This window comes from Cherax quadricarinatus, unplaced genomic scaffold, assembly GCF_038502225.1.
Source record: "Cherax quadricarinatus isolate ZL_2023a unplaced genomic scaffold, ASM3850222v1 Contig410, whole genome shotgun sequence".
Lineage (NCBI taxonomy): Eukaryota > Metazoa > Arthropoda > Malacostraca > Decapoda > Parastacidae > Cherax > Cherax quadricarinatus.
The window spans coordinates 10,195-154,373 of NW_027195436.1; the positions used below are offsets into that span (position 1 = coordinate 10,195).

Sequence of the window (144,179 nt, forward strand, 5' to 3'; positions counted from 1 at the left end):
AGAAGAAGGATAATAATAATAATAATAATAATACATAATAATAAGTTCATTTGAAACCTGATAAAAATAAGCCTCAGTCCACCCCTGACAGTGACATGATGAGATAACATTAGATAACAGCTCACATTTGATGAGCATATGCGAGGGTGCAGTGATAAGACTTGATAAGATTAGATGTGACATTTGATGAGCATCGGCCCTTGCTTTGTTTTCACTGGCACACAAACATGTTTGTCTATTTGTTTGTCTGTCCTCTTCAAGGGGGGCTCCTTGGCATGGTGAGGAGGCTCTTGGTCTGAGGAATTAGACCTGTTGATCTCCTTCTTCAGACCAAACCTAGTTACCCCCAATCCCCCCTTCCCTATCCCATCCTCCCCATCCTCCACTTTTTCCTTTCCTCCTCCTCCTCCCCACCCCTCCCTTTTGCCCTTCCTCGTTTTGACCTTTGAGATTTTTCCCACAGGCACGCTAGTTCCTAGGTAAGGGAAAGGGTACCGGGGTCCATCCCATTCCGTTGAGGTTCTTGGTGGTGGCGTAGTTTGCCATGAAATCTGGATCGCCTGGGGATGTCCCGATCCTTCTCCGGTATCCCGGAGGGTGGCTTTGGGTGTCTTTCGGGCGACAGGTGTATCTCTGGAAGCCACCTTTCGGATTCCAGGGGTGGTGGCCAAAGGAGGTATGCTTTGTGGTGGATATCCGGCCGCCCTCTCGTTTGTCCACCGAGGTAGCTCGGCAGATGTGAGGTTGCTATCCCGGATTGCTGGTTTACTGGCATGAAGGGTAGGGTATGGCATGGGTTCCATGCTGCATCTGTGCTACTTGTGGTGCTGAGGTCCTCTTGGGCGCGGAGGGAGATTTCTGGCCCTTTCATTCCTCCTAGAAACTATCCCTCCCCGGTCCCCCCTTTTTTTATTCTTTTTTTTTATTTTTATTTTCTTTTCTTTTTTTTTTTTTTTTCTTAAAAACAAAAAGAAAGAAGTAACCTAACCGTGGAGTACCCGATCCATGAACCTGCTACCCCTGGGCCCCTTATTATTACCGCACCCCGTTCTGACCTCGCCTCATCTTTTGGCCACTCTTCAAACACTCCTAAGGCCCCTGTACCTCTTGCTGGTGCTGTTTCCTCACCCTCTTCAGGTGCCAAGGTTTCGACTGACTCCTTTGATTTGTCTGACCTCCACTCTCCTTTGACTATGCTTCCGGCCTCTCCCTCTACGGTGCGGCGATTTTCAAATCACCAGCACTTCCCACGTCGGACCGACTCTGGTCCCACTTCTAAACGCCAACGACAATCTCCTGATAATGTTACTTCATTACCTTCCCATTCTACTCAGAAAAGACCGACACGTCATGCACTCCCTCTCCACACTCAGTTTCGGACCACACAATGGACTAAATTCTTTACTTTAAGACCGACTTCTACTGCCTATCTTTCTGACCATAGTATTGGCAAAGCGCTCCTATGCCACGTTGGTAGAGATATTTCCTTTCATGCTCTTAAGAGTGGTACGTGCATCATCACAGTCCAGAATTCTACCCAAGCTCATGATCTTTCTCTTCTTTCACATATTGATACTATTCTTATCACTATCGAAAAACATCATTCCCTCAATTCTTGTAGTGGTACTGTTATTCTGCCCCATACCATAGTCCAACAGAATTTCCAGACATGTGGCAATGACATTCTCGAACAGCTGGAACTCCAAGATTTCCCAATTCTCAAGGTAGACACTTATGTTCTTACTGCCCGCAGGCGAAGACGATACCCTTGCAACGTGGCTCGTTTAACTTTTGACAGCCGTGAGCTCCCATCCTCTGTTTATGTAGCAGGACATCGGTTACAAGTTTGGAAGGTGATCCCTACACCGCAACAGTGTAGGAATTGCTGGCGATTTGGCCACCCAGCAAAATATTGCAGATCTATAGCCGAATGCCCAGTCTGTGGTGCCGATGACCATTCTAATACATCTTGCAGTCGACCTCCCTCTTGCCTTAATTGTCATGAGGCTCACCCTTCGTACTCTCGCCATTGCCAGGTCTACTTAAATGAGTGGGAAATTCGTTACCTCAAAGAGGCAGAAGGTCTCCCTTATGCTATGGCAGTTTCTCATCTTCACCCTCAAGGGAGACTACCCCGTGTTTCTTATTCTCATGTTTCAAAACGTCCCCCCACTTCTGGGGTCCCATCTTCTGCAGCCTCCTCTGTGGTTCCCAGTCCCATAGTCACTCCTGTATCTAATTCTTTTGCTGTCCTGGGCTCAGACGTCAGTACTTCAACACCTCAGTCTGTTCTCGCTTCTTCGTGTTCTCCCTCACAAACCCCTGTATCGACAAGACCTCATACAACACCTCCTCCCAATCGTCCCTCTACTTCTCAGAAGTCCAAAAAATCTCCTTTAACCCTTCCTTCCCTTCATCCACCTCCACAGTTTACCTTCCCAGTCTCTGTACCTGGGTCTTTCCCTTTCACTGGCTCTGTTACAAGTGTGGAGGTTCATCCTCCTCCTCGTACTGTACCTTCCTCCCCTGTCCCCTCCCAAGTTTCTTCCTCTTTTGCCATCTCCCAGGTTTCTACCTCTTCTGTCCCCTCCCACACTTCTCCAGTTCCCTCCACCCTTTCGCCCCCCCCCCCTTCCTTGGTACAGTCCATTACAGTTCCGTTCTTTAATCAAATTCCTCCTCCTTCCATCTCCGATATTGTCTCCCATACGACGTCTCTGAACTCCAAAACACTTGAAGCAGTCTCTGAATATATTGCAGAGACCAAACCATCAATGGACACTGATCCACCCTCTGTTCCTTCTCTTTCCTCTTCACCATCTGCGCAACTCCTTTCTTCACAGCGCACCATTCCTTCGCTGCTTGAACGTTTTCTGCAGCCACCACATGTGGACTTTTCTAACCCTTCTAGTCCGTAAGTACCCTTCCTTGTGGATTTCTAGTATCTTTATCGTTGCCAGTCATGGCCTATTTACAGTGGAATATACGCGGCCTCAGGGGTAATCGGGGTGAGCTTCAGACGTTGCTTTCCCAATTTTCCCCTGTTGGTGTTTGCTTGCAAGAAGCAAAATTACACTCTGCTGTTATCTATCCCATCTCAGGCTATAATTTATTGTATTCTTCGGATCCTTTTCCTGATGGGACCTTTAATGAAAGTGCCCTTCTTCTACGCACTGATATTCCGTACCATCAGCTATTTGTTTGTACTTCTCTGCATTACACAGCAGCCCGTATCCACCTGCATAGGTGGTATACACTCTGTTCTCTGTATCTCTCTCCTTCTCGAGCATTATCTATTCCGGATATTGCCTTTCTTGTTTCGTCATTACCGCCACCACTTCTGTTACTTGGCTATTTTAATGCCCATCATTTCCTCTGGGGGGGTCTCATTGTGATTCCCGTGGCATTCAGCTAAAGGCTTTTCTTGCTTCCCACCCCCTCCATGTTTTAAATACAGGCACTCACACCCATTTTGATCCTTGTACTCATACACTCTCTTGCATCGATCTCTCAGTCTGCTCTTCCTCCGCCGCACTAGACTTCACCTGGTCTGTTCTCCTGGATTTACATGACAGAGATCATTTTCCAATCATTCTTACTTCCCCTTTATATTCACCACCTCTTCGTAACCCACGCTGGCAATTTGATCGGGCAAATTGGGACCTTTACTCACAACTAACTGTTTTTAGTGAGGTTCCTTCTTCGTCCACCATTGATGAGCTTTTACACCTCTTCTCTTCCTCAGTTTTAACCGCAGCTTCTCATTCTATACCCCAAACCTCGGGCAGACATTCTCAGAAATGCGTGCCTTGGTGGTCTCCTGCTTGTGCTCGTGCAATACGTTTGAAACGCTCTGCGTGGGGCAGATACCAGTATAATAGAACCACTGAGAGACTTTTTGATTTTAAGCAGAAGCGTGCGATCGCTCGCCGTGTCATCCATGACGCTAAACGCACTTGCTGGCGAGATTGTCTCCACCATCACCTCTGCTTCCTCTATGAGTGCAGTCTGGAAAAAAGTACGGAAACTGAGTGGTAAATATTCTCCTGACCCGGCTCCTGTTCTGCAGGTTGCCGGTGTTGATATAGCAAACCCTCTAGATGTTGCCATTGAAATTGGCAATCATCTGGTCCGTATTTCTCTGGGGCTCCATTTCTGCCCTTCGTTTCTTTCCTCAAAGTCTGCCAGAGAGTTAGCACCCTTGGACTTTTCTTCTCTCAGAGAAGAACAGTATAATGTGCCTTTTACACTGCAGGAACTTGAGGCAACACTCTCAGCTTGCCGATCATCGACAGCTGGGCCCGACGACATTCATATTCGTATGTTACAACATTTACATCAGTCATCCCTTGCAGTCCTCTTATGCCTTTTCAATCTTATTTGGTCACAAGGAGTTCTTCCACATCTGTGGAAATCTGCCAATGTTCTCCCTTTCCGCAAACCGAGTACTACGGGACATAAAGCCTCCCTCTATTGTCCCATCGCTCATACCAGTGCAGTTTGCAAAGTGATGGAACGTCTGGTAAATAGACATTTAATGTGGTATTTAGAGACACACAACAGTCTCTCCACTCGTCAATATGGCTTTCGTAAGGGCCGTTCTACCATAGACCCCTTACTACATTTGGATACGTATGTTCGTAATGCCTTTGCGAATAACCACTCAGTTATTGCCATATTTTTTGACCTTGAGAAGGCATATGACACAACTTGGAGGTACAGTGGACCCCCGCATACCGTACGCATCGCATACCGTACAATCCGCATACCGCTTGCTTTTTTCGCAAAAATTTTGCCTCGCATACCCCCAAAAACCCGCTCACCACTCTTCGTCCGAGACGCGTCCAATGTGCGGCCTGAGCCAGCCTCACATGTTCCGCCGGTGGCATTGTTTACCAGCCAGCCTCCGCGGTAACATCCAAGCATACAATCGGAACATTTCGTATTATTACAGTGTTTTTGGTGATTTTATCTGGAAAATAAGTGACCATGGGCCCCAAGAAAGCTTCTAGTGCCAACCCTACAGCAATAAGGGCGAGAATTACTATAGAGATGAAGAAAAAGATCTTTGATAAGTATGAAAGTGGAGTGCGTGTCTCCGAGCTGGCCAGGTTGTATAATAAACCCCAATCAACCATCGCTACTATTGGTGGTACAGCTGCTGCTGCTGTTGTACCACCGTCAGCTGCTGCTGCTGTAGCATCGTCTGCTGCTGCTGCTGCTCCTGTACCACCATCTGCTGCTGCTGTAGCATCGTCTGCTGCTGCTGTAGCATCGTCTGCTGCTGCTGTAGCATCGTCTGCTGCTGCTGTAGCATCATCTGCTGCTGCTGTAGCATCGTCTGCTGCTGCTGTAGCATCGTCTGCTGCTGCTGTAGCATCGTCTGCTGCTGCTGTAGCACTGTCAGCTGCTGCTGCTGTTGTACCACCGTCAGCTGCTGCTGCTGCTGCTGTAGTACCGTCTGCTGCTGCTGTAGTACCGTCTGTTGCTGCTGTAGCATCGCCTGCTGCTGCTGTAGCATCGCCTGCTGCTGCTGTAGCATCGTCTGCTGCTGTTGTACCACCGTCAGCTGCTGCTGCTGCTGTAGCACCGTTGTTGGTGTGGCTTATTGAGAATACCAAGAAACAATTAACCCCAGAGGATTTGCCACCCAGGATAACCCAAAAAAGTCAGTGTCATCAAAGACTGTCTAACTTATTTCCATTGGGGTCCTTAATCTTGTCTCCCAGGATGCAACCCACACCAGTCGACTAACACCCAGGTGAACAGGGAAATATGCCTGGAACTAGTGCTCATATTGGTGAATTTAAAGCCAGCAAAGGTTGGTTTGAGAGATTTAAGAATCGTAGTGGCATACACAGTGTGATAAGGCCTGTTCTGGAAGAAAATGCCAAACAGGACCTACAGTACTCAGGAGGAAAAGGCACTCCCAGGACACAGTGTCTCATCAGTCATTGCTGCATCTTCAATAAAGGTAAGTGTCATTTATTCTTCATTTAGTAGAGTAGTACATGTACAATATATATTGTGCATGTACTACTCTACTATTGTGCATGTGTGTAGGAAAATGTGGGCATTGTGTGTAGGAAAATGTATATTTCATGTGGTAAAAAAAATTTTTTCATACTTTTGGGTGTCTTGCACGGATTAATTTGATTTCCATTATTTCTTATGGGGAAAATTCATTCGCATACCGACCATTTCGCATAACAATCAGCCCTCTTGCATGGATTGAAGTCGCTATGCGGGGGTCCACTGTATAATATTTTGGCCCAAGCCCATTCCTTAGGCCTCCGAGGCAATCTACCATCTTTCCTTAAGAACTTTTTAACTGACAGACATTTCCATGTTCGAGTCAATAATGGGCTCTCCCCAGACTTTATCCAAGCTGAAGGTGTCCCTCAGGGATGTGTTCTGAGCACAACACTTTTTCTCCTTGCTATAAATGATTTGGCCTCTGTTCTTCCATCCAATATTTGGTCATCACTCTATGTCGATGACTTTGCTATTGCTTGTGCAGGCACTAACTGTCACCTCATTACAGTTTCTCTCCAAGATGCGGTCGATCATGTTTCCAATTGGGCCACCACACATGGGTTTAAATTTTCCAGTACCAAAACTCACCAAATTACTTTCACTAGACGCTCTGTCATCTCCGATCATCCTTTGTACCTCTATGGCTCCCGTATCCCTGAACGTGATACAATCAGGCTTCTAGGCCTTCTTTTTGACCATAGGTTATCCTGGAAACCCCACATTGCCTCTCTAAAGGCAACTTGTCACAGCCGGCTGAACCTTCTTAAGACCCTTGCTCATCTTTCATAGGGAGCTGATCGTCGAACTCTCCTTCGCCTACATTCAGCCCTCATTTTATTGAAACTCGATTATGGTGACCAGATCTATTCAGCGGCCTCTCCTGCTACTCTCTCTAGCCTTAACCCCATCCATCACCAAGGATTACGTTTATGCCTTGGTGCTTTTCGCTCTTCCCCTGTTGAGAGCCTCTATGCAGAAGCAAATGTTCCATCCTTGTCTGATCGCCGTGATGCCCATTGCCTTCGCTACTATGTGCGCTCTCATGATCTCCACAATCCTTCCGTTTATAGAATGGTCACTGATATAAGTAGACATTCTTTATTTGTTCACCGCCCCTGTTTGCTCCATCCCTTCTCTCTTCGCCTACATTCACTCTTGTCTTCCCTTCAGTTACCGCCTTTATATGTTCATGTAGCATCTCAATTTTCCCTACTCCCCTGGAAAGTTCCAGCTGTTCAAGTCTGTTCTTTCTCACTCCCTTGCTCGAAGTCCCAACTGCCTACGGTGGCTTCCCACTCTCTTTTTCTTGACCACTTCCACTCTCATTCTCATGCCATCACCATGTACTCAGATGGCTCTAAATCTTCTGATGGCGTTGGATTCGCAGCAGTGTTTCCGGACAGCATTGTGCGAGGGCATTTACTATCTTCGGCTAGCATTTTTACTACTGAATTGTATGCCATTCTTGCAGCACTTATTCATATCGCATCTATGCCTGTCATCATTTGTGGTTGTCTCAGACTCCCTCAGTGCTGTACAGGCTATACAGAAATTTGATACACCTCACCCCCTAGTTCTCTGTATCCAACTTTGGCTATGCCGTATCTCTACCAAGCATAAAGATATTGTTTTCTGTTGGGTCCCTGGTCATGTTGACATTCAGGGCAATGAACAGGCAGACACTGCTGCGTGGTCAGCAGTACATGACCTACCAATTTCATATAGAGGTGTTCCATTTCCGGACTATTTTGCTGTAATAGCTACCCACCTTCGCACCCGTTGGCAACAACGTTGGTCTGCTCTGCTCAATAACAAACTTTGTTCTATTAAACCGAGTATAGGCTCCTGGCCGTCTTCTTGTCACCAGTGTCGAGGTTGGGAGACTACTCTCTCCCGCCTTCGCATTGGCCATACTCGTCTTACTCATGGACATCTCATGGAGAGGCGCCCTGTTCCTCTCTGTGAGAATTGTCAAGTTCCATTATCGGTCAACCACATTCTGTTAGACTGCCTAATTTATCAACGAGCACGCAGAATTTACCTCCAACGTCGTCTCCGCTCTACTACTCTCTCTTTACCTTCCCTTCTCGCTGATGGACCCACCTTTCATCCAGACTCTCTCACTGACTTTTTGACAACAACTGACTTACTCCACAAACTCTGATGATACCTTCAGCCCTTTCTACCTCAATCTCTTGCTACCTCCTACCCCGCTGTTTTCTGTAACCTACTAATCATCCCTCCCCCCTTCTGCCGCCCGATACCCTCGCTTCCTTCCCTACCCTGCAGTGCTGTATAGCCCTTGTGGCTTAGCGCTTCTTTTTTATTATAATAATAATAATTGTCTGTCAAGCTCCCTGTCTGTCTGTCTATCCATCTAGCTCTCTGTCTCAGAGAGAGCCACAAGACTGTGTCATCACGTTTACTCATATCTTAAGCAGAGTATAGCACTTCGTCTGGATTTTTTGGGTTATCCTAGGTAATTTACACTATGTATACTTGTATTTATGTGTACCTGTGAGACAGATAGACAGAGACATTAAAAGAGATAGACAGAGACAGACAGATAGACAGACAGACAGACAGACAGACAGATAGACAGATCCAGATAGACAAAGATAGAGACAGAGAGACAGTCAGAGATGGACATAGACACAGACAAACAAATGGAGCCAGGCCACCAGCAGCCGGCCAGCCATGCAGTTGGCCAGCCAGCCAATCAGCCAGTAAGCCAGCCTGCTGAACAAGTATTATGTTCCAGAATTGTTCATCTTTACTTAGGGCATAGGTTATAAGACATTCTGAACAGGTGTTGCACAAATGTTGCACATGGGTTATTATCGAGTTTTTTTTTATATTTCCTCTACCACTTATGGCCACGTCCATCTCAAAGCCACTAAACTCGGGGTCAACATCACTTTCCTCTTAAAATGGGAGAGTTAATACTACATGAAATCAGTGAATCCCAGGTGTTTGCCACGCTGCTTGCTCTAGCTGGCACTCATTTGAACTGGTGCTCCCACAAGGTACTAAGTGGTCCCAGATTTTTTTAATACAGTGCACACTGAGTGTTATGACCCATTCTATGCTGACAAGGCATCTCAGGCCATTCGTCCTATATTTGTAGGCAGGAAAAATAAAACATTTACATAAGTTTGGGCACTAGCGGTAAGAACGTATATATACATTTGGACCGTTTACAGGTTAATCCATTCCGTGACCTAGCGCGTAACTCAATTTACTCGTTCAGTGAAACCCGTTCCAGGAGCTAGGCCTAAACGTGAAACGTCCGAAAGATGAAGCAATATTTCCCATAAGAAATAATATAAATAAAATTAATCCGTTAAAGACCCTCAAAAATATTCACAAAAAATACATGTTTTAAATAATAACTATAGTTTTACATACACACAACACAGATAAATACATATACATATATTATATAGATAAATTAAAATTTAAATAACATTTAAAATAACATTTACTTACCTTTATTGAAGAGACTTGCTGGCATCTAGAAGATAGGGAGGAGGAAAGAGGGCGGAATTATTGTTTGGAAGGAAAATCCCCTTCCATAAAGACTTTAGGTAACAAGTCCATATCTGGGGTTACTTCCCTTCTTTGTCTTTTAAGGCCACTAGGACCAGCTTGAGAGTCACTGGACCCCTGCCTCATAAAATAACTGTCAAAAGTGCTCTGTTTCTGGCGTCTCTTTAAGATTTCCCTGAAGTGGGACAAGGTTTTGTCACTGAACATGTTGCGGATATGGCTTGTTTCAGCTTGGTCAGGGTGGTGTTTCTCTACAAAAGCTTGCACCCCAGCCCACATTGCACACACCTCCTTAATCTCTGAAGAAAGCACCTCCTTCACTCCCCCTTCCTCCTCCTCTGAAGCAAATTCCTGAGCTGTGGTCTGATGCTGTTCCAGTTGAAGCTTTTGCAGTTCGTCAGTGGTTAGCACTTTCCTTTGGTCCTCCACCAACTCTTCCACATCCTCGCTACTCACCTCAAGACCCATGGACTTGCCCAATGCCACAATACCTTCCACAACAGGCAGAGGGTCGGCAGGGTCAGGGTCAGCCTCAAACCCTTCAAAATCCCTCTCTTGGACACAATCTGGCCACAGTTTTCTCCAAGCAGAGTTCAAAATCCTGGAAGTCACTCCTTCCCAAGCCTTACCTATAAGGCTAATGCATTGGAGGATACTGAAGTGGTTCCTCCAGAATTACCTTAGGGTCAACTGAGTGTCTGAGGTCACTTCAAAGCACCTTTCAAACACTGCTTTGGTGTAGAGTTTTTTGAAGTTAGAAATGACCTGCTGGTCCATGGGCTGGAGGAGAGGAGTGGTGTTTGGAGGCAAGAACTTCACTGTAATGAAATTGAAGTCCCTAGACAATAAGTCTTCCAAGTTTGGAGGATGAACAGGAGCATTGTCCATTACCAGGAGGCACGTGAGTGGCAAATTATTTTCCAGGGGGTATTTTTTCACACTGGGGCCAAACACTTCATGGACCCACTCTTTGAAAATTTGCATCGTGACCCATGCCTTATTATTCGCTTTCCACAAGACGCGATTTATTCTTATGACATTGTTTTTCTTAAACACTCTGGGATTTTCTGAGTGATACACAAGTAAAGGCTTCACTTTAAAATCACCACTAGCATTAGCACAGAACAAAAGAGTAAGCCTGTCTTTCATAGGCTTGTGTCCTGGGAGTGCCTTTTCTTCCTGAGTAATGTAGGTCTTCTTTGGTATTTTCTTCCAAAACAGACCTGTTTCATCACAACTGAACACGTTGGGGTTTGAATTTTTCAGTCTCTACATACCCCTTAACCCTTTCAAGGTTTCCGACGTACTAGTACGGCTTACGCACCAGGGTTTTTGACGTACTAGTACGCCTAAATTCTAGCGCCCTCAAATCTAGTGAGAGAAAGCTGGTAGGCCTACATATGAATGAATGGGTCTATGTGGTCACTGTGCGCAGTGTAAAAAAAAATCCTGCAGCACACAGTGCGTAATGAGAAAAAAAAAAACTGACAGCGTTTTTGGTTTAAAACAGCAACTTTGCAGTGTATTTTCGTATGGTATTTATGATGGTATTCTAGTTTTCCTGGTCTCATTTTATAGAATGGAAGACATATTACAGAAATTGAGACGATTTTGATTGGTTTTACAATGAAAAGCACCTTGAAATTGTGCTCAAAGTAGCAGAAATCTTCGATTTTTGCCAAAGTTCAAAAGTAAACAGATCATGATTTGCGTCCAATACACGTCAGCTGGTGAGTCTAACATTCTTTCACAAGTGCGCTGATATTATTTATACCATTTCTGCACTAATGCAGTAGTCTGCATAACAGTAAATCTTCTATTTTTTGTGAGAATAAAAATTCAAAGTGGAAAGCAAAAGAATGTAAGAGGGGCATGGGGACGTGACTAATGAACAGAGGAAATGTTATTTTAGTGCCAGGAATGTCTTTCTTGTTTATTCTGGACCCTATTTGGAAATTGGCATCTTTTGAAATTTTTGTGAAATTGGCAAAAATTGCTAAATTCGGACCACTGTATTGGATAGTTGAAATCGGTAAATGGATGGTTTCTTGTACTCATTCAATAGAAAAAAAATGGAGTTCTAGCGAAATAGTTATGATTTTTGTCGACTACTACAATAGAATTGGCCGAAAATAGGGCTCAAATTGGGCAAAATTGCCGATGCGTAAACATCGTCGAGACCGCTAACTTTGCAAGAGCATAATTCCGTAAGTTTTCCATCAAATTTTATACTTTTGGGGTCATTATGATCGGGAAAAGATTCTCTATCTTTTCATAAGATTTTTTTTTTTTTTTTTTTTTTTTTTTTTTTTTTTTTTTTTTTTTTTTTTTTTTTTTTTTTTTTTTTTTTTTTTAAATTTGGGTGACCCTGAGAACAAGTCTGGGAGAGGGCCTGGCGACCCTGGAAGGGTTAAATTCACTCACGAAGTTTTCGGCCACACATTTGTCTGAACTTGCTGCCTCCCCATGCCTTACCACACTGTGTATGCCACTACGCTTCTTAAATTTGTCAAATCACCCTCTGTTGGCCTTAATTTCACTAACATCAGCACTGGTTCCAGGCATTTTCTTTATCAGATCAACATACAACTGCCTTGCCTTCTCGCAAATGATCGACTCTGAAACACTATCACCCGCTATCTGTTTATTGTTGATCTACACCACCAACAACTTCTCAACCTCTTCGACTGTTTGTGATCTATTTTTGCATAACATGACAACACCTTTCACAACATCAGCTTCCTTGAGTTCTTTTCTCTTCGCCAGAATAGAAGTGATAGTTGATTTGTTTTTGCCGTACATCCTGGCAAGCTCCCCCACATGAACACCACTCTCGTATTTTTCTATTATCTCCTTCACTGCTATGGTGTTCCTCACTTTCTTAATCACAGGGCCCATGTTGGCTTATTTCACAGTCACAATTAATGGATGGATGGATGGATGGCTGCCTGGCTGGCTAGCTGGCTGGCTGCCTGGCTGGCTGCCTGCCTGGCTGGCTGGCTGGCTAGCTGCCTGCCTGGCTGGCTAGCTGGATGGCTGTCTGGCTGCCTGGCTGAATGGCTGGCTGGCTGTCTGGTTGGCTGGCTGGATGGATGGCTGCCTGGCTGGCAGGATGAGAGTGCCAACGCTAGACTGGCTCATGACGCCTGTGCGGGCAGGTGGACAGGTCTGGTACACCGACCGAAACCTGGGGCAACGGCCAAAACGTGGGGACAAAATTTGGCCAAAAAAAGTGGGCGAAACCCAAAGCAGCTGATTCCCAGTCCAGCTGAAACCCGGGGTTTCACTGTATATCAGATCAATTTTCCTCATTTAAATTAATTGAAAAGCCATTAATCCTTTCCTGCATTCTGGAAACAAGACAAAATACTTGAATATGACACTAATATCAACTGTATGGCTTATTTATCTATCACAAATCATCTAATATGACATAATAAACAATATAATTAACACAGAAACATGATATATACTCTAGAATGAATAAGAACATAAGAACATAAGAAAGGAGGAACACTGCAGCAGGCCTGTAGGCCCATAATAGGCAGGTCCTTTACAATTCATCCCACTAACAAAACATTTGCCCCAAACCCAATAAAATAGGCTGTAATATGGTGGCAGAAGCAGCGGCAGAAGTGTCCAAAATTTCCTGTCTAACTTTGACTATAGTATCTTTCCATGCTCTTATTGTAAGAGAAAATGGAATATTTGTGAGGCTAATTGCAGAAATATCATATATAAAAACATAATAATCATAATACACTACAGAATGTAAAGAAATGTTAAACTGTTTATATAAAGTACATACACACTTGGAGTAGAGATGGTGGCAGATGTTGAGGGTGGGGGATGTTGAGGGTGCTGTGGCATATGATGTCAGTGGCCCTGTAAACCTCCAACATCAACATTGTTTTTTTTAATCACTGAACTTAACTGATACAATTTTAGTATCTACATAAGCTGGTATTGCCTGGCTAAGTCCATGGAAATCATCATGTTTTTCTTCTCAGCACTGTCCTTTGCACAAATTTTCTTAGGACCCACCATTAGAAAAAAAGAAATTTGGCCAAATGACTGTAAAAAAAATGCAAGCAAGCATGAGAAAACTGCTCCTACAGCGGTGTAAACGTGTGTACTGTTTACCGGATGTTTTGACATCAGCTGTGCCAACTAGCAGCAGCATTCTGAATTATTATTACATGCATATTATGTATCATTATTATTATTATTATTATTAATTTAGGGAACTGAAGCTCTATCATTATTATAATAATAATAATATTATTATTATTATTATTATTATTATTATTATTATTATTATTATTATTATTATTATTAATTTAGGGAACTGAAGCTGTCATTATAATAATAATAATATTATTATTATTATTATTATTATTATTATTATTATTATTATTATTATTATTATTAATTTAGGTAACTGGAGCACAGACCCAATTCCCTAGATCAAGAGCCTCTCACCAGCATCAAGGTTCATTGATGCTGGTGAGGGGCTCTTGATCTTGGGAAGTGGATCTGTGCTCTGGCTACCTAAATTAATAATAATAATAATAATAATAATAATAGTAATAATAATAATTAATAATTATTATTATTATTATAACAAACTCCGCCAACTCACTGCACTGTTTACCTCACTGTGGGAGCAGTTCTCTCATGCTTTGCTTACATTTTTGACCGTCATTTGGCCAAATTTCATTCTTCTAAGCATGGTTCCTAAGTAAGTGTAAAGGACAATGCTGAGAAGAAAAAGAGGATGATTTCCATGGAATTAAAGCATGAAATCAGATAAACAAGTGAGGTGTCCAGGGTTTGCATTGATGGGGAAGCAGGGGGAGCTGGCTCGTAACTCAGAGCAAAAAATCAACCCAGGGACAGCCCATATCTCAAAAAACTCGTACGTTGGGGCACTCATAAGTCAAGGTTCCGCTGTACTAGTACAACAGTGTTATGAAGTAGTAGTGATTAGTGAAAAAGAGGGCTAGAGGGTGGAAACTTCGTTAAGAGGTAGTAGTAGTAATAGTAGTAGAAGTAATAGTGGAGATAGTCTAAGAAGAAGAGAAAAGAGGAGCACTACAGGAAAGATAATGACCCATGAGGGTGGGATGAAACCCCATAGGGCAGAACCCACTTAGGCAGAAGATAGGAAAGGCAATGAAAATATAGGAAAGAACAGGAGATAAAGATGAGGTTAAGTCATGAGTGTTGTGGTTCAAGTCAGTCCAAAACATTGTTATAAGCTTCAGTCTCGTATGTGCACGTTATTTGTGCATTCTTGTACTATGAAGTAATGATATGAAATACAGTGGACCCTCGACCAGCGATGGCATCGATTAACGATAAATCTGACTAGCGATACATTTTATCGCAAAAATTTTGCCTCGATTAGCGCTAAAAAACTCGACCAACACTATTCCTTCCGTCTGAGACGCGTCCACTTCTGGCCAGTGTTTACAAGCCAGCCAGCCACCGCGGTCGCTTCCAAGCATACAATCGGAACATTTCATATTATCACAGCCTTTTTAGTGATTGCACCTGCAAAATAAGTCACCATGGGCCCCAAGAAAGCTTCTAGTGCTAACCCTACAGCAAAAAGGGTGAGAATTACTATGGATATGAAGAACATAAGAACATAGGAAAGGAGGAACACTGCAGGAGGCCTGTTGGCCCATACTAGGCAGGTCCTTTACAATTCATCCCACTAACAAAACATTTGCCCAACCCAATTTTCAATGCCACCCAAGAAATAAGCTCTGATGTGAAAGTCCCACTCAAATCCAACCCTTCCCACTCATGTACTTATCCAACCTAAATTTGAAACTACCCAAAGTCCCAGCCTCAATAACCCAACTAGGTAGACTGTTCCACTCATCAACTACCCTATTTCCAAACCAATACTTTCCTATGTCCTTTCTAAATCTAAACTTATCTAATTTAAATCCATTACTGTGGGTTCTCTCTTGGAGAGACATCCTCAAGACCTTATTAATATCCCCTTTATTAATACCTATCTTCCACTTATACACTTCGATCAGGTCCCCCCTCATTCTTCGTCTAACAAGTGAATGTAACTTAAGAATCTTCAATCTTTCTTCATAAGGAAGATTTCTAATGCTATGTATTAATTTAGTCATCCTACACTGAATGTTTTCTAACGAATTTATGTCCATTCTGTAATATGGAGACCAGAACTGAGCTGCATAATCTAGGTGAGGCCTTACTAATGATGTATAAAGCTGAAGTATGACCTCTGGACTTCTGTTGCTTACACTTCTTGATATAAATCCCAGTAATCTATTTGCCTTATTACGTACGCTTAGGCATTGCTGTCTTGGTTTAAGGTTGCTGCTCACCATAACCCCCAAGTCCTTTTCGCAATCTGCATGGCTAAGTTCTACATCATTTAACTTATAAGTACTAGGGTTATGGGCACTCCCAAGCTTCAGAACCTTGCATTTATCTACATTGAACTGCATCTGCCACTTTACTGACCAAGAATAGAGTTTGTTTAAATCCTCCTGAAGTTCCATAACATCTACGTTTGAATCAATTATCCTACCTATCTTTGTGTCATCGGCGAATTTGCTCATATCACTAGTAATTCCCTCATCAAGATCATTGATATATATTATAAACAACAACGGGCCCAAGACTGATCCCTGTGGAACGCCACTTGTTACAGATCCCCACTCGGATTTAACCCCATTTATGGACACTCTTTGCTTCCTGTCAGTGAGCCATGACTCGATCCACGAGAGCACTTTTCCCCCAATGCCATGGGCTGCCACTTTCTTTAACAGTCTATCAAAAGCCTTACTAAAATCTAAGTAAATAATATCAAATTCTTTATCGTGGTCAACAGCCTCAAAAGCTTTACTGAAGAAAGTTAATAAATTAGTTAGACAAGACCGGCCTCTTGTGAATCCATGCTGAGTATCATTAATCAAGCTATGCTTATCGAGATGGCTTCTTATAATCTCAGCTATAATTGACTCTAGTAATTTGCCTACAATTGAGGTCAGGCTTATTGGGCGGTAATTTGAAGGTAACGACTTGTCCCCTGTTTTAAAAATAGGAATTATATTAGCCATCTTCCACATATCAGACACTACACCTGTTTCAAGAGATAAATTAAAAATATTAGTTAATGGTTCACAGAGTTCCATTTTGCATTCCTTAAGAACCCTTGAAAAAACCTCATCAGGACCCGGCGACTTATTTTCCTTCAGTCTGTCTATCTGCTTCACAACCATTTCACTAGTGACTGTGATGTTACATAATTTATCTTCTAGCCCACTATAAAAATTAATTACTGGAATATTGTTAGTGTCTTCCTGTGTAAAAACTGAGAGAAAATAATTATTAAAAATCGAGCACATTTCATTCTCTTTGTCAGTAAGGTGCCCATAGTTATTTTTAAGGGGACCTATCTTATCTCTAACTTTTGTTCTATAGACCTGGAAAAAACTTTTTGGGTTAGTTTTAGAATCCCTAGCAACTTTAAATTCATAGTCCCTTTTAGCTTTTCTTATCCCCTTTTTAATGTCCCTCTTAATGTCAATATACTGATTCATAAGATGACCCTCACCTCTTGATACGCCTATAAATTCCTTTCTTATGCCCTACTAGATATTTGAGCCTATTATTCATCCATTTTGGGTCATTTCTATTTGATCTAATTTCTTTATATGGGATAAACGTTTATTTATTTATTTATTTATTTTCAATTTGTGCACACATACAGAGGTACAAAAAAATACAGATAAGAGAAGTATGCCAAAGCCACTTATACTATGCATAGCATTACGGGCTGGCTTAAAATTAACTTAAGATTAACTAAGCAATGATGTAATCAGTGATAAAACATTAATATAAACAGATTACTATAAAGCACAAGTGAGTATTACAAAGACAGGTCATATGGTTGCATTCAGTTAGGTAGTGATTCTGTTAGGTAGTGTATTTAAAAAATATTAAAGTTAGATTCGGTTTTAGGTTTAACATTTATGTGATATAATTGTGAGAAACATTTAAGATATACAATTTATAAGGTTCTGTTATTCAGTATTTATTTGGTTTTGGGTGAGTAAGTGATCTTTGAGAAGAGACTTGAATTTATAATCAGGAAGTGTTTCTTTTATATTTACAGGTAATGAATTCCAGATTTTAGGGCCTTTTATGTGCATTGAGTTTTTGCATAGTGTGAGATGGACACGAGGAACATCAAAGAGTGATCTGTGCCTTGTGTTATGGTCATGTGTTCTGTTGAGGTTGGCAAGGAGATGTTTGAGGGGAGGGTTAATATCAGAGTTAAGTGTTCTATGTATGTAATAGGTGCAGTAATAAGTATGGATGTTTTGTATGGTGAGTAGGTTTAGTGTATTGAATATTGGTGGAGTGTGCTGCCTGTAGTGAGAATTTGTTATCATTCTAACTGCAGCCTTTTGTTGAGTAATTAGTGGTCTGAGATGGTTAATTGTTGTTGAGCCCCATGCACAAATTCCATAGGTGAGATAGGGGTAAATAAGAGAGTGATATAGGGCCAGGAGGGCTGACTGTGGAACATAGTACCGTATCTTCGATAGTATGCCTACAGTCTTGGAAATTTTCTTAGAGATTTGTTGTATATGTGTATGAAATTTGAGTCTATTATCAAGGTGGATTCCTAAGAATTTTCCCTCTGTTAGTTTTGTGATAGGTGATCCGTTTATCATTATGTTAAGAGGGACATCTGTAGCTCTGTTACCAAACTGAATGAAGTAGGTTTTGTCAATGTTTAGTGTAAGTTTGTTAGTCCTCATCCAGGTAGATATTTTCTGTAATTCGGCATTTACAGTATTGGCTAGCGTGACTGGGCTCGGGTGAGAGAAGACGTATGTAGTGTCATCTGCAAATAGTGTGGGTTTGAGTAATTGCGAAGCATTTGGAAGGTCATTTATGTATAGGAGAAAGAGAAGAGGGCCAAGGACACTTCCCTGTGGGACACCAACTGTAATTGGTTGCGCAGAAGAGTTTGCCCCATTTGCGTACACATATTGGCTTCTGTTGCTGAGGTATGACTTGAGGTAGTTGAGGGAGTGCCCTCTTATACCATAGTGTGTCAATTTTACGTGGAGCAAGTCATGGTCAACTGTATCAAAAGCTTTACGTAAGTCAATGAAGATCCCCAGTGGGACTTCTTTTTTCTCTATTGCAGTGTATATATGTTCTAGCATGTGTATAATAGCATCATTAGTATTTTTATTAGGCCTGAATCCAAATTGGCAGGGGTTGAGTATGTTTTGGGAGATAAGGTAGGAGTAGATTCGTTTATGAATTAATTTTTCAAAGATTTTTGAGAGAGGGTGTAAGTTGGATATTGGCCTATAGTTATTCAACTCTGTTTGGTCTCCTCCTTTGTGGATCGGGGTGACCCTTGCTATTTTGAGTACTGTAGGGAAGGTGGAGGATTCAATGGATTTGTTAAAGAGTGTTGCAATGATTGGTGATAGAACTTGTGACACTTTTTTGTATATAAAGGGTGGTAAGGTATTTAAATCTCCTGCCTTGTTTTTTAGTGCGTTGATAATAAGGGAGACTTCATATGGGTTTGTCGGAGCTAGGAACAGAGTGTTCGGGTAGTTGCCGGTGAGGTAGTCATTTGGTGGGGTATCTGAGCTTGGGATTTTATTGGCAAGGTTTTGTCCTATAGTGGAGAAGAAATCATTGAGTCTGTTTGCTGTTTCTGTTGGTGGGAGTTGGGGTTCATCTGATTTTGCTAATTTTATTTCGCTATTTCGTGATATCTTTTTTGTTCCCAGAATTTCTGATAGGGTTTTCCAGGTCTTTTTTATATCACCTCGTAAGTTGGATAATCTGTTCTCATAATACAATTTTTTTGCCCTTCTTATCAGGCTGGTTAGGATTGACGAGTAACGTTTTGTTTGGTCTCTGGTTATGTGACCCATTCTGTACTGTTTTTCATATTGGTGTTTTGTATTTATGGATTTGAGAATGCTGGGTGTTAGCCAGGGACTGTTCAGTCTCTTTGCTGTCATCTGTTTAGTTTTTTTAGGGCAGTGCTTGTTATAGAGGTATTGGGTCTTTTTTAGAAAATTATTAATACATTCATCAATATCTGTATAGGTTTCTAGCTCAGTGTGCCAATCGATGTTTGCTATTGCTGTTGTGAAGTTATTAATGGCTGCCTCATTGTGAAGTCTGAAGGTGACTTTAGTAGTGTCTTGGGGTAGTTTACCAAGAGTTGTTATGAGGAAAGTAGGGTAGTGGTCTGTGGTATTATCTGTAATTATGCCTGATTTTAAAGGGGATATGGTGTTGGTCCAGATGTGGTCAAGTAGGGAAACACTAGTCTCTGTAACTCTTGTAGGTTTTGTTACTGTTGGTAGTAACATACAGTTACTCATTGTGTTTGTGAATTCAGTAACGTGTGGGTCCTGGTCTTGCAGGAGATTTATATTGAAGTCACCTGAGAGTAGTAAGTGATCTTTGTTCATGCGTGCATCAGTTATCATACTTCCTAGATTTTGACTAAATTGGCTAATGTTTGACTGTGGAACTCTGTAGATGTTTATCAATGTGAGAGGTTTTTGTAGGTACTTGGATTTGAATTTAGCTATTATATATTCCCCATGTTCATCCCTTGTGCAAGTATTAGTGATACATTGTAGTTGGTCTGAGTAGTATATGGCTGTGCCACCCCCTTGTTGGTCTGGCCTACAGTTGTGTATGGCTGTGTATCCAGGAATGGAATAGACATCTGTACTATCAGGCTTTAGCCAGGTTTCAGTTAGTGTAATGATGGACATATTGGCATGTAAGGAATTTAGTAATGCTATGAGGTCATCGTAATGCTTGCTTAAAGATCTGATATTGTAGTTAAAGATAGTTATGTTGTTGTTGGCACTGAGAAGTGCCTTTGATTGCTCTGCAGTGTAGTAATTACAGTAACTGTTTGATTCATTTAAGTCATTAGATAAGAGGTTGGTATCAGGATCAATGCTTGTAATCATAAGATTTGTAGTGAATCTATAGTTTGAATTAAGTATAAAACAAAGTAAATAGTCTTAAGCTTAAAAAATAGCACCTAGATTATTTAACAAATGTAAAATAATGAGCTAAGGGACTAATACAAATAAAGTGATGATCAAATAGTGGAGCTTGGGAATATGGTAGTAGGTAGTACTAAAAAGGTAATTTTTTAAAGTTAGAATTATAGTATAAAATTATATTATAAAAGGGACTAATATAGGTTGTGGTGAACAATAAAGTGGTAATCAAATAAATGAGCTTTGGAATATAATGGCAAAATTGTGAACTTATTCTACTTTAGCACCTAAGAATAGCACCTTGATTATTTTAACAATTGTGAATATATAAACTAGGATAGTTATATAAAGCTAAAATAAAGGAGAAAATATATAAGGGACTAAAATTAAGTAATGGTAAGCAAAGTTAAATGGACAGATGGTAGGAATTATAATATAAACTTATAATATAAAAATACAAATTGAAATGGTACTTGCAATTGCACTAGAGTCTGGTATAGGTTGTTGACAAGATCAAGATTATAACTAGATTTAAATTGACAAAATAAAATTCACAATTAAAGTACCAAAAGAATAATAGTAAAAAAATAACAGTGGTAATGTCTTGGTTATAATATGATAGTAAGAGGGTAGACAGGTACACAGGTACAAGGGATAATATAAAGGTTGGGGTTGAATATAAAAACTTGAAAGTTTGGCTACAAAATGTTATGGGAAGTATAAAATAATGTTTAATCTACAAAAGTAAAATTGACTGGTAGTAAATATGGTGTTTAATAAAATTTTTAGTAAGTAATAATGATTACAAAAAAGTGAAAAAGTAATGTTTATTTCATTCAATATTGCACTGGTAGTTATACTTGAGGTTATATGGCAGTACAAGGTAATTAAGAGTAATCTAGGATAGTAAATGTGGTATTAAAACAGGTTAAGGTAATTAGACAAGTAATGGTTATTAAATGTCAAAAATGTTACGAGTAAATTGAAATTATAGTAAAAATGATATTTATTAATTTTAGTAAGTAATATCAATTGATAGTATTTAAAAAAATATGAGGTAGTAATATGGACAGAGAAAGTATCAATTCAGCTAATGTTTAAGCGAACAATAGTAAATAAGAAAATCACATAAGGTGACTTATGCTTACTAGTAAAATCACAAAATGAGGTAGTTGATTATTTAATTACTAAGAGATTGTACAATGAAATTTGAACAATAATGGAGCAAAACATACACTACACTACGTAGGCTTTTAGGTTGGACATTGTTTAGTTGTTCTCTGTAAGATTAGTATCCCTGAGAAATCGTGATAGATCATTCTCGTTCGTGATTGTGTACAGTTGACCTACATTTGTTTTCCTAACTAGAATTTTCCCATCCCGTGTGAAGCATTGGTGTATTGTGTCATTATTCTCTCGCTTAAGTTTTCTGACTCTATACAGGAGGTTCTGACGTTTTTTGGTAAGACACTCGTTTATGTATACCTCTTTCTTTACTTTAATAGATGCAATAATTAAGTCTTTTTTCCTGTCATGTGAGTGGAATCTAAGCATAACACTTTTTCTACCATGGGATCCTAGTAACCTGGCTTCTTTTATTTCTGACTCTGGTACAATAACACTTGTTTGGTCCTTTATGATCTGCAGAGTAATTTCTTTACTGTTTGTTTGGTTCATATCACTGGGAAAAAGTGGACTGTTAACTATTACTGCGTCAGATAGTTTATCTTGTTCCGTTTTATCTTCTTGGAGAGCAAAGTAGTCACTGAACTGGTTATCTAAGTTGTTCTTCCATTCTTTTACTGCTTCTTCAACCTTTGTATTAAGAGATATTATTTGTTGGGTATGGCTATCTATGACTGCTTGGATGGTCTTGTCACAGTTAGTCATTCCTGGTGTCGATAACTTTTGTTCAAGACTGAGGATTTTGTTTTCGAGTTGTGTCATCCTGGTGTCTTGTTTTGCTAGTGTCTCTCGAAGATTCATATTTTCAATAACTAAGTTGGAGATGCATGACTTTAGGGTATGATTCTAAATTCCCAGTCAAGAAATTCCAATCAATATGACTAAAGTTAAAGTCTCCTAGAATTACTACATTATCGTGCCTTGTGGCCTTAACAATTTCCTCCCATAGTAGTCTCCCTTGGTCCCTATCTAAGTTTGGGGGATGGTATATCACTCCTAAAATCAGTTTTTCACGCCCCTCTGAAAATTCTATCCAAACAGACTCTGTATGTGTTACTTCAGACTTAATACCCATTTTTATGCAACAGTTCAAGCGATCTCGGACATACAATGCCACCCCAACCCCCTTCCCGATACTTCTATCTACTTGGAACAATTTAAAACCCTGAATATGACATTCCGCAGGCATGTCCCGACTTTTTGAATTAAACCACGTCTCAGTTAAGGCAAATACATCAATGTTACCTGCACTAGCAACTAATCTCAACTCGTCCATCTTATTCCTAGCACTACGGCAATTAGCATAATAAACATTGAAAGACTCTCCTTTCTCTTTACCCTTCCTGCTCATTTCTGTTTTTCTACTAAACCTATTACTGTCCTTATCACCCAAAGTCCCTGGATTTTCAATATCTACCTCGTTCTGCTTATTACTAGTTCCCCTAGAACTCGTAATATTACTACACTGGGACTTCACTGTTTTCCTGCCAAAACCCATACCACTAACTATTCCTAGTTTAAAGTCCTAACTGCTCCCTCCACTGCAGTTGCCAGTGCTACCACCCCAGACCTAGATAAGTGAACCCCATCCCTGGCATACATGTCATTTCTGCCATAGAAGAGGTCCCAGTTGTCAATGAATGTTACCGCATTTTCCTTACAGTATTTGTCCAGCCAGCAATTGACACCAATTGCCCTGGACAACCATTCATTTCCAACTCCCCTCCTTGGCAAAATACCACATATGACAGGGTTCCCACCCTTACTCCTAATTATTTCTATTGCTAACCTATACCTGCTAATCAGGTCTTCACTCCTACGTCTGCCAACATCGTTGCCTCCAGCACTGAGACAGATAATAGGATTGCTCCCATTACCTCTCATGATGTCATCCAGACAGCTAACAATATCCTCCATCCCAGCCCCAGGAAAGCAAACTCTCTGTCTCCTACTCCTGTCCTTCAAGCAGAACGCCCTATCCATATACCTAACTTGGCTATCCCCAACAACAACAATATTCTTACCTTCCTTCGTGTCGTTCGTCGTGATGTTCCCAGTAGTCGACTCACATTCGTCGGGTAGCACTGAGAATGTATTAGATGTTTCCACAACAGTTTCCACGGCAGTCTCTTTCTTCTTCATCGTTTCTACCTTTCCATTCGTCCTCTTGATCGTCAACTTCGTTCCCTGCTGTCCAGCCACTGACCAGTTTCCCTTCTTGACCTGAGGACTCAAAACAGGAGGACTACTACGAATCTTCTTGTTTTCCATGGTCAGTCGCCGAATCCTTCGCCATCCTCAATTCTTCCTTAAGCTGTTGGTAAAGTTGCTCGATGGAGGGCATCTTGCTTCAATTCGTAGAGAGCGCGCAAACAGGTCTTCACAGAGCTAAGTACACGTCAACACTGCTCAAAAGCCAACTCAATCAGGAGCTACTGTGCAGCACGTCCGCACGGCCCAATAGCGATGCGAACAGTGCTAAGTATGAAAGTGGAGTGCATGTCTCCGAGCTGGCCAGGCTGTACACAAAACCCCAATCAACCATCGCTACTATTGTGGCCAAGAAAACGGCAATCAAGGAAGCTGTTCTTGCCAAAGGTGCAACTATGTTTTCGAAAGTGAGATCGCAAGTGATAGAAGATGTTGAGAGACTGTTATTGGTATGGATAAACGAAAAACAGATAGCAGGAGATAGCATCTCTCAAGCGATCATATGTGAAAAGGCTAGGAAGTTGCATGACGATTTAATTAGAAAAATGCCAGCAACTAGTGGTGATGTGAGTGAATTTAAGGCCAGCAAAGGTTGGTTTGAGAGATTGATAAGGCATGGTGAGGCTGCCAGTTTGGACCAAAAAGCAGCTGAAAAATATGTGCAGGAATTCAAGGAGTACATAGACAGTGAAGGACTGAAACCTGAACAAGTGTTTAATGGTGACACTGACAATGTTGTGAAACACTTTAGGAATGTCATAAAGGAACGGGAGGTACAGGCCTCTATGGGCAGATATGTTGTGCGACAGAGGTCCAGTGACTCTCAAGCTGGTCCTAGTGGCATTAAAAGAAGAAGGGAAGTAACCCCGAAAAAGGACTTGCCACCTCAAGTCCTAATGGAAGGGGATTCCCCTTCTAAACACTAAGACCATCAACACACTCCCCTCTTCCCATTCCCATCAATCATCACCAGATCTTCAATAAAGGTAAGTGCCATGTAACTGTGCATGTCTTCTTCAGTTTGTGTGTATTAAAATTAATATTTCATGTGTTAAAAATTTTTTTTTTCAATACTTTTGGGTGTCTTGCACGGATTAATTTGATTTCCATTATTTCTTATGGGGAAAATTAACTTGACTAACGATTATTTTGACTAACGATGAGCTCTCAGGAACGGATTAATAGCGTTAGTCGAGGGTCCACTGCGTCATTGTTTTAGTTGAACCTGTATATCATGTCTATACATGTCTTCATACAAGACATTTCAATATAAATTGTGTTCATTATTTTACTGACAGTTCGAAGCTGTTAATACATCGTTTACGTGTAGACATTCAGCATCTCAAGATGGAAGGCATCCCAGGACTTGACACTTGTGATCGTATTGTTGGTGTTGGCAAGCATCTGTGTGGAGGAGCCACTGGTAAGAGATATTTATAAGGTTTTATCTTGCTCTCTCCAGTATAAGTCTAGCAGTATTATTACATAGTACTATAGTGCAAGATCCCTCATTGGTTACTATGATGACACAACTCTGCTACCACAATTAGCGCAATACCGTAAATATCGTTCATGACCAGTACATTTATCTAGTTTTCAGATTTTCAGGAAATTTTTATGAGAAATTGAGATAAGTATCAGAATGATGTTCCAGAAGTCTAAAAGTGATTGCCCAAATTAAAAATGTTTTGCTTGACATTGCATTACTTAATTACATTTATCCAAAAAAGATGGAAATTGCAAAAGTATTATACATGAGTTTATGTGATTAAGGAAAGTATATATGAATGCCTCTAAAAATTAGTAAAAACATGTTGTGGTTTAATTAAGGAGAATCAGCAGCCAAAGTAACTCGTGCTTGGTTTGTTTAGCAGATGCCATAACAACAACAGAACAATAGATGTTAAAAACCTAAAGTACAGTGGACCCCCGCATAACAATCAGCTCCCAACTCGACCAGTTATGTAAGTGTATTTTTGTAAGTGCTTTTGTAGGTGTATTTTTGGGGGTCTGAAATGGACTAATCTAATTCACAATATCTCTTATGGGAACAAATTCGGTCTATAACGGCACCCAAACAGACTTCTGGATTGAAATAATATCGTTATGCGGGGGTCCACTGTATATATAACATGATATCTTAATGCATACTATTAAAGTTTATCTTCAGTCCTATGCTATAAAATTACAGTAAGACCCCACTTGTATGCTAGGTTAGGTTCCAGTTTATCACCAGAAAACAGAACGCTATTATTTCCACTTATGGTATAAACCTTGGTAATAAATACCGACAAGTTGGTTTAGAAAGACACGTTAGCAAACACTGTGACATATTTATTAGAAAACGTTTCGGTCCTGGGACCTTGATCACTTCTCAAGGTCCCAGGACCTTGATCACTTCTCAAGGTCCCAGGACCTTGATCACTTCTCAAGGTCCCAGGACCGAAACGTTTTCTAATAAATATGTCATAGTGTTGCTTACGTGTCTTTCTAAACCATTTCCACTTATAAATGCATATAAATGCCAGATAACAAGTTTACACTAACATGTATCAAGTTAGGAATAGAACTAGGCATTTAAAAAGCAATAAAAAGTAAAATACACACACAATACACTCATTACTTACCTCAAAATATTTGTAGTTTTAATGTAGAGTGAGAGGCAAGTAGTATTTATTATAAGAGGTCAGGTGTGGTAGGTATAGTGTAATAAAGTAAACCCCCCCCCCTGCTTAAATTGGTCACATGTGGTGTATAAATTTTTGGTGATGAGCTTCAGAAATTTTCATTGTTATTATTGATAATAGTGTGCTTATTACTATTTGTGTAAACTATACTGTAAATCATTTCCACCCTTTTCCTCTCTGCAACGGCAAACATAGTCAGATTATTATTGATACATAAACAGGTCATCTGTAGTTGATTTGCAAAAAAAAATTATTACTGTGGAAGCTGTAAGTCAACTAAAGAAAGGTATTTGAATTCTGGCCATTCTCGCAGGTCGATTTTCTATTATTGATGGTTCCAATATGTTTTCACGAGAATTCTTGTTTATCTGTAATATAGGGTATAAAGTTTATTCTTTTTAATCTGATTGTTTTTTCTAACATTAGTAATCAGTGTAATAATTAGTCTGAGTAGAAATAAGGTTTGTAGAGGTGAGTTGACCTCCTGGTGTAGGAGTGCTGGGAAGAGCTTGGATACCCGAGTGGGAATTCTTTCAAACAATGGAGGGAAGCACGAGGAGAAGAAATTTGTAAACTATCCTCCACTCCCATCTCTGGTGTCTTGCTTAAGCAGTTTTTTTTGACTGTTCATGTACACCTCTCTGCTGTTAACAAGGTTTAGCAGCAACCAGGCTCTTCTCCCAAGAGATACCTACAAACCTTGAAAGGTATCGGTTGTTGGAGAGATACTGAGGAAAAGAGATATTTTTCCTGAGACCCTGCAAACCCTAGCCCTGGAGGATCAGCTGAAACAAGCCATATCTGCAACATGTTTAGTGACAAAACCCTGTCCCACTTCAGGGAAATCTTAAAGAGATGCCAGAAACAGAGCACTCTAGACAGTTATTTTGTGAGACGGGGTCCAGTGACTCAAGCTGGTCCTAGTGGCATTAACCCTTTCAGGGTCCAAGGCCAAAATCTGAAGTCACGCACCAGTGTCCAAGAAATTTTGAAAAAAAAAAATTATTTTTTCTTACAGAATTAAAGAGCATATTTTTGTGAAGGTAATAAAACAAAAAAATTAGAATCTGATCAGTACTTACCGAGATAGAGTGCCAAGAAGTTTATAGAAAATGATGTGGTGGTTTACCTGGAGAGAGTTCTGGGGGTCAACGCCCCCGCAGCCCGGTCTGTGACCAGGCCTCCTGGTGGATCAGAGCCTGATCAACCAGGCTGTTGCTGCTGGCTGCACGCAAACCAACGTACGAGCCACAGCCCGGCTGATCCGGAACCGACTTTAGGTGCTTGTCCAGTGCCAGCTTGAAGACTGCCAGGGGTCTGTTGGTAATCCCCCTTATGTGTGCTGGGAGGCAGTTGAACAGTCTCGGGCCCCTGACACTTATTGTATGGTCTCTTAACGTGCTAGTGACACCCCTGCTTTTCATTGGGGGGATGGTGCATCGTCTGCCAAGTCTTTTGCTTTCATAGTGAGTGATTTTCGTGTGCAAGTTCGGTACTAGTCCCTCTAGGATTTTCCAGGTGTATATAATCATGTATCTCTCCCTCCTGTGTTCCAGGGAATACAGGTTTAGGAACCTCAAGCGCTCCCAATAATTGAGGTGTTTTATCTCCGTTATGCGCGCCGTGAAAGTTCTCTGTATATTTTCTAGGTCGGCAATTTCACCTGCCTTGAAAGGTGCTGTTAGTGTGCAGCAATATTCCAGCCTAGATAGAACAAGTGACCTGAAGAGTGTCATCATGGGCTTGGCCTCCCTAGTTTTGAAGGTTCTCATTATCCATCCTGTCATTTTTCTAGCAGATGCGATTGATACAATGTTATGGTCCTTGAAGGTGAGATCCTCCGACATGATCACTCCCAGGTCTTTGACGTTGGTGTTTCGCTCTATTTTGTGGCCAGAATTTGTTTTGTACTCTGATGAAGATTTAATTTCCTCATGTTTACCATATCTGAGTAATTGAAATTTCTCATCGTTGAACTTCATATTATTTTCTGCAGCCCACTGAAAGATTTGGTTGATGTCTGCCTGGAGCTTTGCAGTGTCTGCAATGGAAGACACTGTCATGCAGATTCGGGTGTCATCTGCAAAGGAAGACACGGTGCTGTGGCTGACATCCTTGTCTATGTCGGATATGAGGATGAGGAACAAGATGGGAGCGAGTACTGTGCCTTGTGGAACAGAGCTTTTCACCGTAGCTGCCTCGGACTTTACTCTTTTGACGACTACTCTCTGTGTTCTGTTAGTGAGGAAATTATAGATCCATCGACCGACTTTTCCTGTTATTCCTTTAGCACGCATTTTGTGCGCTATTACGCCATGGTCACACTTGTCAAAGGCTTTTGCAAAGTCTGTATATATTACATCTGCATTCTTTTTGTCTTCTAGTGCATTTAGGACCTTGTCGTAGTGATCCAATAGTTGAGACAGACAGGAGCGACCTGTTCTAAACCCATGTTGCCCTGGGTTGTGTAACTGATGGGTTTCTAGATGGGTGGTGATCTTGCTTCTTAGGACCCTTTCAAAGATTTTTATGATATGGGATGTTAGTGCTATTGGTCTGTAGTTCTTTGCTGTTGCTTTACTTCCCCCTTTGTTGAGTGGGACTATGTCTGTTGTTTTTAGTAACTGTGGGACGACCCCCGTGTCCATGCTCCCTCTCCATAGGATGGAAAAGGCTCGTGATAGGGGCTTCTTGCAGTTCTTGATGAACACAGAGTTCCATGAGTCTGGCCCTGGGGCAGAGTGCATGGGCATGTCATTTATCGCCTGTTCGAAGTCATTTGGCGTCAGGATAACATCGGATAGGCTTGTGTTAATCAAATATTGTGGTTCTCTCATAAAAAATTCATTTTGATCTTCAACTCTCAGTCTGGTTAGCGGCTTGCTAAAAACTGAGTCATATTGGGACTTGAGTAGCTCACTCATTTCCTTGCTGTCATCTGTGTAGGACCCATCTTGTTTAAGTAGGGGCCCAATACTGGACGTTGTTCTCGATTTTGATTTGGCATAGGAGAAGAAATACTTTGGGTTTCTTTTGATTTCATTTATGGCTTTTAGTTCTTCCCGCGATTCCTGACTCCTAAAGGATTCTTTTAGCTTAAGTTCGATGCTTGCTATTTCTCTGACCAGTGTCTCCCTATGCATTTCAGATATATTGACCTCTTTTAGCCGCTCTGTTATTCTTTTCTGTCGCCTGTAAAGGGAGCGCCTGTCTCTTTCTGTTTTACATCTACTCCTCCTTTTTCTTAGAGGAATAAGCCTTGTGCATACATCGAGTGCCACCGAGTTAATCTGTTCTAGGCATAAGTTGGGGTCTGTGTTGCTTAGTATATCTTCCCAGCTTATATCGGTTAGGACTTGGTTTACTTGGTCCCACTTTATGTTTTTGTTATTGAAGTTGAATTTGGTGAATGCTCCCTCGTGACTAATCTCATTATGTCGGTCTGGGGCTCCGCGCATACATGACTGAACCTCAATTATGTTGTGATCTGAGTATATTGTTTTTGATATGGTGACATTTCTTATCAGATCATCATTGTTAGTGAAGATGAGGTCTAGTGTATTCTCCAGTCTAGTAGGCTCTATTATTTGCTGGTTTAAATTGAATTTTGTGCAGAGATTTAAAAGCTCGCGTGAGTGTGAGTTTTCATCAGAGCTGCCTCCTTGTGTTATTACTGCAACAATATTATTTGCTATATTCCTCCATTTTAGGTGCCTTAAGTTGAAATCCCCCAGGAGCAAGATGTTGGATGCAGGAGCTGGAAGGTTTTCCAGACAGTGGTCAATTTTTAACAGCTGTTCCTGGAATTGCTGGGATGTTGCATCCGGAGGCTTGTAGACTACCACAATGACTAGGTTTTGGTTCTCGACCTTTACTGCTAAAACTTCCACTACATCATTTGAGGCATTTAGCAGTTCTGTGCAAACAAGTGACTCTGCAATGTACAGGCCACCCCCCCCCCCTTTTGCCTGTTCACTCTGTCACATCTGTATAGGTTGTAACCTGGGATCCATATTTCGTTGTCCAAGTGATCCTTTATGTGGGTCTCAGTGAAAGCCGCGAACATTGCCTTTTGCCTCTGCAAGCAGTCCACGGATGAAAGGTATTTTGTTGTTTGTTGCTGGCTTTAGACCCTGTATATTTGCAAAGAAGAATGTTATCGGTCTGGTGGTATTGTTGGTACTGGGGGGGGATTTTTTTTCCGGCATTAGTATCTGTATCTGTTGGTTTGGAGTGGAGGCCATCGACTGTGGTTCCACTCCAGGAATGACTGGATTTGGTGTACGATTTCTACCATTTCCTGCCAGTTTTTTTTCCTTCCTGGCACTAAAAAACTTCTCCCTCTTGAGTGGCTGTGGCTACCCAGGTTTTCCCATGGCCTGGATGTTTTGTATCTTTTTGTCCCCTTTAGATGGTATGCCTGGCAATTTAAGTTATAGCACAGTCTTTCCTGTACTGAAGAGGTACACAGTTCAGGGTGAAAAAGCTTACAGGAAGGGAGTTTGCATTTTCCTGTTGTCATATGGGCATGGCATTTTCTAGGGTGGTCATAGTTGCACGTCCCATCTGTTTTTCCAGATTTCCCATGCCAGCAGATACCAAGTGCATAGTATGTGCACAGGCTTGGTTTCCGTTTGCCTTGGGTTTCTGTGACTGTATTCCCTGTTGGTGCATGTTTCCCTGTCTTACTTCTATCCTCCCTAGCACCAACAATGGAGCTCCCACCAGTTGTTTTTGGTAATATATCCTCACTATTGCTAGTGGAGTCCTCTTGTTTGCTATTTCCTGCGGTATTTCTAGTTTGCGATATTGGTTTTATCTTATCTTTGACTACACTTGTTTCCCTACTATGGCTCCTGTTCCCTATGAGGTCATTTATATGTATTCCTTCCTGCGTATAATTCCCGACTACCTGGACAAAATCTCCAGCTTCACCATTACTGTCTCCCAGGACAGCATCTCCAGCTTCCCCATTACTGTCTCCCAGGACAGCATCTTCAGCTTCACCATTACTGTCTCCCAGGACAGCACCTCCAGCTTCACCATTACTGTCTCCCAGGACAGCACTATCAGCCTCCCACTTACTGACTACCAGGACATCATCTCCAGCCTTACAGTTTCTGACTACATGGCCAGTATCAAGGGCAGTACCATTCAGCCCAGACTTTTTATGTTCCCATCTGTTGTAGAAAGCTTCCAGGTTTTCTATGAAAGCAGCTTTGATGTTGACCTCTTTTAATACCCTTGTGATTTTAGTCCACAGATTTATCTCATTTGGGCATACCCAAAAACACTTCCCTGTTTTAATACTGCTTGTAGCTAGTTCTTGGATATCTGCACAAGGGGCGTGACACCAATTTCCACAAAAATGACAATTTATGCATGTGGAGGCCCGTTTGTTTGACTGACCACAGACTACACACAGCTTCATAATGATTTGAATGGTTGATTTACTGCAATTCTACTAGCAACCTCTTGAATATTCTATTAATAACCTGCTAGGTAGTGCACAACGAAACCGTTTGAAACCAGTCCAGGGTTCGGACCAGTCAAGGGTTCGGACCAGTCAAGGGTTCGGACCAGTCAAGGGTTCGGACCAGTCAAGGGTTCGGACCAGTCAAGGGTTCGGACCAGTCTATCTGATCTGATCAGTGGGTTACTTATTTAAACCATACTGGTCGGTGATTTGAGCTAACACATGAAGGATCTACTGGAAATTATCTACCCGAGTAATATGTGGTTTGATTGATACAAAAGTATAACTTGCGTGTTGAAGAGCCGGTGACTGCTGGCACTCCTACAATGACGAACGGTCGACCTCCACCCTTGTTTATCAATCGCTGTATCTAGCTTCTCTATTTTTTTTTTTTTTTTTTTTTTTTTCCCGTCTCCACCACAATAAATGCTATATTATCACTATAGTTGACTGGTGGAAATTTTGGAGGAAGGACGCTTTTCCTGTAGTAATAATTGCTTCTCGTTGTGTATATTGCGACCGCTGGTAACTACAGGTTATATGAAATTCACAGTAACGTCTGGTATTTCAAGAAAAAAGAAACTAATGAAAGTCACTCCACTCCACTAAGTACCATTATAATACTGGTTAGTTGCTACTACAACACTGTATTCTGCTATTCACTGGTATCACTAGATTATATGCAAGTACACTAGCAAGCCATCGACGAATTCCACATACTCGTATTATATTATTTTGTTGTTTTAGTTGTTTTTTCTTTTCTTTTCCAATTTTTTTCTATTCCTACTAACATTTGGGGCCTGAGAGACCAATACTGTATATAATTGATATATATAAACTCACTGTATTGAACACAATAACCGCACTAAAGTTATTATCATATTATTGTTTACCACTGTTGTTTATTACAATAAACATGCACAAATATTGTATAATACTAATGTTCTATCATATATTTACATATTTACAATCACTGGACATGGTTTTAGAACTGCTGGAGCTTGTGGAACTCCTTGAAACAAGGCACCATGCACAGAGGCACCTTACATTCCTCACACATAACCCGAGTGTCTTTGCGTCTTTGTTGCCGTCGTTTTGTTTGTGCAGACAATGCATCTCTTCTGAGCAAATTTCTTTTGAGTTGAAGGAAGCTGTATTATGAAATGATCACCTTCTCTCCTCAAACGCTTGGGTATATCGTGATGAATTCGAGGACTATGTTGTATTGCAGGTGTTGTTACCTGGTACTTCATTATGAGTTGTCTGACAACAGACAAACAAAATTCACCATACGGTGGTCCGTTACCAGTCTTTATTTGGTACATATTATATGCATTCAGCATTGAAATGTCCATGAGATGGAAGAAAAGTTTCATGTACCACTTGTAACTTTTACGAACACAGTCAACAAAACCAATCTGCATGTCACACTTGTCAACCAAGCGCATGTTTTGTGTATAATCAATCACTGACACTGGTTTTCGAATACGTTCATTAGTCACTCGATCAACTTTGTCTTGCATTTCATTACGGTGAATGGTTGTCAACAATGTGACATCTCGTTTGTCATGCCACCATAATGCCATGATGTCATTGGCAGTAAACACCTGCACGTCATCACCACGAACACCTGCGTTGAGCCTGGGCATATGTTTACGATTAGAACGCACTGTGCCACACACATCTGTCTTGTTCACTCGCATGAAATCACTGAGTAATGGGCTTGTGTACCAGTTATCGGTATATAATGTATGGCCCTTACCAAGATAAGGTGCCATCATGTTTCTCACTACGTCACCTGAGATACCCAATAACATCTTGGTATCTTTCAATGTTTTACTACCCGTGTATACAACAATATCCAACACCAGGCCACTGTCACAATCACAGAGTACAAACAATTTTATACCAAAGCGGTTCCTCTTGCTCGGTATATACTGCTTGAATGACAGTCTACCTTTGAACAAAATCAAAGACTCGTCAATTACAAGATTCTTGAATGGATAAAAGTATATCCTGAACTTTTGTTTGAGATACATGAAAACATTTCTAATCTTGTATAACCTGTCACTTCTGTCAGGCCTGGTTTTGTCAGAGAAGTGCAACATACGTAACAGTAAGATAAACCTGTTCACTGGTATTATTTCACTGAAGGATGGGGTAGAAATTAGCCGATCTGTGGACCAGTATGCTTTTATATTATGCTTATAGATGTGAGGCATAAGCATTATTGTTGCAAAAAGCAAATACATTTCTGCAACAGTCGTCTCTTTCCACCTGTGGTGATAAGATCGTATTTGCCATGGTGTACTGAAAATACTTATTACTTTCCCTGGCAATAATTTCCATCAATGGCTGGTCAAAGAATAATTCAAAGAATTCCAGTTCATTGGCCGTGGTTCCAAGGGGACAGGTAGGTAGAATTCCACTTTGAGAGTCATCAAAGTGGTGAGGCTTGGGAACAAAATTGGGATTTTGCTGCCAATCCCACATACGGTTTTGTGGTGGATACTGGACATCATAGGCTGGTTGTACGGGTGGTTGTGGTTGTGGCGGGCTGGTGGCTGACGCTCCGCTTTGTCCTTGAACTGACGAGTCAGCAGTGTGGGTCCACTGATGCCTGTGGCCCATCCATGCCAAGTGTAGCCACATCATCCTCACTATCACTACCTAAAACGGGTGTATGGCCACGGGATGTACTCCGGGATGTACTCCATCCCCTGGGCACAGCATAGGGTACACTACCCGAGCGCATGCGGTGGCGAACATACCGATGCTTCATTGGTGAATATGATTCCTCACTATCACTACTCGAATGATCGTCGAGCGCAATAAAATCACATTCCACGTCAGAATCATCGTCATTACTGAAGTCAGAGGCCTGGCCACGCGAAAATATTAGTTTTCTCTTACGTTTAGGAACACCCGACCGTGAGTCACGAGTGCCCACACCAGAGGTAGAAGGTCGAGGATCGTCGGGGTTTTCTGCACTATTATCGATATCCTGGTCATTATTTTCGGTCACTAACTTATCAAAGCCGTAGAATTCGTCTTCATTTGCACTTCCATCAGTGTCAGAACTATCAGACAGGAAGAGGAGAGTCCCAATTTTCCGGGGAGTGAGAGCTGACTTGCGACGAGGCATGGTGAACAAGGGTGACTGAGCCAGCGTTCCCACAATGCTATGCAGGTGCCTAGATTTTTTGTTTATGGCGCACACCCACAGCGCAGACCCATTCTCTCACATGTAGGCCTATGAGCGCTTTCGCGCTAAATTTTATGGCGCTAGAATTTTGGCATAGATCTACGGTTTGGACACTCGCCGAAAAGCCGTAGATCTACGGGACGGACCCTGAAAGGGTTAAAAGACAAAGAAGGGAAGTAACCCCAGAGAAGGTTTTGCTACCTAAAGTCTTTATGGAGGGTGATTCCCCTTCCAAACACTAACTCCTCCCTCTTTCCTCTTCCCTATCATCCAGAAGCCAGCATTAGCCTTCAATAAAGGTATGTAATACTTACATAATTGTTAAAAAAAAAAATTGTGAATATTTTTGTCTGGAACAGATTTTTTTTTTTTTTTTTTTAAGTCGGCCGTCTCTCACCAAGGCAGGGTGACCCAAAAAGAAAGAAAATCTCCAAAAAGAAAACACTTTCATCATCATTCAACACTTTCACCTCACTCACACATAATCACTGTTTTTGCAGAGGTGCTCAGAACACAACAGTTTAGAAGCATATACATGTACGTATAAAGATACACAACATATCCCTCCAAACTGCTAATATCCTGAAACCCCTCCTTTAGAGTGCAGGCATTGTACTTTCCATTTCCAGGACTCAAGTCCAGCTATACTTCCATTAATTTTTATGGGAAATGTTAATTCGGTTTTCGGCCATTTCGGTTATCGGCTGTCCTTCTGGAATGGATTACAGCTGATAACCGGGGGTCCGCTGTATAAAATAATAATAACATTACACTTACCTTTACTGAAGACTTCTGGGTGGGTGGAAGACGGGAGGAGGGGATAGGAGGAAGGTGTACACTATTGTTTGGAAGGGGAATCCCCTTCCATGAAGACTTCAGGTACCAAGTCCTTATCTGGGGTTACTTCCCTTCTTTGTTTTTTAATGACACTAGGAACAACTCGAGTCACTGGACCCCTGTCACACAAAATATCTGTCCAGAGAGCTCTGTTTCTGGTGTTTCTTTAAGATTTGTCTGAAGTTGGACACAACACTTGTCATTGTACATGTTGCCAACATAGCCTGTAACAGTTTTGTCAGGGTGAAGTTCATCTATAAATAATTGCACTTCAGTCTACTTTGCACAAATGTCCTTAATCTTTGAAGAAGGCACCTTCCTCCATCTCCCTTCCTCCTCCTCTGCAGCAATTTCCTGAGCTGTGGTCTCTAGCTGTTGCAGATGAAGCTCTTGCAACTCTGCAGTGGTTAGTTCTTCATTGTGGTCCTCCACTAACTCTTCCACATCCTCGAAATTCACATCCAACCCATGAAATTCCCCAGTGACACAGTACTTACCACAACTAGCATAGGCTCCTTAGGGTCAGCTCCAAACCCTTCAAAATCCCTCTCTTGTACACATTGTGGCCACAATTTTCTCCAAGCAGAATTCAAAGTTCTGCTAGTCACTCCCTCCCAAGCCTTACCTATAAGGTTTATGCAAGTGAGGATATCGAAGTGATCTTTCCAGAACTCTCTTAGGGTCAATTCAGTGTCTGAGGTCACTTCAAAGCACTTTTGAAACACTGCTTTGATGTACAGTTTTTTGAAGTTTGAAATGACCTGCTGGTCCATGGGCTGGAGGAGAGGAGTTATATTAGCGGGCAAGAACTTCACCATGATGAAACTAAACTCCTCCACCATTTGCTCTTCTAAGTCTGTAGGATGAGCAGGAGCATTGTCCAAGAGATATTTCTTCACACTGGGGCCAAACACTTCATTAACCCTTTGACTGTCGCAAGCCCCTTCCTGAAACTGTCATTCTATGTCACAAAATTTTTGGAAAAAAAAAATTATTTTTTCTTATGAAATGATAATCTTTTCCCAATGGTAATGACACCAAAAGTATGAAATTTGGTTGAAAACTCACGGAATTGCGCTCCCACAAAGTTAGCGGTCTCGGCAACATATACGCATTGGCAATTTCGCCGACTTTGAGCCCTGTTTTTGCCCAATTCTGTTGTACCAGTTGACCAAACTCATAGCTATTTCTTTAGAATTCCATTTTTTCTATCAGTTGAGTACAAGAAACTGCCCATTTACCGATTTGAACTACCCAATAAAGTGGTCAGAAATTGGCAATTTGGCCAATTTCATGCAAATTAAAAAAGATGCTAATATCAAAATAGGGTCCATAATAAGCAATGTAGACATTCTTGGCACTAAAATAACATATCCTCTGTTCATTAGTCATGTCTCTAGGCCCCTCTTATATTATTATTGCTTTCTATTTTTATTTTTTATTCATACAAAAAATACAAAATTTACTGTTATACAGACTACTGCATTATTGTAAAAATAGTATAAATAATATCAGTGCACTAGTGAAAGAATATTTGACTCCCCAGTTGACGTGTATTGGACGTGTGGTGTGATTTGCTGACTCCTGAACATTGGTAAAAATCAAACATTTCTGCTACTTTGAGCTCAATTTCAAGGTCATTTTCATCATGAAACTAATCAAAATCATCTCTATTTCTGTAATATGTTTTTCATTTTATCATGTGAGACCACGAAAACGAGAATGCAGTGATAAGTACTATACGAATATACACCTCAAAGTCGGCGTTTTAATCCAAGAAAACGGTCAGTTTTTTTATTTTTTCTCATTATGCACTGCGTGCTGCAGGATATATTTTATGTAGTGCACACTGACCACACAGACCCATTCTCTCACATGTGGGCCTACCAGCGTTCTCCTGCTTGATTTAAAGCCGCTACAATTATTGAGTACGTATATATACGTCCAAAACACTGGCTCGTAAGACGTATATATATATATACGACCAAAACAGTCAAAGGGTTAAACCAGTCCAGGAAAATTTCCCTTGTGACCCATGCCTTACTGTTAGCCTTCCACATCACACACAAATTACTCTTGGCAACACTGTTTTTCTTGAACACTGGAAATTTCAGAGTGATACACCAGTAAAGGCTTCACTTTGCAATCCCCACTAGCATTGCTACAAAACATGAGAGTTAGCCTGTCTTTCATAGGCTTGTGTCCTGGGAATGCCGTTTCCTCCTGCGTGATGTAGGTCCTCTTTGGCATTTTCTTCCAGAAGAGGCCTGTTTCGTCACAATTGAACACTTGTTGGGGCTTGAATTCTTCAGTGTCTATTTTTTTATTATTATTTTTATTATCACACTGGCCGATTCCCACCAAGGCAGGGTGGCCCGAAAAAGAAAAACTTTCACCATCATTCACTCCATCACTGTCTTGCCAGAAGGGTGCTTTACACTACAGTTTTTAAACTGCAACATTAACACCCCTCCTTCAGAGTGCAGGCACTGTACTTCCCATCTCCAGGACTCAAGTCCGGCCTGCCGGTTTCCCTGAATCCCTTCATAAATGTTACTTTGCTCACACTCCAACAGCACGTCAAGTATTAAAAACCATTTGTCTCCATTCACTCCTATCAAACACGCTCACGCATGCCTGCTGGAAGTCCAAGCCCCTCGCACACAAAACCTCCTTTACCCCCTCCCTCCAACCCTTCCTAGGCCGACCCCTACCCCGCCTTCCTTCCACTACAGACTGATACACTCTTGAAGTTATTCTGTTTCGCTCCATTCTCTCTACATGTCCGAACCACCTCAACAACCCTTCCTCAGCCCTCTGGACAACAGTTTTGGTAATCCCGCACCTCCTCCTAACTTCCAAACTACGAATTCTCTGCATTATATTCACACCACACATTGCCCTCAGACATGACATCTCCACTGCCTCCAGCCTTCTCCTCGCTGCAACATTCATCACCCATGCTTCACACCCATATAAGAGCGTTGGTAAAACTATACTCTCATACATTCCCCTCTTTGCCTCCAAGGACAAAGTTCTCTGTCTCCACAGACTCCTAAGTGCACCACTCACTCTTTTTCCCTCATCAATTCTATGATTCACCTCATCTTTCATAGACCCATCCGCTGACACGTCCACTCCCAAATATCTGAATACGTTCACCTCCTCCATACTCTCTCCCTCCAATCTGATATTCAATCTTTCATCACCTAATCTTTTTGTTATCCTCATAACCTTACTCTTTCCTGTATTCACCTTTAATTTTCTTCTTTTGCACACCCTACCAAATTCATCCACCAATCTCTGCAGCTTCTCTTCAGAATCTCCCAAGAGCACAGTGTCATCAGCAAAGAGCAGCTGTGACAACTCCCACCCTGTGTGTGATTCTTTATCTTTTAACTCCACGCCTCTTGCCAAGACCCTCGCATTTACTTCTCTTACAACCCCATCTATAAATATATTAAACAACCACGGTGACATCACACATCCTTGTCTAAGGCCTACTTTTACTGGGAAAAAATTTCCCTCTTTTCTACATACTCTAACTTGAGCCTCACTATCCTCGTAAAAACTCTTCACTGCTTTCAGTAACCTACCTCCTACACCATACATTTGCAACATCTGCCACATTGCCCCCCTATCCACCCTGTCATACGCCTTTTCCAAATCCATAAATGCCACAAAGACCTCTTTAGCCTTATCTAAATACTGTTCACTTATATGTTTCACTGTAAACACCTGGTCCACACACCCCCTACCTTTCCTAAAGCCTCCTTGTTCATCTGCTATCCTATTCTCCGTCTTACTCTTAATTCTTTCAATTATAACTCTACCATACACTTTACCAGGTACACTCAACAGACTTATCCCCCTATAATTTTTGCACTCTCTTTTATCCCCTTTGCCTTTATACAAAGGAACTATGCATGCTCTCTGCCAATCCCTAGGTACCTTACCCTCTTCCATACATTTATTAAATAATTGCACCAACCACTCCAAAACTATATCCCCACCTGCTTTTAACATTTCTATCTTTATCCCATCAATCCCGGCTGCCTTACCCCCTTTCATTTTACCTACTGCCTCACGAACTTCCCCCACACTCACAACTGGCTCTTCCTCACTCCTACAAGATGTTATTCCTCCTTGCCCTATACACGAAATCACAGCTTCCCTATCTTCATCAACATTTAACAATTCCTCAAAATATTCCCTCCATCTTCCCAATACCTCTAACTCTCCATTTAATAACTCTCCTCTCCTATTTTTAACTGACAAATCCATTTGTTCTCTAGGCTTCCTTAACTTGTTAATCTCACTCCAAAACTTTTTCTTATTTTCAACAAAATTTGTTGATAACAGCTCACCCACTCTCTCATTTGCTCTCTTTTTACATTGCTTCACCACTCTCTTAACCTCTCTCTTTTTCTCCATATACTCTTCCCTCCTTGCATCACTTCTACTTTGTAAAAACTTCTCATATGCTAACTTTTTCTCCCTTACTACTCTCTTTACATCATCATTCCACCAATCGCTCCTCTTCCCTCCTGCACCCACTTTCCTGTAACCACAAACTTCTGCTGAACACTCTAACACTACATTTTTAAACCTACCCCATTCCTCTTCGACCCCATTGCCTATGCTCTCATTAGCCCATCTATCCTCCAATAGCTGTTTATATCTTACCCTAACTGCCTCCTCTTTTAGTTTATAAACCTTCACCTCTCTCTTCCCTGATGCTTCTATTCTCCTTGTATCCCATCTACCTTTTACTCTCAGTGTAGCTACAACTAGAAAGTGATCTGATATATCTGTGGCCCCTCGATAAACATGTACATCCTGAAGTCTACTCAACAGTCTTTTATCTACTAATACATAATCCAACAAACTACTGTCATTTCGCCCTACATCATATCGTGTATACTTATTTATCCTCTTTTTCTTAAAATATGTATTACCTATAACTAAACCCCTTTCTATACAAAGTTCAATCAAAGGGCTCCCATTATCATTTACACCTGGCACCCCAAACTTACCTACCACACCCTCTCTAAAAGTTTCTCCTACTTTAGCATTCAGGTCCCCTACCACAATTACTCTCTCACTTGGTTCAAAGGCTCCTATACATTCACTTAACATCTCCCAAAATCTCTCTCTCTCCTCTGCATTCCTCTCTTCTCCAGGTGCATACACGCTTATTATGACCCACTTCTCGCATCCAACCTTTACTTTAATCCACATAATTCTCGAATTTACACATTCATATTCTCTTTTCTCCTTCCATAACTGATCATTTAACATTACTGCTACCCCTTCCTTTGCTCTAACTCTCTCAGATACTCCAGATTTAATCCCATTTATTTCCCCCCACTGAAACTCTCCTACCCCCTTCAGCTTTGTTTCGCTTAGAGCCAGGACATCCAACTTCTTTTCATTCATAACATCAGCAATCATCTGTTTCTTGTCATCCGCACTACATCCACGCACATTTAAACAACCCAGTTTTATAAAGTTTTTCTTCTTCTCTTTTTTAGTAAATGTATACAGGAGAAGGGGTTACTAGCCCATTGCTCCCGGCATTTTAGTCGCCTCATACGACACGCATGGCTTACGGAGGAAAGATTCTTTTCCACTTCCCCATGGACAATAGAAGAAATAAAAAAGAACAAGAGCTATTTAGAATAAGGAGAAAAACCTAGATGTATGTATATATATATATGCATGTGCGTGTCTGTGAAGTGTGACCAAAGTGTAAGTAGGAGTAGCAAGATATCCCTGTTATCTAGCGTGTTTATGAGACAGAAAAAGAAAACCAGCAATCCTACCATCATGCAAAACAGTTACAGGTTTTTGTTTCACAGTCAACTGGCAGGACGGTAGTACTTCCCTGGGTGGTTGCTGTCTACCAACCTACTACCTAAGTCAGTGTCTATGTACTCCTTAAACTCCTGTACAAACTTCTCAGCTGCTTTTTTGTCAGAACTGGCAGCCTCACCATGCCTTACCACACCATGTATGCCATTATGCTTCTTAAATCTCTCAAACCAACCTTTGCTGGCCTTAAAATCACAAGCATCACCACTCGTTGTGGGCATTTTCTTTATGAGATCATCATGCAACTGCCTTGCCTTTTCACATACTATTATTCGCTGCATAATACTATCTCCTGCTAACTGTTTTTGGGTAATTCACACCAATAATAACCTTTCCAATTCTTTGAAGGTTTGCGATCTCTTTTTTGTCAGCATAAATACCCCTTTTGCAACAACAGCACACTTTATTTCCTTTCCCTTCACCACGATCGAAGGGATGGTTGAGTGGGGTTTGCCATACATCCTGGCAAGTTCTGTAACAAGCACTCTGCTCTCATATTTTTCAATGATTTACTTCTTGAATTCAATCGTGTTCCTCACTTTCTTTACCAAAGGCTTGCACTAGCTTTTTTTTGGCCCATGGTGACTTATTTAGCAGTTACAAACAAAAAAAACAATGGATTATTATGAAATGTATTGTATGAACCCGTGGGGTGATGGTCACGTGCTGGTAAACAATGGCACACTGAGTGTGAATAGTGTGGGAGACTGACTTTGTTTGCGCAGTGATGGGCGGTCGCTTACCAGATGGTCGCCGAATCACGAGTCCAATCATGAACTGCAAAGCTAAATTTTGCCGAAAAATGGCAGGGGTCCACTGTACAATACACTCATTACTTTCCTTAAAATATTTGTAATCTTAATTTAGGGTGAGAAGCGTGAAGTATTTATTGTAAGAGGTCAGGTGTTGTAGGTATGGTAGTCAGGTGTGGTAGGCATGGCCACCCCCACCCACATGTAATATACATTTAAAACACCCTAGAGCAATAAAATGCATATACTGTACACTAATCTTAAAATATTTGTAGTCTTAATGTAGGGTGAGAGGTGAGTAAACAAGATAAAAATGAATAAGAGAGAGAGAGAATGAGTAAATGAGAGAGGACAAAGCCACAGAGTATATAAACAAGTAGACGAACACGTTTGGTTACAGTTGATACATGGTCATTTCCATGTTTGTGAAGCTTATACCATAATGCAAATGCCTTACATTGTGTACAAGTTGTCTCCACATTGGTACAGTAGAATAAATAAAGAGCAACACAAACCATACCACAGGTGAGGTTAGAACCCACAATCAGAGAGTCTTAAAACTCCAGACTATCGCGTTAACCAGTGGGCATTTATGGTCATAGTGGTGCTTATGCTAACCTTCCTATGGTGTATTTATATACCAAGTGCTATCACCAATCATTGCAACACTCTTTAACAAATCCATTGAATCCTCCACCTTCCCTACAGTACTCAAAACAGCAAGGGTCACCACGATCCACAAAGGAGGAGACCAAACAGAGTTGAATAACTATAGGCCAATATCCAACTTACACCCTCTCTCAAAAATCTTCGAAAAATTAATTCACAAACGAATCTACTCCTACCTTATCTCCCAAAACATACTCAACCCCTGCCAATTTGGATTCAGGCCTAATAAAAATACTAATGATGCTATTATACACATGCTAGAACATATATACACTGCAATAGAGAAAAAAGAAGTCCCACTGGGGATCTTCATTGACTTACGTAAAGCTTTTGATACAGTTGACCATGACTTGCTCCACGTAAAATTGTCACACTATGGTATAAGAGGGCACTCCCTCAACTACCTCAAGTCATACCTCACCAACAGAAGCCAATATGTGTACGCAAATGGGGCAAACTCTTCTGCGCAACCAATTACAGTTGGTGTCCCACAGGGAAGTGTCCTTGGCCCTCTTCTCTTTCTCCTATACATAAATGACCTTCCAAATGCTTCGCAATTACTCAAACCCACACTATTTGCAGATGACACTACATACGTCTTCTCTCACCCGAGCCCAGTCACGCTAGCGAATACTGTAAATACCGAATTACAGAAAATATCTACCTGGATGAGGACTAACAAACTAACACTAAACATTGACAAAACCTACTTCATTCAGTTTGGTAACAGAGCTACAGATGTCCCTCTTAACATAATGATAAACGGATCACCTGTCACAAAACTAACAGAGGGAAAATTCTTAGGAATCCACCTTGATAATAGACTCAAATTTCATACACATATACAACAAATTTCTAAGAAAATTTCCAAGACTGTAGGCATACTATCGAAGATATGGTACTACGTTCCACAGTCAGCCCTCCTGGCCCTATATCACTCTCTTATTTACCCCTATCTCACCTATGGAATTTGTGCATGGGGCTCAACAACAATTAACCATCTCAGACCACTAATTACCCAACAAAAGGCTGCAGTTAGAATGATAACAAATTCTCACTACAGGCAGCACACTCCACCAATATTCAATACACTAAACCTACTCACCATACAAAACATCCATACTTATTACTGCACCTATTACATACATAGAACACTTAACTCTGATATTAACCCTCCCCTCAAACATCTCCTTACCAACCTCAACAGAACACATGACCATAACACAAGGCACAGATCACTCTTTGATGTTCCTCGTGTCCATCTCACACTATGCAAAAACTCAATGCACATAAAAGGCCCTAAAATCTGGAATTCATTACCTGTAAATATAAAAGAAACACTACCTGTTTATAAATTCAAGTCTCTTCTCAAAGATCACTTACTCACCCAAAACCAAATAAATACTGAATAACTGAACCTTATAAATTGTATATCTTAAATGTTTCTCACAATTATATCACATAAATGTTAAACCTAAAACCGAATCTAACTTTATTATTTTTTAAATACACTACCTAACAGAATCCTTCATATGACTGAATGCAACCATATGACCTGTCTTTGTAATACTCACTTGTGATTTATAGTAATCTGTTTACATTAATGTTTTATCACTGATTTCATCATTGCTTAGTTAATCTCAAGTTAATTTTAAGCCAGCCCGTAATGCTATGCATAGTATAAGTGGCTTTGGCATGCTGCTCTTATCTGTATTTTTTTGTACCTCTGTATGTGTGCTCAAATTGGAAATAAATAAAAAGCTAGCTGGCCCAGTGGCTAACGCGATGGTCTGGAGTTTTAAGACTTTTAAGACTCTGATCGCGAGTTCTAACCCCATCCATGGTAAGTTTGCTCGCAATCGTGTCATTACGATTTCATGAGTCAAGTTAAAGAGCAACACTCCTATTCTCATGTAACACACCATTTTTAGAAAGAATGAAGCTCTGAGTGAAGGCATATGAAAGGAATAATTTTCTGCAGTTATCCCCAGTAATACTATTGTGTATACATTTTCTTTGGTGTTAAACTAGAGAAAATGTTATTCTTTCCGACACTCCAACAAAATGACTGAAAAACATCTCATACTTATATTAATTTATTCTACTGTGGGGTGTATTTATCATATTTATGTGTTACATAGCATGTTTATTACATATAATTTTGAAAAAATATCATAGATGGATTAATCAGAATGTCTATATTAATGTAATATATGACGTTTAATGTGCCTCAGAGTGATTATTATTGTGTGTTGTTATTATTATCATTATTATTATCATTGGGGCTCTGGTGGCCTGGTGGCTAACGCTCTCGCTTCACACCACGAGGGCCTGGGTTCGATTCCCAGCCAGAGTAGAAACATTGGGCGTGTTTCTTTCCACTTGTTGTCTATGTTCCCCATCTTAAACGGGTACCTGGGTGTTAGTCGACTGGTGTGGGTCGCATCCTGGGACACTGACCTAATTTGCCCGACATGCGGAGCATAACAAGGGGCTTTCTATATATTAGTATGTCATTGTTGTCAGCTAGGCCTGTATACCATATACATGTACTTGTAGTAAATAAAGATACAGTGGTCCCTCAATAATCGACCAGCCTGAAAGTCGACCATTTCGGAAATCAACCGGTTTTTTCGACAAAATATTGACTCAGAAATTGACCGAAATTCGTTTATCGACCCGTCTCGACCCGTCGTCCCAGACGTCGTCCCAGAAGCCGTTACTAGTGTACCATTCTGAAAATCCCAGAGCATTTAAGAAAAATAATGTTATGAAGAGTAAATTGTGTGTGTTTTGGAAATCTAATAATAAGGCATGGGTCACGAGGGAAATTTTTGTAGAGTGGTTCAACAAAGTGTTTGGCCCTAGTGTGAAGAATTGCCTCCTGGAGAAGAAATTGGATCTCAAGTGCCTGCTAGTAATGGACAATGCACCTGCTCATCCACCAAACTTGGATGACCTAATTCTGAAGGAGTTTGGGTTCATCTCAGTAAAGTTCTTGCCCCCGAATACCACTCCTCTCCTCCAACCCATGGACCAGCAGGTCATTGCAAACTTTAAAAAACTGTACACCAAAGCAATGTTTGAAAGGTGCTTCAATGTGACCTCAGACACTCACTTGACCCTACGAGATTTTTGGAAAGAACATTTCAGTATTTTCCATTGTGTAAGCCTTATAGGTAAGGCTTGGGAGGGAGTGTCTACCAGGACTTTGAACTCTGCTTGGAGAAAATTGTGGCCAGATTGTGTCGACAAGAGGGATTTGGAAGGGTTTGGGGCTGACCCTGATGAGCCTATGTCAGTTTTGAACTCTATTGTGGCACTGGGGAGTTCCATGTGAGTTTGGAGGATGTGGAAGAGTTGGTGGAGGACCACAACGAAGAGCTAACCACTGAGGAGCTGCAAGAGCTTCAGCAGGAAGAGCAACAGATCGCAGCTCAGAATCTTGCTGCAGAGGAGGAGGAAGAGAGATGGAAGAAGGTGCCTTCTTCAGAAATTAAGGAGATTTTTACTATGTGGGGTAAGATGGAAAGATTTATGGAGAAACATCACCCAGAGAAGGATGTTGCAAGCCATATCGGCAACTTGTACAGTGACAGAGTCTTGGCCCATTTTAGGGAAGTTTTAAAGAGACGCCAGAAACAGAGCTCTCTGCACAGTTATTTTGCGAGACAGGACTCCAGTGACTCTCAAGCTGGTCCTAGTGGCATTAAGAAACAGAGAAAAGAAGCAACCCCAGAAAAGCAAATGGTACCTGAGGTGTTGCTGGAAGGGGATTCCCCTTCCAAACTATAAACAATCCACTCTCTCCTCCTCCTCCAGTCTCCCATACACTAAGAAGAATCTCCAATAAAGGTAAGTGTTATGCTGTTAATGTTTCATTCATCATTTCCCATTGTATTGTTTATGTACTACATGAATATTTCATGTAAAAAATTTTTTTTGTTTTAATACTTCTGGGTGTCAGGAACGGATTAATTGAATTTACATTATTTCTTATGGGGAAAATTGATTCGTAAATCGACCATTTCGATAATCGACCGGCTTCCAGGAACGGATTACCGTCGATAATCGAGGGACCACTGTACTATTATATTATTATTATTATTATTAACCCTTTCAGGGTCCGTCCCGTAGATCTACGGCTTTACGTTCAGGGTCCAAATCATAGATCTGTGCCATGAGCTCAGTTCACTTTGATAAACTGTGAGTAGTAAATTTGGGCCTAGATATGAGAGAATACATCTATGTGGTATGTGTGCACCACATAAAACAAATCCTGCAGCACACAGTGTATAATGAGAGAAAAAAAACTGAGACCGTGATTTTCGATTAAAACAGCGAGTTTGCAGTGTTTTATCGTATGTTGTATGTTTTTTATAGTTGTACAGTGGACCCCCGAATTTCGTGATTAATCCGTTCCAGAGAGCCCGCCGAAGGTCGAAATTCACGAAACTCAAAACCATTTTCCCCATAAGAAATAATGGAAATAAAATTAATCCGTTCCAGACACCCAAAAATATTAAAATAATTTTTTTTTTTTTTAAATTAAATAAAGATTTACATAATGAAAACAATCAGAAATCTAGCACATGCATTTAAAATAAATAATAATAACATTACACTTACCTTTACTGAAGACTTCTGGGTGGATGGAAGATGGGAGGAGGTGATAGGAGGAAGGTGTACACCAATGTTTGGAAGGAGAATCTCCTTCCATTAGGACTTTAGGCAGCAAGTCCTTATCTGGGGTTACTTCCCTTCTTCTTTTAATGCCACTGGGAACAACTTGAGAGTCACTGGACCCCTGGCGCACAAAATATCTATCCAGAGAGGTCTTTTTCTGGCGTTTCTTTAAGATTTCCCTGAAGTGGGACACAACACTGTCATTGTACATGTTGCAGATACGGCTTGTTTCAGCTTGATCAGGGTGATACTTTTCAACAAAACTTTGCAACTCATTCCACATTCCATACATGTCCTTAATCACTGAAGAAGGCACCTCATCCACTCCCTCTTCCTCCTCCTCCTCCTCCTCCTCCTCCTCCTCCTCCTCCTCCCCTGAAGCAAGTTCCTCGGCTGTGGTCTGATGCTGTCCCAGTTGAAGCTCTTGCAGTTCGTCAGTGGTTAGCTCTTCCCTGTGGTCCTCCACCAACTCTTCCACATCCCTGTCACTCACTTTATTTACCAAAGGGCTTGCACTAGCTTTCCTTGGGTCCATGATGACTTATTTAGCAGTTGCAAGCACAAAAAACAATGGATTATTATGAAATGTATTGTATGAACCAGCAGGGTGATGGTCATGTGTTGGTAAACAATGGCACACTGAGCATGAATGGCGTGGGAGACTGGCTTTGTGTGGGCGGTGATGGGCGGACGGGTACCAGACGGTCGCCGAAACACGAGTTTTTTTCATGAAACTCGAGGCCAAATTTTTCCCAAAAAACTTGCCGAAGGTCGAATTTCGCAAAAGTCGAGGCTGCCGAATAACAGCCTCGACTCGAATGGAAGACATATTACAGAAATAGAGATGATTTTGATTGGTTTTAGCACTGGAAATGGCTTGAAACTGAGCTCAAAGTAGCGGCAATGTTAAATTTTTGCCGATGTTCAAGAGTAAACAAACTACCTCACACGTCTAATACACGCCAGCTTGTGGGTCCGATATACATTCACAAATGTGGTGATGATATTTATACAATTATTACAATATTGCATAACGGTAAGTCTTCTATTTTTTGGTGTGAATAAAAATTCATTATGTGAATAAAAAATCAAAATGGAATTTATTTGTAAAGCCTCAAAACATAACTATGAACAGAGGAAATGTTAGTTTAGTGCCAGGAATACCTACATTCTTTATTCTGGACCCTATTTTGAAATAGGAATATTTTGAACTTTGTGTTAAATTGGCCAAATTACCAATTTCTGATCACTTTATTTTGTAGTTGAAGCAATTGACTTGGTGATTTCTTGTGCTCAATCGATAGAATAGAAGTAATACTAGTGAAATAGATAAGAATTTGGTCGACTGGAATAATGTAATTGGCCTAAAATGGGAGTCAAAGTCGGCAAAATCGCCGATTCGTAAATATTGCTGACACATCAAAATTCGCGAGAGCATAATTTCGTCAATTTTCCATCAAATTTCGTACTTTTTGTTTTATTACCTTCACAAAAAGATTCTCTACCATTTCGTAAGAAAAAATAAAAAAAAAATTTTTTGAAAATTCTTGGACACTTCAAATTTTGGCCTTGGACCCTGGAAGGATTAATATGGCATCTTCAAGACTAATAAGACACTGATAGTGATTTTAATGTGTACCTGCACACCAGCACAGTGTGTAGGTCTATTTAGGTACCGGTACACATAAGTATTGTGAATATTATAATTATTATTATCATTATTATGTGAGCAAATCACCTGCAGGAGGCATACAGGGCATTACCTGAATTATTACCTGCAAGTAATTTGGGTGAGGTAAGTGGGACTTAAGTCACAGCAGGTCACGGAACTGCAACTCCCTCAATGCCCTCTCTCTACCACTCTCACAAAAAGCTAGACCTGACATTTAATTAGTAATTACAATATTAGACATTAATAACAGTTAGGGTAAATTATAAAATAATGTGGACTGTGTATGATTAGCCTTTCTGGGTACACAAAAGAAATTGGTATTAACACTTAACATTTAATTACTGGAAGACAATGCTGATAGAACACACCCTGACATTACCCTACCAGCTAGGATTTACAATGGCCAGCACAAAAAGCGCCACTTAGCTAAGGTGTGTTGTTAGGAAGGATTCGTTGAAGTCCTCTGTTTTACCGTCCTGATTGCCAAATTGTAAGGGCTTTCCACACTATTTATCCCAATTCTTCAGGAACGTGTCAGCAATTTCTAAATTGTGGATTGAGGCCAATATACACCAATTGACCTTTGAGAACACCTGATTACATTGCACAATTCAGTCCAGTGTTCACACATTATATTCAGTATGGCATCTCTCCCATGTCACTCCACAGCTGTTCTACACCCTCCCCCCCCTCACTTGAAATTTTTCGAAAGGGTCAGATCAGCATCATGTTTTATTACACAGTTATTATATTATATGTTCTACATTTAGGAAATTGTAAAAAATTTCCACAGGTATAATTATCAGAGTACAGCCTCTCCTCACTTAGTGGTGTACTCGTTTACCAATGACTCAGACTTATGACGGGCTCTCTGACCAGTATGCATACCTAAATAATGTACAGTGGAACCTGGGTTTTCGTGATTAATCCATTCGAAAAAATCTGACGAAAACCGAAACATACGAAAACTGAAGCAATATTTCCCATAAGAATAATGTAAATCCAATTAATCCATTCAAGGCACCCAAAAATATTAACAAAAAATACATTTTATAGAGAATAATGATAGTTTTACATACAGAAAACAATGAGAAATAAATGTAAATTTATTTATTTATTTTATTTATTTATTTATTAAATTGAACATGATACAGAGAAGTACAAAAGAATACAGTAAAATGCAGCATACCAAAGCCACTTGAATGCATAGCATTACTGACTGCACCCTTGCCAATGCTCATCAAACATCAGCTCTTATCAAATATTATCTCATCTTATCACGTCACTGTCAGGGGTGGACTTTGTTTTTCATGCTTCAAGGGAACTTATTATTTTATCATCATCCTCATCATCGTCCTCATCCTTATCATCCTCATCCTCCTCCTCATCCTCATCCTCATCCTCCTCCTCATCCTCCTCATCCTCCTCCTTCTCATCCTCCTCCTCATCCTCCTCCTCATCCTCCTCATCCTCATCCTCCTCCTCATCCTCCTCCTCATCCTCCTCCTCCTCATCCTCCTTCTCCTCATCCTCCTCCTCATCCTCCTCCTCCTCATCCTCCTCCTCCTCATCCTCCTCCTCATCCTCCTCCTCCTCATCCTCCTCCTCATCCTCCTCCTCCTCATCCTCCTCCTCATCCTCCTCCTCCTCATCCTCCTCCTCCTCATCCTCCTCCTCCTCCTCCTCCTCCTCCTCCTCCTCCTCCTGTCAGCATAGTTGCTGATCCCTGTGTTGTATAGGATATCATAGTATCATCCATGTGCTTTAGATAGGAGATCCCTTTTAGGCCTGTGACTGTATGACGTCACGGGATGCAGCTTGAGTGTGAGGCGAGCTACCTCGGCATTTGACATAGGCAGGACAAGGCAGAGGCGGCTCCATCTCCCATTACCAGAGTCTGACAATATATCGTTACCATCCAACAAGTGTGTCTACCTTCAACCCTCGATATCTCCTTTTAAGAACCCCTACGATACTCCTCCTCCCCCCTCCTCCTCCCCCCTCCTCCTCCCCTCCTCCTCCCCCTCCCCCTCCTCCTCACCCCTCCTCCCCCCTCCTCCTCCTCCCCCTCCTCCTCACCCCTCCTCCTCCTCACCCCTCCTCCTCCTCACCCCTCCTCCTCCTCCCCCTCTCCCTCCTCCCCCCTCCCCCTCTCCCTCCTCCCCCCTCCCCCTCTTCCTCCTCCCCCCTCCCCCTCCTCCCCCCCCTCCTCCTCCCCTCATCATCATCATCATCATCATCATCATCCTCATCCTCTTCCTCCTCCTTTTCCTCTTCCTTCTTCCTCCTCCTTCCTCCTCCTTCCTCCTTCCTCCTCCTCCCCCTCCCCTCTCCCCTCCCCTCCTCCTCCTCCCCTCCCCTCCCCTCCTCCTCCTCCTCCTCCCTCCCCTCCTTCCTCCTCCCTCCCTCCCTCCTTTCTCCTCCCACCTCCCTCCTCCTCCCCTCCTACCCCTCCTCCCACCCTACTACCCTCCCTAGTACCCTACTCCTACCTACCCCCACCTTCCTCCCGCTGCTCCTCCCACTGCTCCTCCTACTGCCCTCCCTCCCCTACTCCTCCTCCCTACTCCTCCCACCTACTCCCACCTACCTACCACCCTACTCCCACTACCCTACTCCTACTACTACCTACCTACTACCTACTACTACTACTACTACTCCACTACTACTACTACTACTACCTACTACCCTACCTACTATCTCCCACCCACTGTCCTCACTGCCCTACCGCCCTCCCACTACTACCTACTACCACCACCCTAACTCCCATCCCCACCTACCCCACTACCTACCACTACCACCACCCCACTATCCCTATCCCCAACCACCTACCACTACTACCACCACTACCCCACTCATCACCACTACCAATCCCAATCCCACCACCACTACCACTCACCACTACCACCACCCCACCACCACCCCACCACCACCACCACCACCACCATCCCCATCCATCCACCACCACCACCACCACCACCACCACCACCACCACCACCACCACCCCACCCCAATCCCACCCCACCCCACCACCACCACCACCACACCCCACCACCACCACCACCACCACCACCACCACCACCACCACCACCACCACCACCACCACCCCACCACCACCACCACCACCACCACCACCACCTACTCACCACCATCCCACCACCACCATCCCATCCCACCTACCACCACCCCACCACCTACCTACCACCTACTACCACCCCACTCTACCACTACTACTACTACCACTGCTACTACTCCACTACCCACCACTACCTACTACTACCACTATTCCACCTACTACACCACTACCACATTCCCACTACTACCTACCACCACTACCACTACATTACCATTACTACCACTCCACTCACTACACTCCACACATCCAAAACACTGCTGGACCTATAAACATTTTGTATACATTCCAAGACAATAGTAAATGACCAAAAAGGCCAGTAAATTTCCAACCTGTCAATGTATGTGTTTCAGACAATGTGAGTACAATTTAATTTAAATATTTATTTAAATAAATTTCACTACAGTACCCTAACATGTACTAGTGTTCAGAACAAAGATTAGTTATGAAATGACAAGAACTATAATAAATTATAATTATCAGAACATAAAATTATATAAAATAATATGAAAAATGGAAGAAAAGATATATCAGCAACACTTTCTTCGCAAGCTGCAGCGCCCATGTTGCTGCCTAGGTGATCTGCAAGTGCCTAACTTTATTTATTTATTTATTTATTTATTAACAATTTGAGCACACATACAGAGGTACAAAAATACAGATAAGAGCAGGATGCCAAAGCCACTTATACTATGCATAGCATTACGGGTGGCTTAAAATTAACTTAAGATTAACTAAGCAATGATGAAATCAGTGATAAAACATTAATGTAAACAGATAACTATAAAGCACAAGTGAGTATTACAAAGACAGGTCATATGGTTGCATGCATTGTTGTACATTCAGTCGTATGGAGTATTCTGTTAGGTAGTGTATTTAAAAAATAATAAAGTTAGATTGGGTTTTAGGTTTAACATTTATGTGATATAATTGTGAGAAACATTTAAGATATACAATTTATAAGGTTCAGTTATTCAGTATTTACAGTGGACCCCCGCATAACAATTACCTCCGAATGCGACCAATTATGTAAGTGTATTTATGTAAGTGCGTTTGTACGTGTATGTTTGGGGGTCTGAAATGGACTAATCTACTTCACAATATTCCTTATGGGAATAAATTCGGTCAGTACTGGCACCTGAACATACTTATGGAGTGAAAAAATATCGTTAACCGGGGGTCCACTGTATTTGGTTTTGGGTGAGTAAGTGATCTTTGAGAAGAGACTTGAATTTATAAACAGGAAGTGTTTCTTTTATATTTACAGGTAATGAATTCCAGATTTTAGGGCCTTTTATGTGCATTGAGTTTTTGCATAGCGTGAGATGGACACGAGGAACATCAAAGAGTGATCTGTGCCTTGTGTTATGGTCATGTGTTCTGTTGAGGTTGGCAAGGAGATGTTTGAGGGGAGGGTTAATATCAGAGTTAAGTGTTCTATGTATGTAATAGGTGCAGTAATAAGTATGGATGTTTTGTATGGTGAGTAGGTTTAGTGTATTGAATATTGGTGGAGTGTGTTGCCTGTAGTGAGAATTTGTTATCATTCTAACTGCAGCCTTTTGTTGGGTAATTAGTGGTCTGAGATGGTTAATTGTTGTTGAGCCCCATGCACAAATTCCATAGGTGAGATAGGGGTAAATAAGAGAGTGATATAGGGCCAGGAGGGCTGACTGTGGAGCATAGTACCGTATCTTCGATACTATGCCTACAGTCTTGGAAATTTTCTTAGAAATTTGTTGTATATGTGTATGAAATTTGAGTCTATTATCAAGGTGGATTCCTAAGAATTTTCCCTCTGTTAGCTTTGTGATAGGTGATCCATTTATCATTATGTTAAGAGGGACATCTGTAGCTCTGTTACCAAACTGAATGAAGTAGGTTTTGTCAATGTTTAGTGTAAGTTTGTTAGTCCTCATCCAGGTAGATATTTTCTGTAATTCGGTATTTACAGTATTGGCTAGCGTGACTGGGCTCGGGTGGGAGAAGACGTATGTAGTGTCATCTGCAAATAGTGTGGGTTTGAGTAATTGCGAAGCATTTGGTAGGTCATTTATGTATAGGAGAAAGAGAAGAGGGCCAAGGACACTTCCCTGTGGGACACCAACTGTAATTGGTTGTGCAGAAGAGTTTGCCCCATTTGCGTACACATATTGGCTTCTGTTGGTGAGGTATGACTTGAGGTAGTTGAGGGAGTGCCCTCTTATACCATAGTGTGACAATTTTATGTGGAGCAAGTCATGGTCAACTGTATCAAAAGCTTTACGTAAGTCAATGAATATCCCCAGTGGGACTTCTTTTTTCTCTATTGCAGTGTATATATGTTCTAGCATGTGTATAATAGCATCATTAGTATTTTTATTAGGCCTGAATCCAAATTGGCAGGGGTTGAGTATGTTTTGGGAGATAAGGTAGGAGTAGATTCGTTTATGAATTAATTTTTCGAAGATTTTTGAGAGAGGGTGTAAGTTGGATATTGGCCTATAATTATTCAACTCTGTTTGGTCTCCTCCTTTGTGGATCGGGGTGACCCTTGCTATTTTGAGTACTGTAGGGGAGGTGGAGGATTCAATGGATTTGTTAAAGAGTGTTGCAATGATTGGTGATAGCACTTGTGACACTTTTTTGTATATAAAGGGTGGTAAGGTATTTAAATCTCCTGCCTTGTTTTTTAGTGCGTTGATAATAAGGGAGACTTCGTATGGGTTAGTCGGAGCTAGGAACAGTGTGTTCGGGTAGTTGCCGGTGAGGTAGTCATTTGGTGGGGTATCTGAGCTTGGGATTTTATTGGCAAGGTTTTGTCCTATAGTGGAGAAGAAATCATTGAGTCTGTTTGCTGTTTCTGTTGGTGGGAGTTGGGGTTCATCTGATTTTGCTAATTTTATTTCGCTATTTCGTGATATCGTTTTTGTTCCCAGAATTTCTGATAGGGTTTTCCAGGTCTTTTTTATATCACCTCGTAAGTTGGATAATCTGTTCTCATAATACAATTTTTTTGCCCTTCTTATCAGGCTGGTTAGGATTGACGAGTAACGTTTTGTTTGGTCTCTGGTTATGTGACCCATTCTGTACTGTTTTCATATTGGTGTTTTGTATTTATGGATTTGAGAATGCTGGGTGTTAGCCAGGGACTGTTCAGTCTCTTAGCTGTCATCTGTTTAGTTTTTTAGGGCAGTGCTTGTTATAGAGGTATTGCGTCTTTTTTATAAAATTATTAATGCATTCGTCAATATCTGTATAGATTTCTAGCTCAGTGTGCCAGTCAATGTTTGCTACTGCTGTTGTGAAGTTATTAATGGCTGCCTCATTGTGAAGTCTGAAGGTGACTTTAGTAGTGTCTTGGGGTAGTTTACCAAGAGTTGTTATGAGGAAAGTAGGGTAGTGGTCTGTGGTATTATCTGTATTATCAGTAAGTACTGACCCTAATTTTTTTTTATCCTATAACACTTAGAAAAATGTGCTCTTTCTTTCAATAAAAAAAAAGATTTTTTTATTTTTCAGAATATTCGGGGCACTTGGGTAGTGAATATATATATACGTTTGGACCGTTTACGGGTTAAGTGCATAATAGAACTAGGCCTAGGAAAAGATACAAAAGTAATACGAATATACAGTAAATGCATTACTTACCTTAAAATATAGTGCTGGATGCCCGCAGCTCTTGAGCTCGTTATGCCGAAAAAGTGAAGCAAGTGCTAAACATAATGAGCAGTGGATAAGTTGAAAGTTGGCAAAATAGCGGTACACCGAAAACCGGGATGCTGAAAACCAGGGCCATAGTGTAGTTGATCATGGCTTCAAATTTAAATTTATAATTTAATAGTGTGACAATCTTTTCAGTATCATTGGTGATTGAAATCGACTAAATATCATTAAAACCATATGGTAATAATAAAAAGAAAAAGATATATCAGATATATCAGATCACTTTCTAGTTGTAGCTACACTGAGAGTAAAAGGTACATGGGATACAAGGAGAATAGAAGCATCAGGGAAGAGAGAGGTGAAGGTTTATAAACTAAAAGAGGAGGCAGTTAGGGAAAGATATAAACAGCTATTGGAGGATAGATGGGCTAATGAGAGCATAGGCAATGGGGTCGAAGAGGAATGGGGTAGGTTTAAAAATGTAGTGTTAGAGTGTTCAGCAGAAGTTTGCGGTTACAGGAAAGTGGGTGCAGGAGGGAAGAGGAGCGATTGGTGGAATGATGATGTAAAGAGAGTAGTAAGGGAGAAAAAGTTAGCATATGAGAAGTTTTTACAAAGTAGAAGTGATGCAAGGAGGGAAGAGTATATGGAGAAAAAGAGAGAGGTTAAGAGAGTGGTGAAGCAATGTAAAAAGAGAGCAAATGAGAGAGTGGGTGAGATGTTATCAACAAATTTTGTTGAAAATAAGAAAAAGTTTTGGAGTGAGATTAACAAGTTAAGAAAGCCTAGAGAACAAATGGATTTGTCAGTTAAAAATAGGAGAGGAGAGTTATTAAATGGAGAGTTAGAGGTATTGGGAAGATGGAGGGAATATTTTGAGGAATTGTTAAATGTTGATGAAGATAGGGAAGCTGTGATTTCGTGTATAGGGCAAGGAGGAATAACATCATGTAGGAGTGAGGAAGAGCCAGTTGTGAGTGTGGGGGAAGTTCGTGAGGCAGTAGGTAAAATGAAAGGGGGTAAGGCAGCCGGGATTGATGGGATAAAGATAGAAATGTTAAAAGCAGGTGGGGATATAGTTTTGGAGTGGTTGGTGCAATTATTTAATAAATGTATGGAAGAGGGTAAGGTACCTAGGGATTGGCAGAGAGCATGCATAGTTCCTTTGTATAAAGGCAAAGGGGATAAAAGAGAGTGCAAAAATTATAGGGGGATAAGTCTGTTGAGTGTACCTGGTAAAGTGTATGGTAGAGTTATAATTGAAAGAATTAAGAGTAAGACGGAGAATAGGATAGCAGATGAACAAGGAGGCTTTAGGAAAGGTAGGGGGTGTGTGGACCAGGTGTTTACAGTGAAACATATAAGTGAACAGTATTTAGATAAGGCTAAAGAGGTCTTTGTGGCATTTATGGATTTGGAAAAGGCGTATGACAGGGTGGATAGGGGGGCAATGTGGCAGATGTTGCAAGTGTATGGTGTAGGAGGTAGGTTACTGAAAGCAGTGAAAAGTTTTTACGAGGATAGTGAGGCTCAAGTTAGAGTATGTAGGAAAGAGGGAAATTTTTTCCCAGTAAAAGTAGTCCTTAGACAAGGATGTGTGATGTCACCGTGGTTGTTTAATATATTTATAGATGGGGTTGTAAGAGAAGTAAATGCGAGGGTCTTGGCAAGAGGCGTGGAGTTAAAAGATAAAGAATCACACACAAAGTGGGAGTTGTCACAGCTGCTCTTTGCTGATGACACTGTGCTCTTGGGAGATTCTGAAGAGAAGCTGCAGAGATTGGTGGATGAATTTGGTAGGGTGTGCAAAAGAAGAAAATTAAAGGTGAATACAGGAAAGAGTAAGGTTATGAGGATAACAAAAAGATTAGGTGATGAAAGATTGAATATCAGATTGGAGGGAGAGAGTATGGAGGAGGTGAATGTATTCAGATATTTGGGAGTGGACGTGTCAGCGGATGGGTCTATGAAAGATGAGGTGAATCATAGAATTGATGAGGGAAAAAGAGTGAGTGGTGCACTTAGGAGTCTGTGGAGACAAAGAACTTTGTCCTTGGAGGCAAAGAGGGGAATGTATGAGAGTATAGTTTTACCAACGCTCTTATATGGGTGTGAAGCGTGGGTGATGAATGTTGCAGCGAGGAGAAGGCTGGAGGCAGTGGAGATGTCATGTCTGAGGGCAATGTGTGGTGTGAATATAATGCAGAGAATTCGTAGTTTGGAAGTTAGGAGGAGGTGCGGGATTACCAAAACTGTTGTCCAGAGGGCTGAGGAAGGGTTGTTGAGGTGGTTCGGACATGTAGAGAGAATGGAGCGAAACAGAATGACTTCAAGAGTGTATCAGTCGGTAGTGGAAGGAAGGCGGGGTAGGGGTCGGCCTAGGAAGGGTTGGAGGGAGGGGGTAAAGGAGGTTTTGTGTGCGAGGGGCTTGGACTTCCAGCAGGCATGCGTGAGCGTGTTTGATAGGAGTGAATGGAGACAAATGGTTTTTAATACTTGACGTGCTGTTGGAGTGTGAGCAAAGTAACATTTATGAAGGGATTCAGGGAAACCGGCAGGCCGGACTTGAGTCCTGGAGATGGGAAGTACAGTGCCTGCACTCTGAAGGAGGGGTGTTAATGTTGCAGTTTAAAAACTGTAGTGTAAAGCACCCTTCTGGCAAGACAGTGATGGAGTGAATGATGGTGAAAGTTTTTCTTTTTCGGGCCACCCTGCCTTGGTGGGAATCGGCCAGTGAGATAATAAAATAATAAAATAAAAATGTTTACGACTTGACTCTTATCACATTTGTCTCTGACAATGATCTCTATTACCTAATAAGTAGCATTTTATGACCCATACAGATTTAATGCATTTTTGTGATGATAATTATATAAATACTGTAATATCAGATGAAGTGCTAAACCTGAGAGGGTAGTAGTGTTAAGGTCACAACAAAATTTGGTGTGAATACAGTTTGTGGAGATACAAAGAGTATTTCAAATACATTGTACATAATAGTGCAGGGAAAAATTTTAAGGATATATGAAAATATTTCTTGCCATGTATAGTTACACATTAATATATTTCTTTTAAATCTACAAACTTCAAATTTTTTGTTCCTCATATAGGTACACCTATGAAGACTGGTCGCTCCATGGCCCTTGTCGGTTTAGCGCTTTATTTGATAATAATAATAAATATTTGATAATAATAATAAATAAATATGTTGTGTATCTTTATATGTGTATGCTTCTAAACTGTTGTATTCTGAGCACCTCTGCAAAAACAGTGATAATGTGCGAGTGTGGTGAAAGTGTTGAATGATGATGAAAGTACGTATTTTCTTTTTGGGGATTTTCTTTCTTTTTTGGGTCACCCTGCCTCGGTGGGAGACGGCCGACTTGTTGAAAAAATAAATGAGGGGTTTGGGATATTGGCAGTTTGGAGGGATTTATTGTACATCTTTATACGTATATGTTTCTAAACTGTTGTGTTCTGAGCACCTCTGCAAAAACAGTGATTATGTATGAGTGAGGTGAAAGTGTTAAATGATGATGAAAGTATTTTCTTTTTGGGGATTTTCTTTCTTTTTGGGTCACCCTGCCTCGGTGGGAGACGGCCGACTTGTTGAAAAAAAAAAAAAAAAAAAAAAAAATAAAAAGGCTTATATTAAAAAAAACAATGGTTTTTGTTTTGTTTAAACCATAGTTTAAACCATTTGCTTTAAACTATTGGTCTAAATCAACAAACCCTGATGTGAATCTTATTATTTTCTAGTCTTCATTGTTATTGTTTAGTGTTGGGACAATAACTGTAAGACCACTGTGAGTGTAATGTTTCCCAGTGGTTATTCTAACGATAATTCAGTGTTAAGAGTCCTTGTTACCGCCCACCTGTGAGAATCATAAAACCCTTTCTTTTTCCAGACCTGGCTCTCCATTGCTTGTCCAGATGTTCACGACCAGTGGTAGCGGGTTTAGTACTGGCTCTGTGTTGTCACCATCGCTGCACCTGGAACACTTACTCTGGCTTCACTTTTCTTCAGGTGAGTATGTGTACGTCAAGAAAACTTACACTTATATACCATCAGAACAAAAAAGAAATATTGTACAAACTTGAAAGTTTTATAGGGAAAAGGAAATATTTTAATTATTTGCTAAGTATATTTTGGAGTAGCATAGGAGGTTAAACATCAAACTAATTCTAATGCTTAAAGACTACTTAAGAATTAGACTTAGAATATTAAGTAGGACTTTTTATGCAGTTAATTGCAATTATATGCCAATAAGAAAAGTAGATAACGTACACAGGTACAATTTTAACAGCATGATTTATTATTTAAAATTTACTATTCGGTGATCTTCAGTTTTGTGGAGTGATTGAATAGAGATGGTAAAGATACAGCAAGTTACAGTTGAAATATAAAGAGACAAGATGAATAATTAATTCTTTATGAGACTTTAAAGAAATTTTGGGAACAACTTTTACACTAGTTGCCAGCAGTGCCATGCAGCTTCAAGTGTACGCTCATCTGCCTTTGGGTCGAACACTGTACTGCGGTCAGTGAAACTTGGACGTTGACATATTAGATGGATAATAATGTTCCAAAAGGACTGTGTTTTGTAGTATTTTCTTTTCTTCTAAAACTAATATCCATCACATACACTGTCAGCAGAGCCTCATTAACCCTTTCAGGGTTTTGGACGTACTAGTATGGCTTATGCACCAGGGTTTTTGACGTACTAGTACGCCTAAATTCTAGCGCCCTCAAATCTAGCAAGAGAAAGCTGGTAGGCCTACATATGAAAGAATGGGTCTATGTGGTCAGTGTGCGCAGTATAAAAAAAAATCCTGCAGCACACAGTGCGTAATGAGAAAAAAAAATTTGACCGTGTTTTTGGTTTAAAACAGCGACTTTGCACTGTATTTTTGTATGGTATTTATGGTTGTATTCTAGTTGTCCTGGTCTCATTTTATAGAATGGAAGACATATTACAGAAATTGAGATGATTTTGACTGATTTTACAATGAAAAGTGCCTTGAAATTGAGCTCAAAATAGTAGAAATATTCGATTTTTGCCAAAGTTCAGAAGTAAACAAATCATGCCACGTGTCCAATACACGTCAACTGGTGAATCTAATATTCTTTCACAAGTGCGCTGGCATTATTTATACCATTTCTACACTAATACAGTAATCTGCATAACAGTAAATCTTCTATTTTTTGTGAGAATAAAAATTCAAAGTGGAAAGCAAAAGAATATAAGAGGGGCCTGGGGATGTGACTAATGAACAGAGGAAATGTTAGTTTAGTGCCAGGAATGTCTTTCTTGTTTATTCTGGACCCTATTTGGAAATTGGCATCTTTTGAAATTTGTGTGAAATTGGCAAAATTGTTAAATTCTGACCACTTTATTGGATAGTTGAGATTGGTAAATGGGTGGTTTCTTGTACTCATTCGATAGAAAAAATGGAGTTCTAGCGAAATAGTTATGATTTTTGTCGACTAGTACACTGGAATTGGCCGAAAATAGGGCTGAAAGTGGGCAAAATCGCCAATGCGTAAACATCATCGAGACCGCTAACTTCGCGAGAGCATAACTCCGTAAGTTTTCCATCAAATTTCATACTTTTGGTGTCATTATGATCGGGAAAAGATTCTCTATCTTTTCATAAGACCCTGAGAACAAGTCTCTGAGAGGGCCTGGCGACCCTCAAAGGGTTAATAGATCATTTGTATGAGACTGTTCATCTAAACTGGCTCCTGAAATTCTCTCTGCTGTTACAGTATTTGCTACACTCTTCCATGTTAGATGCCTTAAGTTGAAATCACCAAGTAACAGGATATCTGGGGCTGGGTTTGAGAGATTTTCCAGACAGGACAGTATTTTCAGTATCATTTCTTCAGACTGTTGGGAAGTTGCATTTGGTCCAATCTTTGCCACCATTCCCTTGTTGCCTATTTTTTCCATCTGTATTGAAGTAGATTGAACCCTGGTATCCATATTTTGTTGTCAAGGCAGCCTTTAGTATGTGTCCCTGCATTAGACTTGGTGAGAAGTCTACTAATAGATGGTATTTTGTTATTTCATAGTTGGAAACCTTGTAGTTTGCAAGCATAAATGATGTTAAATTGTTTGTTGTGATGCTGGGGGGGGGATAGTGTTTTTTCTTGGCTTTAATATCAGTGACTGTGATGAGCCAGTCACTGATATAGGTTTTTTTTTCTTGATGTACATTGAAACTTGTTATATATTATTTTCTCAGGTGCATGTTTATCCTACAATATTGAATTTTTCTCGTACTTTCAGGATTCAGGGTTCTGCCCCAGTGAGTTCTACACATTAACAGCACTCACAAGTTGGGCAACTTGCAACTCAATGGACATTCCAAGCAAGGAGAGTTTACCTGACATGCTGGAAAATTATGAGAAATCTGAAAAAATGCAAATAGAAGAGCAGGTTTCTAAGATGCCAGCACTTACATCACAAGAAGGCAGTCAGCACTTACCTTCAGAGGATAATCACTTAATGGAGAAGTATGTTGACATATCAGAAGCTGTTATCATTACAGGTACAGCCAGGTCTAAATTGTGCAAATAATGAATCCTGTGAAGTAGTCACATTATTCAAATTACATATAATTTTTGCGAACAGTTTGAAGAGATTGGGGAGAAAATACTAGCATTAATTTGGCACTAAATCAAAATTTGCACTGTTTGAATTATACATAACTTTTGTGCATAATTTGAAGAGTTTGGTGGAAGAAAACCTTGCATTAATTAATTTTGCACTAAATCAAAACTCACACTCGCACGGTTTGAAACCTGAATGTATACTGAACCTCCTCATATATACAGTGGTAGGACCAGGAACTTGTAATGTTGTAGTAGTTAATCTTTATCTGAGTTACAAGAAGACAAATAATTTGACTCTAAATTTCTTTGTAAATATATTAAAAGTCATTCATCAGCTGCTGATAGAGGTAGTACTCAAGATATATATATTAGGTTACCATGGTGAAAGTTATGACTTAGTGTGGTGAAATAGGAAGTGATGAACAGCAGTCAGGTAACAGGTGTTCATCTTATGGGCATGAACAACAGTCATTTAACAAGTGGTGGTGTTCATCTTTTGGTGATGAACAACAGTTAATGGGTGATAGTGTTTATTTTATGGTGAATAACAGTCAGTTGACAGATGGTAGTGTTCATCTTTTGGTGGACAAAGTCATTTGATAGATGGTGGTGCTCATGTTATGGATGAACAACAGTCAATTGATAGGGGGTGGTGTTCATGTTATGATGAACAACAGTCAGTTAACAAGTGGTGGTGGTCATCTTATGATGGGCAACAGTCAATTGACAGGTGCTAGTGGTGATCTTACGATGAACAACAGTCAGTTGACAGGTAGTGGTGTTCATCTTATGATGAACATGCAAATCTTGTGGTGAGAGAACTTTGTGAGAGCACTCACATGCTAACTCTGTTAAGTAGCACAAATTGCTTAGATGTTTTCCCTCCCATCTAAACTGTTGTGTCTGTGCGCCTCTGCGAAGACAAGGGAGACTGTCAGCGGGATAAAAAAATTACCTTTCAGTATGAAAGTAATCCTAATTTGTTTTGAATTCACTATAAGATGGGATATTTAAGGATTATACTCCTATCCTTTCCCTAATTATTTTTTTTTATTAACACATCAACCATTTCCCACCAAGGCAGGGTGACCCAAAAAGAAGAAACACTTTCATCATCATTCACCCCATTGCTTCTTGCCTACACTACACTTAAAAAACTGCAACATCAACGCCCCTCCTTCAGAGTGCGGCACTGTACTTTCGACCTCCAGAATTCAAGTCTGACTTGTCAGTTTTCCCTGAATCCCTTCAGAAATGTTACCTTGCTCACACTCCAGCAAGTCATAAAAACCATCCATCTCCACTCGCTCCTATCTAACACACTCACACATGCCTGCTGGAAGTCCAAGCCCCTCGCCCCTAGCACCTTTCCTAGTCCCACCCCTACCCCACCTTCCTTCCACTACAGATTTATATATTCTCCAAGTCATTCTAGTTTGTTTCATGCTCTCTGTCAGAACCACCTCAGCAACCCCTCCTCAGCCCTCCGGATAATACTTTTAGTAACCCAGCACCTAATTTCCAGACTATGGATTTTCTGTATAATATTCACACTGCACATTGCTCTTAGACACGACATCTCCACTGCCTCCAGCCTTCTCCTTGTTGCAGCATTCATAACCCATGCTTCACACCTATATAAGAGCATTGGTATAATTATACTCTCATACATTCCCTTCTTTGTCTCAATGGATAACATTCTTCGTCTCTACAAACACCTCAATACACCATTCACCTTCCAATCCCACCCTCATCAGTTCTGTGATTTGTCTCGTCTTTCATAGACCCATCTGCTGACAAGTCAGCTCCCAAATATCTAACTCATTTGATACCCTCATCACCTAACTCTTATGTATGTTCACTTTCAACTTTCTTCCTTTACACACCCTCCCAAACTTGTCCACTAACCTTTGCAACTTCTCTCTAGAATCTCCCAAAAGCACAGTATCATCAGCAAAAATAACTAAATTGACTCCCATTTTGTATTTGATTCCCATAATTTAAGTAGTAGGTTGGTAGACAGCAACCACCCAGGGAGATACTACCGTCCTGCCATGTGACTGTAAAACGAAAGCCTGTAATTGTTTTACATGATGGTAGGATTGCTGGTGTCCTTTTTTTGTCTCATAAACATGCAAGATTTCAGGTACATCTTGCTACTTTTACTTACACTTAGGTCACACTACACATACATTTTTTTTTTTTTCTTTTTTTATAACAAGTTGGCCATCTCCCACCAAGGCAGGGTTACCCAAAAAGAAAGAAAATCCCCAAAAAAGAAAATACTTTCATCATTCAACACTTTCACCTCGCTCACACATAATCACTGTTTTTGCAGAGGTGCTCAGAATACAACAGTTTAGAAGCATATACGTATAAAGATACACAACATATCCCTCCAAACTGCCAATATCCAGAACCCCTCCTTTAAAGTGCAGGCATTATACTTCCCATTTCCAGGACTCAAGTCCAGCTATATAAAAACCAGTTTCCTTGAATCCCTTCACTAAATATTACCCTGCTCACACTCCAACAGCTCATCAGGTCCCAAATACCATTCATCTCCATTCACTCCTATCGAAACGCGCTCACGCACGCTTGCTGGAAGTCCAAGCCCCTCGCCCACAAAACCTCCTTTGCCCCCTCCTTCCAACCTTTTCGAGGACGACCCCTACCCTGCCTTCCTTCCCCTACAGATTTATACACTCTCCATGCCATTCTGCTTTGATCCATTCTCTCTATATGACGAAACCACCTCAACAACCCCTCTTCAGCCCTCTGATTAATGTTTTTATTAACTCCACACCTTCTCCTAATTTCCACAAACCGAATTTTCTGTATAATATTCACACCACACATTGCCATTAGACAGAACATCTCCACTGCCTCCAACCGCCTCCTTGCTGCAGCATTTACAACCCAAGCTTCACACCCATATAAGAGTGTTGGTACTACTATACTTTCATACATTCCCTTCTTTGCCTCCATAGATAACATTTTTTTGTCTCCACATATACTTCAACGCACCACTCACCTTTTTTACCTCATCAGTTCTATGATTAACCTCATCCTTCATAAATCCATCTGCCGACACGTCAACTCCCAAATATCTGAAAACATTCACTTCTTCCATACTCCTCCTCCCCCAATTTGATGTCCAATTTTTCTTTATCTAAATCATTTGATACCCTCATCACCTTACTATTTTCTATGTTCACTTTCAACTTTCTACCTTTACACACACTCCCAAACTCGTCCACTAACCTTTGCAATTTTTCTTTAGAATCTTCCATAAGCACAGTATCATCAGCAAAAAGTAACTGTGTCAATTCCTATTTTGTATTTGATTCCCCATAATTTAATCCCACCCCTCTCCCGAACACCCTAGCATTTACTTCTTTTACAACCCCATCTATAAATATATTAAAGAACCATGGTGACATTACACATCCCTGTCTGAGACCTATTTTTACCAGAAAGTAGTCTCCCTCTCTTCTACACACCCTAACCTGAGCCTCACTATCCTTATAAAAACTCGTTACAGCATTTAGTAACTTACCACCTATTCCATATACTTGCAACATCTGCCACATTTCTCCCCTATCATATGCCTTTTCTAAATCCATTCAATGAATTCTCTGCATAATATTTACACCACACATTGCCCCTAGACATGACATCTCCACTGCCTCCAGCCTCCTCCTTGCTGCAGCATTTACAACCCATGCAATAAAAACTTCCCTACCTTTATCTAAATACTGTTCACATATATGCTTCAATGTAAACACTTGATCTACACATCCCCTACCCACTCTAAAACCTCCTTGCTCATCTGCAATCCTACATTTTCTCTTACCTCTAATTCTTTCAGTAATAACCCTACCGTACACTTTTCCTGGTATACTCAGTAAACTTCTTTCTTTCTTTCAACACACCAGCCGTATCCCACCGAGGTGGGGTGGCCCAAAAGGAAAAACAAAAGTTTCTCCTTTCATATTTAGTAATATATACAGGAGAAGGGGTTACTAGCCCCTTGCTCCTGGCATTTTAGTCGCCTCTTACAACACGCATAGCTTACGGAGGAAGAATTCTGTTCCACTTCCCCATGGAGATAAGAGGAAATAAACAAGAACAAGAGCTAGTAAGAAAATAGAAGAAAACCCAGAGGGGTGTGTATACATATGCTTGTACATGTATGTGTAGTGTGACCTAAGTGTAAGCAGAAGTAGCGAGACGTACCTGAAACCTTGCATGTTTATGAGACAGAAAAAACACCAGCAATCCTACCATCGTGTAAAACAATTACAGGCTTACGTTTTACACTCACTTGGCAGGACGGTAGTACCTCCCTGGGCGGTTGCTGTCTACCAACCTACTACCTAGGACTCAGTAAACTTATTCCTCTATAATTTTTACAATCTCTCTTGTCCCCCTTCCCTTTATATAAAGGGACTATATATGCTTTCTGCCAATCCCTAGGTACCTTTCTCTCTTTCATACATTTATTAAACAAAAATACCAACCACTCCAACACTATATCCCTCCCTGCATATATATACACATCCATCTGGGTTTTCTTCGATTTTCTTACTAGTTCTTATTCTTGTTTATTTCCTCTTATCTCCATGGGGAAGTGGAACAGAATTCTTCCTCCATAGGCCATGCATGTTGTAAGAGGTGACTAAAATGCCAGGAGTGAGAAACTTTCATTTTTCTTTTTGGGCCACCCTGCCTCAGTAGGATACAGCCGATTCATTGAAAGAAGATGATATATAAAAGTTTTTTTTTTTTTTTCAACAAGCCGGCCATATCCCACCGAGGCAGGGTGGCCCAAAAAGAAAAACGAAAGTTTCTCTTTTTAAATTTAGTAATCCATACAGGAGAAGGGGTTACTAGCCCCTTGCTCCCAGCATTTTAGTCGCCTCTTACAACACGCAAGGCTTACGGAGGAAGAATTCTGTTCCACTTCCCTATGGAGATAAGAGAAAATAAACAAGAACAAGAACTAGAAAGAAAATAGCAGAAAACCCAGAGGGGTGTGTATATATATGCTTGTACATGTATGTGTAGTGTGACGTAAGTGTAAATAGAAGTAACAAGACGTACCTGAAATCTTGCATGTTTATGAGACAGAAAAAAGACACCAGCAATCCTACCATCATGTAAAACAATTACAGGTTTCCGTTTTACACTCACTTGGCAGGACGGTAGTACCTCCCTGGGCGGTTGCTGACTACCAAGCTACTACCTAGGATACAGAAGTATATCTTAAATTATTACATTAAATATATGTGTGTGTATAGAAGGTTCCCAGCTTAGGAAGGAGTTGCATTCCCATGGTCATGTTATGGAGGAGCAGGGCACATTGTGCCACTCTACGAGGATTGTCAGCCATCTTTACACAAACATCTCTTGGTCAGTCACTTTATTCATTGGTGAGAATCTTAACCACATTTCACATTCTTTTTCCAATGCTCTGGCATATGTGAAGGAAAACACAAAATACATAAGATTAAGTCACAGAACAGACCAAAACATTGTCCCAACTTTAGTTTGTTCTGTAATATATATATTTTTTTTTTTCAATATTTTTAGCAATATGCTATTTGAATCCAGTTTCTAGATTCCTCCTTCTCAAAAATCGCACTTTTATTTCAGACACACTTTGATTTCTTAACTGACACTAGTTTGCATCATCATCCTTTTAGCCGTGTTCTTCCCTCAACACCTCTGCTGCTCCTTCTCTCTATATTTCTCTCTACCATGCAGCACTATATGACCCTTATGGTTTAATGCTTAAGAATATTAGACCATGTAAGAGTATCAGCACTAGTCTATGTGAGTGTAATGGTATGTAAAGTTTTTTTTATTACAAAGCCTGAAAGTTTTTGTGCACTAAAACATTTTTGGATATGCTAAGGCCATAACAAAGCAGCTTGTATGTATTATTGGCTGCCTTATAGTAATGAAGAAATTTATGACAACTATTTTTTTGGCTGGGTAGAGAATATAGGCAAGGTGAATAGTGAACTTTATTATTCCAAACTTTATGAAGAACATGAAAAGACTGAGAATCAAATAGGATGGATAGAAACAAAGTTGAGTAGAAGACATTAAATTTCTGTAGAACTAGTATAAATTTCATTTTTACCTACTAATTGTAAGTTTGGGGTGAGGGGTTTTTTCTTTACCAGATTTTTCTGATCTGTATTAATTTTGATGATGGAAGGCAAGTGTCCAGTATTTCATTTCCCACTTGTTTCACCACAGGAAATGTACTTTCACATCTGTTAGTACAAGAGGACCCTGACTTACAATGTTCCACACTTATGATACTGGCACTCTGGACACAATTACTTACGTTCAAAGACTCACCCAAATGGCAGACCATTTACAATGAAAGTGTTAGGGCTAGTAGTAAACATATTTCCATTCTTGAATTTACTCTCATCTCGTTGTGTTTGCTGTTTTTTTTTTTTTGGGGGGGGGGTTTGACCTAAGAAAACAGCTGTGCATCATGACTGTAAAGCACAAACATGCCTGTAGTAATACTCAACAGAAAAGAAATTTTTTTTTTTTTTTTTCAAAAAGTCGGCCGTCTCCCACCAAGGCAGGGTGACCCAAAAAAGAAAGAAAATCCCCAAAAAGAAAATACTTTCATCATCATTCAACACTTTCACCACACTCGCACATTATCACTGTTTTTGCAGACGTTCTCAGAATACAACAGTCTAGAAGCATACACATATAAAGACACACAACATATCCCTCCAAACTGCCAATATCCCAAAACCCCTCCTTTAAAGTGCAGGCATTGTACTTCCCATTTCCAGGACTCAAGTCCAACTATATGAAAATAACCGGTTTCCCTGAATCCCTTCACTAAATATTACCCTGCTCACACTCCAACAGATCGTCAGGTCCCAAGTACCATTCGTCTCCATTCACTCCTATCTAACACGCTCACACACGCTTGCTGGAAGTCCAAGCCCCTTGCCCACAAAACCTCCTTTACTCCCTCTCTCCAACCCTTTCGAGTACGACCCCTACCCCGCCTTCCTTTCCCTATAGATTTATATGCTTTCCATGTCATTCTACTTTGATCCATTCTCTCTAAATGATCAAACCACCTCAACAACCCCTCTTCTGCCCTCTGACTAATACTTTTATTAACTCCACACCTTTTCCTAATTTCCACACTCCGAATTTTATGCATAATATTTACACCACACATTGCCCTTAAACAGGACATCTCCACTGCCTCCAACCGTCTCCTCGCTGCTGCATTTACCACCCAAGCTTCACACCCATATAAGAGTGTTGGTACCACTATACTTTCATACATTCCCTTCTTTGCCTCCATAGATAACGTTTTTTTGACTCCACATATACCTCAACGCACCACTCAAATTTTTTTTCCCTCATCAATTCTATGATTAACCTCATCCTTCATAAATCCATCCGCCGACACGTCAACTCCCAAGTACAGTGGACCCCCGCATAACGATATTAATCCGTTCATGAGAGCTCATTGTTATGCGAAATTATCGTTATGCGAATAAATTTTCCCCATAAGAAATAATGGAAATCAAATTAATCCGTGCAAGACACCCAAAAGTATGAAAAAAAAATTTTACCACATGAAATATACATTTTCCTACACACAAAGAGAAGGATACATGCACAATAGTAGAGTAGTACATGCACAGTATATATTGTGCATGTACTACTCTACTAAATGAAGAATAAATGACACTTACCTTTATTGAAGATGCAGCGATGACTGATGAGACACTGTGTCCTATGAGTGCCTTTTCCTCCTGAGTACTGTAGGTCCTGTTTGGCATTTTCTTCCAGAACAGCCTTATCACACTGTGTATGCCACTACGATTCTTAAATCTCTCAAACCAACCTTTGCTGGCTTTAAATTCACCAATATGAGCACTAGTTCAAGGCGTTTTTCCCTGTTCACCTGGGTGTTAGTCGACTGGTGTGGGTTGCATCCTGGGAGACAAGATTAAGGACCTCAATGGAAATAAGTTAGACAGTCCTCGACGACACTGACTTTTTTGGGTTATCCTGGGTGGCTAACCCTCTGGGGTTAATTGTTTCTTGGTATTCTCAATAAGCCACACCAACAACGGTGCTGCAGCAGCTGACGGTGCTACAGCAGCAGCAGCAGCTGACAGTGCTACAGCAGCAGCAGACGATGCTACAGCAGCAGCAGATGGTACTACAGCAGCAGCAGCAGCAGCTGACGGTGGTACAGCAGCAGCTGACGGTGGTACAGCAGCAGCAGACGATGCTACAGCAGCAGCAGACGATGCTACAGCAGCAGCAGACGGTACTACAGCAGCAGCAGCAGCTGACGGTGGTACAGCAGCAGCAGCAGATGATGCTACAGCAGCAGCAGATGGTACTACAGCAGCAGCAGCAGCTGACAGTGCTACAGCAGCAGCAGCTGACAGTGCTACAGCAGCAGCAGCTGACGGTGGTATAGCAGCAGCAGCAGCTGACAGTGCTACAGCAGCAGCAGCAGCTGACGGTGCTACAGCAGCAGCAGCAGTTGACCATGGTACCACAGTATTTCGATAATATTTCTCACCCTTTTTACCACAGGGTTGGCACTAGAAGCTTTCTTGGGGCCCATGGTCACTTATTTTGCAGATAAAATCACCAAAAACGCTGTAATAATACGAAATGTTCCAATTGTATGCTTGGATGTTACCGCGAAGGCTGGCTTGTAAACAATGCCACCGGCGGAACATATGAGGCTGGCTCAGGCCGCACATTAGACACGTCTCGGACGAATAGTGTTGAGCGGGTTTTTTAGCGGTATGCAAGGCAAAATTTTAGTGATAAAATGTATCGGTATGCGGATTTAACGTTATGTGATGCCAAAGGTATGCGGGGGTCCACTGTATCTGAAAACATTCACTTCTTCCATACTCCTCCTCCCCAATTTGATATCCAATTTTTCTTTATCTAAATCATTTGACACCCTCATCACCTTACTCTTTTCTATGTTCACTTTCAATTTTCTACCTTTACACACATTCCCAAACTCATCCACTAACCTTTGCAATTTTTCTTTAGAATCTCCCATAAGCACAGTATCACCAGCAGAAAGTAACTGTGTCAATTCCCATTTTGAATTTGATTCCCCAAAATTTAATCCCACCCCTCTCCCGAACACCCTAGCATTTACTTCCTTTACAACCCCATTTATAAATATATTAAACAACCATGGTGACATTACACATCCCTGTCTAAGACCTACTTTTACCGGGAAGTAGTCTCCCTCTCTTCTACACACCCTAACCTGAGCCTCACTATCCTCATAAAATCTCTTTACAGCATTTAATAACTTACCACCTATTCCATATACTTGCAACATCTGCCACATTGCTCCTCTATCCACTCTATCATATGCCTTTTCTAAATCCATAAATGCAATAAAAACTTCCCTACCTTTACCTGTTCACATATATGCTTCAATGTAAACACTTGATCTACACATCCCCTACCCACTCTGAAACCTCCTTGCTCATCCGCAATCCTACATTCTGTCTTACCTCTAATTCTTTGAATTATAACCCTACCATACACTTTTCCTGGTATACTCAGTAAGCTTATTCCTCTATAATTTTTACAGTCTCTTTTGTCCCCTTTCCCTTTATATAAAGGGACTATACATGCTCTCTGCCAATCCCTAGGTACCTTCCCCTCTTTCATACATTTATTAAACAAAAGTACCACTCTTCCCCTGCTTTTAACATTTCTGTCATGATCCCATCAGTTCCAGCTGCTTTACCCCCTTTCATTTTACGTAATGCCTCGCGTACCTCCCCCACACTTACATTCTGCTCTTCTTCACTCCTAAAAGATGGTATACCTCCCTGACCAGTGCATGAAATTACTGCCTCTGTTTCTTCCTTAACATTTAAAAGTTCCTCAAAATATTCTCGCCATCTACCTAATACCTCCATCTCCCCATCTACTAACTCCCCTACTCTGTTTTTAACTGACAAATCCATACTTTCCCTTGGCTTTCTTAACTTGTTTAACTCACTCCAAAATTTTTTCTTATTTTCATTAAAATTTCTTGACAGTGCCTCTCCCACTCTATCATCTGCTCTCCTTTTGCACTCTCTCACCACTCTCTTTACCTTTCTTTTACTCTCCATATACTCTGCTCTTCTTATAACACTTCTGCTTTGTAAAAACCTCTCATAAGCTACCTTTTTCTCTCTTATCACATCCTTTACTTCATCATTCCACCAATCACTCCTCTTTCCTCCTGCCCCCACCCTCCTATAACCACAAACTTCTTCCCCACATTCTAATACTGCATTTTTAAAACTATTCCAACCCTCTTCAACCCCCCCACTACTCATCTTTGCACTAGCCCACCTTTCTGCCAATAGTCGCTTATATGTGCCAAAAAGAATGATACAATGTGCATATGTACAGCATAGAGGCATCAACCACTGTAGCTGTTATTAAATATAAAATTTGTCTTGGATAAGAGCAGTAATATCCAAGAAATGCATTAGAGTGAAATGGAAAAGTATTTCATGTAGACAGATGTAGGAGTTGACAGTTACTTTTTGCTGATGCTTTTGGGAGATTCTAAGAAGTTGCAAAGGTTAGTGGACAAGTTTGGGAGGGTGTGTAAAGGAAGAAAGTTGAAAGTGAACATAGGTAAGAGTCAGGTGATGAAGGTATTAAACGAGTTAGGAAAAAAAAATTGGATATCACATTGGAGGGAGGGAGTATGGAAGAAGTGAATGTGTTCAGATATTTTGGTGCAGATTTGTCAGCAGTTGAGTTTATGAAGGATGAGGTTAGCCATAGAATTAAAGAAGGAAAAAAGTGGTGGATTGAGGTATCTGTGGAGACAAAAAAAACGTTATCCATTGAGGCAAAGAAGGGAATGTACAAGAGTATAGTGGTACCAACACTTATATGGGGAAGCTTGGGTTGTAAATGCTGCAGCAAGGAGGAGGCTGGAGGCAGTGGAGATGTCATGTCTAAGGGCAATGTGTGGTGTAAATATTATGCAGAGAATTCATTGTGTGAAAATGAGGAGGAGGTGTGGAGTTACTAAAGTGTTATTCAGAGGGCTGAAGTGGGGTTGTTGAAGTGGTTGGTCATTTAGAGAGGATGGAGCAAAATAGGATGCCTTGGAGGGTGTATAAATCTGTAGTGGAGGGGTCATCCTAGGGAAGGATGGAGGGAGGTGGGGTAAAAGGTGTTTTGTGTGCAAGGGGCTTGGACATGCAGTGGGCATGTGTGAGCATATTAGACAGGAGTGAATGGAGACAAATGGCATTTGGGACCTGATGAGTTGTTGGAGTGTAAGCAGGATAATATCTTGTGAAGGGATTCAGGGAAACCAGTTAGCTGGAGGTGGGAAGTACAGTGCCTGCACTTTAAAGGAGGGGTTTGGGATATTGACTGTTTGGACTGACATCTAAACTGTCATATCTGGGCACCTCTGCAAAGACAGTGATTACGTGTGAATGATGGTGAAAGCGTTTCTTTTTTTTTTAGTCACCCTGCCTCGGTGGGAGACAGCCAGCGTGTTAAAAAAAAAAAAAGGTGACCAGTACCAGGAAAGAATGCATGTTGATGGAATGCTGATACAGGAAAAAGCTCTGAGTCTCTGAGGAGTTGAAGGAATGATTAGACGATAATAGTGCTAGTTATTTACCATTTAATGCCACCTGTGGTTGGTTCTGTAGGTTTAGAGAGAGTAAAGTTGCATAATGCTAAAAGTGCATAGTGAAGCCACTATTGGCAATATAAAAGTAGCAGAGGCATTTTTAAAAGTGTTTACTGGCTTCATCCTTTCTTCAGAGTGCAGGCAATGTACTTCCCACCTCCAGGACTCAAGTCCAGTTAACCAGTTTTCCTGAATCCCTTCAGAAATGTTACTTTGCTTACATTCCAACAGCATGAGAAGTCATAACCATTTGCTTCCATTGACACACACACACACGAACACACACACACGAAAACAGCAGAGGTATGATAAAGCTCACGGTTCAGGGAGAGTGACTTAGTAGCGACCAGTGAAGAGGCGGGGCCAGGAGCTTGGACTCGACACCTGCAGCCTCAACTAGGTGAGTACAATTAGGTGAGTATACACACACACACACACACACACACACACACGCACACGCACACACACACACACACACACACACACACACACACACACACACACACACACACACACACACACACACACACACACGCGCACACACACACACACACACACACACACACACACACACACACACACACACACACACACACACACACACACACACACACACACAAGACACTGTACACCGTGTACGTCAAGCCCATACTGGAGTATGCAGCAACTGTTTGGAACCCGCACTTGATCAAGCACGTCAAGAAATTAGAGAAAGTGCAAAGGTTTGCGACAAGGTTAGTTCCAGAGCTAAGGGGAATGTCCTATGAAGAAAGGTTAAGGGAAATCGGCCTGACGACACTGGAGGACAGGAGGGTCAGGGGAGACATGATAATGACATATAAAATACTGTGCGGAATAGACAAGGTGGACAAAGACAGGATGTTCCAGGGAGGGGACACAGAAACAAGAGGTCACAATTGGAAGTTGAAGACACAGATAAGTCAGAGAGATATTAGGAAGTATTTCTACAGTCATAGAGTTGTTAGACAGTGGAATAGCCTAGAAAATGACGTAGTGGAGGCAGGAACCATACACAGTTTTAAGACGAGGTTTGATAAAGCTCATGGAGCAGGGAGAGAGAAGACCTAGTAGCAACCAGTGAAGAGGCAGGGCCAGGAGCTATGACTTGACCCCTGCAACCACAAATAGGTGAGTACATACATATACAGTGGACCCCCACATACCGGACGCATTGCATAACGTACAATCCGCATACCGGACGCTTTGATCGCTAAAATTTTGCCTCGCATACCGCCCAAAAACCCGCTCACCGCCCTTCGTCCGAGACGCGTCCAGTGTGCGGCCTGAGCCAGCCTCATATGTTCCGCCGGTGGCATTGTTTACCAGCCAGCCTCCGCGGTAACATCCAAGCATACAATCGGAATATTTCGTATTATTACAGTGTTTTCGGTGCTTTATCTGGAAAATAAGTGACCATGGGCCCCAAGAAAGCTTCTAGTTCCAACCCTACAGCAATAAGGGTTAGAATTCCAATAGAGATGAAGAAAGAGATCATTGATAAGTATGAAAGTGGAGTGCGTATCGCCGACCTGGTCAGGTTGTACAAGAAACCCAAATCAACCATCTCTACTATTGTGGGCAACAGAAAGGCAATCAAGGAAGCTGTTCTTGCCAAAGGTTTAACTGTGTTTTCGAAACAGAGATCGCAAGTGATGGAAGATGTTGAGAGACTCTTATTGGTGTGGATAAATGAAAAACAGCTAGCAGGAGATAGCGTTTCTCAAGCGATCATAAGCGAAAAGGCTAGGAAGTTGCATGAGGATTTAATTAAAAAAATGCCTGCAACTAGTGATGATGTGAGTGAATTTAAGGCCAGCAAAGGTTGGTTTGAGAGATTTAAGAAGCGTAGTGGCATACATAGTGTGATAAGGCATGGTGAGGCTGCCAGTTCGGACCACAAAGCGGCTGAAAAATATGTGCAGGAATTCAAGGAGTGCATAGACAGTGAAGGACTGAAACCTGAACAAGTGTTTAATTGTGATGAAACAGGCCTGTTTTGGAAGAAAATGCCAAGCAGGACCTACATTACTCAGGAGGAAAAGGCACTCCCAGGACATAAGCCTATGAAAGACAGGCTTACTTTGTTGATGTGTTCCAATGCTACTGGTGATTGCAAAGTGAAGCCTTTATTAGTGTATCACTCTGAAACTCCCAGACCGTTCAGGCAAAAGAATGTCCTCAAGGAAAATTTGTGTGTGCTGTGGAGGGCAAACAGTAAGGCATGGGTCACTAGGGACTTTTTCTATGACTGGTTACACCATGCATTTGCCCCCAATGTGAAAGATTACCTAACTGAAAAGAAATTAGAACTTAAGTGCCTCCTGGTGTTAGACAATGCCCCTGGTCATCCTACAGACGTGGCAGAGCGACTTTATGGGGACATGAAATTCATTAAGGTGAAGTTTTTGCCTCCTAATACCACTCCTCTCCTGCAGCCCATGGACCAGCAGGTTATTGCAAACTTCAAAAAACTGTACACAAAAGCTCTGTTTGAAAGGTGCTTTGTAGTGACCTCAGAAACTCAACTGACTCGAAGAGACTTTTGGAGAGATCACTTTAATATCCTCAATTGTATAAACCTTATAGGTAAGGCTTGGGAGGGAGTGACTAAGAAGACCTTGAACTCTGCTTGGAAGAAACTGTGGCCAGAATGTGTAGACAAAAGGGATTTTGAAGGGTTTGAGGCTAACCCTGAGAGGAGTATGCCAGTTGAGGAATCAATTGTGGCATTGGGGAAGTCCTTGGGGTTGGAGGTTAGTGGGGATGATGTGGAAGAGTTGGTGGAGGAGGACAATGAAGAACTAACCACTGATGAGCTGATAGATCAACTTCAACAGCAAGAAGCCAGACCTGAGGAAACTGGTTCAAAGGAGGGGAGAGAGAAATTGAAGAAATTGCCTACTACAAAGATTAAGGAAATCTGCAATGTGGCTGAAAGTGCAAACCTTTATGGATGAAAATCACCCTCACACAGCTATTGCAAGCCGTGCTGGTGACTATTACACTGACAATGTTGTGAAACACTTTAGGGAAGTCATAAAGGAACGAGAGGTACATGCCACTATGGACAGATATGTTGTGCGAAAGAAGTCCAGTGACTCTGAAGCTGGTCCTAGTGGCATTAAAAGAAGAAGGGAAGTAACCCCAGAAAAGGACTCGACACCTCAAGTCTTAATGGAAGGGGATTCCCCTTCTAAACACTAACACTCTCTCTCCCCTCCTCCCATCCCATCAATCATCACCAGATCTTCAATAAAAGTAAGTGTCATGTAATTGTGCCTGCCTTTTTCAGTTTGTGTGTATTAAAATTAACATTTCATGTGGTAAATTTTTTTTTTTTCATACTTTTGGGTGTCTTGCACGGATTAATTTGATTTCCATTATTTCTTATGGGGAAAATTCATTCGCATACCGAACATTTCGCATAACAGCCAGCCCTCTTGCACGGATTAAGGTCGCTATGCGGGGGTCCACTGTACATTCATTCATTCATTCATTCATTCTGGAAGTCCAAACACTTCACACACAAAACCTCCTTTACCCCTTCCCAACCTTCCTGGAGGGAATTCTAGGGGGCCAATGCCCCCACAGCCCAGTCCTTGACCATGCCTCCCAGTGGATGAGGGCATGATCAACCAGGCTGTTACTGCTGGCTGCATGTAGTCCAATATACAAACCACAGCCCAGCTGGTCCTAGAATGATCCCTACCCCACCTCTTGTCACTACAGATTTACACACCCTCCAAGTCATGTCATTCTATTTTGTTCCATCCTCTCTAAATCTCCAAACTACCTCAACAACCCCTCCTCAACCCTCTGGATAATACTTTTAGAAGCCCTGCACGTTCTCCTAATCTCCAAGTTACAGATTCTTTGCATTATATTCACACTGCATATTGCAGGTAGTAGGTTGGTAGACAGCAACCACCCAAGGAAGTACTACCGTCCTGCCAGATGACTGTGAAACAGAAACCTGTAACTGTTTTGCATGATGGTAGGATTGCTGGTTTCTTTTTCTGTCTCATAAACACGCTAGATAACAGGGATATCTTGCTACTCCTACTTACACTTTGGTCACACTTCACAGACACGCACATGCATATATATATATATACATCTAGGTTTTTCTCCTTTTTCTAAATAGCTCTTGTTCTTCTTTATTTCTTCTGTTGTCCATGGGGAAGTGGAAAAGAATCTTTCCTCCGTAAGCCATGCGTGTCGTATGAGGCGACTAAAATGCCGGGAGCAATGGGCTAGTAACCCCTTCTCCTGTAGACATTTACTAAAAAAGAGAAGAAGAAAAACTTTATAAAACTGAGATGCTTAAATGTGCGTGGATGTAGTGCGGATGACAAGAAACAGATGATTGCTGATGTTATGAATGAAAAGAAGTTGGATGTCCTGGCCCTAAGCGAAACAAAGCTGAAGGGGGTAGGGGAGTTTCAGTGGGGGGAAATAAATGGGATTAAATCTGGAGTATCTGAGAGAGTTAGAGCAAAGGAAGGGGTAGCAGTAATGTTGAATGATCAGTTATGGAAGGAGAAAAGAGAATATGAATATGTAAATTCAAGAATTATGTGGATTAAAGTAAAGGTTGGATGCGAGAAGTGGGTTATAATAAGCATGTATGCACCTGGAGAAGAGAGGAATGCAGAGGAGAGAGAGAGATTTTGGGAGATGTTAAGTGAATGTATAGGAGCCTTTGAACCAAGTGAGAGAGTGATTGTGGTAGGGGACATGAATGCTAAAGTAGGAGAAACTTTTAGAGAGGGTGTGGTAGGTAAGTTTGGGGTGCCAGGTGTAAATGATAATGGGAGCCCTTTGATTGAACTTTGTATAGAAAGGGGTTTAGTTATAGGTAATACATATTTTAAGAAAAAGAGGATAAATAAGTATACAAGATATGATGTAGGGCAAAATGACAGTAGTTTGTTGGATTATGTATTGGTAGATAAAAGACTGTTGAGTAGACTTCAGGATGTACATGTTTATAGAGGGGCCACAGATATATCAGATCACTTTCTAGTTGTAGCTACACTGAGAGTAAAAGGTAGATGGGATACAAGGAGAATAGAAGCATCAGGGAAGAGAGAGGTGAAGGTTTATAAACTAAAAGAGGAGGCAGTTAGGGTAAGATATAAACAGCTATTGGAGGATAGATGGGCTAATGAGAGCATAGGCAATAGGGTCGAAGAGGTATGGGGTAGGTTTAAAAATGTAGTGTTAGAGTGTTCAGCAGAAGTTTGTGGTTACAGGAAAGTGGGTGCGGGAGAGAAGAGGAGCGATTGGTGGAATGATGATGTAAAGAGAGTAGTAAGGGAGAAAAAGTTAGCATATGAGAAGTTTTTACAAAGTAGAAGTGATGCAAGGAGGGAAGAGTATATGGAGAAAAAGAGAGAGTGGTGAAGCAATGTAAAAAGAGAGCAAATGAGAGAGTGGGTGAGATGTTATCAGCAAATTTTGTTGAAAATAAGAAAAAGTTTTGGAGTGAGATTAACAAGTTAAGAAAGCCTAGAGAACAAATGGATTTGTCAGTTAAAAATAGAAGAGGCGAGTTATTAAATGGAGAGTTAGAGGTATTGGGAAGATGGAGGGAATATTTTGAGGAATTGTTAAATGTTGATGAAGATAGGGAAGCTGTGATTTCGTGTATAGGACAAGGAGGAATAACATCTTGTAGGAGTGAGGAAGAGCCAGTTGTGAGTGTGGGGGAAGTTCGTGAGGCAGTAGGTAAAATGAAAGGGGGTAAGGCAGCTGGGATTGATGGGATAAAGATAGAAATGTTAAAAGCAGGTGGGGATATAGTTTTGGAGTGGTTGGTGCAATTATTTAATAAATGTATGGAAGAGGATAAGGTACCTAGGGATTGGCAGAGAGCATGCATAGTTCCTTTGTATAAAGGCAAAGGGGATAAAAGAGAGTGCAAAAATTATAGGGGGATAAGTCTGCTGAGTATACCTGGTAAAGTGTATGGTAGAGTTATTATTGAAAGAATTAAGAGTAAGACGGAGAATAGGATAGCAGATGAAAAAGGAGGCTTTAGGAAAGGTAGGGGGTGTGTGGACCAGGTGTTTACAGTGAAACATATAAGTGAACAGTATTTAGATAAGGCTAAAGAGGTCTTTTTTGGGATTTATGGATTTGGAAAAGGCGTATGACAGGGTGGATAGGGGGGGCAATGTGGCAGATGTTGCAAGTGTATGGTGTAGGAGGTAGGTTACTGAAAGCAGTGAAGAGTTTTTACGAGGATAGTGAGGCTCAAGTTAGAGTATGTAGGAAAGAGGGAAATTATTTCCCAGTAAAAGTAGGCCTTAGACAAGGATGTGTGATGTCACCGTGGTTGTTTAATATATTTATAGATAGGGTTGTAAGAGAAGTAAATGCGAGGGTCTTGCAAGAGGCGTGGAGTTAACAGATAAAGAATCACACACAAAGTGGGAGTTGTCACAGCTGCTCTTTGCTGATGACACTGTGCTCTTGGAAGATTCTGAAGAGAAGTTGCAGAGATTGGTGGATGAATTTGGTAGGGTGTGCAAAAGAAGAAAATTAAAGGTGAATACAGGAAAGAGTAAGGTTATGAGGATAACAAAAAGATTAGGTGATGAAAGATTGAATATCAGATTGGAGGGAGAGAGTATGGAGGAGGTGAACGTATTCAGATATTTGGGAGTGGACGTGTCAGCGGATGGGTCTATGAAAGATGAGGTGAATCATAGAATTGATGAGGGGAAAGAGTGAGTGGTGCACTTAGGAGTCTGTGGAGACAAAGAACTTTGTCCTTGTAGGCAAAGAGGGGAATGTATGAGAGTATAGTTTTACCAACGCTCTTATATGGGTGCGAAGCATGGGTGATGAATGTTGCAGCGAGAAGAAGGCTGGAGGCAGTGGAGATGTCATGTCTGAGGGCAATGTGTGGTGTGAATATAATGCAGAGAATTCGTAGTTTGGAAGTTAGGAGGAGGTGCGGGATTACCAAAACTGTTGTCCAGAGGGCTGAGGAAGGGTTGTTGAGGTGGTTCGGACATGTAGAGAGAATGGAGCGAAACAGAATGACTTCAAGAGTGTATCAGTCTGTAGTGGAAGGAAGGCGGGGTAGGGGTCGGCCTAGGAAAGGTTGGAGGGAGGGGGTAAAGGAGGTTTTGTGTGCGAGGGGCTTGGACTTCCAGCAGGCATGCGTGAGCGTGTTTGATAGGAGTGAATGGAGACAAATGGTTTTTAATACTTGACGTACTGTTGGAGTGTGAGCAAAGTAACATTTATGAAGGGGTTCAGGGAAACCGGCAGGCCGGACTTGAGTCCTGGAGATGGGAAGTACAGTGCCTGCACTCTGAAGGAGGGGTGTTAATGTTGCAGTTTAAAAACTGTAGTGTAAAGCACCCTTCTGGCAAGACAGTGATGGAGTGAATGATGGTGAAAGTTTTTCTTTTTCGGGCCACCCTGCCTTGGTGGGAATCGGCCAGTGTGATAAAAAAAAAAAAATGATACACTGTACATATCTAAAAAGAAAAGAATGGCAAGAGTTGCAGCAGCAGACACTCCAGCTTTGCTCTTGGTTAGAGTTAGTTCTGCTGGGGAGTTAAAGCAAAAAACAGAGCATTGAAAAGCTTCTCTGCCTGCTGCTACTGCTTGGGTAACCAAGGAATGTTTCAAACAGTGATGTTAAGATCATTTTGTGAAAGATGTTAGACTACTGTTTTTTCAAAGGGTTACCCTTAAACATTGTATTTATGATTGATAATGCCCCAGAACATTCATTGTATCTATATTATAACTAAGCTATCACATCTCTCTCTGATTCTTATGCCACTATCACTACTCCCTTCTTGCCACCTCTGCCACTGTTACACTCATTATTCTACTACTTCTTCCACTACCTTTAGCACTACTGCTACTACTACAATTATACTTCCACCTCCTCTTTTGTTGTTCTACTGGCCCCTGCCCCCTGCATCCCCCCCCTCTTGAGTATATGTATATACTGGATCCTTCTCCTTCGCACTTTTATGTGACTTGTTAATGCCAAGTTGGACCAAAATATCATCACAAATTTCATTCACCTATGTACAGGTTATTTCTGTATCTACATTATTAACAGGGCACCTGTGCAAGGCTGATATGCAGTTTTTAAGATACAGTATTGAGAGTTAATGAAGTGATAATTATTATTATTATAATTGAAGGGGAAGCGTTAAACCCATAAGATTATACAGCGCCTGAGGGGGTATGTGGAAGGTATTCAGGTTTAATTCAGGGAACTGGAGAACAGACCCAATTCCCTAGATCAAGAGCCCCTCACCAGCATTAAGGAACCTTCATTGAGGGGAATGAAGTGATGAGAGTTACTAATTTCTTAGGCAAAATTACAGTACAATGCTATACTTTAAGGACTGTCTACATATTACAATGTATTGTACATGTATATCTAAACCATCTCTCTCCTGTGTCTTAATTAAACTTTTCTCTTTTCAGCCGATACACAAGGCTAAACTTATCAGCCCACTATCGAGAGGAAGTGGGAAGAAAGGCAAAGCAGTTGTTAGATTATGGTCGGGTAAAGTATTTACAGCAGCAGGGATTCCAGTGTCGTCTTGTACAATATGTGTCCAAGGAAAAAACGCTAGAAAATATTGCCCTTGTTGCCAACTTTATTGGAAGTTAGCATAGTTATTTGTATGATGCATCAATAAAATCATATACCTATATACAGTTTTTTCAGTGATTTCAGCATGTTCATAACAGTTTATATTTTAGTGAAATATACATAATATAACCATTCAGGTAATAGTCCAAGATTATTTAATATTTCACAGGCCTAAAGTACTATTAGGGTTATTTGTCATTCTTCATCTTTGAAACAGCGATTAAATTTAGCCAGTCAATGACTTTATATTATGCTTTTTGACAAACTTTACTATTAAGCTGCAAATATACATTATTTTATAATGCCATAGTTGTTGAATACAAATTTTAACCAAAATTCAAAGTACTCAGACATTCCTGATGTATACATGTTCTTGTCTAGCTGTTGGTAATTTGAGTCCATCACAATAAGAGGAGAGAGGATTGAGTCTCAAGAATTACTTTGATGAATGGCCTTCACTGATGTGTTTTCCTAACCACCCTAGAGGTAAGATATTCCATGCTGCAAGGAAAAGGTAAGATGATGATGGGTTATGGAAGGAAGTGGTGTTGAGCGAAGAACACGAGAAAGGGACTGGGTCGCAGACGATTTAGCAAAGCAAGTGTCAGTTAAGGAATCACAGTGGGAATGTCAAAGAAATGAATGGACAAAGCATGTCAAGTCATCAAAGGTTACCGAGATAATGACTAAGGGCCTGTTTTTGACACACAGGTTTACAGAGAAAAAATATAATAGCAAAACAAGAGTTGCTCTGATAAGGCAAAATCAGGTATTATATTCATGGAAAACACATGACTCCATGGGAAAATGAAGAAGGATCCTCTGTAAACCACGTGTCGTAAGAAGTGACTAAAATGCCAGGAGCAAGGGGCTAGTAACCCATTTTCTTGTATAAATTACTAAATGTACAAAGAAGAAACTACCATCCTTTTTCAGATCAACTTCTTGGTGGGAGACAGCTGCTGTGTTAAAAAAAATATTCTATATAAAGTCAGAGAGCAAACAAAGCAAATATTGTAAGGCAGTGAAAAATGCTTTGAGTAAGTAAGTAAGTAAGTTTATTCAGTTATACACAAATACAGTTACATAGAATTATCATATATAGCATAACATAATCTGTAAGGAGTGAAAACTGAGGCCAACTTTTATGCTGCTTAATTACAGTAGTAGCGCTAAATCAGCAGGTGTCATTATTATTATTATGATCAAAAAGAAGCGCTAAGCCGAGCAGGTGTCATACAGCACCTGGAAACATGGGAGTCATTCAGATATGATCCAAGGGCAGGGCAGGTCCAATTTTTTGGGAGGATCACGAGCCCCTCACTGGTATCAAGGAGCCTCCCATAATATACTGTAGCAATTTATTTTTATATTTATTTCATGGGGAGAAGGGGCAGCTAAATCCATAAATTTCAAAGTATCTTGATCCAAGGAAAAGGAGGGAGGGTTCCAATTCTTTGTATCAAGAGCCCTTCACCAACATCAAGGCACTTCCGTCCTTCCTCTCCCTAAAGAGACTTAATATCGCAGAAAGAAACTTCGTGTGATGCAAGGAAAGATGCTGTTCAAATTACCATTTATTATATAAAAAACATAATATATTGTTCAATAAATAACAGATTTCAAAGACACGAAACTATCACACAACATTAACTCTATTACAACACATCACATTGATGAAGGCATATTTTAATTACCATTGTGAATTCAACACCACTTAACATACTGCATACTGAAGAAAAACAACAGTAAGGTGAAACCACAAAACTTGATTAAAATGCCCTCATATAATAATCTTTTCTTGTATACAAACTAAACTTCATCCCGAACATTAGTCCAACTTTAAACCTTTTTTCGCCAGATCTGCCTTTGCTTCCTTAATCTGTTGTTGTAACTCCTCGGCAGCTTCCTGACAGTCGTTGAAAGTGTAAACTCGGTAAGCAATAACAGCAATGGAAACTAAGCCAAACACTGCTACCAAGAAGACTGGAAATAACAAAATTTCCATGTAGTATTGCTTGGTAAACTCATTCTGGATCTGCAAGAAACATACATAACATTTATTTTTATACATGTACAAACATTTGAATGAAACATGCACACTCAACAAGTAATAACTTTAGGAGTGTCAAATATAAACAACTGCTGAGGAAAATTATCGAAGTAATCCATTACTAGTACAGTAGGGCCCCACTTTACGGCATTTCGTTAATATGGACATTATAAACTATGGCCAAAACTTGTTATACAGCTTCCCCCCCCCCCTCGCTAATACAGTCTCTGTGTGCCACTCTGTTTACATTCCATAATGTCTGGATACTTTCCAAAACTTAGTGTTTTAAAGTTATTGCATATTTTATGTATACAGTACAGTGGAACCTCTACTTGCGAGCGCATCCACATGCAAGTTTTTCCAAATACAAGCAGTCGATGGGTTGATTTTTTTGCTTCCATACGCGAGCAAAACTTCCTTGACGCTGGTGAGGGGCTCTTGCTCTTGATCTAGGGGTTTGTATCTCATTTGTTTGTTGGACTATCTTATTGAAACTTGGGCAATGTATGATGGAAAGATGCTTCTTAACGTAACGAAATCAGAACATAAATAATAGAGTTCACTTCTCAGCAATTAGCCACCCCTTAGCGGTATTTTTGTATGGTTGTATTCTCGTTTTTTTGGTCTCATTTGATAGAATGGAAGATATATTACAGAAATAGATATGATTTTGGTTGCTTTCACGATGAAAAGTACTACCTTGAAATTGAGCTCAACGAGGGAGATATGCTCATTTGCTTAACTATGTCCATTCCAATATGCAGTCATGAATGGGTTGACATTATTTATACAATTATTGCAATAAGGCATAACAGTAAATCTTATATTTTTGTGTGAATAAAAATTACAAATTGTTTATATTGTAATAATAATATGTGTAATAATAATAACATATATAATAATAATGTACTACATAATAATTATAATAATAGACGGCTTCAAAAGGCCATCACTGGATGGCAGTGTTTTTACCACAACAAAGAAGGAGCGGTTATGACCGCCTCCACCTGATACATAATGACATATTTTATTCATTCTAGAGTATATATCAGGTTTCCATGTTATTTATATTGTTTGTTATGTCATATTAGATGAACTGTGATAGATAAATAAGCCATATAGAAATTAAGCCATATAGTGAAATTATGCAAGAAGTATTTTGTCCGGTCTCCAGACAAACTGTCGTCCACCGCCGACACCGCCCATACCACTACATGAATTACATATTTTATTCATTTTAGAGTATATATCATGTTTCTATGTTATTTATATTGTTTATTATGTCATATTAGATCAAGTGAGATAGATAAATAAGCCATAAAGTTTATATTAGCGAAATTATTGAAGTACAGAATTCCACTGGAACGGATTAATTGCATTTCAGTTAATTTAAATGGGAAAAATTGACTCTGCAAACAAGCAAATCCAGTTGTGAGCAAGGTCATGGAATGGATTAAACTTGCAAGTAGAGGTTCCACTGTATAAGAATAAAAAACAACAGTTTTAAAAATATTACAATTATGTATTTAGTAACTCAATAAAAAGTATAATTAGAGATATATTAAGGAAGAAGCTAGGATGACATTGGGAAAAGGTGTTTTTTTTTTAACAGTAGCTTTGAAGCTGCTGGCAGAAAGACTAGAGTTTTCTGGTAATGTTTTCCAGATTTTAGATCCTTTTATGCACATTGAGTTTTTGCAAAGATTAAGCTGGACACAGAGAATATCAGAGATTTTTGTGTTTCATATTATGCCTACAAGTTCTGTTGCAACTACCATGAGTTTCAGGGCAGGAATGGTATTACAATTTATTGTCCTGTTATGTAGTATGCATAGTAATATGAGTAAATTTTTTGTATATTAAGTAAGTTTAGGTCTTTGAAGTGGGGAATTGTACTGTCTGGCAGTAGACTGGATGATCATTCATGCTACCTCCTTTTTTGTGTTTTTATTGGCCTACGGTGATTTGTTGTAGCGGATCCCCAGGTACAAATACCATAGGTGAGGTAGGGATAAATTAGAGAATATTATATGTAAGTAGTGCTGTCTGAGGTACTACATAATAACATATCTTGGATACTTTTTTTGTAATGTGTTGAATGTGGGTGTTGAATTTCAAGTTGCAATCTAGAAACAGACCTAGGAATTTTCCTTTGTTTTGTTTAACAATGGAAGAACCGCTAATCATAACAATTAGTTGGACACTCATTGCTCTGTTCCCAAACATCATGTGGACAGTCTTGTTAATGTTAAGCATTAGTTTATTGGTAATCATCCAGGTTGATATCTTGAAAAGTTCTTCATTAACCCTTTCAGGGTCAAGAGGCCCTCTCCTCAACTCGTTCTCAGGGTCGAAAATTTTTCGGAAAATAAAATTATTTTTTCTTATGAAATGATAGAGAATCTTTTCCCAATCATAATGACACCAAAAGTATGAAATTTGATGGAAACTTACGGAATTATGCTCTCGTGAAGTTAGCGGTCTCGACGATGTTTACGCATCGGCGATTTCCCCCACTTTGAGCCCTATTTTCAGCCAATTTCATTGTACTAGTTGACAAAAATCATATCCATTTCGCTAGAACTCCATTTTTTCTATCCCATGAGTACAAGAAATCACCCATTTACCAATTTCAAGTATCCAATAAAGTGGTCAGAAATTGGCAATTTTGCCAATTTCACACAAATTTCAGAAGATGCCAATTTCCAAATAGGATCCAGAATAAGCTAGACAGACATTCCTGGCACAAAAATAACATTTTCTCTGTTCATTAGTCATGTCCCCAGGTCCCTCTTACATCTCTTTTGCTTTCCACTTTGAATTTTCATTCTCACAAAAAATAGAAGATTTACCGTTATGCAGACTACTGCATTAGTGTAGAAATGGTATAAATAATATCAGTGCACTTGTGAAAGATTATTAGACTCACCAGTTGATGTGTATTGGACGCGTGGCATGACTTGTTTACTTTTGAAATTTGGTAAAAATCGAACATTTCTGCTACTTTGAGCTCAATATCAACGTACTTTTCATTATGAAACCAATCAAAATCATCTCAATTTCTGTAATATGTCTTCCATTCTATAAAATGAGACCAGGAGAACTAGAATACAACTATAAATACTATACGAAAATACACTGCAAAGTCGCTGTTTTAAACCAAAAACACATAGTTTTTTTTTTTCTCATTATGCACTGTGTGCTGCAGGATTTTTTTATGCTGTGCACACTGACCACATAGACCCATTCTTTCATATGTAGACCTACCAGCTTCCTCTCACTAGATTTGAAGGCGCTAGAATTTAGGCGTTCTAGTACGTCATTAACCCTGGTGCGTAAGCCATACTAGTACGTCAGAAACCCTGAAAGGGTTAATAGTTTTGAGGGCATTCAGATTAGGGTGGGAGATTACAAAAGTTGTGTCATCCACAAAGAGAACCGTGAGTTGCCGAGATACATTTGAAAGATCATTGATGTATACGAGGAAAAGCAGAGGGTCAAGGACACTGCCCTGTAAGACACCTATGCTGATAGGTCTTGTTCACAAGGTTGTGCCCTTGATAGACATAGGTGTCTGTTGGTAAAGTAGGACTTCATATATGAAAATACATGACCTATGATATCATAATGATCAAGTTTGAAGTGCAAGAAAAGTTTTCCTAAGGTCAATAAAGAAGTTTAATGGATACTCATTATTTTCATGAGCTGTGTAAAGGAATTCTAGCATCTGTATGATTGCATCATTTGTGCTTTTATTTGATCAGAAACCAGTCGCTAGCAGGGGTTGAGTATACTGCGAGATACTAGAAAAGAGTATAATCTCGTGTGCATTAATTTTTTGAAGATTTTGGATAACAATAGTAAGTTAGATACTGGTCTACAGTTATTTACATCAGTTCGGTCTCCACCTGTGTGTTGGGGTAACCCTTGCTATCTTTAGTAATGTTGGGAAAGTGTGGGTTTCTTATGATTTGTTGAACAATATTGCAGTGGTGGATGAAAGAACACGAGCTGCTCTTCTCAACAGTAGTGGTGGTATTTGAGCTAAGTTTCCCGACTTGTTTTTCAATTAATTTATAATCAGGATGACTTCAGTGGGATTAGTTGCACCCCATACCCATCCTGTGGGAGGTAATCAAAATGTTAAGTAGGCACATAATGGGTCCAAGGACTGGGCCACAAAGTCTGATAGTTAACCAAGTTACCATGGTAACAAACTATCAAGAAACTTTTTGTTCAAGTTTCTATTCTCGAGAGGAACCAAAGTTCCCTTCCAAATTCCCACTAATCATTGGGTATTATTCCTTCCCAAGAAACTAGGAAGCAGGATTTAATACAACACAAGCTGTGTTGACCCACGAACCCCCCAACACCTATACCACTATGGTTAATATCCAGAGAGAATAAGGAATGATGGCAATATTCATAATCTAGTAAATATACACAGCTGGCATGGAAGGAAAATTACCCACCATGAAGCCACCAAGGATTTACGTATCACTATTCCATTGCAATTATAGCCATGCAGCAGGTGCCATCTTCAGTGCAAATCAATTACAACTGCACTTTTCAAGCACATATTCACGAAATTACATTTTTAGAGGTTGCACAAACCAAGCGTCTACTGTACTCTTAACACATTACTCGACAGAACTGAAAATAAGTTAATCAATAGTGCGCTTTAAGTACTGCACCAAATACCAGTATCCCTGGTAGTAAAGCAATTAAGTGTGCACCCTCATTTACCTATGGGAATAGTGGTATGGTATGGTCAACAAAAATATCAAGAGGTATGTGATATAAAAACATTGGGGAACCTATCTTAAACATTACTACACAAATTTGTCATTATATACTTCTACCAGAAAAAAAAAATGCTTGACATGTTACATACTGTGTTGGTGACAACTGCTGACCAGGGACCAAGTATAAGCACAGCCCCAGTTAACCATTCCATTAGCTTGGTCATAATGATCTGGAAATTAGGATATATGCATAATTATAATTAAAAAAAAATGTCAAACCAATGGGGGCATTCAAAAATGAATTAAAAAAGGGAGCACACTGCCAAAGAAAGGCAAAGACTATAGAAGCAGGGTACAGAGAAAATGTAGAAAGCAAAACACCACAAGAATGATAAAGCAACTGACCAACACCTGATGGAAAACTTCAGACAGCATCTGTATTACAACTGGTACAGTCATTCCTACAAATTCTCTAGATGTTACATTCCTGACAGTCTAGCCAAACTAGAAACCAGAGGAACAAAAAGTCTAACAAATTTTGTTTCAGAAATCATGTATCTGTAATATGTCTGGATGATAATGACATTCATAAATAACAACCAGAAAAAAAATTGGCATGGGAAATCCAGAGCAAAAAAAATGGATAATTAAATGTTTGCTGATTGCCCATTAATAAAAACATTTCATAATTAAAACATATGATTAAGGAAGCTCATGAAGTTGTAGGAATGACTACTCTAAAATCCCTACCATAAACCACAGAGGCTAAGGCCTGACCAGTACAATCAAAATTCCCTCGCATACGTAAGGCTAAACTAAAGGGCTGCCCATCTTCGCAAAACAAAACAAGAAAAAGATAAGAAATTATAATGCAAAATCACATGGCACGATTTTCATGAAGTTCACTGAAAAAATAATAAAAATTTCTCAATGATACAAGCCATAAAGCACAAAAAAAGTCATCATAAAGTCAGGTGCACAAGTCGCCAAATATCTTGCCTTGGTCCAGCATTCAGTTGATATCTCCTTAATTTACCTGACATATTACACGTCTCCATTGCTTTGTGTGTTGGATACTTTCCTGACCATTGCACATAAAGCAAATACAGTGGACCCCCGCTTTACGATCAGCTCCCAATGCGACCAATTATGTAAGTGTATTTATGTAAGTGCGTTTGTACGTGTATGTTTGGGGGTCTGAAATGGACTAATCTAATTCACAATATTCCTTATGGGAACAAATTCGTTCAGTAATGGCACCTGAATATACTTCTGGAATGAAATAATATCGTAAACCGAGGGTCCACTGTATATAACAAAACACTGGAATTCATTCTGAGACTGTCAGTTCCTGTACATACCTTGATTATCTTTATCAAATAAATACAAACTTTCTACACATGCACCAAACAGTTATCTAAAAAAAAAATAAACTTGACTGAAAAGGTGAAGAAAAAATATAATTCAGAATTCCCTAATGTGTTATGTATTATGTACTGGTAGCCATCCAGAGCAGCAGACACAAGCACAGGTGGAGGTAGAGGATAGTGGAAGTGGAAGATGGCGGTGGAGGTCAAACTGATGTGAGTAGAAGACAGTGCAGGGTTGTCAAGGTCACACTAGTGGAAGGCAGGGTAATGTCTCAAGAAGACAAATGTGAGGAGCTGTCATCAGCAGACAGCAGCAATGGTGCTGTCTCTCACCATGAGATGTTTTATAAACCAATCTTCAACAACCAATATGACTTAGTCACCCTGCAGCCACAATTATAATGGTGAGTAATTGTAATTGTTTTACATGATGGTAGGATTGCTGGTGTCTTTTGTCTGTCTCATAAATATGCAAGATTTCAGGTATGTCTTGCTACTTCTACTTCCACTTAGGTCACACTACACATACATGTACAAGCATATATATACACACACACCCCTCTGGGTATTCTTCTATTTTCTTTCTAGTTCTTGTTCTTGTTTATTTCCTCTCATCTCCATGGGGAAGTGGAACAGAATTCTTCCTCCGTAAGCCATTCGTATTGTAAGAGGCGACTAAAATGCCGGGAGCAAGGGGCTAGTAACCCCTTCTCTCATATAAATTACTAAATTTAAAAGAGAAACTTTCGTTTTTCTTTTTGGGCCACCCTGCCTTGGTGGGATATGGCCGGTGTGTTGAAAGAAAGAAAGAAAGAGTACAATTAGGTGAGTACCTTACCCAACACTCACAGACTCACTCACACCTTACCCAACACTCACTCTCACCCTTCCCAACACTCACTCACACCCTTCCCAACATTCACTCTCACCCTTCCCAACACTCACACCACAAGAGTCAGTCCTAGGGTTGGTGCTGTTTTTTATTATATAAATAAATAAATTATATATAATATATTGCATGCATGCATGCATGCAATAAGATCACAGTAAACAGGTGATTTCAGAATATGCAAAACAACTACTGTACTGTGAAAGAATAGAGAAATCCCAAGCGCTTTCCTGACTACTCACATTATCAAGGAACAATGTTCCTTGACAATGTGAGTAGTCACGAAAGTGCTTGGAATTTCTCTATTCTTTCACAGTGGTTGTTTTGCATATATATACAGTGGAACCTCAAAAATCGAACGTATCACATATCGAACGTTTCGAAAATAGGACCATTTTTTCGGACCGTGTCCCTATTATCGAACGCACCCCTATTTTCGGACCGCCGGGTACGGGACCTGTCTGCCGGCCCGCTCTGTCCGCGTCCCCGCACAGGCGCCGTGAGCAGTCTAGCTTTGTTTATGCTTGAGTGAACACTAACCTGCGCTCTCATTCACGCATTTTACGATTGTTTCATTGTGTTTAGTGCTTGTGGGACTGTGAAATAAGCTGCCATGGGCCCAAAGAAACTTACTAGTGGTACCCCTGTGGTAAAGAAAGTGAGAAACACCATAGATGTAAAGAAGGAAATAATACAGAAGTATGAGAGTGGTGTGAGACTTGTTGAGCTTGCCAGGATGTATGAGAAAAACAAGTCGACCATCGGCTCTATCCTGTCAAAGAAAGAACAAATCAAGGAAGCTGATGTTGCGAAAGGTGTTAATATATGGAGTGGATGAGGTGCCTTCTTCAAAGATTAAGGAGATTTGTGCCAAGTGGAATGATGTCCAAATGTTTGTGCAGAAGTACCACCCTGAGCAAGCTGAAACAAGCCATCTTTGCAACAAGTTCAGTGACAGACCATGTCCCATTTTAGGGAAATGTTAAAGAGGCACCAGAAACAGAGGACTGTGGACAGTTATTTTATGAGACAAGGGTCCAGTGACTCTCAAGCTGGTCCTAGTGGCATTAAAAGACAGAGAAGGGAAGTAACCCCAGAGAGGGCTTTACCTGAAGTCCTCATGGAGGGGGATTCTCCTTCCAAACACTAACCCCAACTCCCTCTCTCCTCCTCCCTATCTTCCAGATGCCATCACCAATCTTCAATAAAGGTAAGTAAAAATGTTATTTTATATGTATTACTATACATAATTAAAAACTATAGTATTTGTTGTATGTAAAACTGTAATTAATCTCTATAAAATGTATTTTTTGTGTGAATATTTTTGGGTTTCTGGAATGGATTAATTTTATTTCTATTATTTCTTATGGGAAATATTGCTTCGAATTTCAGACTTTTCGAATTTAGAACTAGCTCCTGGAATGGATTAAGTTCGATTTTTGAGGTTCCACTGTATGTGTGTGTGTGTACATACATATATATATATATATACATATATATATATATATATACATATATATATATATATATATATATATATATATATATATATATATATATATACAGTGGACCCCCGGTTAACGATTTTAATCCGTGCAAGAGGGCTCATCGTTATGCGAAATAATCGTTATGCGAATGAATTTTCCCCATAAGAAATAATGGAAATCAAATTAATCCGTGCAAGACGCCCAAAAGTATGAAAAAAATTTTTTTTTACCACATGAAATGTTAATTTTAATACACACAAACTGAAAAAGGCATGCACAATTAAATGACACTTACTTTTATTGAAGATCTGGTGATGATTGATGGGATGGGAGGAGGGGAGAGCATTATCTTCTTACTGTTTAGAAGGGGAATCCCCTTCCATTACGACTTGAGGTAGCAAGTCCTTTTCCGGGGTTACTTCCCTTCTTCTTTTAATGCCACTAGGACCAGCTTGAGAGTCACTGGACCTCTGTCGCACAACAAATCTGTCCATAGAGCTCTGTACCTCCCGTTCCTTTACGATTTGTCTAAAATGGGCCACAACATTGTCATTGAAATAGTCAACAGCACGGCTTGCAACAGCTGTGTCAGGGTGATTTTCATCTATAAAGGTTTGCAGTTCAACCCACTGTGCACACATTTCCTTAATCTTTGAAGTAGGCACAATGGATTCCACAACTGGCATAGGCTTCTCAGGGTTAGCCCCAAACCCTTCAAAATCTTTCTTAATTTCCATACTAATTCTCACCCTTTTTACCACAGGGTTGGCACTAGAAGCTTTCTTGGGGCCCATGGTCACTTATTTTCCAGAAACAGCACCGAAAATACTGTAATAATACGAAATATTCCGAGTGTATGCTTGGATGTTACCGCGGAGGCTGGCTGGTAAACAATGGGACGGAGCGGCACATGTGAGGCTGGCTGAGGGCACATTGGACGCGTCTCGGACGAAAATCGGTATGCGGGTTTTTAATCGGTATGCGGGGCAAAAATTTTGCGATAAAAGTAATCGTTATGCGGAAAAATCGCTATGCGATGCCATCGTTATGCGGGGGTCCACTGTATATATATATATATATACAGTGGACCCCCGCTTAACGATCACCTCCAAATGCGACCAATTATGTAAGTGTATTTATGTAAGTGCGTTTGTACGTGTATGTTTGGGGGTCTGAAATGGACTAATCTACTTCACAATATTCCTTATGGGAAAAAATTCGGTCAGTACTGGCACCTGAACATACTACTGGAATGAAAAAAGTTCGTTAACCGGGGGTCCACTGTATATATATATACTTATTAAATAACATTTCGGTCCTGGGACCTTGATCAGGTTTAAAGACAGTATACGTATATATATATAGGCAGAAAGTAAGGTGTGAGTGATGCCTGGCGACCTGAAGAATGCCATATTGGGATGAGGACGAGTAGACGATGAGATCATGTGATTCCTGTGTTGCTGGGTAGGTGGTACTTTGCCAGAGTGAGTATCATGTATGCTAATGTTTTAGAAATTTTGTGGTTTCCAGTGTTACGTTATATTGTGTCGGTGATGGCGATTAGTGAGGCTTCTAGACACCGTCGGCGTCTATGGTCTTGTTTGGTGAGAACGAGTTGTGCCTCATCCCAGTTCATCAGATGCCCCCTCATCCCAGTTCATCAGATGCCCCCTCATCCCAGTTCATCAGATGCCCCATGGAGCCTCTGTCCTAGTGTCTGCTTACGTGTTTTTCTACACCAACTTGTCGGTATTTATTATCAAGGTTTATACCATATATGTATATAAATGATATAATGGAAAGACAGAGGTGTCCCTGTTTGCAGCAGACTATGTGAAGCTAATGCAGAGAATTCAAGTGGATGAGGATCAGGTATAACTACAGAGGAATGTGGACAGGCTGTTAGTCTGGTCCAGCGAATGGCTCCTGGAGTTTAACCACACCAAGTACAAAGTCATGAAGATTGGAGAAGGTCACAGAAGACTGCAGATGGAGCACATGCTCAGGGGTCAAAGACTGGAAACCTCACTTAAGGAAAAGGATCTCGAGGTGAACATCATACCGAGCACATCTCCTGAGGTGCACATCAACAAAATAACTACTGCAGCATATGGGCGCCTGGCAAACCTAAGAATAGCGTTTTGACATCTAAGTAAGGAGTCATGTGCGACACTGGACAGTGTATGTCAGGCTCATATTAGAGTATGCAGCACCAGCATGGAACCCACACCCGGTCAAACACATCAAGAAATTAGAGGAAGTGCAAAAGTTCACAAGACAGGGGCGTTGATCCCCGGAACTCTCTCCAGGTAAACTCCAGGTATGAGGTGTTGAGGGAAATCCACCTGACAACACTGGAGGAGAGGAGTGATGGGGGAAGGGGGTCACATAACGGCAATGGACAAGGTGGATGGGGACAGGATGTTTCATGGGACGGAGCAACATAGGGTCACAGTTGGAAGTTGAAGACTCTGATGAGTTCCAGGGATGTTAGGAAGTATTTCTTCAGTCATAGAGTTGTCAGGAAGTGGAATAGTCTGGAGAGTGATATAGTAGAAGCAGGATCCATACAGAGCTTTAAGAAGAGATATGATATAGCTCATGGAGGAGGGAGAGTGACCTGGTAGTGACCAGTGAAGAGACAGGGCCAGGAGCTGTGAATCAACCCCTGCAACCACAAATTGGCAAGTACATATAACACTCACTCACCTTCCTCACCACCAACACACCCCTCAACAGTCCTCAACACCAGCACTCGCCCTCACAACAACACTCACCCTCCAACAACACTCATTCACCCTCCAACAACACTCATTCACCCTCCAACAACACTCATTCACCCTCCAACAACATTCACCCTCCAACAACAACACTCACTCTCCAACAGCAACACTCACTCTCCAACAACACTCACCCTCCAACAACATTCACCCTCCAACAACACTCACTCACCCTCCAACAACACTCACCCTCCAACAACATTCACCCTCCAACAACAACACTCACCCTCCAACAACTCACCCTCCAACAACATTCACCCTCCAACAACATTCACCCTCCAACAGCAACACTCACCCTCCAACAACAACATTCACCCTCTAACAGCAACACTCACCCTCCAACAACAACATTCACCCTCCAACAACAACACTCACCCTCCAACATTCACCCTCCAACAACACTCACCTTCCAACAACACTCACCCTCCAACAACATTCACCCTCCAACAACATTCACCCTCCAACAACACTCACCCTCCAACAACACTCACTCACCCTTCAGCAACAACACTCACCCTCCAGCAACAACACTCACCCTCCAACAACACTCGCCCTCCAACAACATTCACCCTCCAACAACACTCACCCTCCAGCAACAACACTCACCCTCCAACAACACTCACTCACCCTCCAGCAACAACACTCACCCTCCAACAACACACTCACCCTCCAACAACATTCACCCTCCAACAACACTCACTCACCCTCCAGCAACAACACTCACTCACCCTCCAGCAACAACACTCACTCACCCTCCAGCAATAACACACCCTCCAACAACATTCACCCTCCAACAACAACATTCACCCTCCAACAACAACATTCACCCTCCAACAGCAACACTCACCCTCCAACAGCAACACTCACCCTCCAACAGCAACACTCACCCTCCAACAACAACACTCACCCTCCAACAACATTCACCCTCCAACAACACTCACTCACCCTCCAACAACAACACTCACCCTCCAACAACATTCACCCTCCAACAACAACACTCACCCTCCAACAACAACATTCACCCTCCAACAGCAACACTCACCCTCCAACAGCAACACTCACCCTCCAACAGCAACACTCACCCTCCAACAACACTCACTCACCCTCCAGCAACAACTCTCACCCTCCAACAACAACACTCACCCTCCAGCAACAACTCTCACCCTCCAACAACAACACTCACCCTCCAACAACAACATTCGCCCTCCAACAGCAACACTCACCCTCCAACAACAACACTCACCCTCCAACAACAACACTCACCCTCCAACAACAACATTCGCCCTCCAACAACATTCACCCTCCAACAGCAACACTCACCCTCCAACAACAACATTCACCCTCCAACAGCACCACTCACCCTCCAACAACAACACTCACCCTCCAACAACAACACTCACCCTCCAACAACAACATTCACCCTCCAACAACACTCAACCTCCAACAACACTCAACCTCCAGTAACAACACTCACCCTCCAGCAACAACACTCACCCTCCAACATTCACCCTCCAACAACACTCACCCTCCAACAACTTTTGGGTTATCCTAGGTTCTCTACACATATGCTGCTATGTATGATAATTCTATGTAACTGTATTTGTGTATACCTGAATAAATTTACTTACTTACCCTCCAACAACATTCACCCTCCAACATTCACCTTCCAACAACACTCACCCTCCAACAACATTCACCCTCCAACAACAACACTCACCCTCCAACAACACCACTCACCCTCCAACAACACCACTCACCCTCCAACAACACCACTCACCCTCCAACACCACCACTCGAAGTGACACGTCTGCAGTAGTAGTTTTACCGGCAGGTACTGCCATCTATTGGCTTCTCAGCACATCTCAGTAACTCTAGAAAATGGTACCAGTAATATGGATGGTTAACTCAACTAGAAGACTCTTCCGATTATAATTAATAATAATAATAATAATCTTTATTTACTACAAGTACATGTACATGGTATACAGTCGTAGCTGACAACAATGACATACTACTACATAGAAAGCCACTTGTTATGCTGAGCATCTCGGGCAAATTAGGTCAGTGTCCCAGGATGCGACCCACACCAGTCGACTAACACTCAGGTACCCATTTTACTGATGGGGAACATAGACAACAGGTGGAAAGAAACACGCCCAATGTTTCTACTCTGGCTGGGAATCGAACCCAGGCCCTCACCGTGTGAAACGAGAGCCAGGCCACCAGAGCCACTAAATTAACCCGGAGGGTTAGTAACCCTCCATAATCCAGGAATAAGCTAGCTTATTTAGGTACATTTTAGGCAGTTACAGATGTTTATAATTGCCTTACATAATTTATGGCAATATGTTATTATATATGTTGATAACATAAGCCAATAATAACAAAAGGTTGCAGTAAGAATGGTCACACGCTCCATCACGCTTCAGAGGCCTAAATCCACTCGCAGTACAAAACATTCACTTACTACTGTGCATCCTACATTTACAGAACATTAAATTCTAGTATTAATCCCGACCTGAAGCACTTCCTTGATAGTTGCAACAGGACCCATAGACATAATACTGGGCACAACAACCTATGACATACCCTGTGTCCAAAATTCAATGTACATAAAAGGGCCCAAAATCTGGAACTCTCTGAAACCTGCAGAGCCACTGTCTCAGCCAGTATCTTCAAAATTACCCTTAAAAAATACCTTCTCTCCCTAATATATCCCAACATGAGCTAAATATGTGAAAACTATATATCTCATTGTCACTAACATATGGAAAATAGTATAAACTTATTTTTAATATCTGTAATGCTCACTACCATTAAAACATTGAATGTTAATATGCTGTTTAGTTTTAGTGTGTAAGCATTAGTGTTAGTCTGCCAGATTATTATTATAATCAAGGGGGAAGCGCTAAACCCGGAGGATTATACAGCGCCTGGGGGTGGGATGTGGAAGGCATTCAGGCTTAATTCGGGGAACTGGAGCACAGATCCAATTCCCTAAATCAAGAGCCCCTCACCAACATCAAGGAACCTTCCTTGAGGGGTAGTCTGCCAGAAATGTTCAGGCATGTTAGTGGCTTTATTTGTAGTTAACATTTTATAACGTGTAAATCACACATTGTATACTGGAGACCTGGAGAGAGTTTCGGGGGTCAACCCCCCCGCGGCCCGGTCTGTGACCGGGCCGCGTATATTTCCTAGGTTAACATAAAATAGATAAGTGTCTTATTTCTATCAGCGTCCTGCAAGTTACTCAACTTTACCTGGAGTATACCTGGAGAAGGTTTCGGGGGCCAACGCCCCCGCGGTCCTGTCTGTGACCAGGCCTCGTGGTGGATCAGGGCCTGATCAACCAGGCTGTTACTGTTGGCCGCACGCAACCCGACGTACGAACCACAGCCCGGCTGGTCAGGTACTGACTTTAGGTACCTGTCCAGTGTCTGCTTGAAGACAGCCAGGGGTCTCTTGGTAGTCCCCCTTATGTATGCTGGACGGTAGTTGAACGGTCTTGGGCCCCTGACACTTATTGTGTTGTCTCTTATCGTGCTAGTGGCACCCCTGCTTTTCATTGGAGGAATATTGCATCGTCTGCTGAGTCATTTGCTTTCACAGGGAGTGATTTTCGTGTGCAAGTTTGATACTAATCGCCCTAGGATTTTTCGAGTATATATAATCATGTATCTCTCCCGCCTGCATTCTAGGGAGTACAGGTTGAGGAACCTCAACCGTTCTCAGTAATTTAGATGTTTTATCTCAGTTATGCGCGCCGTGAAGGTTCTCTGTACATTTTCTAGGTCAGCAATTTCACCTGCCCTGAAAGGTGCTGTTAGTGTGCAGCAATATTCCAACCTAGATAGAACAAGCGACCTGAAGAGTGTTATCATGGGTTTGGCATCCCTAGTTTTGAAGGTTCTCATTATCCATCCTGTCAATTTTCTAGCAGATGCGATACAATGTTATGGTCTTTGAAGGTGATATCCTCTGACATGATCACTCCCAGGTCTTTTACATTAGTTTTTCGCTCTATTGTGTTGTTGGAATTTGTTTTATAATCCGATATAGTTTTAGTTTCCTCATGTTTTCCATATCGGAGTAATTAAAAATTCTCATCATTGAACTTCATATTGTTTTCTGCGGCCCATTTGAAGATTTGGTTGATGTCCACCTGAAGTCTTGCAGTGTCTGCAATGGAAGACACTGTCATGCAAATTCGGGTGTCATTTGCAAAGGAAGACACGGTACTATGGCTGATATCCTTGTCTATGTCAGATATGAGGATGAGGAACAGGATGGGAGCGAGTACTGTGCCTTTTGGCACAGAACTTTTCACTGTAGCTGCCTCAGACTTTGTTTACTACTACGCTTTGTTTTATTTGTTAGGAAATTATAGATTTCATATTGGAACTTGAGTAGCCCACTCATTTCCATGCTGTCATCTGTGTAGGACCCATCTTGTTTAAGTAGGGGTCTAATACTGGATGTTGTACTCGACTTTGATTTGGCATAAGATAAGATTTTGTTGGGATTATTATCCACAGTTATATACACTGTAGGATCTAAACAGGAGTCTTCTGGCAGGGCTGCATCTGCTCTTGTTGCCACCTCCCTAGTTAAGAACGATAATAAACTTGTTGAACTGGGCATAAGAATTAACAACTGGGCGTCTACACTGCAAACTAAACTGTTTGCAATCCTAATGGCGCTAGAGCTAACTCATGACATTGACTTTGACTCTATCATCATTACTGATTCTGTCATCACTGAAGGCTCTTAACTCATATAATGACTCCAACAACATACTCATTGGTGTGGAAAATACTGTATATATTTTCCAGAAATTCAGTATTTATATGTAAATAGATGGCCATGCTGTATTTAATAATATTTATGTCATAGAAAACGGAAAGCCTGCGTCTGCGCAGACGAGACTCGCCATCTTGGTTTTGAATTTTGTATTAGAAACGTTGGTGAATGGGGAAGAATTTTTCGTTCTCTAGAGGTTAAAATTGTGCTGACACCTATCAAATAGGAGGCGGAATTGGTGGATGTGCATTCCTGCGTAACTTGAGATATCAGACGACTGGATAAGACAGCTCCAGGAACCTCAGATAAGCTCTCTAGATTTGTGTATAATTCTGGCCAGTGTTTTCATAAATTTAGTTAGTGAGGTTTTTCTGAGTATGATACAATTTAATATCCAGTCAAATTGGTGAGTGATATTAAGATATAATTTCCTTCTGTTATGTAATTGTGTATATATATAACCATTTATTATTTTTAATATACAGTCCACAAATTTATATATTTACCAGTATTCCTGGTGATGTATATTTCATTTAATTAATAGGTCCAGAGCAACTTGTGGTTATGACAGTGGTAGGTATCGAAGGGGGACATTTTTTGCGGCCTAGGTGTCCCAAATTCCTACTTGTCTATGTATCATTGATAAATAATAATTATCTTTGTTAATTGGAGAAGCCAGGTATAGATGCTCAAAAATCAGGGACAAAGGAATTAATGCACAATTGCTATGGATTCCATCACACATTGGATTACTCCTTCATGATAAAGTTGATATGTTAGCCAAGAAGAGTACCCAGAAGGAGAATGTAGAATATAACTTTGGTATATCTGTGTCTAGCATTAGGAATAATATTAGGAGAGAAGTAAACAATGAAAATGATTGTTAAAGGAATGTAGTTAGAAGCTTGAGTAGATCTATAACCCACTATGATAACATGAACGTAGATAAGTATGTTTATGAAGCAACTTGCAATGTGAACACTGATGTTGTAGTGGCCAGGCTTAGGCTGTGTGGAAAATACTGGTTGAGAAGTCGTTTATCTTGTTAGCTGTGTCAGTGGGTTGTAGTGATACTGGTCCTGTGGGGAGCAGCAGCAGGATAATACTGCACCACCTCTAGGGGCCCTTAACAACAACAACAGTTTGGTGTGTGTCATGGGCACCAACACATGGTGGGTGATTCTCTCCTACTTTATCCATTTATCAGTGATGCAGATTACATGGTGAGTTTAAATATGTGGCCTGTAGTTATAACTTTTCTCTTGACATATGCAAGACATCACCATCCCTGTAGAAGCCATTATTAGATGTACTAGTCATTATATTTTGTTGTTGCAGAAGTACTATGAAGATTCTATGTTCAATAAAGCCTAGAGATAAGGCCTGTGTTTCTATCACAACAATTTATTGAACATAGAATCCTGGGCTACCTGGTGGTGATCCTGCGCTAGACTACATCACAACATGGAGCGTTTACTGAAACCTGAGAGGCTAGACTGTGACCCCAGCTTATCAACGGCTGCTCAGGAATGGAAGCACTGGTTTAAGACTTTCGAAAACTTCTTGGGAGCCCTTCCTAAAAAAGATCTAGATAAACTAAGTCTGCTTATCAATTTTGTGTCACCTAAGATATATGAGGCTATTTCTGAGTGTAATACCTATGAAGATGCTATCAAAACCCTCAAGTCTCAGTATATTAAACCTACAAATGAAATCTTTGCACGCTATCGCCTTGCAACTCGCCGCCAGCAGATTGATGAATCCTTAGAGGAATACTTTCAAGCACTGAAAATTTTAGGTAAGGACTGTCACTTCCAAGCAGTGACAGCTGCTCAGTATTGTGAAGAGTCCATCAGGGATGCTTTTATCAGTGGCCTGCAATCACCAATAATAAGGCAGCGTTTATTGGAGAATAAAACTCTCGACTTAGCCGCTGCCTTTGACCAGGCAAGAGCTCTAGATTCAGCCCAGAAGAATTCTGAAGTATACAGTACCACTCAGCCTTCTCGAGTGGTAAGTGCTGCAATTCCTGACCAAGACTCTTGCAATGAAGTTACTGGGGAACCTGCCTCAGTGACAGCAGCAGCAGGTATGGTGTGTTTCTTTTGTGGTTTTTCAAGACATCCACGTCCAAAGTGTCCTGCTCGTGAAGCAATGTGCCATAAATGCCACAAGAAAGGTCACTTTGCTAAAGTATGTCGTGCTAATGCATCAACAAGATCTAGTGCCTCCACACATTCCAGTGATCATGCGACTCTAGCAACAGTGACTTCTGCGGCTACTCCAAATTCACTGTCAAAGGCAGTTGTGAAAGTATTCATCAAAGGAACAGAAGTAGATGGTCTTATTGATAGTGGCAGCTCAGAGAGTTTCATCAACCTTGACTTAGTTAAACGGCTCTCCTTGACTCTACATCACTTATCAGGTACCGTTGCCATGGCATCAACATCTCTCTCTATTCAGACCTTAGGGTTTTGTAAGGTAAATCTCAGAGTTAATGGAAAGGATTATCAAGATGTACATTTAGCTATTCTGCCACAACTGTGCTCTGATGTTATCCTTGGTCAGGACTTTCAGAAGCTGCATGGTAGTGTCACCTTAACATATGGAGGTCAACTGCCTCCTCTTGTTGTCTGTGGACTTAGCACTTTAAGGGTAGACCCACCAAAGCTGTTTGCAAATCTTACCGCGGATTGCCATCCTATATCAGCTAAGTCACGCCGCTATTCTTATGAGGATCGGATGTTCATTGAGAAAGAAACTCAGAGGCTGCTGAAGGAGGGTATTATAGAACCGAGTGATTCCCCTTGGCGTGCACAGGTTGTTGTTGTTAAAGATGGTTATAGGAAACGGAGACTGGCTATCGATTACTCTGAGACAATCAACAAATTTACACTTCTTGATGGGTACCCTCTACCTCGAATTGACGATACAGTGAACAAAATTGCTCAGTACTACGTGTTTAGTACAATTGATCTGCAGAGTGCCTATCATCAAGTCCCTATAAGGAATGAAGATAAACCATACACAGCGTTTCAGGCTAGTGATGGCCTGTATCAGTTTACCAGAGTCCCTTTTGGAGTCACCAATGGGGTAGCCTGCTTCCAACAAATTATGGATTCACTCATTCAGGAAGAGCAACTCATGGGAACTTACGCGTATTTAGATAATGTTACCATTTGTGGCAAGACCCAGGAGGAACATGATGCAAACCTTGATAAGTTTTTGGAAGCCGCCAAGAAGAAAAATATCAGTTACAATGAGGAAAAGTGCACTTTTTCAACTGGTTTAGAAAGACACGTAAGCAAACACTATAACATATTTATTAGAAAACGTTTCGGTCCTGGGACCTTGATCACTTCTAACATACAGAGGTAGAAAGACATTATATATATAGGCGGAGAGTGAGATGTGACGCACGTGACCTGAGGAATGTCATAAGAACATAAGAATGGAGGAACACTGTAGAAGGCCTACTGGCCCATGCGAGGCAGGTCCTTATCAAAACAACCTCTGCCTATGATGAGGACCAGTAGACGATGAAATCATGTGACTCCTGTGTTGTTGGGTTGGTGCTGCTTAAGTATCATGTATGCCAATACATGGAAACTACAAAATTTCAAAAACATTGGCATACATGATACTTAAGCAGCACCAACCCAACAACACAGGAGTCACATGATTTCATCGTCTACTGGTCCTCATCATAGGCAGAGGTTGTTTTGATAAGGACCTGCCTCGCATGGGCCAGTAGGCCTTCTACAGTGTTCCTCCATTCTTATGTTCTTATGACATTCCTCAGGTCACGTGCGTCACATCTCACTCTCCGCCTATATATATAATGTCTTTCTACCTCTGTATGTTAGAAGTGATCAAGGTCCCAGGACCGAAACGTTTTCTAATAAATATGTTATAGTGTTTGCTTACGTGTCTTTCTAAACCAACTTGTCGGTATTTATTACCAAGGTTTATACCACTTTTTCAACTAAAAGGCTTAGCATCCTTGGTTATGTAGTGGAAGGAGGTTCAATATTCCCAGACCCTGAACGACTACGACCTCTACGGGAACTTCCAATGCCTCAAGACAAAAAGTCACTCCGAAGAACTCTTGGTCTCTTTGCTTATTACTCACAATGGATCTACAACTATTCAAGTAAAGTAAGCCCATTGAGTGCTACCACATTTCCTGTGACAAAGGAAGCAGAAGCCGCTTTCCATACTCTCAAACAGGACATTGAAAACTCAGTAGTTCAAGCCATTGATGAGTCCCTACCATTCGAAGTGGAAACGGATGCATCTGACATTGCCATTGCTGCAGTCTTATCTCAGGCAGAACGACCAGTAGCCTTCTTTTCGAGAACTTTTCAAGATTCAGAGAAATGTTATGCTGCTGTAGAAAAGGAAGCCCAGGCCATCATAGAAGCAGTTCGCCACTGGAGGCATTATTTAACTGGTAGACATTTCACCATAAGGACTGACCAACGGTCCGTGATGTATATGTTCGACAAGAGGCACAAAAGTAGGATAAAGAATGACAAGATATTACGCTGGAGGATGGAACTATCGTGTTATGACTTTGATATTCTGTACCGACCGGGTCAAGAGAACATCTCACCTGATGCATTCTCTAGGTCCCACTGTGGAGCAGCATGTCATGATTTGCAATCACTCTCAGCTCTCCACAAGGCTTTGTGTCACCCAGGAGTTACACGCCTGTACCATTTTGTCAAATCAAAGAACATGCCCTACTCAGTGGAAGATGTGCGACAAGTGATCAGAGCATGCAGAGTATGTGCAGAGTGCAAGCCAAACTTTCATCAGCCAGAGAAGACTCATCTCATAAAATCCACCCAGCCTTTCGAAAGATTGAATATAGATTTCAAAGGACCTCTACCAAGCACAAATCAGAATAGGTATTTCCTTAACATAGTAGATGAATATTCAAGGTTTCCCTTTGTATTCCCCTGTGCAAATATGGCTGCTTCAACTGTTATTAGTTGTCTTTCACAGTTGTTCTCTATTTTTGGTATGCCAGCTTATATCCATTCAGACAGGGGATCCTCATTCATGAGTAACGAACTTCAGGAGTTTTTGGCTAGCAAAGGTATTGCCTGCAGCAGAACAACAAGCTACAACCCTCAAGGCAATGGTCAAGTGGAGCGGTTCAATGGTACTATATGGAAGGCAGTTACAATGACATTAAAGTCGCGCAATCTACCTGTTCAACACTGGCAAACTGTCCTACCTGATGCTCTTCACTCTATTAGATCACTGCTGTGCACAGCTACTAATGCAACCCCTCATGAAAGACTCCTCAACTATTCACGTCGTTCCTCTACGGGAGCCTCCGTGCCCACTTGGTTATGTCATCCTGGACCCGTTCTCCTGAAGAGTCACCGTAGGATGAACAAGACGGATCCTTTAGTGGAAGAGGTAGAGCTCCTGCAAGCTAATCCACATTACGCCCACATTCGCTACCAAAATGGTGAAGAGACTACAGTATCTACAAGACATTTAGCCCCAGTTGAAATCCCTATTAGTGTGGAATCTCAAGATACACCAATAGATGTGAAAGATGCTTCGTTTTCTCCTGGAAAGCCCCTTGAGACTACCCCTATGGAAATAGAGGATTCTGCTCCAGCAGTTAATCAAACCCCGCTGGAAAATATCGAACCTGGTGAAGAGGCTCAAGGGCTACGAAGGTCGGGACGTGTACGTCGCCCACCTAACAGTTTGGGAGATTACTGTCTCTGATATTTTAGAAGGGGGAGATTGTAGTGATACTGGTCCTGTGGGGAGCAGCAGCAGGATAATACCGCACCACCTCTAGGGGCCCTTAACAACAACAACAGTTTGGTGTGTGTCATGGGCGCCAACACATGGTGGGTGATTCTCTCCTACTTTATCCATTTATCAGTGATGCAGATTACATGGTGAGTTTAAATATGTGGCCTGTAGTTATAACTTTTCTCTTGACATATGCAAGACATCACCATCCCTGTAGAAGCCATTATTAGATGTACTAGTCATTATATTTTGTTGTTGCAGAAGTACTATGAAGATTCTATGTTCAATAAAGCCTAGAGATAAGGCCTGTGTTTCTATCACAACAGTGGTGTTTCATTAGGTTTAGTTGTAGTGGCCAGGCTTAGGCTGTGTGGAAAATATGGTTGAGAAGAAGTCGTTTATCTTGTTAGCTGTGTCAGTGGGATGTAGTGGTGTTTCATTAGGTTTAGTTAGGACAATATTCTTGGTTTTTCTCAGTTTGTGGGTCCCTAGAATCTGAGAGTGTTTTCCAGGTCTTTTTTATATCTCCTCTAGTGTCTGTGAATCTACTGGAGTAGTATAGTTGTTTGGCTTTTTTTATTACTTTGGTGAGAGCTGATGAATAGTGTTTAAGAGTATCTTTGTGTATTAAGCCCTGTCTATATTGGTTTTCATATTGGTGTTTCTTGTCAATGGATTTCAGAATGGTGCTGGTTAGCCATGGGCAACCAAGCCGTTTGTTTGTGATCTGTTTTGTTTTTATAGGACAATGTTTGTTGTATAGTCTAAGTAATTTGTTAAGAAAGATGTCTGTCCAGTCATCAATACCATTGGCCTTGGAGAATTCTGAAGGCCAATCAACAGTCTCTAGGTCAGCTGTGAACTTCCTTACTGAGGCCTCGTCATGGAGTCTAAATGAGACTTTGTTGTATTCAAGTGGTGGTTTACTAATGTTTGTCAGGAGGAAGGTAGGGTAGTGGTCTGTAGTGCTATCTGTGATTATCACTGATTTAAGGGGGGCTAGTATATTGGTCCATATGTGGTCTATTATGGTTGCACTTGTCTCAGTGAGCCTGGTTGGTTTAGTTATTGTTGGTATGAGAAGTGTGTTGTTCATATTGTTGATGAAATCAGTTACAGGCTGATCATCTAGTAAGCCAAGGTTGATGTTGAAGTCTCCAGCTAAGAGAAGGTGGTGCTTATTCATTTGTCTGTTTGTTATTAGTGACTTTAATTTCTCACTGAAATTTGGGATGTTTGTGTGAGGTATCCGGTAAATGGCACCGATTGTTATAGGCGTCTTAAGGTTTTTTACAGTATAATTATCAAAAATGTATTCCCCATATTCATCACTAAAGCAAGTGGTGCTAAGACAAGATAATTGGTTAGAGTAATAGATTGCAATACCACCCCCAACTTGGTTTGTTCTGCAGTTGTGAATTGCTGTGTATCCTGGTAGAGGGTAGATATCTATTGTGTCCTGCTTAAGCCAGGTCTCAGTAAGAATAATGCAGGAGAAGGGTGTCTTTAGTGATTCAAGGAGTGCTAGGAGGTCATCATAGTGTTTGCTTAAGGACCTGATGTTGTAGTTAAGTACTGATAGACTTTTAGCATTGTTTAGGATAGTGATGGCTTGTGATGCTGTGTAATAAAGGCAGTTACTTTCCAATAGGTTTTGATTGGGTGTCAGATTATGGAGGTTTAGATCAGGGTCAATGTGATCAATCATCTTCTAGGTTTAAAATTATGGTTATTTATATCCTGAGTTGTGTGTTGAGTTCTACTACTGATATCTGTAGTGGTTGGAAGTTTGGACAAGTATATAGCTAGAGTATTTTGGTCATGTAGGGTATAGTCACTACTACACATAATGAAGTTGATGTTGTCTGTGTGTTGTGCTGGAATGAACTAAAGTACAACTAGGTATAAACTAGTAATATAAAAATACAAATTAAAAATAGAACAAGACTCTCACTTGTAATTGCACTAAGGTCTAATAATGACTTTTGTGGAGTCTATGTTTTGAGCTAGAGTGAGCTAAAGTACAATAGGTTTAATCTAATAATATAAAAGTACAAATTAAAAATAGCACTAGTCTCTCACTAGTAATTGCACTATGGTCTAATATAGTGAATTTGGTATTGACTATGTCTTGAGGTAGAATGAGCTGTGGTACAACTGAATTTAATCTAATAATATAAAAATACAAATTAAAAGTAGCACCAGTCTCTCACTAGTAATTGCACTATGGTCTAATATAGTGAATTTGGTATTGACTATGTATTGAGCTAGAAAGAGCTATAGTACAACAACTTTAGTCTAATAATATAAAAATACAAATTACAAATAGCACCAGTCTCTCACCAGCTCTGATGAAAACTCACACTCACACGAGCTTTTAAATCTCTGCACAAAATTCAATTTAAACCAGCAAATAATAGAGCCTACTAGACTGGAGAATACACTAGACCTCATCTTCACTAACAATGATGATCTGATAAGAAATGTCACCATTACAAAAACAATATACTCGGATCACAACATAATTGAGGTTCAGACATGTATGCGTGGCGCCCCAGACCGACATAATGAGACTAGTCACGAGGGAGCATTCACCAAATTCAACTTCAATAACAAAAACATAAAGTGGGACCAAGTAAACCAAGTCCTAACCGATATAAGCTGGGAAGATATACTAAGCAACACAGACCCCAACTTATGCCTAGAACAGATTAACTTGGTGGCACTCGATGTATGCACAAGGCTTATTCCTCTAAGAAAAAGGAGGAGTAGATGTAAAATAGAGACAGGCGCTCCCTTTACAGGCGACGGAAAAGAATAACAGAGCGGCTAAAAGAGGTCAATATATCTGAAATGCATAGGGAGACATTGGTCAGAGAAATAGCAAGCATCGAACTCAAGCTAAAGGAATCTTATAGGAGTCAGGAATCGTGGGAAAAACTAAAAGCCATAAATGAAATCGAAAGAAACCCAAAGTATTTCTTCTCCTATGCCAAATCAAAGTCGAGAACAACGTCCAGTATTGGGCCCCCTACTTAAACAAGATGGGTCCTACACAGATGACAGCAAGGAAATGAGTGAGCTACTCAAGTCCCAATATGACTCAGTTTTTAGCAAGCGCTGCTAACCAGACTGAGAGTCGACGATCAAAATGAATTTTTTATGAGAGAGCCACAAAATTTGGTTAACACAAGCCTATCCGATGTTATCCTGACGCCAAATGACTTCGAACAGGCGATAAATGACATGCCCATGCACTCTGCCCCAGGGCCAGACTCATGGAACTCCGTGTTCATCAAGAACTGCAAGAAGCCCTTATCACGAGCCTTTTCCATCCTATGGAGAGGGAGCATAGACACGGGGGTCGTCCCACAGTTACTAAAAACAACAGACATAGCCCCACTCCACAAAGGGGGCAGTAAAGCAACAGCAAAGAACTACAGACCGATAGCACTAACATCCCATATCATAAAAATCTTTGAAAGGGTCCTAAGAAGCAAGATCACCACCTATCTAGAAACCCATCAGCAACATGGGTTTAGAACAGGTCGCTCCTGTCTGTCTCAACTATTGGATCACTACGACAAGGTCCTAAATGCACTAGAAGATAAAAAGAATGCAGATGTAATATATACAGACTTTGCAAAAGCCTTCGACAAGTGTGACCATGGCGTAATAGTGCACAAAATGCGTGCTAAAGGAATAACAGGAAAAGTCAGTCGATGGATCTATAATTTCCTCACTAACAGAACACAGAGAGTAGTCGTCAAAAGAGTAAAGTCCGAGGCAACTACGGTGAAAAGCTCTGTTCCACAAGGCACAGTACTCGCTCCCATCTTGTTCCTCATCCTCATATCCGACATAGACAAGGATGTCAGCCACAGCACTGTGTCTTCCTTTGCAGATGACACCCGAATCTGCATGACAGTGTCTTCCATTGCAGACACTGCAAGGCTCCAGGCGGACATCAACCAAATCTTTCAGTGGGCTGCAGAAAACAATATGAAGTTCAACGATGAGAAATTTCAATTACTCAGATATGGTAAACACGAAGAAATTAAATCTTCATCAGAGTACAAAACAAATTCTGGCCACAAAATAGAGCGAAACACCAACGTCAAAGACCTGGGAGTGATCATGTCGGAGGATCTCACCTTCAAGGACCATAACATTGTATCAATCACATCTGCTAGAAAAATGACAGGATGGATAATGAGAACCTTCAAAACTAGGGAGGCCAAGCCCATGATGACACTCTTCAGGTCACTTGTTCTATCTAGGCTGGAATATTGCTGCACACTAACAGCACCTTTCAAGGCAGGTGAAATTGCTGACCTAGAAAATGTACAGAGAACCTTCACGGCGCGCATAACGGAGATAAAACACCTCAATTACTGGGAGCGCTTGAGGTTCCTGAACCTGTATTCCCTGGAACGCAGGCGGGAGAGATACATGATTATATACACCTGGAAAATCCTAGAGGGACTAGTACCGAACTTGCACACGAAAATCACTCACTACGAAACCAAAAGACTTGGCAGATGATGCAACTTCCCCCCAATGAAAAGCAGGGGTGTCACTAGCACGTTAAGAGACCATGCAATAAGTGTCAGGGGCCCGAGACTGTTCAACTGCCTCCCAGCATACATAAGGGGGATTACCAACATACCCCTGGCAGTCTTCAAGCTGGCACTGGACAAGCACCTAAAGTCGGTTCCTGACCAGCCGGGCTGTGGCTCGTACGTTGGTTTGCGTGCAGCCAACAGCAACAGCCTGGTTGATCAGGCTCTGATCCACCAGGAGGCCTGGTCACAGACCGGGCCGCGGGGGCGTTGACCCCCAGAACTCTCTCCAGGTAAACTCCAGGTAAAACCACAGACAGATGGGTGTCAGTGGTAGGGAGGGGGTGAGGCCACACAATGGCGCTAGGTTCATGAGGTGTCCGTGGCTCAGTTGGTAGCGGCCTCAGCTCACACAATATAAGACCGGGAAATTGGATACCCAGCACTAATGGAAACTCCAGTAAATGCCTGGGTGTTAGGCGACTTGAGTGGGGTTGCATCCTGGCTGATTGGATTGAGGATCCCAGTGTAGAAAAACAGTGACTCTAATGGGTTATTCTGGGTTACTAACCCCTTAGTGTTTATAATCCGAACTACGAATACAACCACTACATCCTCCTCCTCCTCCTCCTCCTCCTCCTCCTCCTCCTCCCCCTCCCCCTCCTCCTCCTCCTCCTCCTCCTCCTCCCCCTCCTCCTCCTCCTCCTCCTCCTCCTCCTCCTCCTCCTCCTCTTCTTCTTCTTCTTCTTCTTCTTCTTCTTCTTCTTCTTCTAGAGACTAATAGGTTGCTACACAATACTCTCTTACGACTGGTTGTTGGGTAGCCAAACATCTGTGATTGGCTGTTCTTAGCATGTTAACGAGGGTACTATATGTAGCTAACAGGTGTTAAGATGGTCTGGTCAAACATGTTAACGAGGGTACTATATGTAACTGACAGGTGTTAAGATGGTCTGGTCAAATATGTTAACGAGGGTACTGTATATAGCTGACAGGTGTTAATATGATCTGATCAAACATGTAAGAGAGGGTACTGTATATAGCTGACAGGTGCTAATATGATCTGGTCAAACATGTAAGAGAGGGTACTGTACATAGCTGACAGGTGTTAAGATGGTCTGGTCAAACATGTTAACAAGGGTACTGTTATATAGCTGACAGGTGTTAAGATGGTCTGGTCAAACATGTTAACAAGGGTACTGTTATATAGCTAACAGGTGTTAAGATGGTCTGGTCAAACATGTTAACGAGGGTACTATATGTAACTGACAGGTGTTAAGATGGTCTGGTCAAATATGTTAACGAGGGTACTGTATATAGCTGACAGGTGTTAATATGATCTGGTCAAACATGTAAGAGAGGGTACTGTACATAGCTGACAGGTGTTAAGATGGTCTGGTCAAACATGTTAACAAGGGTACTATTATATAGCTGACAGGTGATAAGATGGTCTGATCAAACATGTTTACCTGGAGTTTACCTGGAGAGAGCTCCGGGGGTCAACGCCCCCGCGGCCCGGCCTGTGACCAGGCCTCCTGGTGGATCAGAACCTAATCAACCAGGCTGTTGCTGCTGGCTGCACGCAAACCAACGTACGAGCCACAGCCCGGCTGGTCAGGAACCGACTTTAGGTGCTTGTCCAGTGCCAGCTTGAAGACTGCCAGGGGTCTGTTGGTAATCCCCCTTATGTATGCTGGGAGGAAGTTGAACAGTCTCGGGCCCCTGACACTTATTGTATGGTCTCTTAACGTGCTAGTGACACCCCTGCTTTTCATTGGGGGGATGTTGCATCGTCTGCCAAGTCTTTTGCTTTCGTAGTGAGTGATTTTCGTGTGCAAGTTCGGTACTAGTCCCTCTAGGATTTTCCAGGTGTATATAATCATGTATCTCTCCCGCCTGCATTCCAGGGAATACAAGTTTAGGAACCTCAAGCGCTCCCAGTAATTGAGGTGTTTTATCTCCGTTATGCGCGCCGTGAAGGTTCTCTGTACATTTTCTAGGTCAGCAATTTCACCTGCCTTGAAAGGTGCTGTTAGTGTGCAGCAATATTCCAGCCTAGATAGAACAAGTGACCTGAAGAGTGTCATCATGGGCTTGGCCTCCCTAGTGACCTCTTGCAAGGGGGGCTCCTTGGCGTGGTGAAGAGGCTCTTGGTCTGAGGAATTAGACCTATCGGTCTTCTTCCTCAGACCGAACCTAATTACCCCCCAATCTCCCCTCCCCTATCCCATCCTCCCCTTTTTCCTTTCCTCCTCCTCCTCCCCACCCCTCCCTTTTGCCCTTCCTCTTTTTGTCCTTTGGGATTTCTCCCACAGGCGCGCTAGTTCCTAGGTAGGGGAAAGGATACCGGGGTCCATCCCATTCCGTTGAGGTTCTTAGCGGTGGCGTAGTTTGCCGTGGAATCTGGATCGCCTGGGGATGTCCCGATCCCTCTCCGGTATCCCGGAGTAGCTTTGGATGTCTTTCGGGCGACGAGTGTATCTCTGGAAGCCACCTTTCGGATTCTGGGGGTGGTGGCCGAAGGAGGTATGCTTTGTGGCGGATATCCGGCCGCCCTCTCTTTTGTCCACCGAGGTAGCTCGGCAGATGTGAGGTTGCTATCCCGGATTGTTAGTTTACTAGCATGATGGGTAGGGTATGGCACGGGTTCCATGCTGCATCTGCGCTACTTGCGGTGCTGAGGTCCTCTTGGGCGCGGAGGGAGATTTCTGGCCCTTTTATTCCTCCTAGGAACTATCCCTCCCCATTCCCCCCTTTTTTTATTCTTTTTTTTTTTATTTTTATTTTCTTTTCTTCTTTCTTTTTTTTCTTAAAAACAAAAAGAAAGAAGTAACCTAACCATGGCAGCCCTAGTCCATGAACCTAGTACCCCCGGGCCCCGTCTTGATACCGCACCCCGTTCTGACCCCACCTCGTCTTTGGACCACTCTTCAGACATTCCTCATGCCTCTGTACCTATTGCCGGTGCTGTTTCCTCACCCGCTTCAGGTACTGAGGCCTCGACTGACTCCTTCGATTTATCGGACCTTCGCTCTCCTCTGACTATGCTTCCGGCCTCTCCCTCTACGGTGCGGCAATTTTCAAATCGCCGACCCGTTCCACGTCGGACCAACTCTGTTCCCACGCCTAAACGCCAACGACAATTACCTGCTGATGATACTTCTCCACCTTCTCGTTCTTCTCAGAAACGATCGACACATCCTTCACTACCTTTCCACGCTCAGTTTCAGACTGAACAGTGGACTAAATTCTTCACTTTACGACCAACTTCCTCTACTGCCTATCTTTCTGACCATAGTATTGGCAAGGCACTCCTACGCCATGTTGGTAAAGATATTTCTTTTCGTGCTCTTAAGAGCGGTACGCGCATCATTACCGTACAGAATGCTACCCAGGCTCATGAGCTTTCTCGTCTTTCCCATATCGATACTGTTCCTGTCACTCTTGAAAAACATCATTCCCTCAATTCTTGTAGTGGTACCGTCATTCTGCCCCATACCATAGTTCAACAAAATTTCCAGACATGTGGCACTGACATTCTAGAACAGCTGGAACTCCAAGATCTCCCAATCCTCAAGGTAGACACTTACGTTCTTCCTGCCCGTGGGCGGAGACGATATCCTAGCAATGTGGCTCGTTTAACTTTTGACAGCCGAGAACTCCCATCCTCAGTTTATATAGCAGGACATCGGTTACAAGTTCGAAAGGTGATCCCTACACCACAACAGTGTAGAAATTGCTGGCGATTTGGCCATCCAGCGAAATATTGCAGATCTATCGCCGAATGCCCAGTCTGTGGTGCCGATGACCATTCTAATACGTCTTGCAATCGATCTCCCTCTTGCCTTAACTGTCATGAGGCTCACCCTTCGTACTCTCGCCGTTGTCAGGTCTATTTAAACGAGCGGGAAATCCGTTACCTCAAAGAGACAGAAGGTCTCCCTTATGCCATGGCAGTTTCTCATCTCCGCCTCCAAGGGAGACTCCCACGTGTTTCTTATTCCCGTGTTTCAAAACGTCCCCCCACTTCTGGTATCCCATCTTCTACACCCACCTCTGTGGTTACCTCTCCCATAATCACTCCTGTATCTAATCCTTTTGCTGTCCTCGGCTCAGACGTCCCTACTTCAACGCCTCAGTCTAATCTCGCTTCTTCGAGTTCTCTCTCACAAGCCTCAGTATCGACGAGACCTCGTACGACACCTCCTCCCAATCGTCCCTCTACTTCTCAAAAGTCAAAAAAAGGTCCGGTAACACCTCCTACCCATCTTCCACCTCCTCATTTTACCCTCCCTGTCTCTGTCCCTGGTTCTTCCCCTCTCACTGGCTCAGTTACAAGTGCAGAGGTTCACCCTCCTCCTCGTAATGTACCTTCCTCCCCTGTTCCCTCCCAAGTTTCTTCCTCTTCTGCCACCTCCCAGGTTCCTGCCTCTTCTGTCCCCTGCCACGCTTCTCCAGTTCCCTCCACCCTTTCGCCCTCCCCTACCTTGGTACAGTCCAATACAGTTCCAATCTTTACTCATCCTCCCCCTACCATTCCCAATATTGTCTCCCATACGACATCTCTGAATTCCGAAACACTTGAAGCAATCTCTGAATATATTGCAGAGACCAAACCATCAATGGACACTGATCCACCTTCCGCTCTTTCTCTCTCCTCTACTCCATCTGCGCAACTCCTTTCTTCACAGCGCACAGTTCCTTCGCTGCTTGAACGTTTTCCACTGCCTCCGCATGTGGACTTTTCTAACCCTTCTAGTCCGTAGGAACCCTTACCTGCGGATTTCAAGTATCTTTATCATTGCCAATCATGGCCTATTTACAGTGGAATATACGCGGCCTCAGAGGTAATCGGGGTGAGCTTCAGTTGTTACTCTCCCAGTTTGCCCCTGTTGGTGTTTGCTTACAGGAACCAAAATTACACTCTGCTGTTATTTCTCACATCTCAGGCTATAATTTATTGTATTCTTCAGATCCTTTTCCTGATGGGACCTTTAATGAAAGTGCCCTTCTTCTCCGCACTGATATTCCGTACCATCAGCTATTTGTTAATACTTCGCTGCATTACACAGCAGCCCGTATCCACTTACATAGGTGGTATACGCTCTGTTCTTTATATCTCTCTCCTTCTCGGGCATTATCTATTCCGGATTTTGCCTTCCTTGTTTCGTCATTACCGCCACCGATTCTGTTACTTGGTGATTTTAATGCCCACCATTTCCTCTGGGGGGGGGTCTCACTGTGATTCCCGTGGAATTCAGTTAGAGGCTTTTCTTGCCACCCACCCCCTCCATGTTTTAAATACAGGTACTCACACCCATTTTGATCCTCGGACTCATACTCTCTCTTGCATCGATCTCTCAGTCTGCTCTTCCTCCGCTGCATTAGACTTCACTTGGTCTGTTCTCCCGGACTTACATGACAGTGATCATTTCCCAATCATTCTTACTTCCCCTTCATATTCGCCACCTCTTCGCACCCCACGCTGGCAATTTAATCGGGCAAATTGGAACCTTTACTCACACCTAACTGTTTTTAAAGAGGTTCCTTCTTCGTCCTCCATCGATGAGCTTTTACACCTCTTCTCGTCCTCCGTTTTCACCGCAGCTTCTCATTCTATACCCCAAACTTCGGGCAGACATTCTCAGAAATGCGTGCCTTGGTGGTCTCCTGCTTGTGCTCGTGCAGTACGTTTGAAACGCGCTGCATGGGGCAGGTACCGGTACAATAGAACCACAGAGCGACTCCTTGATTTTAAACAGAAGCGTGCGATCGCTCGCCGTGTCATCCGTGACGCTAAACGCACTTGCTGGCGAGATTATGTCTCCACCATCACCTCTGCTTCCTCTATGAGTGCAGTCTGGAAAAAAGTACGAAAACTGAGTGGTAAATATTCTCCTGACCCGGCTCCTGTTCTGCGGGTTGCCGGTGTTGATATAGCAAACCCACTAGATGTTGCCAATGAAATTGGCAATCATCTGGTCCGTATTTCTCAGGGACTCCATCTATGCCCCTCATTTCTTTCCTCAAAGTCTGCCAGAGAGTTAGCACCCTTGGACTTTTCTTCTCTCAGAGAAGAACAGTATAATGTGCCTTTTACACTTCAAGAACTGGAGGCAACACTCTCAGCTTGTCGATCATCGGCAGCTGGGCCCGACGACATCCATATTCGTATGCTACAACATTTACATCAGTCAGCCCTTACAGTCCTATTACGCCTTTACAATCTTATTTGGTCACAAGGAGTTCTTCCACAGCTGTGGAAATCCGCCATAGTTCTCCCTTTCCGCAAACCAGGCACTACGGGACATGAAACCTCCCACTATCGTCCCATTGCTCTTACCAGTGCAGTTTGCAAAATAATGGAACGCCTAGTAAATAGACGTTTAGTGTGGTATTTAGAGACACACAACAGTCTCTCCACTCGTCAATATGGCTTTCGTAAGGGACGTTCTACCATAGACCCCTTACTACGCTTGGATACGTATGTTCGTAATGCCTTTGCGAATAACCACTCAGTTATTGCCATATTTTTTGACCTTGAGAAGGCATATGACCCAACTTGGAGGTATAATATTTTAGCCCAAGCCCACTCCTTAGGCCTTCGAGGCAATCTACCATCCTTCCTTAAGAACTTTTTAACTGACAGGCATTTCCGTGTTCGGGTTAATAATGTGCTCTACCCGGACTTTATCCAAGCTGAAGGTGTTCCCCAGGGATGTGTTCTGAGCACAACACTTTTTCTCCTTGCTATTAATGATTTGGCCTCTAGTCTTCCATCAAATATTTGGTCATCACTCTATGTTGATGACTTCGCTATTGCCTGTGCAGGCGCTGACTGTCACCTCCTTACAGTTTCTCTCCAACATGCAGTCGACCATGTTTCCAATTGGGCCACCACACGTGGGTTTAAATTTTCCAGCACTAAAACCCACCAAATCACTTTCACTAGACGCTCTGTTATCTCCGATCATCCTTTATACCTCTATGGCTCCCGTATCCCTGAACGTGATACAGTCAAGTTTCTGGGCCTCCTCTTTGACCGTCGGTTATCCTGGAAACCTCACATTACCTCTCTGAAGGCAACTTGTCACAGCCGGCTGAACCTTCTTAAAACCCTTGCTCATCTTTCGTGGGGAGCTGATCGTCGAACCCTCCTTCGCCTACATTCCACCCTTATTTTATCGAAACTTGATTATGGTGACCAGATCTATTCAGCGGCATCTCCTGCTACTCTCTCTAGCCTTAACCCCATTCATCACCAAGGATTACGTTTATGCCTTGGTGCTTTTCGCTCTTCCCCTGTCGAGAGCCTCTATGCAGAAGCGAACGTTCCATCCTTATCCGATCGCCGTGATGCCCATTGCCTGCGCTACTGTGTACGCTCTCATGATCTCCGCAATCCTTCCATTTATAGAATGGTCACTGATATTAGTAGACATTCTTTATTTGTTCGCCGCCCCTGTTTACTCCGTCCCTTCTCTCTTCGCCTTCATTCGCTCTTGTCTTCTCTTCAACTACCACCTTTCTATGTACATGTAGCATCTCACTTTTCCCTACCCCCTTGGGAAGTTCCAGCTGTTCGAGTCTGTTCTTTCTCCCTCCCTTGCTCGAAAGCCCAACTGTCTACGGTCGCTTCCCGCTCTCTTTTTCTTGACCACTTTCACTCTCATTCTCATGCCATTGCTGTGTACACAGATGGCTCTAAGTCTTCTGACGGCGTAGGATTCGCAGCAGTGTTTCCGGACAGCGTCGTACAAGGGCATTTACTATCTTCGGCTAGTATTTTTACTGTTGAATTATATGCCATCCTTACAGCACTTATCCGTATTGCATCTATGCCTGTGTCATCATTTGTGGTTGTCTCAGACTCCCTTAGTGCTTTACAGGCTATACAAAAATTTGATACACCTCACCCCTTAGTCCTCCGTATCCAACTTTGGCTACGCCGCATCTTTACCAAGCATAAAGATATTGTTTTTTGTTGGGTCCCTGGTCATGTTGATGTACAGGGCAATGAACAGGCAGACACTGCTGCGCGGTCAGCAGTACATGACCTACCAGTTTCTTATAGAGGTATTCCATTTACGGACTATTTTGCTGCAATATCTTCCCACCTTCACACCCGTTGGCAACAACGTTGGTCTACTATGTTCGGCAACAAACTTCAGTCTATTAAACCGAGTATAGGTTACTGGCCGTCTTCTTATCACCAGTGTCGAGGTTGGGAGACTACTCTCTCCCGTCTTTGCATTGGCCATACTCGTCTTACTCATGGATATCTCATGGAGAGGCGTCTTGCTCCTCTCTGTGAGAATTGCCAAGCTCCATTATCAGTCAGCCACATTCTGTTGGACTGCCCACTTTATCAACGAGCACGCAGAATTTACCTCTGTCGTCGTCTTCGCTCCACTGCTCTCTCTTTACCTTCCCTTCTCGCTGATGGACCCACCTTTCATCCGGACTCTCTCATTGACTTTTTGACAACGACTGACTTACTTCACAAATTCTGATACCTTCAGCCCTTTCCACTTCAATCTCTTGCTACCCTCTACCCCCGTACTATCCCCTGCCCCGCTGTTTTCTGTAACCTGCTGATCATCCCCCCTCCCTTCTGCCATCCAATTCCCTTGCTTCCTTCCCTACCCTGCAGCGCTGTATAGCCCTTGTGGCTTAGCGCTTCTTTTTGATTATAATAATAATAATAATAATTACACAATATTTTTCATCATTTTTATTTGCTTCACAATAATACATTTCAATACAACCAACAAAAAAATGTATAATACAGTTTTGAAACTCCTCATATGGGTAATACAATACAATACATCTTCAATACATTACAATTTTCAGTAATACAAAAGTTTATTTTCTTCTCTGGAAGAAATTTTGTTCATTTTGTTCTGGGTCTTCATTGTCTGACATATAATCCACTTCCGGGGGAGATGATGGTGGGGAGGCTGGTGGGGAGGCTGGTGGGGAGGCTGGTGGGGAGGCTGGTGGGGAAGCTGGTGGGGAGGTCATGAGCGGAGGCGGAGAATCATCAACAGATGAACTCGGTTGAACATAAGAACATAAGAAAGAAGGAATACTGCAGCAGGCAGTCATCACCACCTACCTGACCCATATTCAGGTCATTCCAGTTCAGCCCACACAAGTAATTTTTCAGTCCTATGAAATCAGCCAAGCAGAAGTCAGGGACAGACTTGATTGCCAATGTTAGGGGAATTCCATGATATATTAAAACTGAGTGATTTGTGATCACTTTCCCCGAGCTCATCATTAACCTCAAGATTATTAAATAGCATTTCCTTGCTGGCATGAACCAAATCAAACAGGTTATTTCCTCTGGTTGGCTCTGTCATAAACTGCTTTAAAAAACAATCCTGAATCATATCAAGAAAGTCACTTGATTCTAAATTTCCTGTCAAATTGCTCCAGTCAATCTGTCTATAGTTGAAATCTCCCATTATCACAACATTTTTGTATGTAGATGCCTTACGAATTTCATCCCATAGAAGTTTACTGCACTTCCTATCAGTATTTGGAGCCCTGTAAATCACACCCAAAATTAGTTTTTCACCGCCCTCGAGAAGCTGTAACCAAACAGATTCAGTGGCTGACGCTTCTAATTTTATATCTTGTCTAACACAACACTTTAAATTGTCTCTGACGTACATCACTACTCCACCACCCTTCCTGTTGACCCTGTCAGTGTGGAATAATTTATAGCCTTGTATGTGACATTCAGAAGGCATCTCTCTATCTTTCAGATTGAGCCAGGTCTCTGTTATAGCAATGATATCTATGTTTCCTGCACTTGCAATTAATCTTAGCTCATCTATCTTATTTCTTACACTCCTGCTATTAGTATAGTAGACCTTAAGGGAGCTAGTCTCTTGCTGCCCTCTGTTGTCTCCCTTTGTTTGCTGACATGATCTATTGTCTTTATTTATAACTTCATGATGAATGTCTTTTATACATTTACTGTTTACAACCCTAGTGTTGCAACCTGACTGTTTCCCACACACACCCATACCTCTATCTTCTATCAGTTTAAAATCCTAGGCATTTCAGCAATGGCCCTCTCGATTGAGTTTGCAAGAGCTACCACCCCTGCCCCAGAAAGATGTATACCATCCCTTGCATACATATCATGTTTGCCATAAAAGTTGTCCCAGTTGTCAATGAATGGGATTGCAAGTGCCTTGCAGTATCTGTCTAGCCAGCAATTTACACCAATTGCCCTAGACAACCATTCATTGCTAACTCCCCTTCTAGGCAAGATGCTACATATAATTGGGACCCCTCCCTTGGACTTAATTAAATCTATAGCTGACCTGTATTTATCTAGCAGCTCTTCTCTCCTACCCTTCCCAATATTATTTCCACCAGCACTGAGACAGATAATAGGCTTGTTCCCATTACTGTTATTGCTGTTCTTGTAGGTAAACAGCGGTTTGGTGACGATGAAGGTAGCGTAGGTAGCAATGATACGTTCTTCGGAGGCTTCTTACTTTATTGATAAGTAGTGTTGGGTTACACAGGCTTGTGTGTTTGTGCCCATGGCCCGGGCAGGGCCATGCCCACGAGAGAGAGCTGGGAGCACTTGTGTCTTGCTGCTAGGCCACTGTGTGAGTGAGAGCGAGGCAAGTCTGGGCATACTGAAGTGGCAAGGCCTATAGATGGCAGCACCTGAGTGGTGCGAAATATGAACTAAGCTGGCAGACAGCATGGGCTGTCTGTGCAGACAGTACAGGCTGTCTACATTACCTGACATGATATTATCCAACCTGTCGACTATGTCACTAACACCAGCTCCTGGGAAGCACACTCTATCTCTTACCTTCTTATTCTTATTACAGAAGGAACGGTCCACATATCTCACCTGTGAGTCATCAACCACAAGTATGTGCTTACCTCTATTTCCAGGGGAAGTAGTACCTTTACCTTCACTGGCCACTGAAGTACACTCATCCTGAAGAACAGAGAAGCCATTTCCTACCTTCAAATCTTCTCTCTTAACTTTCCTTATCTTGATGCTCTTCCCATTACTGGGAACCACTTGCCACTTGTAGTAGGTGCTGGACTGCACCTCACTGCTGGTAGCCATTGCTACCTCCCCACCTACAGCTTCCTCGCAGCGAGAGACACTGCACCTCACTGCTGGTATCCATTGCTACCTCCCCACCTACAGCTTCCTCGCAGCGAGAGAGACTGCACCTCACTGCTGGTAGCCATTGCTACCTCCCCACCTACAGCTTCCTCGCAGCGAGAGACAGACTGCACCTCGCTGCTGGTAGCCTCATTCCCCTCCACCATATCAGCCACCTCACACTCGCTCCCAACCCCATTGACGTGAACCTTCAGCCTCCTAATTTCCTCTTGGAGAAGCAAGACTTCCTCCTTCAACTCTCCAACCTCAATTTTCAAAACACTGCAAAACCAAGCAATGGCTTTGTAACCGTCCGCACTAATCCCCAAAGCAGCTCAGGGCCCGTGACCTCACGGGACGACTGACCACTGGCCATCTCATTAACAGTCACTTTTACCTTCTTCACGTCTGGAAGAATCAACATGTACTGGATTATGGGTAGAATTCTCGTTAACATTAGAGGTGGTAAGAGTTGCGATATTGTTGATAAAAGTCGCAACATCAGTCCCGTGGGTAGGAGGCACGATCTCGTTAGTTGTGGGGGTAGAGGCGTCATCCAAGTGAGGGCGGGGAGAAGGCACGGTGTCAACCCCGTGCGAGGTGGTTATGAGACGCACTACCTCCTGTGTGGTTCATCTCCCTGGGTGGGTATGAGATGCACTACCTCCGGTGTGGTTCATCTCCCTGTGTGGGTATGAGACGCACTACCTCCGGTGTGGCTCATCTCCTTGGGTGGGTATAAGGCGCACTACTTCCGGTGTGGTTCATCTCCCTGTGTGGGTATAAGACGCACTACCTCCGGTGTGGTTCATCTCCTTGGGTGGGTATAAGGCGCACTACCTCCGGTGTGGTTCATCTCCCTGGGTGGGTGTGAGACGCACTACCTCCGGTGTGGTTCATCTCCCTGGGTGGGTATGAGACGCACTAGCTCGGTGTGGTTCATCTCCCTGGGTGGGTATGAGACGCACTACCTCCGGTGTGGTTCATCTCCTTGGGTGGGTATGAAACGCACTACCTCCGGTATGGTTCATCTCCCTGGGTGAGTATAAGACGCACTACCTCCGGTGTGGTTCATCTCCCTGGGTGGGTATAAGACGCACTACCTCCTGTGTGGTTCATCTCCCTGGGTGGGTATAAGACGCACTACTTCCGGTATGGTTCATCTCCCTGGGTGGGTATAAGACGCACTACCTCTGGTGTGGTTCATCTCCCTGGGTGGGTATAAGACGCACTACCTCCGGTGTGGTTCATCTCCCTGGGTGAGTATGAGATGCACTACCTCCTGTGTGGTTCATCTCCCTGTGTGGGTATGAGACGCACTACCTCCGGTGTGGTTCATCTCCCTGGGTGGGTATGAGACGCACTACCTCCGGTGTGGTTCATCTCCCTGGGTGGGTATGAAACGCACTACATCTAGTGTAGTTCATCTCCCTGGGTGAGTATAAGACGCAATACCTCCTGTGTGGTTCATCTCCCTGGGTGGGTATAAGACACACTACCTCTGGTGTGGTTCATCTCCCTGGGTGGGTATAAGACGCACTACCTCCGGTGTGGTTCATCTCCCTGGGTGGGTATAAGACGCAATACCTCTGGTGTGGTTCCTCTCCCTGGGTGGGTATGAGACGCACTACCTCCTGTGTGGTTCATCTCCCTGTGTGGGTATGAGACGCACTACCTCCGGTGTGGGTCACCTCCCTGGGTGGGTATGAGATGCACTACCTCCGGTGTGGTTCATCTCCTTGGGTGGGTATGAGACGCACTACCTCCGGTGTGGTTCATCTCCCTGGGTGGGTATGAAACGCACTACCTCCAGTGTGGTTCATCTCCCTGGGTGGGTATGAGACGCACTACCTCCGGTGTGGTTCATCTCCCTGGGTGGGTATAAGACGCACTACCTCCGGTGTGGTTCATCTCCCTGGGTGGGTATAAGACGCACTACCTCCGGTGTGGTTCATCTCCCTGGGTGGGTATAAGACGCACTACCTCCGGTGTGGTTCATCTCCCTGGGTGGGTATAAGACGCACTACATCTAGTGTGGTTCATCTCCCTGGGTGGGTATAAGACGCACTACCTCCGGTGTGGTTCATCTCCCTGGGTGGGTATAAGACGCACTACCTCTAGTGTGGTTCATCTCCCTGGGTGGGTATAAGACGCACTACCTCCTGTGTGGTTCATCTCCCTGGGTGGGTATAAGACGCACTACCTCCGATGTGGTTCATCTCCCTGGGTGGGTATGAGACGCACTACCTCCGGTGTGGTTCATCTCCCTGGGTGGGTATGAGACGCACTACCTCCAGTGCGGTTCATCTCCCTGGGTGGGTATGAGACGCACTACCTCCGGTGTGGTTCATCTCCCTGTGTGGGTATAAGACGCACTACCTCCATTGTGGTTCATCTCCTTGGGATGGTATAAGGCGCACTGCCTCCGGTGTGGTTCATCTCCCTGGGTGGGTATGAGACGCACTACCTCCGGTATGGTTCATCTCCCTGGGTGGGTATGAGACGCACTACCTCGGTGTGGTTCATCTCCCTTTGTGGGTATGAAACGCACTACCTCCGGTGTGGTTCATCTCCCTGTGTGGGTATAAGACGCACTACCTCCGTTGTGGTTCATCTCCTTGGGATGGTATAAGGCGCACTGCCTCCGGTGTGGTTCATCTCCCTGGGTGGGTATGAGACGCACTACCTCCGGTATGGTTCATCTCCCTAGGTGGGTATAAGCCGCACTACCTCCGGTGTGGTTCATCTCCCTGGGTGGGTATAAGACGCACTACCTCCGGTGTGGTTCATCTCCCTGGGTGGGTATAAGACGCACTACCTCCGGTGTGGTTCATCTCCCTGGGTGGGTATAAGACGCACTACCTCCGGTGTGGTTCATCTCCCTGGGTGGGTATAAGACGCACTACATCTAGTGTGGTTCATCTCCCTGGGTGGGTATAAGACGCACTACCTCCGGTGTGGTTCATCTCCCTGGGTAGGTATAAGACGCACTACCTCTAGTGTGGTTCATCTCCCTGGGTGGGTATAAGACGCACTACCTCCTGTGTGGTTCATCTCCCTGGGTGGGTATAAGACGCACTACCTCCGATGTGGTTCATCTCCCTGGGTGGGTATGAGACGCACTACCTCCGGTATGGTTCATCTCCCTCGGTGGGTATGAGACGCACTACCTCCAGTGTGGTTCATCTCCCTGGGTGGGTATGAGACGCACTACCTCCGGTGTGGTTCATCTCCCTGTGTGGGTATAAGACGCACTACCTCCGTTGTGGTTCATCTCCTTGGGATGGTATAAGGCGCACTGCCTCCGGTGTGGTTCATCTCCCTGGGTGGGTATGAGACGCACTACCTCCGGTGTGGTTCATCTCCCTGGGTGGGTATGAGACGCACTACCTCGGTGTGGTTCATCTCCCTTTGTGGGTATGAGACGCACTACCTCCGGTGTGGTTCATCTCCCTGTGTGGGTATAAGACGCACTACCTCCGTTGTGGTTCATCTCCTTGGGATGGTATAAAGCGCACTGCCTCCGGTGTGGTTCATCTCCCTGGGTGGGTATGAGACGCACTACCTCCGGTATGGTTCATCTCCCTAGGTGGGTATAAGCCGCACTACCTCCGGTGTGGTTCATCTCCCTGGGTGGGTATAAGACGCACTACCTCCGGTGTGGTTCATCTCCTTGGGTGGGTATGAAACGCACTACCTCCGGTATGGTTCATCTCCCTGGGTGGGTATAAGACGCACTACTTCCGGTGTGGTTCATCTCCCTGGGTGGGTATAAGACGCACTACCTCCGGTGTGGTTCATCTCCCTGGGTGGGAATAAGACGCACTACATCTAGTGTGGTTCATCTCCTGGGTGGGTATAAGACGCACTACCTCCGGTGTGGTTCATCTCCCTGGGTGGGTATAAGACGCACTACCTCCGGTGTGGTTCATCTCCCTGGGTGGGTATAAGACGCACTACCTCCGGTGTGGTTCATCTCCCTGGGTGGGTATAAGACGCACTACCTCCGGTGTGGTTCATCTCCCTGGGTGGGAATAAGACGCACTACATCTAGTGTGGTTCATCTCCTGGGTGGGTATAAGACGCACTACCTCCGGTGTGGTTCATCTCCCTGGGTGATTATGAGACGCACTACCTCCGGTGTGGTTCATCTCCCTGGGTGGGTATGAGACGCACTACCTCCGGTGTGATTCATCTCCCTGGGTGGGTATAAAACGCACTACCTCCGGTGTGGTTCATCTCTTTGGGTGGGTACGAGACACACTACCTCCGGTGTGGCTCATCTCCTTGGGTGGGTATAAGATGCACTACCTCCGGTGTGGTTCATCTCCCTGTGTGGGTATAAGACGCACTACCTCCGGAGTGGTTCATCTCCTTGGGTGGGTATAAGGCGCACTCCCTCCGGTGTGGTTTATCTCCCTGGGTGGGTATGAGACGCATTACCTCCGGTGTGGTTCATCTCCCTGGTTGGGTATGAGACGCACTACTCCGGTGTGGTTCATCTCCCTGGGCGGATATGAGATGCACTACCTCCGGTGTGGTTCATCTCCCTGGGTGGGTATGAGATGCACTACCTCCAGTGTGGTTCATCTCCTTGTGTGGGTATGAAATGCACTACCACCGGTATGGTTCATCTCCTTGGGTGGGTATAAGATGCACTACCTCCAGTGTGGTTCATCTCCCTGGGTTGGTATAAGACGCACTACCTCCTGGAGTTTACCTGGAGAGAGTTCCGGGGGTCAACGCCCCCGGGGCCCGGTCTGTGACCAGGCCTCCTGGTGGATCAGAGCCTGATCAACCAGGCTGTTGCTGCTGGCTGCACGCAAACTAACGTACGAGCCACAGCCCGGCTGATCAGGAACAGACTTTAGGTGCTTGTCCAGTGCCAGCTTGAAGACTGCCAGGGGTCTGTTGGTAATCCCCCTAATGTGTGCTGGGAGGCAGTTGAACAGTCTCGGGCCCCTGACACTTATTGTATGGTCTCTTAACGGGCTAGTGACACCCCTGCTTTTCATTGGGGGGATGGTGCATCGTCTGCCAAGTCTTTTGCTTTCGTAGTGAGTGACTTTCGTGTGCAAGTTCGGTACTAGTCCCTCTAGGATTTTCCAGGTGTATATAATCATGTATCTCTCCCTCATGCGTTCCAGGGAATACAGGTTTAGGAACCTCAAGCGCTTCCAGTAGTTGAGGTGTTTTATCTCCGTTATGCGCGCCGTGAAAGTTCTCTGTACATTTTCTAGGTCAGCAATTTCACCTGCCTTGAAAGGTGCTGTTAGTATGCAGCAATATTCCAGCCTAGATAGAACAAGTGACCTGAAGAGTGTCATCATGGGCTTGGCCTCCCTAGTTTTGAAGGTTCTCATTATCCATCCTGTCATTTTTCTAGCAGATGCAATTGATACAATGGTATGGTCCTTGAAGGTGAGATCCTCCGACATGATCACTCCCAGGTCTTTGACGTTGGTGTTTCGCTCTATTTTGTGGCCAGAATTTGTTTTGTACTCTGATGAAGATTTAATTTCCTTATGTTTACCATATCTGAGTAATTGAAATTTCTCATCGTTGAACTTCATATTGTTTTCTGCAGCCCACTGAAAGATTTGGTTGATGTCCGCCTGGAGCCTTGCAGTGTCTGCAATGGAAGACACTGTCATGCAGATTCGGGTGTCATCTGCAAAGGAAGACACGGTGCTGTGGCTGACATCCTTGTCTATGTCGGATATGAGGATGAGGAACAAGATGGGAGCGAGTACTGTGCCTTGTGGAACAGAGCTTTTCACCGGTGTGGTTCATCTCCCTGTGTGGGTATAAGACGCACTACCTCCGGTGTGGTTCATCTCCTTGGGTGGGTATAAGGCGCACTACCTCCGGTGTGGTTCATCTCCCTGGGTGGGTATGAGACGCACTACCTCCGGTGTGGTTCATCTCCTTGGGTGGGTATGAAACGCACTACCTCCGGTATGGTTCATCTCCCTGGGTGAGTATAAGACGCACTACTTCCGGTGTGGTTCATCTCCCTGGGTGGGTATAAGACGCACTACCTCCGGTGTGGTTCATCTCCCTGGGTGGGAATAAGACGCACTACATCTAGTGTGGTTCATCTCCTGGGTGGGTATAAGACGCACTACCTCCGGTGTGGTTCATCTCCCTGGGTGATTATGAGACGCACTACCTCCGGTGTGGTTCATCTCCCTGGGTGGGTATGAGACGCACTACCTCCGGTGTGATTCATCTCCCTGGGTGGGTATAAGACGCACTACCTCCGGTGTGGTTCATCTCTTTGGGTGGGTACGAGACACACTACCTCCGGTGTGGCTCATCTCCTTGGGTGGGTATAAGATGCACTACCTCCAGTGTGGTTCATCTCCCTGTGTGGGTATAAGACGCACTACCTCCGGAGTGGTTCATCTCCTTGGGTGGGTATAAGGCGCACTCCCTCCGGTGTGGTTCATCTCCCTGGGTGGGTATGAGACGCATTACCTCCGGTGTGGTTCATCTCCCTGGTTGGGTATGAGACGCACTACTCCGGTGTGGTTCATCTCCCTGGGCGGATATGAGATGCACTACCTCCGGTGTGGTTCATCTCCCTGGGTGGGTATGAGACGCACTACCTCCAGTGTGGTTCATCTCCTTGTGTGGGTATGAAATGCACTACCACCGGTATGGTTCATCTCCTTGGGTGGGTATAAGATGCACTACCTCCAGTGTGGTTCATCTCCCTGGGTTGGTATAAGACGCACTACCTCCTGGAGTTTACCTGGAGAGAGTTCCGGGGGTCAACGCCCCCGGGGCCCGGTCTGTGACCAGGCCTCCTGGTGGATCAGAGCCTGATCAACCAGGCTGTTGCTGCTGGCTGCACGCAAACTAACGTACGAGCCACAGCCCGGCTGATCAGGAACAGACTTTAGGTGCTTGTCCAGTGCCAGCTTGAAGACTGCCAGGGGTCTGTTGGTAATCCCCCTAATGTGTGCTGGGAGGCAGTTGAACAGTCTCGGGCCCCTGACACTTATTGTATGGTCTCTTAACGGGCTAGTGACACCCCTGCTTTTCATTGGGGGGATGGTGCATCGTCTGCCAAGTCTTTTGCTTTCGTAGTGAGTGACTTTCGTGTGCAAGTTCGGTACTAGTCCCTCTAGGATTTTCCAGGTGTATATAATCATGTATCTCTCCCTCATGCGTTCCAGGGAATACAGGTTTAGGAACCTCAAGCGCTTCCAGTAGTTGAGGTGTTTTATCTCCGTTATGCGCGCCGTGAAAGTTCTCTGTACATTTTCTAGGTCAGCAATTTCACCTGCCTTGAAAGGTGCTGTTAGTGTGCAGCAATATTCCAGCCTAGATAGAACAAGTGACCTGAAGAGTGTCATCATGGGCTTGGCCTCCCTAGTTTTGAAGGTTCTCATTATCCATCCTGTCATTTTTCTAGCAGATGCAATTGATACAATGGTATGGTCCTTGAAGGTGAGATCCTCCGACATGATCACTCCCAGGTCTTTGACGTTGGTGTTTCGCTCTATTTTGTGGCCAGAATTTGTTTTGTACTCTGATGAAGATTTAATTTCCTTATGTTTACCATATCTGAGTAATTGAAATTTCTCATCGTTGAACTTCATATTGTTTTCTGCAGCCCACTGAAAGATTTGGTTGATGTCCGCCTGGAGCCTTGCAGTGTCTGCAATGGAAGACACTGTCATGCAGATTCGGGTGTCATCTGCAAAGGAAGACACGGTGCTGTGGCTGACATCCTTGTCTATGTCGGATATGAGGATGAGGAACAAGATGGGAGCGAGTACTGTGCCTTGTGGAACAGAGCTTTTCACCGGTGTGGTTCATCTCCCTGTGTGGGTATAAGACGCACTACCTCCGGTGTGGTTCATCTCCTTGGGTGGGTATAAGGCGCACTACCTCCGGTGTGGTTCATCTCCCTGGGTGGGTATGAGACGCACTACCTCCGGTGTGGTTCATCTCCTTGGGTGGGTATGAAACGCACTACCTCCGGTATGGTTCATCTCCCTGGGTGAGTATAAGACGCACTACTTCCGGTGTGGTTCATCTCCCTGGGTGGGTATAAGACGCACTACCTCCGGTGTGGTTCATCTCCCTGGGTGGGTATAAGATGCACTACCTCCTGTGGGGTTCATCTCCCTGTGTGGGTATGAGACGCACTACCTCCAGTGCGGTTCATCTCCCTGGGTGGGTATGAGACGCACTACCTCCGGTAGGGTTCATCTCATTTGGTGGGAATAAGACGCACTACATCTAGTGTGGTTCATCTCCTGGGTGGGTATAAGACGCACTACCTCCGGTGTGGTTCATCTTCCTGGGTGAGTATGAGACGCGCTACCTCCGGTGTGGTTCATCTCCCTGGGTGGGTATGAGACGCACTACCTCCGGTGTGGTTCATCTCCCTGTGTGGGTATAAGACGCACTACCTCCGGTGTGGTTCATCTCCTTGGATGGGTATAAGGCGCACTACCTCAGGTGTGGGTCATCTCTCTGGGTGGGTGTGAGACGCACTACCTCCGGTGTGGTTCATCTCCCTGGGTGGGTATGAGACGCACTAGCTCGGTGTGGTTCAGCTCCCTGGGTGGGTATAAGTCGCACTACATCTAGTGTAGTTCATCTCCCTGGGTGGGTATAAGACGCACTACCTCCTGTGTGGTTCATCTCCCTGGGTGGGTATAAGACGCACTACTTCCGGTGTGGTTCATCTCCCTGGGTGGGTATAAGACGCACTACCTCCGGTGTGGTTCATCTCCCTGGGTGGGTATAAGACGCACTACCTCCGGTGTGGTTCATCTCCCTGTGTGGGTATGAGACGCACTACCTCCGGTGCAGTTCATCTCCCTGGGTGGGTATGAGATGCACTACCTCCGGTGTGGTTCATCTCCCTGGGTGGGTATGAGACGCACTACCTCCGGTGTGGTTCATCTCCCTAGGTGGGTATAAGACGCACTACCTCCGGTGTGGTTCATCTCCTTGGGTGGGTATGAGACGCACTACCTCTGGTGTGGTTCATCTCCCTGGGTGGGTATAAGACGCACTACCTCCGGTGTGGTTCATCTCCCTGGGTGGGTATAAGACGCACTACCTCCGGTGTGGTTCATCTCCCTGTGTGGGTATGAGACGCACTACCTCCGGTGTGGTTCATCTCCCTGGGTGAGTATGAGACGCGCTACCTCCGGTGTGGTTCATCTCCCTGGGTGGGTATGAGACACACTAGCTCCGGTGTGGTTCATCTCCCTTGGTGGGTATAAGAGGCACTACCTCCGGTGTGGTTCATCTCCTTGGGTGGGTATGAGACGCACTACCTCCGGTGTGGCTCATCTCCTTGGGTGGGTATAAGATGCACTACCTCCGGTGTGGTTCAACTCCCTGGGTGGGTATGAGACGCACTACCTCCAGTGTGGTTCATCTCCTTGGGTGGGTATGAGACGCACTACCTCCGGTGTGGTTCATTTCCCTGGGTGGGTATGAAACGCACTACCTCCAGTGTAGTTTATCTCCCTGGGTGGGTATGAGACGCACTACCTCCGGTGTGGTTCATCTCCCTGGTTGGGTATAAGACACACTACCTCCGGTGTGGTTCATCTCCCTGGGTGGGTATAAGACGCACTACCTCCGGTGTGGTTCATCTCCCTGGGTGGGTATAAGATGCACTACCTCCGGTGTGGTTCATCTCCCTGGGTGGGTATAAGACGCACTACATCTAGTGTGGTTCATCTCCCTGGGTGGGTATAAGACGCACTACCTCCGGTGTGGTTCATCTCCCTGGGTGGGTATAAGACGCACTACCTCTAGTGTGGTTCATCTCCCTGGGTGGGTATAAGACGCACTACCTCCTGTGTGGTTCATCTCCCTGGGTGGGTATAAGACGCACTACCTCCGGTGTGGTTCATCTCCCTGGGTGGGTATAAGACGCACTACCTCCGGTGAGGTTCATCTCCCTGGGTGGGTATGAGACGCACTACCTCCGATGTGGTTCATCTCCCTGGGTGGGTATAAGACGCACTACCTCCGGTGTGGTTCATCTCCCTGGGTGGGTATAAGACGCACTACCTCCGGTGTGGTTCATCTCCCTGGGTGGGTATAAGACGCACTACCTCCGGTGTGGTTCATCTCCCTGGGTGGGTATAAGACGCACTACCTCTAGTGTGGTTCATCTCCCTGGGTGGGTATAAGACGCACTACCTCCGGTGTGGTTCATCTCCCTGGGTGGGTATAAGACGCACTACCTCCGGTGTGGTTCATCTCCCTGGGCGGGTATAAGACGCACTAACTCCGGTGAGGTTCATCTCCCTGGGTGGGTATAAGACGCACTACCTCCAGTGTAGTTCATTTCCCTCGGTGGGTATGAGACGCACTACCTCCGGTGTGGTTCATCTCCCTGGGTGGGTATAAGATGCACTACCTCCAGTGTAGTTCATTTCCCTCGGTGGGTATGAGACGCACTACCTCCGGTGTGGTTCATCTCCCTGGGTGGGTATAAGATGCACTACCTCCGGTGTGGTTCATCTCCCTGGGTGAGTGTAAGACGCACTACCTCCGGTGTGGGTCATCTCCCTGGGTGGGTATAAGACGCACTACCTCCGGTGTGGTTCATCTCCTTGGGTGGGTATAAGACGCACTACCTCCGGTGTGGTTCATCTCCCTGGGTGGGTATAAGACGCACTACCTCCGGTGAGGTTCATCTCCCTGGGTGGGTATGAGATGCACTACCTCCGGTGTGGTTCATCTCCCTGGGTGGGTGTTATGGGGCTATAGGACCCAACATGTATTTATAAGTAACAGTTACTATAATAATACCTAATTATATTGAATTGATGGGGACTTTGCTCTAAATGTCAGAAGGACTGATCAACCTTATGACTAAGAGGCAGCTGGGTCAAACCTATTTTTCTCAATATAGTAGGTTATACTATAGACACATAAACACACAATATAAATAAGTAGTTTATAAAGTTGTATTTCTTTTTGTAAAAGTAAAATTAAGAGGTGGTAGAATTGTGGTAACTGGAGAATTGTGCTTGGCAACAGTCTTTTGTTTTGGTGGGAAGAACTTAGGTAGGCTTCTCTCTCTCTCCCTCTCATTGACTCTCTCTCTCTGTGGCTGACCTTCAACCTGGCAGGATCTCTGGGTCCTTCTCCTATCTTTTGGGGCATCATGTGTGCTCCAGGGGTGAGTTTTTATAATTTAAGTTTTGGCCACCATACCCAGGGTGACTAAAGTGTGTCAAAACACTGGTTAGCCCAGAGTTATGTCAGGAAGAGTGAAGGACAAGAGTTGTTGCAACACACCATGTGGAGCACAGGCATGGAGTGTGTAGATTTTGTTTTGAAAATGGAGGCTGTGATTGTATATTCTGTACATATCTATTGAGAATACAGTTATATTTTTATAGTAGTAGTTTACATAACCTGTGAAGAGGGCTGGTGAAAGGATATCAGAGACACTCAGGATGATCAGCCATAATGTATTACCCCTAGACAAATAAGGCCATTAAGTAAAAGCTACCCCCACACTAGAACATGTAGTGAGAACCTTACCATCCAAGAAATAAGGGAAACCAACGTAACATGGGAGCTTGACCGGGAGAGTTATTTGACTGCTAAAATAACTCAAAACATTCTTGAACTATATGTGCTGGTATGGGGTAATAACAGTTGCATGTTTCTGGTAGAAGATTTACCAAGGTGGGTCAGTGGAAGTGTTGTTTTCATATATTAGTTTACAGGTTGTTTTTCTCCTAAGGTGGGGGAAAGGGAGTAACACATTTTTGTTGTGGTTATGGTAAGTGCTATGTGCATAGTTTACATTCAATTTGTGTTATTTTATGTGCCTGTGGGAAAACTTTGTCCACTGATACTGTAAGAGGGAAGCAAGTGTTTAAAGATAAAACTATGTCAGAAGATGAGTCTTCAGATTTTTTAGGCTTCAGGGAAGAAGGTAATAATTCATCAGTAAACATGCCTGTTAATAGTGAAGATGAGGAATCACCTACTCCAGGTGATATGGAAATGGAGAGAATGAGACTGAAATTAGCTGTACTAGAGGCTGAAATGAAATTAATGAAAGCTAAGGAGAAAGAACGTCAAAGATTAGGAGGTTCAGAACAAGAGCCTGAGCAGTACTTTAACATAACTAAAGCTGCAAATTTTGTCCCTAAGTTTACAGAGAGTGACCCAGATAGATATTTTTCTTTTTTTGAGAAGACTGCTTTGGAGCAAGAATGGCCCAAACAGAAGTGGGCTACCCTAGTTCGCACACAACTTGTGGGTAAAGGATTCCAGAGAGTAGAGACTCTGGAGGGGCAAGATTTTTCTGATTATGATAAGATTAAAGAGGAAGTATTGCTTGCATACCAAATGATACCTGAGAAATATAGACAAAAGTTCAGGAATCAAAAATTTCAGGATGGGCAGACCTTAACTGAGTTTGGGAATGAGAAACTGTTCCTTTTTAAGAAATGGGTTTGTTCTAAAGGAGTTAATAAAGACTATAACAAATTAGTAGATCTGATGGTTCATGAGGAATTGTACAATACAATCCCTGTTGACTTCAGAGAATATTTGGAGGACAAAAACCCAGATAATCTTTCAGAAGCACTGGATCTAGGTGACCGATTCTTGGCTCTCAGGGAATTGGTAAGTAAAAGCAGTCATGCTGCTTCTGAAAATTTCCCCACTCATTCTAAACCTTATTCCAAGTCCTATGGTCATAAAGGTAAGTGGGACAAGAATTTTCAGGGACAAATGAAGGCTGAGGTGCCCTCTAAAATAGAAGGAAAAGGTAAGTCAGCTGGAGTTCAAAGTTTACCTAGACAATCAGATAATTTTTCAGGTCCTCGAGTAAACAGTACCAGTCCTACACCAAATGGTAAAAATACCTTTAAGAGTTTTATCTGTTACTACTGTAACAAAACTGGACACACACAAAAGTTTTGCTGGTCAAGGCGGCGAGATCAGGAAAGGGAGGAACCACCCCAGAGGACTCTAACTGCAGAGATACATCCAGTTGCCTGCATTAGGTCTTCAAGGCAAGGTGAGGAGGAACCTTTGGATCTAGACCCCAGGATGTGTATATTTTCTAGTAAGTCCACAGTTGCTTTGCATAAGGATGTGGGTAGGGTTGAGAATATAGTGTCCTTGAGAGATGGATGTAGCACCTACTCTTTGCTACGTGCTGGAGTGCTACCAGTGTCTAAGGATACCTATACTGGGGTAGATATATTGTTGAAGGGTATTACGGGTTCAACCATAAGGACACCGGTACACAAATTATGGGTAGAATCTACATACCAAGTTGGCTATCTCCCTGTAGGTATCTCAGATGAAATTCCCTTCGAAGGGGTCGACCTCTTATTAGGGAATAATGTTATGGGCCTGTTAGACAGTGAGGAACAACTAGTTTGGGGGAAACCAAGTCCCAAATGTTGGAAGGAAATGGCTAGGAAAACCCTGCCAGACCTTCTCCCTGATGGTTCCACCATGAAAAGTATGGCTCATGATCGTGCTACCAACAGTCTTCATGATATTTCTCATGAGGATGGTGAGGGCTTAAGTTTGGTAACTCTGCTTTCTGATGTTGAACTGCAGTCAACTGAAGAAAAGGATGTTCCAGCCAGAGCTGAGCATGATTGGAGAATGGATCAGTTAAATAGTGTGAGAGAGGCTGCACCTGCTAGGGTGCAATTAATTTCTGTGCAGGAAAATGTCGCTGTTGCTGAGGAAGAGATTTTACAGTTAAATAAGTGTTTTCATTTCAGGGAGGAAACTCTTATAAAGAATTCACCTCTGTTTGCAGTATCGATGGAAGGAGAACAAGGGCTTTGTCCCCAGGTGGTGATGTCCAAGGTTTCCAGGCATTTCTTCTGGTCTCAGCTGTGGGAGACTGTCAGAGAGCATATTGAGACCTATCATGCCTTTCAAATTATAGGGAAACCTAGTCGAAGTATTAAACCTGTTCCCCTTCAGCCGATTTCAGCACCAGGTGAACCCTTCAGCAAGCTGGTAGTGGATGTCGTTGGCCCACTCCCAAGGACCAGAATGGGAAATAATTATTTACTAACAATAATTTGCTCCACTACCAGGTACCTGGAAGCAGTCCCTCTGCATAAGATAACTGCTCATGTAGTCTTAAGGGTTTTGATGAAGTTCTTTTGTCATGTTGGTTTTCTTCAAGCAGCACAAACAGATCAAGGATCTAACTTTACCTCAAAGTCTTTTAGATATGTTTTGAAGGGACTAAAAGTAGAGCCTCAGTGTTCAACTGTGTATCACTCTCCATCTCAAGGGGAAATAGAGAAATTACATTAAACCCTCAAGACAATGATGCAAGCCTATGGTATAGACAATACTAACAACTGGGATGAGAGGATCCCTTTCTTTGTATTTGCTGAGTGGGGAAGCACTCTGGAATCTCTGAGCTATTGGCTTGGGGAGGATGGTGATGCTCCCCCCTCGGAGCTTTTTCTCAGTTTCAGATACTGTTTGGCTCGTATGAGGTGGATGGTACCAGTGAACGTGCTCATCAACCAGACCAGGATGATGATGTGGGACCATAATGTGGACCATGATACTCTGGAGGCTGGAGAGGAAGTGCTGATACTGGAGCCAATTCAAGTGAAAATCTGTATGGCAAGTTGCTGTGAGCTGAACATGTTGTGGGGGAAGTTCCCAGGGGCTAGATATAAAACCCACACCCCCAAGCAAGAAAAGAATGAGTATAGTGTACACAGTAACTGGTTAAAGGGTTTGAAGTTCTGTCAAAAATTCAGAGACCAATGTTTTAATGGAATGTAAAGGGCTGCAAAACAATAATCTGTATGAAATAACAAAAGTGTATTTAAGAAATAGCATGTGTATAAAAGATTTTGGGAAATGCATGCTTGGTTTTAATGAGAAAAATGTTGGAGAGTTGGCTCAGCCACCTTGGAACTTTATAAAAGTTTGGGATGTCAGTAATGGGGAAAAATTGAAACTCCATGAGGAAATTGTTAAGGAAGCTGAGCCAATTCAACAATTTTTGTGTGGGAAAAATCTGTATGAAAAATTGGAGATGGAGGAAGAAGTGAAATTCTTCCAACACCAGTTTGTAGTGCTTAGTGAGAGTCAGTGGGCATTCCCATGCTTCATGGTTCCCAAATTAGATGGCACCCTAGGCATAAACACTGACTACCACAGAGTACGTTTAACAACTAAGGTTTATAGAATTAGAAAGATTGATACTTATGCACTAAAAGATGCAAACATTTTAAATAAGCTAAAACATGGAAGATGTGATTTCCATGGTCTGTGTTCAAGCACCATTTTAATGTGTGTAATGCAAATTGTGTTCATTGTGTGTTTAAAATTTGTGTGTGAGATGGAACGTGATGGTGTTTGTGTAAACTTGATGTATCCAACCTGGTGTTTGTTGTTGCACTGCGAGAGGTTGCAGAACTGTTACTGTCTATGAACAACCTTCTAAGTTTAAATGTCAACATTTTACCACAGGAAAGAAAATTTTCATGTTGGGGCTGGCTATTCAGCATTGGTACATGTCTCAGGATCTCTTCATCCTGTTCCTGTGTATAGTGACTAAAATCAGACTCTTAAAATGGGCTTTGTTCCTACAGCCTTTTAATTTGGAAGTCAAATATATAAAAGGCTCAGAGAATGTGGTTGCTGATGCTCTCTCTAGATGTTTCATGTAGATGCATGGTGCGTACTTTGTACATAGTGTTTGTCTTGTGCTGACCTTGTTGTTTTTGCAGTGGTGAACTCTCAGCGAGCCTGAGTACTCTCTACCAGCCATCTGACTGTGAAGGGGTCGAGTCAGAGCCAAAAGTGTGACGAGGGTCAGGGTGTACTTAAATGTGAGTTGAGGCAGTGGTTGAAAACCTTCGGTAACATGAGACGTTCAGGAAGGTATGTGATGTTATGTCTTGGTGTGCTCTATATACAAAACGGCCCGACGGTTTGCCTTTGTGGTCCCCTGGACCCCTCCACATTCTATGTCAGCCTCCTCTTCATAAGTTTGGAGGATCTGTGTGGAGTGGGACCTCGGAAGATGGGCTTGAGTGCCTGACCATGTTAAGGATCATGAGTGTTGACTGGAAGTCTCACTGTTTGGTTCGGCCACCAAGTGAGAGACACCTTGACATGTTTTGTGAAGTTTCCTGCCTGGTGTACACCTGACTGCTCTGGGTTTGGCTCTACTCTCGTCTCCTGATCAGGAAGATGCCACCCTGGAGTACCAGTTGCTTGCTGGATTACCGTAGCAGAGGCACAGGCCTGTTGGTGCAGGCTTTCACAGTGGGCATTGTGTGCAATTTTTGCATTGTAATTTGTATTGTTTAAAAGCCACTAAAATTGTAAATAGTTACACCCTTGAGTATATGGGTATGGTTAAAATGCTTTTCTAAAAAATTCTGCAATCTGTTGTAAATAACAGTAAAATGAAGAGTAGTTATGGTGCTAGGAAATATGTAGCATTTCTAGTAGTCTTGTTTACCGCCTTCAGACTTAAGCAATATACTTTTTACTAGCCGTATCCTGAGGGACACGGCTAGCTTTTGTGAGACTTCGTCTGGAGGTGGGGGTGTTATGGGGCTATAGGACCCAACATGTATTTATAAGTAACAGTTACTATAATAATACCTAATTATATTGAATTGATGGGGACTTTGCTCTAAATGTCAGAAGGACTGATCAACCTTATGACAGAGAGGCAGCTGGGTCAAACCTATTTTTCTCAATATAATAGGTTATACTATAGACACATAAACACACAATATAAATAAGTAGTTTATAAAGTTGTATTTCTTTTTGCAAAAAGTAAAATTAAGAGGTGGTAGAATTGTGGTAACTGGAGAATTGTGCTTGGCAACAGTCTTTTGTTTTGGTGGGAGGAGCTTAGGTAGGCTTCTCTCTCTCTCCCTCTCACTGACTCTCTCTGTGGCTGACCTTCAACCTGGCAGGATCTCTGGGTCCTTCTCCTATCTTTTGGGGCATCATGTGTGCTCCAGGGGTGAGTTTTTATAATTTAAGTTTTGGCCACCATACCCAGGGTGACTAAAGTGTGTCAAAACACTGGTTAGCCCAGAGTTATGTCAGGAAGAGTGAAGGACAAGAGTTGTTGCAACACACCATGTGGAGCACAGGCATGGAGTGTGTAGATTTTGTTTTGAAAATGGAGGCTGTGATTGTATATTCTGTGCATATCTATTGAGAATACAGTTATATTTTTATAGTAGTAGTTTACATAACCTGTGAAGAGGGCTGGTGAAAGGATATCAGAGACACTCAGGATGATCAGCCATAATGTAAGTATTACCCCTAGACAAATAAGGCCATTAAGTAAAAGCTACCCCCACACTAGAACATGTAGTGAGAACCTTACCATAAAAGAAATAAGGGAAACCAACGTAACAGTGGGTATAAGACGCACTACCTCCAGTGTGGTTCATCTCCCTGGGTGGGTATAAGATGCACTACCTCCGGTGTGGTTCATCTCCCATGGTGGGTATAAGACGCACTACCTCCGGTGTGGTTCATCTCCCTGGGTGGGTATAAGACGCACTACATCTAGTGTGGTTCATCTCCCTGGGTGGGTATAAGACACACTACCTCCGGTGTGGTTCATCTCCCTGGGTGGGTATAAGACGCACTACCTCTAGTGTGGTTCATCTCCCTGGGTGGGTATAAGACGCACTACCTCCTGTGTGGTTCATCTCCCTGGGTGGGTATAAGACGCACTACCTCCGGTGTGGTTCATCTCCCTGGGTGGGTATAAGACGCACTACCTCCGGTGAGGTTCATCTCCCTGGGTGGGTATAAGACGCACTACCTCCAGTGTAGTTCATTTCCCTCGGTGGGTATGAGACGCACTACCTCCGGTGTGGTTCATCTCCCTGGGTGGGTATAATACGCACTACGTCCAGTGTAGTTCATTTCCCTCGGTGGGTATGAGACGCACTACCTCCGGTGTGGTTCATCTCCCTGGGTGGGTATAAGACGCACTACCTCCGGTGTGGTTCATCTCCCTGGGTGAGTGTAAGACGCACTACCTCCGGTGTGGGTCATCTCCCTGGGTGGGTATAAGACGCACTACCTCCGGTGTGGTTCATCTCCTTGGGTGGGTATAAGACGCACTACCTCCGGTGTGGTTCATCTCCCTGGGTGGGTATAAGACGCACTACCTCCGGTGTGGTTCATCTCCCTGGGTGGGTATAAGACGCACTACCTCCGGTGTGGTTCATCTCCCTGGGTGGGTATGAGACGCACTACCTCCGGTGTGGTTCATCTCCCTGGGTGGGTATAAGACGCACTACCTCCTGTGTGGTTCATCTCCCTGGGTGGGTATAAGACGCACTACCTCCGGTGTGGTTCATCTCCCTGGGTGGGTATAAGACGCACTACCTCCGGTGTGGTTCATCTCCCTGGGTGGGTATAAGACGCACTACCTCCGGTGTGGTTCATCTCCCTGGGTGGGTATAAGACGCACTACCTCCTGTGTGGTTCATCTCCCTGGGTGGGTATAAGACGCACTACCTCCGGTGTGGTTCATCTCCCTGGGTGGGTATAAGACGCACTACCTCCGGTGTGGTTCATCTCCCTGGGTGGGTATAAGACGCACTACCTCCGGTGTGGTTCATCTCCCTGGGTGGGTATAAGACGCACTACCTCCAGTGTGGTTCATCTCCCTGGGTGGGTATAAGACGCACTACCTCCTGTGTGGTTCATCTCCCTGGGTGGGTATAAGACGCACTACCTCCGGTGTGGTTCATCTCCCTGGGTGGGTATAAGACGCACTACCTCCGGTGTGGTTCATCTCCCTGGGTGGGTATAAGACGCACTACCTCCGGTGTGGTTCATCTCCCTGGGTGGGTATAAGACGCACTACCTCCGGTGTGGTTCATCTCCCTGGGTGGGTATAAGACGCACTACCTCCGGTGTGGTTCATCTCCCTGGGTGGGTATAAGACGCACTACCTCCGGTGAGGTTCATCTCCCTGGGTGGGTATAAGACGCACTACCTCCGGTGAGGTTCATCTCCCTGGGTGGGTATAAGACGCACTACCTCCGGTGTGGTTCATCTCCCTGGGTGGATATAAGATGCACTACCTCCGGTGAGGTTCATCTCCCTGGGTGGGTATAAGACGCACTACCTCCGGTGTGGTTCATCTCCCTGGGTGGGTATAAGACGCACTACCTCCGGTGAGGTTCATCTCCCTGGGTGGGTATAAGACGCACTACCTCCGGTGTGGTTCATCTCCCTGGGTGGGTATAAGACGCACTACCTCCGGTGAGGTTCATCTCCCTGGGTGGGTATAAGACGCACTACCTCCGGTGTGGTTCATCTCCCTGGGTGGGTATGAGACGCACTACCTCCGGTGTGGTTCATCTCCCTGGGTGGGTATAAGACGCACTACCTCCTGTGTGGTTCATCTCCCTGGGTGGGTATAAGACGCACTACCTCCTGTGTGGTTCATCTCCCTGGGTGGGTATAAGACGCACTACCTCCGGTGTGGTTCATCTCCCTGGGTGGGTATAAGACGCACTACCTCCGGTGTGGTTCATCTCCCTGGGTGGGTATAAGACGCACTACCTCCGGTGTGGTTCATCTCCCTGGGTGGGTATAAGACGCACTACCTCCGGTGAGGTTCATCTCCCTGGGTGGGTATAAGACGCACTACCTCCGGTGAGGTTCATCTCCCTGGGTGGGTATAAGACGCACTACCTCCGGTGAGGTTCATCTACCTGGGTGGGTATAAGACGCACTACCTCCGGTGAGGTTCATCTCCCTGGGTGGGTATAAGACGCACTACCTCCGGTGAGGTTCATCTCCCTGGGTGGGTATAAGACGCACTACCTCCGGTGAGGTTCATCTCCCTGGGTGGGTATAAGACGCACTACCTCCGGTGAGGTTCATCTACCTGGGTGGGTATAAGACGCACTACCTCCGGTGAGGTTCATCTCCCTGGGTGGGTATAAGACGCACTACCTCCGGTGTGGTTCATCTCCCTGGGTGGGTATAAGACGCACTACCTCCGGTGTGGTTCATCTCCCTGGGTGGGTATAAGACGCACTACCTCCGGTGAGGTTCATCTCCCTGGGTGGGTATAAGACGCACTACCTCCAGTGAGGTTCATCTCCCTGGGTGGGTATAAGACGCACTACCTCCGGTGAGGTTCATCTCCCTGGGTGGGTATAAGACGCACTACCTCCGGTGAGGTTCATCTCCCTGGGTGGGTATAAGACGCACTACCTCCGGTGAGGTTCATCTCCCTGGGTGGGTATAAGACGCACTACCTCCGGTGAGGTTCATCTCCCTGGGTGGGTATAAGACGCACTACCTCCGGTGAGGTTCATCTCCCTGGGTGGGTATAAGACGCACTACCTCCGGTGAGGTTCATCTCCCTGGGTGGGTATAAGACGCACTACCTCCGGTGAGGTTCATCTCCCTGGGTGGGTATAAGACGCACTACCTCCGGTGAGGTTCATCTCCCTGGGTGGGTATAAGACGCACTACCTCCGGTGAGGTTCATCTCCCTGGGTGGGTATAAGACGCACTACCTCCGGTGAGGTTCATCTCCCTGGGTGGGTATAAGACGCACTACCTCCGGTGAGGTTCATCTCCCTGGGTGGGTATAAGACGCACTACCTCCGGTGAGGTTCATCTCCCTGGGTGGGTATAAGACGCACTACCTCCGGTGTGGTTTATCTCCCTGGGTGGGTATAAGACGCACTACCTCCGGTGAGGTTCATCTCCCTGGGTGGGTATAAGACGCACTACCTCCGATGAGGTTCATCTCCCTGGGTGGGTATAAGACGCACTACCTCCGGTGTGGTTTATCTCCCTGCTAACGGGAGC

At 42.7% G+C, this 144,179-nt stretch overlaps 2 protein-coding genes across 4 annotated transcripts; one reads left to right on the plus strand and one right to left on the minus strand.

Annotated features, from left to right (window-relative positions):
- The first annotated feature begins 12,673 nt into the window (after nucleotides 1–12,673).
- On the plus strand, nucleotides 12,674–83,776 carry LOC138851358 (tRNA:m(4)X modification enzyme TRM13 homolog). Its single transcript, XM_070080406.1, has 5 exons — nucleotides 12,674–12,756; nucleotides 25,349–25,473; nucleotides 60,595–60,713; nucleotides 62,980–63,206; nucleotides 83,524–83,776. Exons 1-5 carry the CDS (start codon nucleotides 12,674–12,676, stop codon nucleotides 83,711–83,713), a joined length of 744 nt encoding a protein of 247 aa, XP_069936507.1. The 3' UTR covers nucleotides 83,714–83,776.
- A 962-nt stretch (nucleotides 83,777–84,738) lies between these two features.
- On the minus strand, nucleotides 84,739–98,880 carry LOC138850906 (dolichol-phosphate mannosyltransferase subunit 3-like). Of its 3 annotated transcripts, none has more exons than XM_070080403.1 (3): nucleotides 98,797–98,880; nucleotides 90,643–90,723; nucleotides 84,739–85,733 (listed from the first exon to the last, which is right to left on the minus strand). In XM_070080403.1, the coding sequence occupies exons 2-3, from the start codon at nucleotides 90,715–90,717 to the stop codon at nucleotides 85,527–85,529; spliced, it is 282 nt and encodes a 93-aa protein (XP_069936504.1). In that variant the 5' UTR covers nucleotides 90,718–90,723; nucleotides 98,797–98,880; the 3' UTR covers nucleotides 84,739–85,526. The 3 variants fall into 3 exon arrangements, with proteins under 3 accessions (XP_069936504.1, XP_069936506.1, XP_069936505.1); XM_070080405.1 differs by having other exon boundaries at nucleotides 98,777–98,797; XM_070080404.1 differs by lacking the exon at nucleotides 98,797–98,880 and adding an exon at nucleotides 98,737–98,782.
- Between the last annotated feature and the right edge of the window lie 45,299 nt (nucleotides 98,881–144,179).

Excerpts from the sequence above, each read along its gene's own strand:
- LOC138851358 (XM_070080406.1), top strand. The coding sequence starts at position 12,674 with ATGGATGGCTGCCTGGCTGGCAGGATGAGAGTGCCAACGCTAGACTGG. Across the intron at positions 60,714-62,979 it reads CTGGCTTCACTTTTCTTCAG|GATTCAGGGTTCTGCCCCAG; the intron begins GTGAGTATGTGT and ends TCGTACTTTCAG. Across the intron at positions 63,207-83,523 it reads GATAATCACTTAATGGAGAA|CCGATACACAAGGCTAAACT; the intron begins GTATGTTGACAT and ends TTCTCTTTTCAG.
- LOC138850906 (XM_070080403.1), bottom strand. The coding sequence starts at position 90,717 with ATGACCAAGCTAATGGAATGGTTAACTGGGGCTGTGCTTATACTTGGT. Across the intron at positions 85,734-90,642 it reads CAGCAGTTGTCACCAACACA|ATCCAGAATGAGTTTACCAA; the intron begins GTATGTAACATG and ends TGTTTCTTGCAG.